The sequence below is a fragment of the Cibotium barometz genome, chromosome 55 (genome assembly GCF_041138505.1).
Source record: "Cibotium barometz isolate CiBa-2024 chromosome 55, ASM4113850v1, whole genome shotgun sequence".
NCBI classification, from domain to species: Eukaryota; Viridiplantae; Streptophyta; class Polypodiopsida; order Cyatheales; family Cibotiaceae; genus Cibotium; species Cibotium barometz.
In genome coordinates this window covers 37,235,700-37,379,878 of record NC_141100.1, presented here as the reverse complement: position 1 = coordinate 37,379,878, position 144,179 = coordinate 37,235,700, and the positions used below count along the sequence as shown (strand labels likewise).

At 43.2% G+C, this 144,179-nt stretch overlaps 1 protein-coding gene across 2 annotated transcripts; it reads left to right on the top strand.

Moving 5' to 3' along the window:
* The first annotated feature begins 40,715 nt into the window (after positions 1-40,715).
* Positions 40,716-124,106, top strand: LOC147607709 (uncharacterized). Of its 2 annotated transcripts, none has more exons than XM_086790398.1 (10): positions 40,716-41,572; positions 60,603-60,715; positions 60,855-60,922; positions 61,012-61,055; positions 95,753-95,830; positions 95,923-96,076; positions 96,233-96,382; positions 121,823-121,939; positions 123,035-123,100; positions 123,179-124,106. In XM_086790398.1, exons 1-10 carry the CDS (start codon positions 41,304-41,306, stop codon positions 123,284-123,286), a joined length of 1,167 nt encoding a protein of 388 aa, XP_086646524.1. In that variant the 5' UTR covers positions 40,716-41,303; the 3' UTR covers positions 123,287-124,106. The 2 variants fall into 2 exon arrangements, with proteins under 2 accessions (XP_086646524.1, XP_086646525.1); XM_086790399.1 differs by having other exon boundaries at positions 40,775-41,572; positions 60,621-60,715; positions 123,179-123,526.
* The last annotated feature ends 20,073 nt before the right edge of the window (positions 124,107-144,179 follow it).

Here is a 144,179-nt window from a genome sequence, read left to right as displayed (position 1 = left end):
CACCTCCTTGGACGCATCCACGGCTTCCTCTACCTCGTCCTCTTCCTGAACTTGTATAGAAAGCCTGTTGCTCTAAATTGTTTTTGTTTTGTGAAGACTGTTGGTCTTCACCCAAGCTCTTCTCTTCTATAATCAACATAGACACCAAATCTCTGAAATTGGGAATGTTTTCCTGAGTTTGAATAGACGTCTTGAACGCCTTGTCTTGTGGCCCGAGACCACGTAGACAGACTTCCACCTTATCATCATCATCTACCGAAACGCCAATAGATGCAAGGGATTCCACAATACCCTTGATCTTCAATGCAGTCATTCATAGACATACTCTTTTTCTCCACAGTATGAAGTGCATTCTTCAACTATATCTTTCGTGCCTTGGTATTCATTTCATAGAGTTTTACCAAGGTGTCCCATGCCTCCTTGGGGGGACTTGGCATCCTATATGTGCCCAATCTTGGTGTCCTGTATACCGATAGAGAGCCAATACATAACTTTTATGGCTCCTTGGTTCCAATCCTTGAAGTCTTTCACATCTGCAACAGTCAGATTGATCTCCGGTATCTCCGGTGCCTCTTCATGCTCACCTTTTATGTAGTCCCAATAACCCTTTCCGATCAGGAAATTTGTCAACCTGAACCTCCAAGCATGGAAGTTGTTCTTATCAAGCTTCTCAGCAACAATCTGGTTTATGCCATCATTTGACATCTTGCCAGACACACAAATTTACCAGAAACAGCACTCTGGTTGTCCTACACAAACTGCTGTATTTTTTGCAGCGGTACTGTACTACACTCAAATGTCACAAACCAGTGACCTCAATGTGCATACATACACCCAATGGAAACTGTTTGACCTCCTTACAGCACACACAATGTCTGCACAACCAATCTGTCTTCCTGTAGTTCTTAAATAGAGTTCTGCATAGAATCGATGACTTACCCGCAGTGCTAGAAATCGCCTACTTTTCGAAAAACGAAGATCCTAACGTGCCTGAAATGCGTTTTCGGCCCGAAAAATGTAATCCTATAGGACAATATGTAGTCCGTAAAAAAAGCTCCTCAATTAGAGATCGTTTGTCGGTGCCTCCCGTAGAGCTCCCGAGACAAGGGTGTAGTCGTCAACACAAATTGGGAAGAGCAGATGAAGCTCTTACCCTCGTACCGCTTCCTGTGCTTATCTTGCTTACAGCTCAGCCCTTAGCATGAACCAGGCTCTGATACCATGAAAAGATGCAGGGGAGAAGAGAGCTTGAGCTCTTGCAAGCACACACACACTCACAAAACCCTAAAAGAGAACACACAAGGTGAGAGGCTGAAAATCTTCTTCTTCTTCTTCACACAACACTCAACACACCATATACAAAGATAAGAGTACACACCATATGAAAAGGTACTCAACCAAATACATACTAGGGTTCTCTATAGTGTGAACCCAACTAAATGAGCTGGTGCTATAACTATGCCAGTCTCTAGAATGGCTGTCACACAGCCTGTCATCCCACTGGCTGCATATTACCCATGATCTCACCAACCATGCCAGTGGTGTAACTGTGGGGCCTATCCCCCAGGCGGGTGTCCACCGCCTCACTAGATGAGCTCGATATCTCAACAAAAAATCGGTAGCGGTTGACTTCTTCGGTGGGCGAGATGGTTTGCCTGCTGGAAGTTCAAATGTGAACACCTCAAGGACACGAATAATTGTGTTGCCGACGTGCTGACTCACGAAGGGTCAGTAGAATCATTGTACGTGTATTGTGCCAAAATTAATGTAACATAGCCCACATGGCTTAGGTGAGTGGTTGCACCTTTTTTCTCAACCACAAAATATAAAAATGCTATTTCGCGATAGAGTATGTTACAAGTTAGAATAGTGCTATCTACCGGGCATGTCAGTAGTAGTGTACCGAAATGTACACTTTTTGGAATACACCCATGTGCACATGAAGGTAATGCGCTTGTAAAGTTTCTCTTTACAAATAGTACCCAGCTTGATCCACAAGGCATCTAGCTTGGGCCTCAAGGCATCTAGCTTGGGCCTCAAGGCATCTAGATTGAATGACAAGACATTTAGTTTGGGCTTTAAGGCATCAAAGCTTGGGCATCAAGGCATGCTTGGGTATAAATAAGTGCCCTCACAAAGAGAGAGAGACGCGCCTTAGTGTATGTATTCTCTAGTTTGTGAGCCTTCCTTAGCCATTATCTCCCTTCACTCTCTTGTACATTGAGTCGCAGGTTTTTTCACTCTCAGTCCAGAGTTTTTCTTGCCATCATAATATATGATTATTGAGATCATTGTGTTCATTTCTCTCATTATACTCTTGACAAGTTTTTCTTTTTATGGTCTCTGTTAATTACAACTATTAAGATTATTGCTTTGTATAAGCCCAAGTTAACCTCTCTTATCCACAAATAGCTTTCTAGTATTAGAGCTCCAGCCTTCCAATCCTCTTGTTGTTAATCCTTATTGCTTTCCTTGATTATTAGAGCTTGGAAATCTCTCTTTAAATGTTCTTATTATAGTCTCTAGTATTTATCATCATTCGCCCTTCTGTATTGGAGTAATAGAGCATCTATCTCTTTTAGTCTAAGGTGCTATTTTTCTTGAAGCCTATTCCATCTCCGCCGTTAAGTCGCTAAGCACAGCCAGACGTTAAGGCATTCGGACCTTGAGGCACTGCAAGAAGTTCGCACGCAACGATCGAGAGCACATAAAAGTCCTCTCTTACCTTGATCAATGGCAATGTTATCTCTCACCAAGTCTATCTCTAAGAGGTTTAGAATCGAGTCAAGAAATATGGTAACCTCTTCTTCACTTTCTGTCTTAGACGATGCTACACATCCTAAGTGCAGCATTCCTGAGATTTGCCCAAAAGCCTTGTATGATCTAGATAGAAAGTCAAACTCAAGTCTTCTACCCAATTCTCTATTTTTGAGTCTACTGCTAACATAGGCTTTGGTTCTAACAAAACTCATTACTTCTACCCATTAGACAGAGAAGATGATATTAGGAATTCCTTAGAACTAGGATACAACTATGTACATCTAGGCGTCATCTGTATAGGCGCCATTCCAGTATATAGAAAGGGTATGCCCGTTAGGCTTCTAGTTTCTCTTATGGACACAAGAGTTAAAGACATGCAAAAGTCTATAATTTCTACTTGGGACACTCCCCTGTCTGAAAGACCCTCATTCTTTACAATCTATCCAAACTATCTTCTAGATCCCTATTATCTTAAAGCCCTTGCAATCATGGTGACCCTTGACACAGAAGACTTCATGAATTTCATAGAAACTGTTTGTGCAGTGGAGAATGTGCAATAGATATGTAAATACTGCAATGCCTCTGCTAAAGCATATAGCAGAGAAGGAGAAGAAGAATGTGCAATAGATATGTAAATACTGCAATGCCTCTGCTAAAGCATATAGCAGAGAAGGAGAAGAAGAAGATTATATACATGAACACCCGTCAAGATGCAGATCAAAGTATGATAGTATTCATGAAGATCTAGCAGTGAAGATTCCAAAGGAATGGACCTTCGACACAGAGCAGCTACCCAAATAACTCCCTTATCCAGTGAGGTTGAAGATCAGAGAAGAAGCCCTTGAAGCTTCAACCAGCAAGTTTCTTTGTGTATCTACAAATGTCAGACCAAGGTCAAAAGAAGATAAGCTGAGGCAGCTTGAAGATTTTTCCCAGAAACTAGGGACAATGAATCTTGATCTTTGTGATCACTCCCAAACTATCACCAATGGAGATAGAGAGCTTTGCACAGCTTGTGAATGCGTGGTAGTTAGAGAAAAAGGCAGAGTATCTATGATGAGTACACCTGCTGGTAGACAACAAGGTGAAACTAAAAATCTATTCCCCAACCTAGATGTCACCATAGTCACTGACCAGGAAAGCATGAAGCAAGGATACCTACAGGTATATGCACCATATGGAGACCAACCAGCTGATCAAGCAGTAAACACTAGTCTCTCTATTTCAAACAGGCACTCCAAGGATCTTTTTGCAATAAATGAAAGGGAAATACAGAATAGGCAAGCTATCATGCAAGCAAATGATAGACTCAGCCAAATCGAGTCAACGATGCTTTTCAACCACATCAAAGTGAAGAATACACTTGCAGAAAACTTGGCAAGGTTAAAAAGGATCCTTAAAGAAAAATATCCTCATCAAACATATGAGCCATCTTTGCCAACCCACAAATCCTTGCTCACTGTAGAAATGGTGGCGGCAATACAGCCTTGCACGGAAGACATTTGGCAACAAAAGGCCAGCATGAAAAAGCTAGAGAAGAAAAATGGGAGAATGTTATGGATATGTTCCAAAAGATGAAGCTTGCCAATAGGATCAACGAATCCCAAAAGACCGATGAGGCCATAATATCAAGTTTGAACCCAAAGCTTGATTTTAAAATAGTTGAAGAATTATCTACAGATTCGGATGATGAAGAAGCCCCAAAATGTCTAGAAGCATACACAAAACCCACAACATTCATGTTGCAAGAAGAAGCCCTTTCTGCCATCAATTTCTCAGAAGTTGATATTGGATGGAGAGAATGCATCTCTCATGAAGGCACAAATGATAGAAAGCTCCCTAAAGAAGATATAAATAATATCACAAGAAGAGCTTCCTACATCCCAAATGACCAACCTATTTTCCCAGTTGCACAAATCTAGATTTTCTTTCACAATCTGCTCTTCTTCGTCATTTCTACCCCTTCTAGATAATTTAGACCTTCTGCATACAGTGGTCGGCTAGCTAGATTCAGTTTGTCTTTTCCTACAAGAACGAGATGCATACCTTATTTTTTCCCCTCTAGATTGTGATCTTGTCCGTATCCCGGTTGTGCTTGATCCTTCCACTTCTGAGCCATGGTCTTCCCAACAACATGGGATATGCACCCGCTATCTCAAACATTTTGCGGACTATGAACACGACAATGAACATGCATCCTGCCACTTCTATTTATTCTCCCCTGATTATTTCGACTGGTCGGACTCTTTTCTAGTTAGCCATGCAGATCTGGAACGGATCTGGCTGCTGCATGTCCATGATATCTAGCTTTTTGGCTAGGCTATCTGATATTATGTTCACTATGCTGATCCTCCATCCAAAATGACCCTTGCCACTGTCCTCTATCCTTAATGGTCACTTTTGGAATGGACGTGTCACAGTCTTAAACTATTTCCACATTCTTGCATTCTGCTGTCGAATTTTTCAGTTCTTGCAAAGGCATGTGCACTAGTTTCTCACTTAGTACAATGGCTTGAAGAAGATTTTTCCTATAATTGGAAATGAGGTTCAGCATTTGGTCCAACGTGATGTTCAGTTTCATCTTGCTAAGATCCTCCCATATGTCATATTCCTTCACAGAGTCGCTACTTTTCTCCTTGTCAATAGGCATACCTTGGCCTCTGTACATTCTTCCTTCTTCCTCCTTTACTTCCCTTTCCTTTTCTTGACTGTCTCTCATCAGTTTTCCTATCTAGATTCCTTCCATTTCCTTTCTCGCGACACTTTGCTATGGGTTGTTATTAGCTCCAGTTGGCACTTCAGCATCCTTTCTTCGGTTTCTCTACCATTACACACCGGCTTCTTTCTTGCTGCAATTTCTTCCCTTTTCTTGACTAGGTTTTTCCTGTATGGATTCTCCTGAGAATGCTCTCCTAGGAGAGGGCTTTTCTATATTGTCCGCACCATCCCTTGTGCACTCTGCACCAACTTGGTGATTTGCCCTGTTCACTATTTTGTCTTCTATTTCTATTCAGCTCAGAATTCCTGCCTATTAGCATCTTGAAAAACCCTTGTGATCTTGTCACAACCATTACCTCTGGTGGCTTTTCTTGTTCTATACCTGCCCCATGGTCCACTTTTACCATGTTTACAGTTGCATCAGCCCCTACTGGGTTCGCCTCCCTTTACGGCCTTGCCTTTTGCAGTTTCCTGCTGTGCTGATGGCGCTAAAATATGGGGTAGTCATTTTGTCTATGCCCCATACCATTGCAGTAGAAGCAAGCTCCCCTTGGTCCAAATCTTCCACCTCCTCTTCCATACGGTCTGTTGATTTGAGGTCCTCAGGTGTGGCAACCTGGTTTGACGGGTGGGCTTGCAAATTGCTGCCTTTCCATCACTCTCAGATTCCTATTCCGAGTATTGTAAAAACATGTTTATGCGGTGTGATTGTTCCTTCTGCAGATAGTGTATATCGGTTGTGTGTTCTTCAACTGCACTCCTCCTTTGTGTGACCTTGATTGTTACACCTTGTGCAATAGATGTCTGGTTTGAGTCCGGATCCTGCATGTCCTTTGACAATCTTGGCTAGGGCAGCCGTTAGTTCTTCTTGAACATTTACTGCCTGCTTCTTGCCTTTCATTTTTCGGGCCTTTTTCTCTTTGGCATCTGACCTCTGGCTGGATCCTGATTCTGAGGTGTATGCTTCAAAACCCGATTTGAAAGTTTATTTCTCTTTTTTTTTCCTTTTATCCCTCTTCTTCTTCTTGGGGTCTTTGCGTATTCACTTCAAGATCCCCTCAGCTCTAGTTTTTCCCACCACCACTTGTTCAAAGGTGACATCATCCAAGTCATATAAGGCCACTACTATCTGGAGATTTTCCCTTAGTCCTCTCACAAACCACTAGCTCAGTGTGGTGGTTGGAGCAGGTCGGTTGGGCTGATCTAGTCCTCTATTGGCCTCTTCTTCTGAGTTAGCCTCTGCAGCATTTTTAGTACATCTGTTATGGTCTTCTCTTTTCTAAATCCTTTCAGGAAGGATTTCTTCAAATCTTCAAATGTTTAGAAATGCTCCAAACCATATTGTGCATACCAAAGTCTAGTAGTCGTGCCACCCAAAGTTATCACAAAATACTCTGTTTTTTACAGCAACAGAGCTCTAGTGTCCAAGAATGTGGTTTCGAGGGTGACGATATGGGCATCTAGATCCTCCTCACTCTTGCCCTTGAACTTAGGATACTTGAGACATCCTTCCCACAGCTGCAAGTTCTTCTTCTTCTTGAGCTTCTTGCCTTGTGTTTTGTGGCTTCTAGTGATCTCCTTCTTGATTTCTCAGTGGTTCCTAAATTTGTTGTTCTAGCTGGCGCAGAATTCCGTTTAGGAGTCTTCTCTGATGATGCAATTGTCCTTCTTGTTCTGGTAGCTTTGGCATGTCTGCTCTGCGGGCAAGTGCATTGCTCTGTTCAATATTCCTTCATTCTCCATGCATACTCCATTGTACTCTTATGACTCTCTCTGAACATTCCTAATACCAATGTGTGCGCACTTCTTTTCTAGATCTATTTCAACTAGCTTTACTCTACTGACTTACTATGTAGGACTGACCTAGAACTAGCCTCTATCTTCCTACTCCCCTACCTAGCATACCAATTCCCTAGCAATGATCGCCAAAAGTGTCTGAGTTTGGTCTAGACTCAACACTTACATGGTTCCGGACCACCTAGTTAGCTTCGGAGGAGCAGGATGACTAATGTAGCTATGCCTAATGCGATAAGCATGAGTCCCATCTACCCACCCCCAGTGGATGGGCAAGTGAGTCCCATCTACTCTACCCCAAATTCTGGCAGAAAGTTAACAACTAATATCTCTCCTCACCAAATAGCCACTCAACACTTTTAATTTTAGCCCAAATTTGAATGCACAGGGAGAAAAATCAAATTCGAGCATTGATCCCCGCTTGCCTAAGCCAAGCAATCCACTGCCACATGGCCACACACTACTACTAAGAGATGCAAAGCCACTTGCATAGTGGACTTGCCCAACTTTAGAGCACTCTCCCCGTGAGAGATCAATCAAGCTAGTAACTTAATTTCCGCCCCAATTCCATATTCAAAGTCTTTTTCCTAAATTCACATGTAGTGGTGACTAGCAAATCACCTAAGTGAGGGATGAAGATATGATTAAAGATAGGATTAGCCTTTGGAATTTAGAAGAATCAACCCTAATCATTTGTGTGCTCCCCCTAATCAAGGATTATTAGTGAGTCAAACCCCTTAATGATCTAGTGCACACACCATTAAGAAAGGAGATTAGTAGTAGAGAGATTCTTTATACATCATAGGATAAGAAAATGTGTGAGAGAGAGAGAGAGAGAGAAATATTGGCCCTTTTTCTTGCTCTCTTTACTTTTTTACTTTGCCCAATGGCCACGTCGTCCCCCACCAACGCCACCTTGGCTGTCCTTCTTCTATGTGCTGCTATGCCTTGTGGCCAGCCGCCACTTTCTCACGTGGCCTTGGCAGTGTTGCACCTCCTTTTGGTGCCTTGCTGCACCTCACTATGTAGCTGTCTCCTCCGTCTAGTAGTGGCTAAGCCTTGATCCATGCATTTGCGTCACCTACAGGCCCTGTGGTGCTTTGAGCCACCTTGCCCCACGGCTTCGTCTCAGCCTTGCAGCACCTACGCAGCCCATGGCACCAACGCAGCCTTGCAGTGCCCGGCCTTCTCACGTGTTGTGCTCTTTGATGTTCCCATCGGCCAGCTCCTCCTAGCTTTTCTATGCTTTTATCTTGGCCGTCTTGTGCTCTTTGATGCGCCCACCGGCCCCCAACCCTTATCTCTTGCCTTTCCTTGAACTGTGTTGCGCTTTTTTGATACACCTGCCAGTTGCTTTTTTCTCATTGCTCTGATATGCCCTTGCTCTTCACTTTTGCTTCCCCCTTGGCCTATGGTCTGCTGCCAACTCTTCACTTTACTGATGCTGCTGAGATGACTGCGTGCCAAGAGCCAAACTTTATTATCGGTGCCTTGCCCAGCCCCTTGTCGCCCTTTGACTGTCGTGCACCCAGCTTCTTTCACCCTCTTCGCTCTCGCTTTCTTTTCTGCAAAATGGCAACACTATAGCATGGTCACAGGCCCATCCTGCCTTGTTGTGTGATGCCATGCCGAAGCCTCTCCCTTTGTCGGTCACCTTGATGTTGACCTTAGGCTACATCTTGGGGTTCACCTAAAATTATGTAAGTGTAGCACGTGAGCTCATCAAGAAGGGTATATTAATTCAAAAAAGTAACAAAATTATATTTACAAGAGAGGTTTTTAAAACCGATTTTGAAAAATACTGTAAATCAAAGAAGAAAATGGGATCATTTTATTCATAAAAGTATACATAAATGTAAGGGGTTTTTAAAATACCCCTTGAATGCCACAATACAAAAAATTCTTAGAGGTGAATCCCCGAGAGCTAGTTTAGACAAATTAGCCTCAACTAACCTAGAGTTATGCTAACTATCAAATGATTAACACTAACTCTAATTAATAATAACAATAATACTAACTACATTAATGAATCCTAATCTTATACTAATACTAACTTAGCTAACTAATCCTATATTTACAAACATTGAATATTATTCTCACACTAACATGTTTATCTTCATCAATACTAATACTAACTATTTTAAAACTAACTACACTAAATACTAAAGAAAAAAACACCAAAATGCTTGAAAATCATAAAACTAGAACATAAGACAATCTATCCCCTATATCTACTAACATTCAATGTTATTCTCACTAATATGTTTATCTTAATCAATACTAATACTGACTATTTCAAAACTAACTACACTGAATACTAAAGAAAAAAACACCAAAATGCTCAAAAATTATAAAACTAGAACACAAGGCAATCTATCCCCTCCTAATCTTGCCATGCAACCAAAGAACCGGTTAGATCTGCAAAGAAAATCCTTTAAAATGACAAAATCTATCCTCTTAAATGCAAATCAACCACATATGGATCTTGCACCATGTGGCCAAAGAAGACAAACTCCACACAAGAGCTTCAAAAATGCCAAGTAATGGCTACCATTCCCTCCTGGGCAATAGCGCCACTGGAAAGCCCAAATACACCACACTCACTAACATAAAGCTAACCAAGTAAAGAGTACTCCCCTTTCACGTGTCATGGGGAACTTAGTAGCTTACCTGCCATCTCATGGAAGAGACAACCACATGAATGCAAACTAGAACTTGAGAAGACCCACCTCCTACTGTCACTAACCATGAGAGTTGTCTATATAGAGCTTGGCACTCCTCGTTATTGCAAGACCATGCTTCATCGTAGAAAGACAATATCTCACTCTCACTCTCTTACTAGCAAGACATGGCAAGGTCAACAGGGCAAGAGAGTAGATCTCTTAGGGGATATGATAGAGAACTAGAACACAAGAAGCAAGGGCACACTCTTAATCAACACAATGTCCCTTTCTCATTATATAAATTCACTTATATAAAAGGGAGTTATAAGTTTGGGTATCCGCACCCAATAACTTATATACAAGGGAGTTATAAGTTTGGGTGTCCACACCTAATAACTCATTGGGCACCCACTTATTGTCTAACCCTATCTAGGTAGCCTAAGCAAACATTGCGTGGATGCCGGCTCTTTGACTTGGCTTGGTCATGCCTGAGTACATCATTAAGCAAAATTATGTGAGAAATATAATGATTGGAACAAGTTATTAATTCCTGCTTAGGTGGACAACACATAAGTGAGGGTGGACAAGGATTTTCTAGATGGTGCCCATATTTGCATTGCTTGTGCATGCTCTTGGCTTGTTGTAGGTGGCTCATCTCCACTTATGACCAACACACACTTCCATTAAGCTTGTCATAGTACATGTAGGTGTGCGTTGTTGATGCATGTCAGTGGTCTATCCTTGAATTAATACCTTCAAAAAAATAAAAATCATTTTCCTTTTTTTTTGTGGTTGATGATCACCTTGCAGGGACATCAAAAGAAAAATACAAACTAATGAAACTCTATCCCATTTAGTATCATTTCACAGACAACTTATTATACTTAAAAGCATTTATTATCTTTTCTATATAGCCCTCATATCGCATTACACATGTGTATCCTACCTCATCTCCGTCTAAGGTTTTTTAATCCCCTTGGGTGCCTTCTGACCACTTAAAATACTTAATCCCCTTAGGTGCCTCACGACCACTTAAAATACTTAATTTTGAGGAGAGGTTACCCAAGTGACTTTCTGGGGGAGCTATTACTTTGGTGACCATACCTTCCCTAGTAGAAGAGTCAAATCTACCATTCTGGTAGAGGGTTTCCCATTCTAAACCCCATTTTCCCATGTTCACATTAGTAAAACCACACAGACAAGTAGTAGGAGCTACACGTTACCCCCCCTAATTAGCATCCCAATTGGTTACTCATCATCATTTTCAATTTATATTCCTTTAAATATTAAAATACTTATTTTTATTTATATTCTAATAAAATTAAATATTTTAAAAGACTAAAATAAACATCTTAAAGGGTATATAAAAATTGTAGCGAGACTTAATATTTCAAGAAAGTATATTAAATATTTAAAGAATATTCCAAATTTATCAATCTAAGTAAAAATAAAAACACACAATTCAACTATAATAACAATTCACATGTAAAATTAAAAAATAAAGATTTTAAAGCTTTCCATAAGAGCTTTCTCAATCAAGGTTTGCTTTTTTATATTAATATTGGACCCACCTCTCTTGGAGGCAAGTCTAGAAAATAGAAATAGAGAGATAATGTGATTTTTTATAGGCTAAATTATTTTTGTATACTTTTCTAGATTTTTTGTTTTTGTGTTTTTATTGATCTTTTCAAAACAATTTACAAAATAAAATACTTCATATACAATAATCTAAACTTTCATATGAAAAATTGGTTATTTTATTTCATACAAAATTATTAGTTCATATAAAATAAAATATATTTTCATATGCAATAATTAATTAACCAAATGAAATATGATGTCATAAAAAGTATTATCTCGTAGTGAAATATTATTTTTAATGAAATTTATGAAGCAAAATAAAAATTCATAAAAAAATTATCTGTCATCAAATAATTCGATAAATTATTTTGATATTAGTGTAATTCATGCAAATTATTGTTATAGGCTACACCATCCCTCTCCTAGTGCAATGGATAATGCTTACCTTAACTTGTCATGGTTAGGAAGCCGGCATCCAAGCTCGTATCTTTGTAGACTCCAAGCTATGCTAGTGGTAGCTAGCTCTACTCTCTTGCCTTCTCCTCAAGCTCTCACCATGAGGTTGCCTTTCTTCCCACATGGACACTCGCTCCGCTCTACTTTCACACTCATGAGCATAAGCATGATAGGAGCATGTACCAAGAATGAAGGTCTCTCTCCTTGCAACTCTCCCTCACATATGCCATAGGCACAAGCGATCAAGGATACAAGACTAGACTTAATTGGCAAAAAGGGGGATTGTTTCTTGCATTATATGAATGCTGCTATTTATATAACTGGCCCTTATTCCCACATGGGGACCCGAAACTTAATGAAAGATGAATTTAAAGCTTACAAGATACATAGGTTTGTGAAAGATGAATTGAATGCTTACAAGATACATAGTTTTGTGACATGGCTAGCCATTCTTATAATTACAACAGTGCCATTTCATAACACTTATTATGCTATCTCTCTTATGTAATGGAGAGATACTAAGTTAACCCAAAATGGGGTTAACATCCCCCCTACTTGATGGAGATTCATTCTCGAAATCTATTATGCCTCTGCAAGCTTTTCCTTATTTGGAGGACACCAAGTAAAGAAAGTAACCTCCAGAAGTTAGTATTAATCATGTCTTCATAGGTGGTGTGCATGTACGATCGTAACACAGTGCAGCCCCCGATGATAGTAATACATAATTCCACTATCATAGGGCCCTTTAGTGAGGTCAAAAAATATGCGTTTTGTTGAGATATCGAGCTCATCTAGTGAGGCGGTGGACATTGATGACCCGCCTGCTGGGGGATAGGCCCCACACTTACACCACTGGCATGGTTGGTGAGATCATGGGTGATATGCGGCTAGTGGGATGACAGGCTATGTGACAGCCATTCTAGAGACTGGCATAGTTATAGCGACATCTCATTTAGTTGGGTTCACACTATAGAGAACCCTAGTATGTATTTGGTTGAGTACCTTTTCATATTGTGTGTACTCTTATCTTTGTATATGGTGTGTTGAGTGTTGTGTGAAGAAGAAGAATATTTTCAGCCTCTCACCTAGTGTGTTCTCTTTTAGGGTTTTGTGAGTGTGTGTGTGTGCTTGCAAGAGCTCAAGCTCTCTTCTCCTCTACACCTTTTCATGGTATCAGAGCCAAGTTCATGGCTAAGGGCTGAGCTGCTCTGCAAGCAAGAGAAGCACAAGAAGCGGTACGAGGGTAAGAGCTTCATCTACTCTTCCCTATTTGTGTTAGCGACTACACCCTTGTCGAGAGCTCTACGCGAGGCACCGGCAAACGATCTCTGATTGAGGAGCTTTCTTCGCGGGAGTAAAGCTATAGGGCAACTATAAAGTCCTATTGGATAGAATTTTGCAGAGCAAAAACGTGTTTCCGGCGCGTTAGGACCTCCGTCTTTCAGAAAGCAGGCGATTTTGAGCACTGCGGGTAGGTCATCGATTCTCTACAGAACTCTGTTTTAAGAACTGCAAGAAGACAAATTGGTTGTGCAGACATTGTGTGTGCTGCAAGGACGTCAATAATTACCATTGGCTGTATGTATGCACATTAAGGTCACTAGTTGTGACATTTGAGTGTAGTACAGTACCGCTGCAGAAAATACAGCAATTTGTGCAAGACAAACCAGAGTGGTGTTTCTGATAAATTTGTGTGTCTGGTAAGATGTCAAATGATGGCATAAACCAGATTATTGCTGAGAGAAGCTTGAGGTTCAAGTTGATAAATTTCCTGATGGGAAAGGGTTACTGGGACTACATAGAAGGTGAGCATGAAGAGGCACCGGAGATACCGGAGATCAATCCGAGTGTTGCAGATGTGAAAGACTTCAAGGATTGGAACCAAGGAGCCAGAAAAGTTATGTATTGGCTCTCTATCAGTATACAAGACACCATGATTGGGCACATACAGGATGCCAAGTCCCCCAAGGAGGCATGGGACACCTTGGTAAAACTCTATGAAACGAATACCAAGGCACGAAAGATATAGTTGAAGAATGAACTTCATACTGTGGAGAAAAAGAGTATATCTGTGAATGACTATACATTGAAGATCAAGGGTATTGTGGAATCCCTTGTATCTATTAGTGTTTCAGTAGATGATGATGATAAGGTGGAAGTTTGTCTACGTGGTCTCAGGCCACGATACAAGGCGTTCCAAGACGTCTATTCAGACTCGGAAAAACATTCCCAATTTCACAGATTTGGTGTCTATGTTGATTATAGAAGAGAAGAGTTTGGGTGAAGACCAACAGTCTTCACAAAACAAAAACAGAGCAACAGGACTTCTACACAAGTTCAGGAAGAGGACGAGGTAGAGGAGGCCGTGAACGTGGCCAAGGAGGTGGCCAAACAGGTAATCAGAATTATGGCTAGCACAGCAACAACAACAACTAGAATCCCTCCCCTTTGTTGAAACTTAATACTGTTTTGTGCACTGTTACTCTGCTCCTCCTAAGCCAAGAACTATGAATTTATTAATAATTCACTAGTTTTTGACATTTCCCTCTTCCAAAGATTGGTGGCAACTCTTGTTATAAACAAGAGTTGAACCCTCAAACCATCAAGCCAAAGGAAAGCTCCAAGAAATTATGTAAGTAGAGATTCTTGTATTTTTCTTTATTGATTTTATGTTTTTCTAATGTTTATGATTGTTTGAAGTGATAAATGGATGTTATGCCTTGATCGAAAGGCTTTTTCCCTCTCTCTTCTTAGAATAAACTCTTATTTATCCTAGTAGTTAAGTGAAAATTATTGGAATTAAACTTTTTATAATGTTTTCTCTTTTATAAGTGAATTTTTATTAGTATAGATTACTCTAAATCAATTAGAGTTAAATTTTAAGACAAAATTAAGTAGAAAAAATTAAAAAATAGTCAGCCATACAAAGAAGGTTATGGCAAAATTTTTAGAAATAAGAATTATCTTTTATTATGCTAAAAGAGTAATTCCTATCAATTCTATACTCTAAAAGTGTCATTTTCATGCATAGAAGATGCATATTGATTATTATTTTTTTTATGCATAAAGGAATAAATTTCTTTTATTATAAAAGTGTTACTTTTATCATATTTGATTTTCATGCATAAAGGTATGCATAAAAGATTATTATTTTATTATAAAAGTGTTACTTTTATCATTTTTTATTTTCATGCATAAAGGTATGCATAAAAGATTATTATTTTATTATAAAAGTGTTACTTTTATCATAATTAATTTTCATGCATAAAGGTATGCATGAAAGATTATTATTTTATTGTAAAAGTGTTACTTTTATCATATTTGATTTTCATGCATAGAGGTATGCATAAAAGATTATTATTTTATTGTAAAAGTGTTACTTTTATCATATTTGATTTTTATGCATAAAGGTATGCATAAAAGATTATTATTTTATTATAAAAGTGTTACTCTTATCATATTTGATTTTCATGCATAAAGGTATGCATAAAAGATTATTATTTTATTATAAAAGTGTTACTCTTATCATAATTGATTTTCATGCATAGAGGTATGCATAAAAGATTATTATTTTATTATAAAAGTGTTACTTTTATCATATTTGATTTTCATGCATAAAGGTATACATAAAAGATTATTATTTTATTATAAAAGTGTTACTTTTATCATATTTGATTTTCATGCATAGAAGTATGCATAAAAGATTATTTTTTTATAAAAGTGTTACTTTCATCATAAATGATTTTATGCATAAATTAGATGCATAAAAGAAATTCTTTTATATTAAAAGAGTGATTTTCATCATAAATGATTGTATACATAATCATATGCATAAAAGATATTTTTATATTAAAAGAGTGATTTTCATCATAAATGGTTTTATGCATAAATAGGATGCATAAGAAAAATTCTTTTATTCTAAAAGTGTAATTCCTACTAAATTGGATTTATGCATGGAAAGATGCATAAAGAAATCTATTTTTAGTTCAAAAGAGTTATTTTCGTCAATTTTGATTTTATGCATAGGAAGATGCATTAAAGAATTGATTTTCTATTCAAAAGTGTCATTCTCATTTAAAATGAATTTATGCATAGAAAGATGCATAAAAGATTGATTTTTATTTCGAAAGTGTTAGTCTCCTTAAAATGGAATTTATGCATAAAAGATTGATTTTTATTTCGAAAGTGTTAGTCTCCTTAAAATGGAATTTATGCATAAATAAATGCGTAAAGAAATCTTATATCGAAAATAAGAATTCTCTTGTATTCTCTATAAATAGATATGAGGATGTGAAACGAATCAATTAGATGAAAATGAACGAGGAATAGATGGAGATGTATGTATGTGAAAGAATAGATGTAGTTATATGTATGTGAAAGAAATGGTGTAGATGTGGAATGTGGATATGGATGTATGGATGAGAATGTGAATGTGAATGTGGATGTATGTGAATGTGAATGTGGATGTGTGAATGTGGATATGGATATAGATATGGAATGTGGATGTGGATGTATGTGAATATGAATGGGGATGTGTGAATGGGGATATGGATATAGATATGGAATTTGGATGTGGATGTATGTGAATATAAATGTGGATGTGTGAATGGGGATATGGATGTAGATATGGAATGTGGACGTGGATGTATGTGAATGTGAATGAGGATGTGGAATATGGATATGGATGTATGGATGTGAATGTGAATGTGGATGTATGAATGTAGATGTAGATGTGGATGTATGAATGTGGATTTGGATGTGGATTTATGAATGTGGATGTGAAAATGGATGTATGAATGTGGATGTACGAATGTGGATGTGTGTGTGGAATAATGAATACAAATATGAATGTGAATGGATATGAAGTCGATATGAGCAAATGGATGAGATGAGATGTCATGTGAATCAGAATGTGAATGAATAATATAAGATCTGAACGAATGAGATATAATGAGAAATGGATGTGAGGAGACGTAATGTAAATTAAGAAAGATAAGAATAGATGTTATGTGAAGCGAATGAATCCTATGTGATGGGATAGAAAATGATATAACTGGTCAAGAATGGATACACATATGAATTGGAATTGGATAAAATAATATGGATTAATGTGGAAAGACGAGAGTTCAATATAGAAACTGTATTTGTGACCTGTTTGTAAATGACTGTTTTATGTCAAGAATGCTAGGGGAGCATTTTGACCATCTTGTGATTAAGGTCATGGAGACCTACCTGATAAAGTTACAGCTGCTGACGGAGAGTCAATGGAGGACGTCTCGCGTAGCAAGGTCGGCCGAGGTCTTGACCAGCCTCGGTTCGATTTAAATGGTGAGCTACCAGTACGGTGGATGAGGGACCAAGGAAGCGGCCTATGAGTGAAGCGCTAGGTGACCTGCGAAAGATCCTAGAGGGTGCTAACCATATGGTGCTCGGGCTCTAGGTCACCGAAGATACCCACACGTGCGTCGTGGAAGATATTGGAACAAGGAGTAAGAGTTGTTTTCTGAAACCGGGCATGGATCTGGTTGATTGACCTTGCTGGTCCTCAACGGATGAGTCCATGGCTCTCTTATATGGATCTGTTGATTGATCTTGCTGATCTTCAACGAGGATTCCATCTTGATTTTTATATGTGAAAATATTGTCGAGTACTATGAGCTAGAAATTGCTTTCTTCACAGATTCAGCTATCTTTAAAACAATCATTTAATGAAGCCATAGTATCACTGATCACAATCCTCCAAAATATTCGGTTGAATCTTAATTTCCAATCATTCCTTCGTTAGAGTATCTATGGCATCATTGGCAACCAGAACGCTCATCACGTGTCCACTCAGGGGCCTTTTCGATAGTTCCTAGCTCATAGTACCCGGCAATATATTCACTTATAAAAAAATTCAAGATGGAATCTCCATCACCAACAACAGATCCATATAAAAGAGCCATGGACTCATCCGTGTGAGGACAAGCAAGGTCAATCAACCAGATCCATGCCTGGTTTCAAAAAACAACTCTTACTCCTTGTTCCAATATCTTCCACGACGCACGTGTGGGTATCTTTGGCGACCCAGAGCCTGAGCACCGTATGGTCAGCACCCTCTAGGATCCTTCGCAGGTCACCTAACGCTTCACTCATAGGCCGCTTCCTTGGTCTCTCATCCACCGTACCAGAAGCTCACCATTTAAATCGAACCGAGGCTGGTCAAGACCTCGGCCGACCTTGCTGCGCGAGACGTCCTCCGTTGACTCTCCGTCAGCTATTGCAACTTTATCAGTTAGGTCTCCACGACCTTATTCACAAGACGGTCAAAATGCTTCCCCAGCATTCTTGACATAAAACAGTCATTTACAAATAGGTCACAAAACAATTACAATTTCTATAATGAACTCTCATCTTTCCACATTATCCTTCATCATCAGTCCACATTACTTATTCTGTTGAGAAAACGTGGTGCTCATGCTAGATCAAGTGTGTGGAGGAAAAGAGCTCACAAAATACAAGAACAATATCTTGCTTATCAAGTTGTTTATGCATACAACTAGGCCTTGCTCAATACAAAATGCCTCCTAGCTCCACCTTTAAATAGGTGAGCTAGTGGACCTTAAGTCCCTTCACACTCACACCCTTCTCATCCCCTTCTACATAACCTTAGTCTCTCAATACCAACTAAGAAAGAATGGAATAGGTGGTATTGGACATAGGATGCCTTTATAACATTAGGCGTACAAGGTTTGGAATATAGGTGTGATTATCTAGGATTTACAAATATGTTCCTAGAGTCTTAGAGGCTAATACAATGATGCCATCTAAGTCTTTATTTGTTGTCGATGAAGATGTACACCATGATGGTGCACCCCACTCTTTGTTCTTGCTTGTCTTCTTGTAGTTGACATGCTTTAGACATACATGCCATTGCTTCCACATGCTTTCCACCTTGACCATTCTCACACAATGATCAAAACAAGGCTGCCACCCTTGCTTAAGTGGTTTGCTTATAGACGTTCCTTCAACATGCTTGATGCTTCCTTGAATACCATACCTCCTCCATGGGCAACGAGGGCCTTCCTTCTTAGAGTAATGGTTATGAGGTAGATTTATATGGGAAAGGGAAAGGGAGGGTCTTACCACTTGCCTTATGGATTGGTCAAGGGCATTGTCTACTCCATAATTACAACAACTTTTGTGCATGTTGGTTACATAATACCCATTAGGGTTTGAAGATACAAGCTTAATGAGAGTGAGTAAATAACTCATCTTAGACGATGAAAATGTTGAATATGCAGTGGAATAACATGCCTTGGGCTTGGAAAATGAGAGCATATGGCTTATGACATGCCTATGCCTCTTACAAAGAAGAGCCTCAAGGGTAATACACATAAACATTGAAAATAAGCGCTTAGTGTACATGTGCCCAACTTTAAAAACACTCAAAATAATGAGTTTTATGATGAAAAACCAGAAATCTTCAACCTCTTGGCTTATGGGATGAAGACAATGGTTCATGGTTGCACCATTTCTCTTTGGAAGAAACGGGTTGACCGATGAAGACTTGTAATGTGGCACTTATGGTGTGTGCTCGGCCTCCAATGTTGATGAAGAAGAGCCTCCTTAGTGTTAAAGACCTCCTCCTTTGATGGTTAAGACCATATTAGTGTTAAGAAACACTTTGTTTGGTGATTAAGATCACCATTAGTGTTTAAAAAACATAATTGGTACTTAAAAGCACATTTTTAGTGTTTAATGACACTTATTTTGGTGATTAGTTCACCATTAGTGTTTAATAACACTCTTAATATTTAAAAACACTTTATAATAACTTCCCTTTGTTGGATTAATAGCTTAATTAGTGTTAAACAATAGCTTAATTAGTGTTAAACAACACTATTAGTGCTCATAAGCACATTTTGAAAGCTTTGAAAGCTTGAAAGTTGATGTTGATGATGGAGCTTGATGAGAATGAGGCTTATGGACACCTCATGTGGTTGGACACCACTCCAAAATCAAGATGAAGGATCAGCAACACTCATTCACAAACTCACTTGGGTGATTAGAGCAAGTAGGGAAGGATTAGAGCAAGAAAAAATCAAGATTGAAGCTTTAATGTGGAAAGCTTCCATGGAGTTTGAAAGAAGGGCCTCTGGTTTTTCTGCTTCTGGCCGGCGCGTCAGTGCATGAAATGAGCTCAAATTTGAGCTGTGGAGTCCTCAAAGAGTGGGCTACCAAAGCCCTGAAGCCCCTTGCTTTAATGATGGCCTACAGCCGGCGTATGGCTGTACGGCCAACGCTGCTGCACATAAAATCGACGCCCGGTTGCTGCAGAGGAAATGGCGCTGCGTGGAGTGATGCTACTCAGCATACAATTAGCCGTACGAGTACATGCGCCCAGGTCTCCTCTACATCTCCCATGAAGAAATCTCTGAGAGATATGCCCTCTACAAGCTGCTGGAAGGCCTCCACCAGCAGAGGGTTGAGCTCCAAAAGTGAATAGATAAGAAAAAATGGAGAAAAATGACCTAATCTATACCACAAGAGTCCTAATCAACCTAGGCTCTGATACCATGTTGAGAAAACGTGTTTTAGCCAAAAATCCAGTTATTCGAGGACGATCCAAACACATTAATGTTCATTTTCGTTTTGTTCGTGATTGGATTTCTGAAGGTCGCATTCAGCTTGAGTATTGTCCTACCAAAGATAATGTTGCTAATTTGTTTACTAAGCCTCTTCTTCGACCTACCTTGGATTATCTTCTTCAGTGCGTTGGCGTTGGTCCTCCCATCTGGACTTGAAGAAGAGGAGGTGTTGGATAAGTGTCATCTCCAGATGGTGTCGCACTAGTGGCACACTCTTTAGCCTCTAGGCATTTTTGGGATTTATAGCATTCATTTCCATTTTTTCCTATTTACACACATTTTTGGGTGGAGGAAAGGGTGGAGGAACTTTCCTATATATATGAGGCATTGTAGTTCATTTCTAATAAAGTTGGCTAGTGGTTCATTGATGAGTTCTTGAGTACATTGTCTCTTCTCTCATCTCTTCTTTCTCACAAACATATAGTAAGGACTGTTGTCACCCAATAAAGAAATTGTAGTCCAAACAACATAATACAAATAAACTCAAATAAGTAGCTTATACCAAAGGAACAATACAACCCACCATTCCATGATCAATGTTTTAACAACATATACTAAGCAATCATAACACGTGATGCAATCAAACAAAATAAAGGACCATAACTATCCAAAGTAGGACAAGTGGTTCAATCAATCACATATGCAACCCTATTACACTTTGTCAAGGACTAACACTACCATTGAAGGACAACTAGTCCAATCTATAGCACATATGAAACCCTATTGCACTATGTCATGGACTAACACTACCCCCACTGAAGGACAACTAGTCCACCAATCTATACCACAATGAAACCCTAAAGGATATGTGATGTAAGGCTCAAGTATTCACACATAAGGTGCCAATGTTCATCAAGGACAACTAATGCCCAATAAACAAGTTTTTGGATTAAAATATGGATTATGAGGTTTAATTTAGATATAAATTATGAATTTAGGATTATCCCCAAGCCTAGAGAGAGAAAACTGGGTTTCAACTTCTAAAAAGCTGTCTTTTCGAGTTCCGACCAACTGAATGCTACTTTCTTCTTCATTAGATCATGTAACGGCAAAGCTAAGAAAGCAAAGTGTCAAATAAATGGACGATAATAAGAGAATAAACCAATAAATCTCCTAACTTGATGCACATTCTGTAGTTCTGGCCAATCCTTGATGGCTTGAATCTTTGCGGGATCCATGTGTACTCCATCTTTGGAGACAATATGTCCTAAATAGTGAATTTCTGACAAGAAGAATTCACTCTTCTTCCCATTGATGAAAAGCTCTTTATGTTCAACCTCACTCTTTGAAAAAATGATAATATCATCAAAGAAATTTTCACTTCAAAATAGACACAAATCATGCACACAACATGAAAAGCATACTCTCCTCTATGTAAACATGTTGGATAGGTGTCATCTCCAGATGGTGTCACACTAGTGGCACACTCTTTAGCCTCTAGGCATTTTTGGGATTTATAGTATTCATTTCCATTTTTTCCTATTTACACACATTTTTGGGTGGAGGAAAGGGTGGAGGAACTTTCCTATATATATGAGGCATTGTAGTTCATTTCTAATAAAGTTGGCTAGTGGTTCATTGATGAGTTCTTGAGTACATTGTCTCTTGTCCCATCTCTTCTTTCTCACATGGTAACAGAGTAAGGTGGTGGCGCATATAGAGCCTCCTTATCCTTCTTCCTCTTTACCTCTAGTCCTCTTCAACAACCCCGCTTTCAATAGTGTTTTTTCATTCTTGATTATCTGCTAAAGGGATGCATTTTTGAGGATTGTGCCCATGTAGTCTAGTGGAATCATCGTGGTCTACAACTTTGCAGAAGAAAATTTTTGCAAATTCCTCACCGTTTTTGAGTTATTCTTCGCAGACTACCTGCATGCAGAATTTCTGCTTGCGTTTTTTGCAGAAGCCCTTACTCATCATCCTTGCACTCATTCAATGATGCAAGAGGCTTCAAACCAGCCCCTTACCATCCTCTACAAGTGTGTTTTTAAAGCACTTCAATCCGAGTCCTACAACTCTACTTGCGGTGAAAACATTGCCAACTAGTTTTCCCTACATGCGGTAGCGTTTTTTTTTTTAGGCTTCTTGTGGAGAGATTTCTTGGCTATGTTTTCATCATCAACTTCAGCCCTCTTCATGGTGTTTTGAGGTACATATTCATCCTCTTTTCTACACCTTTCTACCGGCTGAAAATTCCACTTTGCTACACACTTCGTGTTTGCGTTTTTGTGGACAATCAACTCCTCCATACTCCTTCTACCTAAGGCTACATTCTCATCAATCTTTTGGTGGTTTCTACGGAGTCTATTGGTTCATATATCGGTTGTGTTTTGTGGCTGCGTTTTTGCACTATCTTTGTGCATATTTTGGAGATACTTCCTTGGTGGACAGTCCATCTATTGGCCGTTTTTTAGAGGTACGACACTTCTTTCCTTGTGTTTTTCCACCCTCCACTCCCTTTGGGACCTCGGAAGTCCTCTACTCCAAAAGACAAAGGCAAACTTGAAGATACTATGGATCCTACATCTCCTACGACGGTTGGACCGGCAACTACTACAACGGAAGTTGGTGCAATTCCTTCTTCGGTAGGTGCTTCTACTTTCTCTTTTCCGTCATATCCATTACCTTCGGTAGGTGCTTCTACTTTCTCTTTTCCGTCGTATCCATTACCTTCTACAGATCCATACACTCTTTCTTCTTTGTCCTTTATACCTTCCTTTTTCCACATACTTCTATGCCCTCTATGGTATATCCCCCTACATCATCTATGCCTTTTATGGCAACTTCATCTACTATGATTCCTTCTTCTACTACTTCCACTACTACTCCTCTCCCCACTCAATCATATCAGCCCTTTAACCCATTCACTCAATCTTTGAGCCTTCCAAGTCTTTTCGATTCACAAAAGCCTACCCCAAACAACTACCACACTTGGTCCTTGTTTATGCAACTTCTTTTGGAAAGCGTTGGGGTGTGGTCTATAATCACTTCTCCTCATATGGTGCCTTCTCAATATCAAACCTATATGGATGCACGGGCCAAAGCTTTACTTGTGCATGGCATGTCTACATCGGTTGTGTCTCAATTTCTCTCTACAAGGAGTACGGCTCAACAATTATGGCACGCTATACAAATACAATATGGAAGACTTTCAACGGTTAAGATGGCTAAGTTGGAAGAAGATTTGGATAAGCTTTCTATCTCCGAACCCGACAACATAGTGGAGAAGCTTGGAGAATTCAATCGAATCAAGCGGCAACTTGAAGAGTTTGGTACATTGGTAAGTAATCCGGTCCACAAGCTACTTGGTAAATTGCCTTCTTCTTTTGAATCGTTCAAAGATAACATCTTTCTTCGAGTTCCTTTCCCTTTCTTTGAAGAGACTATGGGTCTTCTTCATGATAAGTGCCTTACTTCGCAAGTAAAACAAAAAGGACTCGGCTTTTGTAAGCCAAGGCAAGGGCAAAGGCAAAGGCAAGGGGAATGATCAATGCAAAGGCTCTAATTCCAATGCTAAAGACTCTTCAACCAAAGGCGACAAGGACAAATCAAAGGATTCTTCCAAGGAGTGCACCTTTTTGTGGTCGTAGTGGCCATACGGAGGATCGTTGTTTTGCTAAGAAGGCGGCATCCAAGAAGGTAAAAGCTGAACTTGAATCCAAATCTAAGGGTTCTTCTACATCAACATCTTCTCACGACAAAAACAAAGACAAGAAGGAAGACGGTAACGCCAAGTTGCATATGTTGCTATGTCTTCTACTTCTTCATGTGACACATCACTTGTGGTAATCAAAGATCTTGATACGTATACTGCGGATGAGTGGATTGCCGATAGTGGTGCTACCTCTGACATGACTAATAGTTCTTCCTTATTAGAAAACTATAAGTCTATCTCTTCATCAGTACACATTGGTGATGCTTCGTCTCTCCCTGTGATTGGTATTGGTGATGTTTCTTTTGGAGATGCTATCTTACATGATGTTTTGCATGTGCCTAAGATGTCTGGCAACTTATTTTCTATCTCTAAGGCTACTTCTAAAGGTCTTGGGGTTTACTTTGATCATGAAGTGATTGAAATCATTGATAGACAGTCACTTTCTTGTGTGGCACATGGTTATCAAAATGTTGGGCTTTATCATATAAGCTCTTTTACAGCACAGTTGCCACCACATGAGTCTCATCTTTATCAATTATTTGCTTCTCCTAAAGCACTTGTTTCTAATAAAGATAGTGATCTATGGCATTTCCCCTTTGGCCATGTTCCTTTTGCTACTTTGTAACATCTTGTCTCACATGACATGGTTATAGGTCTACCAAAGCTTCAGAAACCTCGCTATCATCATTGTTCTTCTTGTGCTCAAGGAAAGCAACATCGGGCTTCTTTTCCAGAGGAGGCTACTCATAGGTCCACACACATACTTGAGCTTATTCATGCTGATCTTGCAGGACCTATGAAAGTACAATCGCTTGGTGGATCCAAGTATTATATGCTTCTTGTGGATGACTTCTCTCGCAAATCATGGGTTTATTTCTTACCTAAGAAGTCTGATGCTCTTTCTCATTTTAAGGTTTGGCTTGCCCAAATGGAGAATCAAGCAAGTCAAAAGGTATCTTTTCTCAGGACTGACAATGGAGGTGAGTTTATAGCATTTGAGGATTTTCTAGCTTCAAAAGGCATACAACGACAAACCACCATACCCTACACTCCTCAGTAGAATGGTGTGGTTGAAAGAAAGAATAGAACGGTGAAGGAAATGGCCCGCTCCCTCTTACATCATGCGAAGCTACCTTCCTCCTTTTGGGGTGAGGCTTTAGCTACTTCAGTTTATCTTCTCAATCACTGTCTTACGAAAGCAGTGGATGGCATGACTCCAGAGGAGGCTTTCACAGGCCACAAGCCTACTGTTTCTCATTTTCATGTCTTTGGTTGTGTTGCTCATGTGCATGTGCCTTCTTCTAAGAGGAGGACTCTTGATGCTAAGTCCAAACCTATGATATTCACAGGATATGCTTCTCGCTCCAAAGGGTTCCGTTTTTGGGATCCTTCTCATGAGGATATTGTTCTTTCACGTGATGCCATCTTTGATGAGCATGTTTTTGGTCTTGATGAGTTACCACCTTCTACATCTCTCTCAGATCCATTTTCATCTCTTGAGCTTGAGCCTCTCTCATTCCCTACAGTCTCATCCTCATCTACACCATCAGTTCCTACTTCATCCCCTTCATCCATTTCGATTGCGACACCTACTACTTCATTGGATTCTACATGGACTTTTGGTCCTCCAAAATGGGTTCGCTCTCTACTTCAGGATTCAGGTATATCACTTTCAGATGCTCAACAATCTACTACACGTGTCTTACGTACACGCCCTTCAGTAAATATTACCTTGATGTCTTTGGTGATGTGTTTGAGCCTGAAACGGTTAAGGAAGCTCTTTCCTTACCACATTGGTGTGAAGCAATGCAAGCAGAGATTTCTTCTATTGAATCTAATAACACATGGCAGTTAGTTCCACGACCTTCACATAAAAAGGTCATTGATGTTAAGTGGATTTTCAAAGTCAAGTTTCATTCTGATGGTACTCTTGATAAGTACAAGGCACGCCTTGTTGCTAAAGGCTATGCTCAAAAAGAAGGTGAAGACTTTGATGAATTTTTTGCTGCTACTGCCAGATATTCTACTATTCGTGTTGTTTTTGCTCTTGCTTCTCACTATGCCTAGCCTATATATCAAATGGATGTTAAATTTGCCTTCTTGAATGGAGATCTAGAGGAGGAAGTTTATGTGGAACAACCTGAAGGTTTTATTGCACAGAGTCATGAACATGATGTGTATTTATTACAGAAAGCTCTTTATGGTCTTAAGCAAGCTCCTCGAGCTTGGTATCAGAAGATTGACAGTTTTCTCCTTTCTCTACATTTTGAGAGGACTCATGCAGATCCTAATCTTTATGTGCTTATTGTGGATGATGATATATGCATTCTTGTGCTTTATGTGGATGATTTGACACTTACTGGCTCTAATTTGGATCTACTCAAATGGGTTCAAACTCAACTCACAACATCATTTGCCATGACTGATCTTGGACTACTCCACTATTTTCTTGGTTTAGAAGTGTGGCAATTTGCTTCTGGCATCTTTCTTTGTCAAAAGAAGTATACTTTAAGGTTGCTTGAGAAATATGGCATGCGTGATTGTGCATCACTCACTTGTCCCATGGATCCTAATTCAAAATTATCCAAAGATGATGATTCTCCTGAGGTTGATTCTATAGAGTATCGCCAACTTATTGGTTCTCTACTTTATTTGGTTAACACTCGGCCAGATCTCTCCTATGCTATGAGTATTCTCAGCCAATTCTCTTCACAGCCTCGTCGATCTCATTGGCAGACAGTTTTGAGGGTTCTTCGATATCTTCATGGAACTCTTGAGTATGGCATTTCTTATGCAGGTGGAGATACACTTATTAGTTACTCAGATTCTGATTGGGCAGGGTGTATTGATACTAGGCGTTCCATGTCAGGCTATTATTTTATGCTTGGTAAAGGACTTGTTTCTTGGAAATGTCAAAAGCAGCGAATTACTTCTTCTTCATCTACAGAAGTAGAGTACAAGTCATATCTTGATGCCACTTCTGAAGCACTTTGGCTTCAGCAAATTTTGAATCACCTTGGATGTTCATCTACTCCGACACTCATCTACTCAGATTCACATAGTGCTATTGCTTTAGCCAAAAATCCAGTTATTCGAGGACGATCCAAACACATTGATGTTCATTTTCATTTTGTACATGATTGGATTTCTGAAGGTCGCATTCAGCTTGAGTATTGTCCTACCAACGATAATGTTGCTAATTTGTTTACTAAGCCTCTTCCTCGACCTACCTTGGATTATCTTCTTCAGTGCGTTGGCATTGGTCCTCCCATCTGGACCTGAAGAGGAGGTGTTGGATAGGTGTCATCTCCAGATGGTGTCGCACTAGTGGCACACTCTTTAGCCTCTAGGCATTTTTGGGATTTATAGCATTCATTTCCATTTTTTCCTATTTACACACATTTTTTGGTGGAGGAAAGGGTGGAGGAACTTTCCTATATATATGAGGCATTGTAGTTCATTTCTAATAAAGTTGGCTAGTGGTTCATTGATGAGTTCTTGAGTACATTGTCTCTTCTCTCATCTCTTCTTTCTTAAAAAACATATAGTAAGGACCGCTATCACCCAATAAAGAAATTGTAGTCCAAACAACATAATACAAATAAACTCAAATAAGTAGCTTATACCAAAGGAACAATACAACCCACCATTCCATGATCAATGTTTTAACAACATATAATAAGCAATCATAACACGTGATGCAATCAAACAAAATAAAGGACCATAACTATCCAAAGTAGGACAAGTGGTTCAATCAATCACATATGCAACCCTATTACACTCTGTCAAGGACTAACACTACCACTGAAGGACAACTAGTCCAATCTATAGCACATATGAAACCCTATTGCACTATGTCAAGGACTAACACTACCCCCACTGAAGGACAACTAGTCCAAACTATACCACAATGAAACCCTAAAGGATATGTGATGTAAGGCTCAAGTATTCACACATAAGGTGCCAATGTTCATCAAGGACAACTAATGCCCAATAAACAAGTTTTTGGATTAAAATATGGATTATGAGGTTTAATTTAGATATAAATTATGAATTTAGGGTTATCCCCAAGCCTAGAGAGAGAAAACTAGGTTTCAACTTCTAAAAAGCTGTCTTTTCGGGTTTCGACCAACTGAATGCTACTTTCTTCTTCATTAGATCATGTAACGGCAAAGCCAAGAAAGCAAAGTGTCAAATAAATGGACGATAATAAGAGAATAAACCAATAAAGCTCCTAACTTGTTGATGCACATTCTATAGTTCTGGCCAACCCTTGATGGCTTGAATCTTTGCGGGATCCATGCGTACTCCATCTTTGGAGACAATATGTCCTAAATAGTGAATTTCTGACAAGAAGAATTCACTCTTCTTCCCATTGATGAAAAGCTCTTTATGTTCAACCTCACTCTTTGAAAAAATGATAATATCATCAAAGAAAGTTCCTAGGGATTGTTAAGCTTCAAGATGTAATTACTTTTTCGAAAAAAAATATTAATGCAAGGATAAGCAAGAATTCTAGAGAGGTAACTCTAGAGAGAGAAAGAGAGATGTAGATGGATGACCTTAAAAAGACCTTCTTATATGCAAAGGACTTTCAGTAAAGCTGAGTAGAATACCTACAGATTCAACGAACACCTTAAGGACCAAAGACCCCTGGAGATTCTAACATAACGATAATCACCAAATAAGAGAACTAGATGGACGGCCTTAAAAATACTTTCTTATATGCAAAGAACTTTCATTAAAGTTATGGAATCAAGACTTGGAAGTGACTCCAGGGAAGGAAAAAATCTTCAAAAGCCCTCGCCAAAAGGATGATGTGGAGGAATTCTACTTTTTGGAGACTCTACTAGAGAGCAATGATGTCTTGCCGAGCTTGCAATGGTTTATATTTCTTTGGACATGAATAATAATGGTGTATATAGTTTAAAATTTTACTTTATTGTTTAGATATTGTGTTTATGTGATGCATATGTGTTTAGATATTGTGTTTATGTGATGCATATGTGTTGTTTACGGAAGCTTGTAAAGGTACCACATAGGAAGGTGATTGTCTGAGACCTCACCCCTCTTGACTAAACGTGGGTACACTCATGGCATGATTGGTGTGATGGACATGCAGGAGATCCAAAGGGGAAAGCTATAGTGGACAAGGAGGCTCCAACCTGTTAGGAGGGCTTGGAGAGGGTGCATGGGGAGCTCAAAAAAGTCACGTGGGTGCACTCGAAGAAAAAGTGTGGGATAAGGGTAAAAGTTTCGGTAGGGAGTTTAGTGAGGGCATAGGCATACTGTTGTGGCAGGAGAGCAACTCGTGTCGACGTAGAGGTTATGCTGCGAAAGGTTGAGCCGGATGCTGTGGAACTGAAGGTCGAGAAGTTGGTATGGGGTTTGCAGGGGAAAAGCCAAAATGGGGAGCTTGGTTGCGGTGTCCATTAAGGCATCCACTTTCTGCTCTAATGTGCTGGATGAGGGAGCCGAAGGAGTAGATGGAGGCTGGGCTGCTTGGGCCTTAGCATCTCTGAGCTGCTCTTGCAATGTGCAGATGGTAGCCTTGGTGAGTGCCCGATGCTTTGCAAAGTCTGATTGTGTGCAGGCAGGAGTATCCTCCGCAGCTTGTGCCCAAGTATGTGCATCCTAATGCATTCCTTCGATGACAGTGAGGTCGTGACGTGCTCTTTCGGCTGCTATATGGGCTTGGGAGACTTGCTGCTGGAGCTCGATGATCGTGTAATGGCAGTGGCCAACTGCTCTATTTGCTGATCAAATGTCTTCTATAGCTCCATAAACTAAAGGTTCATCTGGTATAAATACTCAGACACAACATGCTCCTAGGCCTTGGCTGACAGCATCTCACGCTGGGACATGTGGGCAACCTCTTGCTGTCTATAAATGCAATCGGTCATTTGGGTGATGAGCTCATGTGCCATATGTAAGAAGACAAGGGCATCACCGTGAGCCGCGTGTATACTCTCGGCATAAGCCTGGATAGAACTGAAACTGCCCGAGCATGCCCAATGGAGAGTATTGACTGTATTTTGTGGACATCACCGTGAGCCGCATGTATACTCTCGGCATAAGCCTGGATAGAACTGAAACTGCCCGAGCATGCCCAATGGAGAGTATTGACTGTATTTTGTGTATCATTGGGAAAAGAAGGGCCGGCCTCTACATAGGATGGCATCTCGTTCTAGAGGTGGTGTCTCGAAAAGACTCCTGTTGAAAAAAATCATGTTTCTCCTACTCTCCCCCTTCCTCTGCGACCTTCTTACTTGCTTCTACAGTAGCTATTGCTACTGCAAGCTCTTATTGTGTTGGTACTGAGCAAGACACGATCTCCCTTTTTGCAAATTGAGTCTAGTCTTATCTCCTTGATCTCCTGTGTCTATCACAAGTGGTGGCAAGTCTCACCTCCAGTGGTATTAGTTCAAGGTAGCATGATCTAATGCCTAATGGCCATGATGATGGAAAAATCTAGAACCCAATCCTAAGTTTCAATGAAGTGGTTCATGGTCCTTATCATCTGCTCTTTAGAGATGTGGAGCTCATTGTTGGGGGTAGGGGGATGAATGGAAAGTTGGCATTTTCAATGTGGTCTCCTTCTTGGCTTTGTAAAAATCCTCCCATCAATGGGGATATGTAGATTCCAAGGACTCTAGGTAGCTTAGTGCTTGACTTGGTACTTTGTTAAAGGTGCCACTTTGGTTGGTCACACGATTCCTTGTAGGTGGTAGTAGGCATTGTAGTGTGCTCATATGGCTGCTCCCATCTTTCTCTTTCTTGGACATTCCTATTCTCTAAGAGACTCAAGTCTTGTTGTTGAGGTGGAGGAAGTATTTATAAATGATCCATAATTATAGGTCGTCAGAGAGACTCCAAAGGTTGGCTATAGAGGATGTGTTAAGTGAGGCTATTAAGAGCATCCCAAAATGCGTAGACATCCAACAGATCCCACCAACTAACAAGAAAGTTGGATGGATTGATTTTAGCTCTATTGGATTGATTTTAGCTCTATTGGATTCTTAGTCTTCAAGCTTCCTTCTTCTACACTTGGCCTAAAATTAGGTATAGGGTGGCAAGGAAGCAAAGGAGCTGGTGGGGGCCATGAGGGTCTAGCTTCATTGGTTTAGGGTAAGGAAAGTCCACAGAGGTTGATAGGAAGGGGTTATGGAAGCAGAAACTATCGAGACGATGGGTGATCTAAGAAAGGATGGCATGGGTGAGATGGAGAAGAGGGGAAATCAAGTGGCCCTCAAATATGTGGGAAGATGGAGAGTTGGTGAAGGAAAGGCCCAGCCTTAGGTTGAGTGGAGGCCGATCATTGGTAAGGATAAGAGGTGAGTTGGGTGGGGGCAGTGTTCACATAAAACCCGCAAATAGTGACAATGAACTCGCAAATATTTGGAGCTCACTTGCAAAAGGAAAATTTACAATTTTTGAAAGATTACATAATTTGGGAAATAAAGTAATTTACCTACATAATAAGAAAGCCAAGTTTTTTGACATTACTAAATTTGGGTATGAAATTTTTACATGGTGCAAATAATTGACAAGAAGGTTTTCAAAGGTTAAGTTATCTAGGTATAAAGGTTATACATGGTGCAAATAATTTACTAGAAGGTTTTCTAAGATTAAGTCCATCTCTTTAAGAGTTGCAATGGGGGCCTAAATAAGATAAGGACACGTGTTAGGTTAGGTACATATTGCCACTATATAACAAGTCACCTTGGATACCATCACCCATGGAATATTTTATTCCTCTTGGAGCTTGAAAGTTGTAAATTCCCTCCAAGATCGATATACGTGTAATGTGACTCCCGAGTGACTCCTCCTTTTTTTGGTGGTGGGCTTGGGCTAAGGTGGTTTCCCTCTTGCCATGGGAAAACCACAGATCCTCGACTCCTCATGCTCTCATGCCGCCACCTGCGTCGTGTAGGTGGTGATCCATTGTCCTAGTCTTTCTAGCTTCTTCAATCTTCAAGCCTTGCTCTCCTAAGGCAAGCCGAATCCCTCCTTTTTGGTTGTGGGCTTGGGCTAAGGTGGTTTCCCTCTTGCCATGGGAAATCTGCACGTCCTCAACTCCTCGTGCTCTCATGCTGCCGCCTACATGTTGTGATCCGTCATCTTACTCTTTTTCGCTTCTTCATTCTCCAAGACTTTCTCTCCTAACACAAGCCGACTCCCTCCTTTTTGATTGTGGGCTTGGGCTAAGGTGGTTGCCATGGAAAGATCGCATATCAAAGCCCTAGAGCTCAAAGGGCTAGGCTCGGCTTTCTCATGTTGTTGCCTACGTCTTATGATCCGTCGTTCTACTCTTTTTGTCTTCTTCAATCTTTCAGGTTTTCTCATGCAGCCTGTGTCCTACACTTTCCACTTGAGTGTTGCCCAACTTGTTACATGATGCCCAATCTGGTTAGTGTTTACTTGTATTCTCTAATTTTTTTATTTTCTTGAATGTTATACCCTTTGCTTTTTGATATTTATCCCATTGAATGTTTTATTCATCCAACTAATTATGTTGTGGCGCTTAAGCACAAGAACATAAACAAGACATTTTATCACCTTATCATCCAACTAATTACGTTGTGGTGCTTAGGCACAAGAACATAAACAAGACAACCAAAAACACGCAAATGAGCCACAGAGGGCTTCCTACCATTCCAAGATTCACACGGGGTAATTGTCAAAAGGTCTTTGGTGGGGAATCTGTTTAATCTTCTCGTCCACTCTCCAAGGCTCTGGAGATAAGTGATTTAGTTAATTTCTAGCCGACAATTATTTGTTGTCTTTGTTGAGAACTCAATTCAACCCATGCTTTAATGTAAAAAAACAACAAAATGCATGCTCACATGACATCTTTGCTACACTCCTATTTTTGTACAATGCCGAGCAAACCATAGTGGAGAAAATGAATGCTAAAAAAGGTGCTTCAAATCAGCTTGTATTGGCTATTAATTAGCTTGAATTTCAATCCACAAATCAGCCTATTGAGATGATGAGGCAACTGTGTATGATATAGTGGATGAGGTAAGGGAGGCCATACATGTGTCCAAGACTATGCCAAAATGGCTTGTGTAGACATTGCAAGACACAGCAAATTAGCTACTCCTTTACCTACCAGGACATGTGAAAGTTCTCATTATGCGTCTTATTCTTTTGTGGATCATGCTCTCATTGCTAGTATATGCAATCAAGAGATACCTATTCCTTTAAGGAAGCATATGAAAATTATCATTAGATTCAGGCCATGCAGGATGACTGTGACTCAACCCTAAAAAATGACACTTGGTATATGCAATCAAGAGGTACCTATTTCCTTTAAGGAAGCATATGAAAATTATCATTAGATTCAAGCCATGCAGGATGACTGTGACTCAACCCTAAAAAATGACACTTGGTATTTAGTAGATTTGCCTTTAGGTAAAAAAGGCCATTGGTACAAAGTGGGTTTATAAGCTTAAGCGTAAAGTTAATGGTAGCATTGTGACTACTACAAGGCAAGGCTTATATAATAAAGAGTTAAGCTCAAGAGGGACATAAATTATGAGACCTTTACCGCCACATCTCGTATGATTACAATCAGGTCTATTATTGCTTGGCAGAGTGCATCATGGTTGGAATATACATCAGTTGGATATTAGGACTATCTCCTTGAATGGCGGTTTACATAAGGAGGTTTATGTATCTCAGCCTCATGGTTTTGTTGAGAAGGGATAAGAATCCAAAGTATGCAAGTTAAGAAAAGCTTTATGATGAGACCTTTGCAACGATCAAGTATATTAATACATTAGCAAAGCATCATGGTTGGAATGTACATTATTTGGAAATGAAGACTACTGCCTTCTTGAATGGTGACTTGCATGAGGAGGTTTATGTATCTTAGTGTCATGGTTTTGTTGAGAGAAGAGGAAAGAATCTAAAGTATGCATGTTAAGAAAATCTTTATATGACCTTAATCAAACTCCTAGAGGATGGTATGAGAAGATAAACACATACTTGGTTGTAAATGGTTTTTGCAGCAGCACACCAATTGAGAGTCGCCTCTATGTAAAGAGGAGTAAAGATTGTTTTTTGGTCATCCTTTTATACATTGATGGCATGCTACTCACAGGCCCTAATGAGGAGAAGATTTTAGTCTTCAAGGTTGAATTACATGTGTCATTTGAGATAATAGATTTGGACTCATTGCATTATTATTTGGGAATACAGTTTATGTAGTGAGCAGGTTTATGCACATTCCCAAAAGGAAGCATTGGCAAACTACGAAGGGAGTATTCAAGGAACTCATTCCCTTGGCTTATTTCTAAGCTAAGGGGGCGATATTTAACTGCATGCTTTCAGTGATTCTGATCGGACCAGATGTTATGACACACACTAGTGGCTTTTTCTTTTACCTTGGTGATTCATGTATATCACGGCTCAGCAAGAAGTAGCCAACAGTGGCCATTTCAAACTGTGAAGCTAAGTGTAGAGAAGCTTTTATAGTAATTGTGGAGTGTGTATAGTCAGATGCCTTTTGGGCAGATCTTGATGTTGGACAGCAGTCCCCCACCTTCATCTTTATTGATAGTCAGAGTGCATGCTCGCACAAAAGCACATTGAGGTACATTATCATTATGTCAGGGATATTCTCATTTTAGGAGAGATTAGCTTGATTAAGTCTTTACATACAACAATGTGGCAGATATGTTCACAAAGGCTCTCTCACAAGAGAAGTTTGAAGCTTTTTGCAAAGCTTTGGGCTTATTGCCATTTGGGGATTAATCAGCCACCACAGGATCCTTGCACATGTTCACATCATACACTAACAAGGGGGATTTGTGGCCATTTATACGGTAGTGATGTGTGGACATAGGCTAATAATGGGTCGGGCCACTTTTTTCCTCTTTAGGAGTTTTTTCCCCCAAGTGTATGTAAGTGACCTTATCCTTGTACTTCACTTATTCTCATCAATCTACTTTGAGTGTTGTGCTTCTGTCTATCTCTCGTTGCTTGCTACATCTATGTGTGTGTTGCTACTTTGATCTCCACTCCAACAATATGGACTAATGGAGAAATGAAATCTTTACATCTAGAAGTGGTAGCTTCGTGTTTCTTTAGATTCAAAACTTATCAAAGTGGTAGCTTCATGTTTCTTCTCTAAATGATGGCATCACCCACACATGGCACCCCAATTGTAACATCACTCTAGCCCTTACACTTTGAAATGGTCTGGCTAGTGTAGGTGGCACTAGTACAATGCAGCTAGAGGTTGGGGTACTTACACTTGGTGGGTTTACAATTGGGTACATGCACAACATAAGGGAGGAAATACCAAGTCACTATTTGCTAGGGGAGAAGAGGAGGAGCATACGATCAATCTAAGATTATAAGAACGTCATTTTGGTGGGTCACTATTTGCTAGGGAAGAAGAGGAGGAGCATGCCATCAATCTAAGATTATAAGAATGTCATTTTGAGTGGATGATAGTGGTAACTAAAGATAAAAGTGGAGGCATGGACTATCATAAGAGGTTGATAAAAGAATTGGTGGTGCTCTTTCCTTGCAACTAGTTGACTTGGATGAGACAAAGGTACAACATTACTCAAAATACACAACCTTTTACATGATGTTTAATAACCCTAACATGGGGGCATGCACATATGATATAAAATCCTAGCCAATGTGCATTTGCATCGACTTTCTAGAGAAGGAGATTGGGAAAAAAATGATAACATTCTTACACACATATATATTACATTATTTTATGCTTCGATAAATAAGAACATGGTTACGAATCAACCTATCTTATCAAATATAAATGCATGTTCACCTTTGGAACCTATCCTCAACAAGGCATCGCATGGGGGGATGAAGACATATCTTTAACCTTTGTCTCTTTTTTCATTTTTTGAGCCAAGACTATTTGACTCACATGCAATAATTTATGTATAGCTTTCTCACAATACATGTTATATAATATGCCATACTTTTGGAGTAAATCTATTCTTTTTTATATAATGATGGTGTATGTTTTTTGGTGTGTATTGCTACAATACATTGGGTGCTTTAACACCTTTAAAATTAAATTATATTGTGCTTTTGGTGTGGGTTTCCACTAACTAGTCATTTGATATGTGTTCCTTATTAGTAGCGATGTGCTTTGCCACCGTTTAATTTAAATTATATCTAGTTTTTGGTGCATTTTAGTAGTCATTTGATATGTGTTTCTTATTATTAGTGAATTGTTCCTTATTATTAATTATGTGTTTTAAAGAAATTTGCAAAAACAAAGATTGTGTTTTCAAGAAACTTGGTGTGTTTCAATAGTCATTTGATACGCGTTTCTTATTATTAGCAAATTGTTCGTTGTTATTAGTTATGTGTTTTAAAGAAACTTGCAAAAACAAAGATTATATCAAACAAAAATCTTTCAAAAAATTGTCCTAGTGGCAAACTAAAAATATGGAGACACAAATAATTATGAATAAGAACTAGGTGAAATTTGGCAAGTTCAAGTAATACATACACTTCAACAAGAGATAAACTCTCCTTATTGAACAAGGAGATAAAGTATCCTTTGTAGATGACATAGAAAAGAGGATCTCCCAAAACTTATAACTATCCAAGGACAAGAATATTACTTTAAGATCCTCAATCATGATTGCTGCTTGTGTGCTTGAAGATATGAAAAGGACATAGAGCTTCCAAACATCTAGTCAACAAGAAAAACAAGATGCCACCTTCAAAAGTATAACTTTATCAATCACTTGTGATTGCCCCAAATAATGAGACATACATAATAGTGGAGGGAGTGCAATAAAATTTAGTTCAAAATACGGCAATGTTTAATATGTCAAATAATGAACAATGATAGTGCATATTGTCAAGCTTTGGACAACAACATGAAAAAGCAACACAAATCATAAAAACTTACAAAAGAATCTTAAGTTTTTTTAATATAAAAGGAGTTAGGGAGAATTTTAGTTATCGTGTACAAAAATTTCATATAGTTGTGGGAGCCTATAGTTATGTTAAGTCAAATTTCAAAGAATCTCAAATGCTTATGCCAAGCTCACAAGATGGACTAGATAATGGATCAAGTTGATAAGTTCAAGTTAGTTTGAATTTAAAAATAAGAAGAGAAGATTGTGGAAGTAAGGCACTCTTGAAAATTATCTCACTAACCACACTCACAAATCTCATGAGACAAGTGGTCCTACCTAGAGAGAGAGAGAGAGAGAGAGAGAGAGAGAGAGAGAGAGAGAGAGAGAGAGAGAGAGAGAGAGAGAGAGAGAGAGAGAGAGAGAGATCTTAAATTTTTTTAAAGGATAAAATATAATTGTTATGATTACGATGGTAAGGACTGGATTGTTTTCACTACACAAGAAAGTGGAGCCTTCTTTGATAAAGAAATACTTTCATTTAAATCCCTATATTTATTTTGTTGACTAGCATGAAGTATAATCCCTAATTTTGAGGTATATAAACAATGTATGATGTTGTGTGTGTGTGTGTGTGTGTGTGAGAGAGAGAGAGAGAGAGAGAGAGAGAGAGAGAGAGAGAGATCTTAAATTTTTAAAAAAGATAATTGAGATGGTAAGGAGTGGATCATTTTCCTACACAAGAAAGTGGAGCCTTCTTCAATAAAGAAATATTTTCATTTAAATCCCTATTATTTATGATGTTGACTAGCATGAAGTATAATCTCTAATTTTGAGGTATGTAAATAGTGTATGATGCTCTTAGGTATCGTTGAAAGATGAAATTAAATGACACTACTGTAACTACCCTAATTGATAATAATTAATAGAGTGAAGATACGATGGGGAATACTATTAAGAGATAATATTGCTTTAACCCGCAAGTACCATTGCTTATTACTAATCATATGACTAGCATGAAGTATTATCTCTAATTTTGAGGTATGTAAATAGTGTATGATGATCTCAGGCATCGTTGAAAGATGAAAATAAATGACACTGTTGATAACAATTAATAGTGAAGATACCGTGGGGAATACTATTAAGACACAATATTGCTTTAACCCACAATCTGATGCAAGTACTATTGCTTACTAATCATATGAATGAAAATGAGGTAATGGCCACCTTGTAGTATAGATAACTAGAAAGTGAGCCTTATTATTTACAAAAATGTTATACTTATTTTCATGTTTGTTATCATGACCATAGTTAAGTCAACCAATCGAGATAACTTCACATTTCATCCTCACTACCTACTAGAGGATAAGGAGTCCTCTTCATGTTGTATATAGGCATATGTAGCTCGCATGCACTCGTGATCACAATGTTTGAACATTGCCACTATAGGTGCAACACTAGAAGAGCCTTTGATGTGGTTTTGCCACATGTCACACAAACTAGTACACGTAATTAAGTTAACCAATCAAGATAACTTCGCATTTCATCATCACTACCTACTAAAGGATAAGGAGTCCTCTTTGTGTTGTGTGTAGGCATGTGTAACTTGCATGCACTCGTGATCACAATGTTTGAACATTGCCATTGTAGGTGAAACATTAGAAGAGCCTTTGATGTGGTTTTGCCACATGTCACACAAACTAGTACACAACTTGACATTGAAAAAGAAGAAAATTTATTGTTATAAATTTAATATATGGTTCACGAAGCTATGTTTATTGATGTGTGTTGGGGTGAAGGAAATCATCTTTAAAAAGTTTGTAGAATCAAGTATATTACACAATTAAGCATATCCTAGAATTCACTTATGTAGTGGTAATTGCTAATAATTACATTAAAACATATATTCACCTTTGATAGGAACATATTTATTTACCATCAATTTTGTATGATTAGTCATTATTGAGCAAAAGTATTGAGAAAAAGCTAATTTTATTTTAAATAGCCCTAATAACACATTGACTTGGCATGGCATTAAGTAGGTATGCAAGGTTGTTACTACAAAAACAAAGCAATAAAGAACTAGCCAAAGCAAAAGTATAGAGAAAAAGTTGATTTTATATTACATAGCCCTAATAACACATTGATTTGGCATGGCATTAAGTAGGTATGCAAGGTTGTTACTACAAAAAGAAAGCCATAAAGAAAGAAACTCCCTAGGGACCAATGATAAAGTACAATTCATCTCACGGACCAATGATGAAGTACAATTCATAGTTTTGTTTTACTTTTAAACTACTTTGAGAGTGTAAAGTGAATTAAAGTGCACACACATACAAAAGTTATGTGTTCCAAAACTTGGGTGATGAAGAAAAATTACATACAATAAAAGAGAAACACATTGCATACTTCAAACAAGTGATGTCATGTGATTCATAACTTCTTTCTCTATTTTTAATTTAACTTTTCAATATAAAGTAGATGAAAGTTACTTAGCTTGTAATAATAGGATGGAAGCATTTGTTAAGCCTAAAGTTATGGAAAGAACAATGCTTGAAAGAAAGCTCAAGGTTGGCATGGGTGGAAGAGGAGACTTGGGCACTTTAGTGAAGGAATCATGACAACAAAAATGGAGAAGAGCATGCGTGAGGCAAGGAAGTGACATCTTATCCAATTCTTACAACTCATCATTAGGATAAGAGAAGGAGGACATGTCTTTGGGATTTTGAAGGAGAAAGGTTCACTTTAAGGGTGATGATTAATAAACAAGGTTAGAAAAGTAGAGAAAGAGGAACCTCATTGTAGTAAGGAGGTTTGGAAAGATTAAAGAAAAGAGAATGGGGTGCTTGGGTAGAAAGGCATAAAGACCATACACTGGGCAAGCAAGTAGTACCTAGAATGGGTGAACATTTTTGCTCATCCGTGGAATCCTTCACTGTCCAACATCACATTCCCTTACATCTTCAATAGGACATACCAATGTGTGGAAATGCCCAAAGTGTGGCCATTACCATATCAAATTTATTTAGTCTTTCTGAGCTTTTTTTTTGTACTTCACTCTTAGTATTGTGAGCAAATTTTCCATATTTTGTGTTTCCTCTTACAACCTCATTTTTATAGAGCTAAAAAGAAAAAAACGAATTTTATGGATTAAGAGATGCGTTTCGAATCGAACAACAACCTAGATCAAGTCTCGTGAGTATAGCAAAAACCTTTAGCTTATACGAATCCTTTTGGCATAGAAGACGAGAGAGAGAATGTTTATAAACCTTAAGCTTATAAACCGCGCAGAAACATATAAAAAAAAACCTTAAGCTTAAGCTGAATTATTGAGCTCTGAAATTTTTATGATCGGAAGACATTTGAATAGATAGTGAGAGGCACTCCTCCACACATGGCCTTCCATTACGCACTGTGGTGTTTGGACCCATTAAATTATCCCATCTCTATCATTTATTTAGTATTATTTTGTACATAGCCCGCGGGCGCTTAGTCTAGCGGTAGAACAGTTGGGTCCCATTATGGGGCCGGGTTCGATGCCAGTGGGGTTCGGTTGTGAGCCGATCGAGTAATCCACCTTCCCCACGAAATATTATTTGGTGTTATGATTGATATTATACATGTATATATATGCACCAAATTTGGTATAGGAGAGGTAGGAGGGAAAACCGGGAATTTTGTAGTTTGTATTTGTGGGCTAACTTATGCTCGTCGTGGACAAAGTAAAGCTTCCCTCTGCACACAACGGGGCCAATCCTGCTCGTGTTTTACCCTTCTCTACAATACCCATGTCTTGTTTTTCCCATTTCTGTGCAAGCGCACTGTTGGGTGGGCACTAAACGCATCTAAGTCCTCAGGAGAAGACCCATTTCGTGTTTCACCCTTCTGCAATGCCCACATCTTGGTTTTTCCCATTTCAATGCAAGCGCTGAATCGGGTCCTTCAAGTGGGCACTGAAACCATATAAATTTTCATCAAAGCAAGGGTCAAGCACAATACCCATCTCTTGTTTCAGCCTTCCCTGCAATCCTTACATCTTGTTCCTTCTATTTCTGCGTGGGCTCAACGTTGGGCCTTTCAAGTGGGTGCTAAAAACGACGAAGTGTACCAGCAAGTCAAGGGCTATAGGAACGGGTCGGATCGAAGCCAGATAATCTAGGCTAGGATTTGAGCTTTCACTGTTTCAATGGCTTTTGTGGAGAAAAGGCATGCAGATTCCCCTTCTTTTGTTTCGAGCTTGAAGGATGCGTTAATAAGTAGACATGGCCTAGAAGAGAGAGAGCACCTCCATGGTGCTACAAATCCTGTTGAGATAGAGGAGCCTCGTGGAGAAGATGATCGCCCCTGTGTTTTGGTGACCAATGCCGATGGCATCCATGCCCCTGGTTTGAGAGCCTTGGTGGAAGCCTTAGTTAACAGCGGTTGCTGCAATGTCTACGTGTGTGCACCCGATAGGTAAATCTTCTCATCCACCACAGATGTTCCTTTTTCTGTTCCATCAGAGTTCTCAGTTCTATCTTTATTTTCTGAATTTCTACTTCAAGGCATTTATGTCACATTCTAGCTCTATAATCTGCAAATTTGTAAAGAAAACCTACGAAATACTGAGCTGCAAGTTTTCTTTGTGAACAAGCCCAACATTCTTTCTCGGAAACAAAATCAAATTAACTATAAAGGAAAAAGAGGGACATTGTAAAGCTCAGTCTTTCTCTCTCTCTCTCTCTCTCTCTCTCTCTTCCCTTGAGTAGATCCTAATGTAGTTGGAATTTAGTTACCCTCCCCCCCCCCCCCCCCCCCCGCCTCTCTCCCCGCTTTTGCACTGGCTTACGACTGGCCCGTGGGGATTTAACCTCCCAAGTCAGAAGGCCACATGATGCCTTTCTTCTATATCTTGCTGAAGGTGCAGTCGGTCAGTATCCAGCAGTTGGGCTGTACTGTTGGACAATAAAATCCTTTTTTTATAATATAAATGCTGTGTTTATTAGTCCCTGCTGTTGGCCACTGCCTGGACATCAACTGCCTGCTGTTGGGACCCTTGATGGCTGCCGACAGCGTATCTGCTGGCTGCCGACAGGGTTCCCAACCCTTCCATATGATGCTTATGCTGTAGCTAATGCTGTTGGTGCTAGTGATGCTGACTATGCTGATGAAGTGTTGCCTATGCTGATGATGATGAAATGTTGAGGCTTCTGCTACTGATGCTGACTCTGATGAAGACACTTTTGATGCTACTTGACTGCTAACTAAGCAGGGATTAAGTATGTTCATGCTGAAGATTAGCCATGGCATGGGCGTGCACGTGACATTTCCTTTTTCTAAACTTGATGACGGGGTGGAGACCTTGTCATCCTTCCTCCTTGGGGTTCTATTGAACTGCTATTGCGTATTGACTTTGACTGATGTTTTTGGTCTGAACACCTTCACTCTTGATCTCCACTTCCAAGTCTTTGATGAAGTACTGAGCATCTGTTCAATGTTGTCCCCATGCTTGCTTTCCCTTAACCTTGACACAGTGGTGGGTCACCTGTTGGAACTGATCATCCTTGTTGCTAGGCCTTTGGAATTGATCTGAGAGCTTACTGAGGTATTGGGTTTGCGTACCTACCCTTAGGGACTGCATCCTCTAGCTTCGCTTGTTGTTTGCAGACCACTCCATCTGCTACCTTGTTGCATCCTTCCTGTTGGAATTGTGCACCTTTCTTGGGACATAGCTTAGTGGGCTGAGCCTGAATGCTTTGATACCAATGTTGCATGTGCGGAAGCCTTGCTGTACTGATCCACAACCCTAAGCATGATTAAGAACATTAATGCTAATTATCATATGATTAAGATAGAGAGGAGAGAGATTAGGTGTTAGATTTTCTTTATTCATATGGTACAAAAAGGTAATTGATGCTTGTACATGAATTAGGGCTTTGGTCAGCCCCAAGGGGTTGACCCTGGCCCTTCTACATATCTTCTACTTGATGCTAGATGGAATGATGATTGATTAATGACTTGTCTAATGTTGAAAATGATGCCTTTCTTATATATCTTGCTGAAGGTGCAGTTGGCCAATATCTAGTAGTCGGGCTGTACTGTTGGACAATAAAATCCCTTTTTTATAATATAAATGTTGTGTTTATTAGTCCCTGCTGTCGGCCACTGCCTGGGCATTAGCCACCTGCTGTTGGGACTGCTGATGGCTGCCAACAGCATATCTGCTGGCTGTCAACAGGGTTCCCAGCCCTTCCATATGATGCTTATGCCATAGCTAATGCTGTTGGTGTTGATGATGCTGACTATGCTGATGAAGTGCTGCCTATGCTGCCTATGCTGATGATGATGAAATGTTGAGGCTTTTGCTACTGATGCCGACTCTGATAAAGATACTTCTGATGCTACTTGACTGCTAACTAAGCAGGGATTAAGTATGTTCATGCTGATTAGCCATGGCACGGGCGTACACGTGACATAAGTATTTATAATTGTACTTCAAGTACCAAGGGGTGACTGTACACAACGATGTCAGCACACAGTCGTGCTCTGTTGAAGATCCTTTTTGACCTGTCCTGCCTGTAGAGAAACGCTCTGAGGACTTGAGCGTCAAGGGGAATGCAGATGATTATGACATTGTTCCAATATATGTATATATAGGTACACTGCTGCTGGTCGGCCTGCTCTGCCCGACTTGCCATGCGTCAGGTGGCTGCCATGTGGCAGTGCCATGTCATCAGCTGCAATGTGGCACCTGCTTTGGCTAGTCTACCATGCTTGTTGCCTGACTGTTCCCGCCGTACCTTCTACAAGCCAGCCACAGGTAACTAGGGTGAGGTGTGTCACAGTTTTGCTGGTCTCCCTACTGCCTCCAAGGTTTGAAGTAAATAATTCTTATGGAGTGACTTTATATGCTAAGTTTAAACTTCGCCTTTTAAAATCTTGGAGCCAGTTTACATGCAAAAAATGGTCAAAATCGCCTTGCTGGGGTACTGGTGGATTGAGCATGCTGAAGAAGATGACAATCATTTGTAGATAATATCCTACAACAAGTTTTTCATGGCAAAACATTCTTTCCAAGGGGCTGGACATTGGACACCATTCTTTTTGCTTTGCTAGCTTTTGCTGTCTCAGGTTTGACAATATTTTTTATTTTATTTTAAGAACCTTCATTAGTCATAAAAGAGAAAAGCGAACTACAAAACAGCCCCAAAGTGGAGCCTGATATGTAAATCCCTTGAAAGAGGGAGAGTGAAAAGAAAGGAACGGGCTCCCTCTCCGGTTGGTTGCTCTCAAAAGGAAACTACATCAAGTGAGGGGGAGGAAAAAGCCACACTGGGAGCCTATGGTGCCAAATTGGTCCATCACCCCCTCGAGTAAGGAAGGAGCCCAGACTCCATGTGGGTAGGAAGGTGGTGCTGCATTTGCTCTGAGTCGCCAGTGAGGCGGTCCCATCGTCCCTGCAAGACGTGGATGATGTCTAGTGAAATGGAGCGGATTGTCTTCAAGAGAGTTGCGGTGCCAAGGAAAAGGTACGTGTAGGTTGGGACAATGCCTATAAACACTCAGCAAACACTCAGCAATGGGTAAAGGAAAGAGACTGAGGTGAGTAGTGATGGCTATAGTTACCAAGCAAAAGGAACTCGTAGCAAGGAGTGGTAATATTGCTAATGATCTCTCATCTTTGGCACACTCCAGCACTGGGTGCCCATTGGGTAACGGGGGCCACCAAGGCTGGGATGGCCGAGATCTCCCATCTTTGGCACACTCCAGCACTGGGTGCCCATTGGGTAACGGGGGCCACCAAGGCTGGGATGGCCGAGATCTGAAAGTGGGGAGTTGAAGGGTGAGGCTAGTGTTCTCCTTGTAGAGTTACGCTCTCCTCCATAGCCCAAGCAATTGCGCTGCAAGTGTAGCCACCAAGGGTGCCCACATTGGACTATTCCAGCCAGACCATCCCAAGGTGTCACATTGGATCATCCTTGGACTGCCACACTGCCACAATGGATCACCCCCCGTTGGACCATCCCATCGGACTATCTCGGAGTATTCGGTGGACTGTCCAAAAACGGATACACGGGAGGTGCACGCATTGGCATTGAAGGCATCACACTATCACTCCGCCGATGGCATCTACCAGAGATAGGAGATGCCATCGATGCCAACGACACTATCGATCGACTCCACCACGTCTTGCAAGAATCATTTAAATGGCCCTCAGCTCATCCTTGAGGATTGTAACATGCGGAAGCTTCGGGGTCGAATCGGTAATTTCAATGCTCAGAATTCAGCAATCTTTCACGACGAAAATAACACACAAAACTGAAGTAGATGTGCAGAAAATAGAGAGAGAGGGAGAGAGTAGGAGAGGACACAGTATTGGGTCCCAAATACCCTCTGTAGGGCCCCCACCACAAATGGTGTATTTGCTTTATTAGAATGATGCAAATCAGAAAATAAAGACTGAACTTTGACTTGAGATAAATCTCTGCCCTTGACCTTCAACCTTCACCCTTGCGTTAGCTTCTCCCTTGGCTGTCCAGGTCCTTGAGATGCTTTAGCACTTTGTGAAATATGAGATGAATGAATGAAAACAAGGCTTGGGTTACTGAAGACGAGGTTTTGGTCAATAGTGACTAGAATGGTCTTTCAAACGCTGCTTCATATGGAGTCCTGCCAATAGCTGAAGAAAAGGCATCATTCAAAACAGCTTGAACTAAAGGCAAATAAGATGTCCACTAACCTTGGTGATTGTGGACATAACACTTCAGCACATCAAAGGCCAACTGATTGTAGATTTCTATCTGGCCATCAGTCTGTGGGTGAAATGCACTGGAAAAATTCAATTTAGTACCAAAGTTATCAAACAATGCCCTCCAAAAATGACTGGTAAACTTCGCATCTGTCTGACACTATGGTCCTAGGGATCCTGTAACATGCAGCGGAAGTATTCGTAATTGAGGATCCTGTCACACAAATGCTCACACCGTCTTCTATATCCTAAGTTTCGCGAGTTTAGCAATCCACTTTAAGACTTTAAACTTTAAGAGATTTAGAGAGAGAGAGAGATGGAAACTATACACCATATGGGGTCTCGAATTACCCACTGAAGGACCCTCTATCTCGTTACCAGAATAGTATTTGCTTTATTATCTTTGAAGAGACTGACGGTGGACTGACGATAAGCCAAACACAAGATCTCTGAAGACCAAGAGTCGGGTTGAACTGTACACGGCTATAGAAACACCAATGATGTCCAATCTCAAGCCTATGCACTCTTCCCAATGGAATGAGGAAGGGCTGCAAATCTGAGGTTGAGATAGGGGCTGTTTGGGACTGTTCTGGGCTATGTATGAATGCTGTAAATGAAAATGAATGTTGAGTTTTACCTTCACCAATTGGCTGTAGCAGAACGATGAAGATGAATGCTGAAAACTGTATGTATGCTGAAAACGCAAAGGGGACTGAAGGCTGAATGTTGTAGATGTTGCGTTTTACTGCATAGAGGCTGAATTGCTCAAGCGTTGATGCTCCTAGATGTTGATGAGGAAAATGCTGAGGTATGAGGTGCTGAATTCTGCAATCGCTTTATGCTCCTTGTGCGGAAGGCTCCAAGCATTGAGTGCTTCAAGGCTGAATGAGATATGAATGAATAAATTGATGATATGCTGGGCTGCTGGTCGGCTGGCTACAGGGCTGGCCGACTGCACTTGTCCAAATAAAATATATAAATGATGTAAAAAATGCACAAAAACTATTGTAAAATATGGGAATAATACTGGATAAATTCTGATGGCTGTTAGATGATATCTGAAGGCTTCTGCAATGGTCTAGCTAGCCTACATGCATATGGAATGAATGCTATGCAATATGCAGAGTGCTTTCTAATGCAAATCCTAAGGTTTCTACTGACTCTAAATGCATGAATGCATCTCTTCAAGTGGGTTAAGGGACTTGGACTGACTGACTGACTGTCGAAGGCTGAGAATGACCTATGTAGCTCGTGCCTGAGGATTACAATGGGGTCACGGCTGAGAATGACCTATGACTTATCCTGGACTGAGGATTACAATGGGGTCACGGCATACGACAAATATAATCCTAAAAGGAACTAATATGTACAATGTTGCACTGATGATGATGAGCCAGCTTGTCACCATGCACTACAGTGCAGAGTGCATGTGACATTCCCTCCTGCTTAGCTTGGCGGTAGGTTCATGGCTTCCAAGTAGTCCGCCAATACTGGGGGTACTCTTGAAAGAATTCCTCGTCTAGCCATATGGCTTCGTGGGTACCTCGATCTCGGAACTTCGTATAGAATTGACGTATCTGTTGACCGGAACCATGCTTCCAACGATGAAGAAGGATCTGCTCAGGCTCGATGACTTTGGCTTCGTCTACCACGTCTGGCTGCTGCTGTTCATCTGAAACATCAAAAACTTTTGGTCCAACTGAAACTCGCGGCGGGCGCCCGAGGGACTAGGGCCCTTGACACACTTGTTGATACCATCAATGCATATTAAAACATTTAAACATGGCCACAACCTTAACACATATCCATCATCACTTTGCATAAAACATAAAAGCTAGACAAAACATCCACAAATGCTGAAAATGGAGCTTGCCCGTGTGACACCGCATAGAGGCCGGAATGGGCCGACCCCCCTTCCCCCCCCTTGGAGTATTTTATTATCCAAGGAGAATAATATCATGTACAAGCTTTGAGGGCCTTACTCTCCCCATGGGAGATGCCGGATTATCCATATACAAATGCCATAACACAGCCCAACACGAGGCTACCAAGCCGGAACACAAGCTGTAGAAATGCCGAACGAACAATATAATCCATATATCTCCGTGTGGGTATTGATTCTTCCCCAAAAACCACAGGTCTTCATGCAATAGAGTTGGTACAGCAAGTACAACTCTCCATTCAATCGGCACAACAAGTACAGTGGTTGGTACAACAGGTACAGTGGCTGGTACAGCAAGTACGATGGCTGGTACAACAAGTATGGTGGCTGGAACAGCAGGTACAACAAGTACAAATGCTAGTATAGCAGGTACAATGGTTGGTACAGTTGGTATAGTGGCTGGTACTAGCAGGTATAGCAAGTACAAGGATTGGTACAGCCAGTACAGTGGTTGGTACAGCAGGTACAACAAGTACAATGGCTAGAAATCATAATAAATGATTAAATACCCTTGTCTTTAGTATTTCTTCACGATGGAAGCCTCCAAAACAGTCCCTTACAGGTGGTATTCTTCATGGGCAGCCTTCAAGAGAGAGAGAAAGAGAGTAGCCATCATTAGGGCAGCCTGTAACGGTGGTAGAGGCTAGTGTGTAGCAAGAGAGCCTTCATTAATGAAGAGAGAGGGCTTCAATTTATAGATTTGGGGCTCCCATGAGTGAAAATGGAAAGAGAAGGCTACAATGACAAGTGGAGAGCCACACAATAGGTGGAGTGACAAGTGTGAGGCCACTTGTCTCACTTTGATCCACAATCTGACAAGTGTGAGGCCACTTGTTTCACTTTGATCCACTTTCTTGCCACATGTCCCAATCTAAGAGATGGGTTCTCCCATAATCTTTACCTCTAAAAATATCCCAACTAGTAGACCTTCTGTCATAGGCACTTTGCCAACTCTTGGTATCTACTCAATTCCAGATGTAATGAGGCCACTTGTTTCACTTTGATCCACTTTCTTGCCACATGTCTCAATCTAAGAGATGGGTTCTCCCATAATCTTTACCGCTAAAAATATCCCAACTAGTAGACATTCTGTCATAGGCACTTTGCCAACTCTTGGTATCTACTCAATTCCACTTGTTTCACTTTGATCCACTTTCTTGCCACATGTCCCAATCTAAGAGATGGGTTCTCCCATAATCTTTACCTCTAAAAATATCCCAACTAGTAGACATTCTGTCATAGGCACTTTGCCAACTCTTGGTATCTACTCAATTCGAGATGTAATGATGCGAACAGAATTTCCATCAGAGTCGGGCCAAAAATAGCAACTCTCCTAAATTTTAGGAGTATGGTCCTTTGTATTCTAGGATAATCTCCCATTCCCAAAGCTTGTATATTCCAAATATTTAGACATCCTGGAGTCCACCAGACCCCTTTCATACTGGGAAATGTCGAGGCTGGTGACATCCTCCCCAGCTTCTTAAAAGTTGTCCGCAACTTTAAGCTTCAAGCCATATATTCAAGATATAATCATGTGCCATCAAGTGGGCGAGATGAGAGTCTCAAAAATCCAATATAACGGAAGAATCCATGTCCCAAAGAAATGGGCGAGACTAAATAAGTCTCCATAATAGCAATATTAAAATCATGTCCCAAAATAAATGGGTGAGAATTCCGTGGAAGATATGCTAGACACAGGCACAAGAGCCAATTGTGTCTCAATCACCAATATCAATGAGATAATCATATGTCAATGAAAATCACCAACCAGGTGCTAAGACACTTAAATAAGTGCCATGCACAAGAAACTAGTGTCTCACACAGAAACATGTGCTATGCACACAAAATGGTGCCATTCAAGAGCACAAACCATGGTGATAGAAAAGCTGGTTCTCCATAGTTCTGGCAATCCTTTCTCCCAATCCCAACAGTTCCTATGTTCTCCCATACAATCCCAACTCTGATCAACAAGCATGGTGTGGAAACAATGAAACACTCACTCCACAATCGCAACACGAATCCACGTGTATGGTGGAGTGTTCATTGAATTGCCCTCTCACAATCCCAACATGAATCCACATGCATGGTGAGATGAACAATGAATCTCTTGGCCTCTGTATGGGGAGATAGTATTGTTCCACCCACACATGATAGAAACAATCTTCAAGAGAGCACGTAGGACAAGAGAACACTACACAAGGTTATGTGAACCATGAGTTTCATAAGTCCAATGCATCCCAAATAAAGGGAGCCAAAAAGAATAATCCATAAACCTGAGGATAGATCCAAATCCCTAGAAAAGAAGTCCAAGAATCCATAGACCTGTATACCATAATCCTTGTATACAATATAACTCTTACCACATACTCCGTACTAACCACACACCTTGGAGTAGAGGTGGACTTTATCCATAAAAGCATCATATCCATGAGATATCCAAAGATTTCTTCTCTATAAACTCGGACAGATTCGTCCATAGAAATTGCTTGTGAAGCCCAATATCGATATAAATCTCGTCCAAGAAAGAAATCTCCATAGATATAATCCATCCCAATAAAGGGAGCCATAAACAATGTTTCCCTGAAACCATGTCAAGACAAACAACACCACCTTTCTCCTTGCATGGCTATACAAGGGTTAGTGAACATCAAAAACACTTCATAGTAAATAGCAAAAGCACCAACTTTGCAAACTCAAAGTATAGTTAGCTTTTCTTTGCCAGATTGGTCATGAAGCCAAAAGAGATATCTCGTCACCATATCCTTAAGATATCCCGAGATATATCTCCATATAGCTTGCCTGTAAGCTTGATAATAATATAATCCACAATATCCATATGGAAAGAGTGCTAAACGTGTGCACATAAAGCCAACTCCACACCTCCAAGATAAAATTTTGTGAATTCATAAATCCCTAGATCAACAAGCTGTCTATTGCTCATGCTCTTGCTTCATAAGCTATGAAGCGGCTGGCCATGCTTAATAGCAGTGATAGTAAGTGTGGTCCCCACTTGAGATCTTTTCTTTTCCTTATTGATAGAAGGAAGCCTCCGGTTCCAAGAAAGCCTATGCTCTAATACTAATGAAACTTGCGGCGGGTGCCCGAGGGACTAGGGCCTTTGACACACTTGTTGATACCATCAATGCATATTAAAACATTTAAACATGGCCACAACCTTAAACACATATCTATCATCACTTTGCATAAAACATAAAAACTAGACAAAACATCCACAAATACTGAAAATGGAGCTTGCCCGTGTGACACTGCATAGAGGCCGGAATGGGCCGACCCCCCCCTTGGAGTATTTTATTACCCAAGGAGAATAATATCATGTACAATTTTTGAGGGCCGTACTCTCTCCATGGGAGATGCCGGATTATCCATATACAAATGCCATAACACAGCCCAACACGAGGCTGCCAAACTGGAACACAAGCTGTAGAAATGCCAAACCAACAATATAATCCATATACCTCCGTGTGGGTATTGATTCTTCCCCAAAAACCACGGGTCTTCATGCAATAGAGTTGGTATTGGCTATGCTAGAGAGACAGTGCCACTAGGCGCATTTTCAGGAACCCCGAACGAAAGGGTGGCTATTTGACACATTAGTCACGCCGGCACTGATGTATGGAGCAGCGGTATGGGCGCCAGGACTTGCTACCCATTGGTGGACACAGATAGAGAGACCACAAGCCCTCATGATGGCACGCATGATACGCAGCAAACCGTCAGTACCTCATGACATTATCCGAGCAGAGTTTGCTGCGCCTCCTATGATGGTAGAGGCCATATTCCATACTATATGCCTGCTAGACAGATTCAGAGAGATGCCACAGGACAGATTGTCATACAGAGCTTTTGAGGCATCTAGACAGCTGGTTGAGGCAGGAGACAGAGGATCATGGTATGCACAAGTCACACATTGGTTCTCACAGCATGGCCTAGACATGGATCATCTACCACCATTCCAGTATGACAGGGATGCACCACATATCCGTCTCTCTCATAGTGAGAGGAACAGAGTATTGAGACAGGACCTATGGCAGCTCTATACACGAGAGACATGGATATCACCTACACAGCCTCTTCCACCGAAGATGCTATACTACAGAGATCACTTCATGAGTATCACTGATGATGGATTTATAGAGAGGCCTAGATACATGGAGGGCTTTTTACCACACGGCTCCCGAGTAGCTATTGGTCAGCTTAGAGTCTCATCACATCGATTGGAGATCGAGACTGGCAGAGCAGCACGGATCCCCCGAGAGGAGAGGGTATGCAGATTGTGCAGAGAGGAGGTGGAGAGTGAGGAGCATTATGTATGCAGATGCAGAGCATACACAGCCATCAGAGAGAGATATCCCATTTTATTCAGAGAGCCACATTCTCTACGCCAGATCTTTGAGGCAGCAGACCAGCGCATATTGGGGAGATTCATTCTAGACATACAGCGTCACAGAGAGACATCATTACAGGCTCAGATAGCTCCAGAGGGGGGACGATAGACACAGATTACTACATTTTTTCAGAGATCCACCCCACTCCCAGCCCCTACACAGCAGGGAATTACTCTCCAGAGAGCAGAGACACTCAGAGCCCGCAGGAGACAAAGGACACCTGGCTTTCGGACACCACGTCTATACCAGAGAGAGATGACAGAGATCAGAGCTCAATTTCACAGAGAGGTGCGGAGTGACTGGCTCGCTTCAGAGCAGACCCAGGCATGTTCTTCAGGGAGCTGTGGACACCCCCTTCATTGATGTATACCATTCTATACCCCCAGTATGGTACAGGATGGAGCTAGCTAGGTTGCATATCATGATTGTATACTCCATGTATATAGCTTTGCATTCTCCTAGTAGTAGAGCTCCATAACCTCCCCCACTCATTGTACTTATTGCACACCCAGATTCTTAGTTCAGTACTTTTTCATTTTGTTGGGATGTTAGAGGATACCCCACATAGGTACACTGATTTGTCTCATAGGTCGAGTTCGGTCTTTTGGAAGACGTTAATAAATTCTTTCTTTCTTTCTTTCTTTCTTTGTTTCTTCCATAGCTTCCACCCATTTCTCCACAGCCTCGCCCAGGTTCTCCCCTTCTCCTTTGAAGGGTCCTGGTTGAGTTCTGTGAAGAGCCTTATGAATGTCGGGATCAAGCTCTTCTTCTTCAGAGAGAGGGTCTGGTTGACGGCCACGGTTTCTTCTCCTCATGATTCTGCCAAAAATAATATATTATTAAAATTTTATTTTGATATTGTCCACGAGATCCTAAGACTTAAGAGGTTCGGAAAATAATTTCTTAAACAAGATAAATGATCTTATTGGAGATCTATGATATATGTCCGGTAAGAGATTTTGCTTTATCAATTCGTCAATAACAATCACTTATACAACATGGAATTTTTCCACAAAACATTTCTTTATTTATAGAAAGGTTGCAATATTTACATAGAGTAGCTTGGCTCTTGAAATCAAAATCTCCTCGGGAGACGCATAAGACGACGGTACTGGGCTATAGCCATGCCCTGATACAAACGTTTCCTTACTAAGGGAGCTACTATCTTCTCCTTAGTAATAAAGCGACTAAGAAGTCTGTAGATTTGGCATGAAAGTCTGAAATTCCGAGGCGTTGAGTGATATAAAATAACACCATGTATCACTTTCAGCTTCATCAGAATCATGGTCAATGAGAGATTCTGCCTCAGCATCGCACGTTGGTCGTAAGAGGCGTGAACATACCGCCGTGCAAACCACTTGTGCTGTCGTCTCTCCGCTAGGTCAGGAAAATATAGATCCTCGAAATGGCCTGCGAGTCTGGCTCGGCTTGTTCGAGTTATAGCGGAAGAGATGAGATGCTCGAAGGCGAACGCAGTCATGTCTTGTGATTGAGTAAGGTCGGGAACACCAGATAAGTGTGGAACTTCCATCTATAAAAACAATTTCTTTGATTAAAAATTCTTCATTAATGAGGCTTACGGAATGAAAATACAATATGTAAATGCTCTTTCTGAGTTTTTATTACAAATTTTTGATAAGAATTCATTTGTCTTTATTAGCTTTCAACAAAGCTCTGATAGCAGCTGTGAGACTCCTTCTCTGCGGCGGCGGCGGAAGCAGCGTCGGCCTCCCGCGCGGGGCGGGGATCTACACTCGGGGTCTCGCCCGCGGATGTTCGGACGAGAGACTAGCCCGAGCGGTTTCTCCGAAACCGAGCTCAGAAAAACTCCCTTCGCCCGCACGGGCGATTCCGCCATGGGAAAATCTTCTAACGGGGGAATTACTCTAACGAGTCAAAGTCTTAACTATTTGAACTGATCTGACTGAACCTGAAGTCACATGATCAGATCAAGAAGAGACTTGTACTTGGTCCATAGAATCACCCTTTTTTTCCTCCTTTAACGAGGTACAGCCGTTGATCCTTTCCCATAGAACAAGGTCTTCTCAGGACTTAATCTAACTAACGTAACTAATTGTATCTTAATTGTTTTCGCAGGAATCCCCCAATTCAGCCTAACCCCAACCGGCCCATGGGTTAGCCAACCACCCGAGCCAACCACGTGACCACTGTATTGGTGGGATTCCTTTATAAAGATTTGGTTGTATTTTGCCCGGGTACCAATCTAGCCGGCGATTCATGCAAAAATTAAGGTAGGCATACCACGTACACACCCAATATAAAATTGCCATTTATACAGATTCGGTTGTCTTTAAAACAATCCTTCAATAGAAATCATAATATTATTGATCATCATCTTCCAAGGAAAAGAGTTCCCAGGCTCTCTAGCCGGCGATTCATGCAAAAATTAAGGTAGGCATACCACGTACACACCCAATATAAAATTGCCATTTATAACAGATTCGGTTGTCTTTAAAACAATCCTTGAATAGAAATCTAAAAATTAATTCAAATCCTTCTTTTCTTAAATATGATAAAAATTCTTCTTTTAACTAAATGCCAATATCTATTTTTTTTTTGAATAAGCTTGAAATCCCTCTTTTTCTCATTTAATGAGTGTAATCTAAATGCCATGGAAATTTCTCTTTTATCATAAATTAAATCTATCTAAAATTCCTCTTTAAATTAAATATTAATATTCAATATTTCAATATACCAAGAATTCTTCTTTTTTCCTTTAAATGATTGAATTCCAAATATGATGGAAATTCCTCGTTCATCATTTAAATCTATTCATGGATAAAATAATTTTAACTAAAATTTCTTTTAAAAATTACATAAAAATATTAATTAATTCGAATATGACAAGAATTTTACTTTTTCGATTTAAATGATTGAATTCCAAATATGATGGGAATTCTTTTTTCATCATTTAAATTTATTTATGCATAAAAATAAATTTAACTAAATTTTTTCTTTAATTTTAAATAAAATATCCATTATTTTGATATTCCAATTTTTCTCCATTGGAATACATGGATTTCCATTGTCATGGAAATTTCTCTTTTATCATAAAAATAAAATTACTAGAAATTTTTCTTTTTTTCTAATTAATTATTTATGCATAAGGATTAAAAATTATTTTTTTTCAGGGATATGATGAGAATTATTAATTTTACCTAGGATGACTGATTCTAGAATATGGTAGGAAGTCATCTTTTCATATTATGCATGAAAATGATTTATGTATTAATTCTTCAAAAAATTTGCTCCCTGCATACCTTCATGTGAGTCTATCCTTGGCTGCCTGTGCCATAGTAAATCTTCCTGGCGGAGTCGTAAAGGTAATCCCCAGGTACACATATGAGTCTACCACCTCTACCTGTCCTCTTGCTAGTGTGAAGATGGCCTTTCGTCGAACCGACCCTGAGGTGTGGAAAATCATGGCCTTGGTTTCCCAAGGTTCACTGTAAGCCCCCTTTGTGTGCAGAAGTCATTGAGTGCATGGAGATGGTGCTGTAGTCCCATCTGCGACTCAGAGACTAGAATAATATCATCTGCATATAGCATAATGTGGACTGTGGTACCTGAGATGTCTACCCCGTCCCCACCACCGTGACCAATGAAGTCAGCCACCTCATCGATGTATAGCCCAAATAGTGTAGGAGAGAGTGGGCATCCTTGCTTCACACCTATGGTGCTAGCAATAACATTAGATAGCCCCCAGGGGCATCGTATGCGCCCGAGGACCTACTCATATAAAGCATAGATGCCCCAAACCATCTCTGATGGGATCCCCAATGACTGTAGGCGCTGAAAGAGTCTCTCTCGTGGCATTGTGTCACGATGATCTTCTGGTCGTACAGGTGGTAACTCATTTAGTAAGTCATCAGCAAAACAATCATTGTGCTCTTGCAAAAATTTCAGCCTATCATTATAAAGAGTGTTTACATGTACATTATTTTCCTCAACAGGATCTCGTACAAAAATCAAGTACGCAAAAATACTCTTTTTCGTTACTTTCTTAATTTGTACATGAGATACAAGGGGAATGGTATCACCCTCTTCACCAGTTTAAATTACATGTTCTCGGCCTTTATGCATGAAGGTGATCTTGTTAGTCTTGTAAGCCCAAGGCTTTCCAAGCAATACATCACAGCCATTCAAAGGCGCCACAAGAAAATCCTCATGATCCACATAGCCTTGAATGTGTATGCGCAACTTACCAAAAATAGGCATGACCTGCACTTCTCTACCAACAAAGGCAGCCCCTGCTTCAATTTGAGGACCCATGTCCTCCACTTCAATACCCAAAGCAGCTGCTATTTGAGTGGATATGAAATTTTCAGATGCACAATCATCAAACATGAACAAAGCGGACTGATCTTTGAGTTGTCCCCAAGCTTTGCATACAACCCTATCTTTGCTATCATGTGAAGTGTTGCCCTGCACATCCGGAACCATATGCACATTAGGCTAGCATTTTCAGCTTTGTTCTTCTTATTTGGGCATGCTCTTGCCATGTGCTCAGTGCTGCCACAAGTAAAGCATTTGCCTTCACGCATATATTGCTCCTTCTTCACAGCACTAAGACCAAAGTTTGCCGGCTTATAAGGGCGCTTTTTAGCAAACTTATTTTCAGCTTTTGGACCTGATTTGGCTTGGTTTTGGTCCCTTTTAGGTGGCTGTCCATCATTTTGCAGGTTTTGGACAACCCTCTCTTTGCCTTGAAATGAGGGTTTAGCCTTATTGGATCGACTCAATTGAGTTCCAATTGCTCGGTGGCGGTGGCGGCTGTGATTAATTGGTGTAAGGTATGACCAGGATACATTTGTAATCCTGCTTTGTACACGGGTTGCAATCCCGATTGAAACCTTCTCTGTCTTTCCGCCTCGGTGACATGCATAAATGGAGACACCTCCAAGAGCACTTTCCAAAACTTTTGTATATATGCATTTACCGATTCCCCCTCATTTTGCTTTACCTAATCTCACTTCATTGTTATCTCATTCAATGCATTGGGAGGCAAGAATTGAGCATAGAACCTCTCCTTGAACTCTTCCCATGATCTAACAGGATTCGGTGAGAGCTTCTCCATGAGCCGCCAATGGGCAGCAGTGCCTTTTATGAACATGCTTACATGCCGGATCATGGATTTCTGAGTGAAATTCTCATCACTGAAAGCAATATCAAACTGGGCAATAAAAGCAAGTGCCTTTGATGCATCATATTCTCCATGATATGTGTCAAACTTCACAGATTTGTCTCCGGCTTTGAAGTCACGAGACTTTGATGCATGTGTGTGCATCTCAACATGTTTTCCCCCATGTTTGTCCATTGGGACAGCCCCTGTGAGACTGGCATCATTTTAGGACCAAAAGGTGATGCATAAGGCATAGATACATGTGTCCTGTAAGCATGAGGCATGGCTGGCCCCTCAACATGCATTGATACATTTTCAGCCATAACTTCTCCCTCACGAGCACACTCGAAGGCATGAGTGGCATGAGAGATACGCGGAATACCTGCACCAACAGAAAATTGCAGCCCATGTTGCATGTGTTGTGCATGCACATTTTCAGTCGGCAATGGCATTTGACATACATTTTGACCACTGCCATAAACATTGTATCCTTCACGAGCAACATAAGGTATTCCTGCACAAACGATCATGTACCAATGGATCCTCGCGGCGATAGAGATTCAATTCTTCTTGTTGTGCATGGAGAAGAGCCTGCATATACGAGTAAGTTCAGTCCTCAAGACTATGGACTCTTCTTCTTGCATCTTCTCTTTGCCACGGGACGGCTGTCCCGCATATTCATGTTCCCTATTGTGCACAACATGAGTTTGCTCATCCTGTAAAGCATTGGAGGCATGCATTTCATTGTCCCTACCTTTTGTATTAGCATCTCCAACATTCATTGTATGGCTGTCCATAATGTTTTAAGTGTAGAAATAGCTAGTGTTCACGGTGATCGTCTCTCACGATAGAAGTGAAAGAGAACCGTATGCTCTGATACCAATGTAACTTGGTTGAACACAATGCTAATCAATACACTTAAATACACTAAGATTTGAAGGACACTTGCTCAAGTACAAGAAGTAAATTGCTGAATTGACAAGAGACACACAATGAGCCAGAACGGCCGACTCCTCCCTTGAGTAAATTGTATTACTATTGGAGAAATTCAATACATAGCTTCACGGGCATCCATCGCCAAATCCTCCATGCCAATGCATATGAAATTCAGCATTTAGAAAATAATGGTATGTCGATGTAGATCACCAAGGAGCTGCCTTGATGCCCAGCCCGACTTCAGTGCCCATATTCTCTACCATTGACTCTATGTTCTACCAAGCAAGGTAGCAACATCTTCAAGAGCACATAGGACAAGAGAAATACTACACAGGGCGGCTAAACAAGGAGTCCTGCCCTTCTACTGAATAAGTAATGACAACACATTGTCCAATTAGCTTACCAGTCTTCATAGAAGTTGTTGCAAGCGGAAGCCTTCGCGTTGGAAGCTTTAGAAGTGTTGATATCTTCGATTTGCCGCAATCCTTCGCGACAAGTCTTCAAGAGGATGAAGGGAACCCTGGGAAAGCTTCCCCTATGGTTCAACTTGAGAAAGGAAGGCTGAAATTAGGGTTTTCAGCAAAAAGACCAGAAATTACAACAAGAATGAGAGCTGTTTTGCTGAATTTCAGTCATTGGGAGTGAGGAGGAGAGTGATTAGCACTTGGAAACACTCTTGGAAGCTTGGAAAACACCCTAGCAAGTTGGGTATGGCTATGGAGAGCTTGGAAATGGAGAGAAATGGTGGAAAAACAGAGTTTTCAGCCTCCAAAAATCCTCATGAAGAGAAAACACGAATTTTCTCTTAATAAGTAAGTGAATTGGGGTGAGGGGACATGGGGAGATGCCCATTTATGAGTAAAAGGGGAGGATCAAGTCCTGGACATTGAGTCTTGTCCGCCTCGGGACTTCAGTGAGTGTGAACTTGGAAACGGTCATAATTTATGAGTGACTTTTGGGCACCCAAACTTTAATGAAGTGGGAACGCACTCACTTATAAATATTGGCTAAGTCCTAAGGGCTATTTGAGCCTAGATTGGGTAATACTTACCACCTGTTCACATGCCACACAATCATGTCAGCAGACAGTTTCACACGCACGGTTCACGGGTGGGCGTCTCCTAGCCCGGAACTACACAGGTCATGCAGGCATGAAACAGCATGCAATTTCATTTGCAGGCAAGCACATAAAGATGCTATGCAATGCAGCATTGGCATGAGCAATTTCTGTTCATGAAACCATATAAGACCAAGCGTTTCCAGGCAAGTATATGCGATACCAGACCCAATGGAAAGCCAATCCTCCAGGCGTTTCCGGGCATGTACACAAAGGCACAAGTCCCAGCAGAAAGCCAAGTCCTCCAGATATTCCGGGCATGATAACGTCAAGTCCTAGCGGAATATCATATCCAACTATACAGCATGACACTTGTCAATCACATGCATAGGCACATTCCATAAGCCATGGACACCAATCCAATATGTACATAGTGTGAAAGCAAGAGTGAACCATTCGGGTGGCCAAATGGTGACACCTTGCCAGCCACTTGCACTGTCAGCAGGCACATATCTATCATCACTTGTTGCATGTGGTGTAGATGCAGTGAGAAGTCACCCGTAACCTCTTCCTTATGGTGTAGATGCAGTGAGAAGTCACCCGTAACCTCTTCCTTATGCACATATGACCTTGAACTTTTGAGAGGCTGGACCCCTTGCCTTCAACTGTAGTGGGTTCTTGAATCACATGAAGTATGCCAAACTTGGTCACTTTTGCTGAGCTCCTTCTCTAGTGTGCCTCTGCTTTATTGCTGTGCTTTCTTTTGTAGATTTCCTCCTCATGTCAGCTGCCATGCTTCTGCTACATGAGTTGGTTATGCTTGGAACCTGTGTCATCACTCATCAATTCTCCCCCTGCCTTAGCTCTAGTGGGCATGAGTTTCTTTTAACCTCTGAACAATTTTGGTCCTCACATCATTTTTGCCTCTCCCCCATTCACAAGATTGGGCCTTAAGGAAAATGATGCTCTTTATGCTGGGTGCACATCAGGGAATGCCACATTTTATTCTTAGAAAGTAGTGGATGCGTGTGACATGAATTTGGAGTTGGGCAAGAGAGACTCTATTCTCATTCTAATCTCTCATATGTGTGGATCTTCCTGTTTTCTGCAAAGAAGTGTTGAAAATTGTAGTGAAGGAATATTGATCCACATAATATAGACTCCTGATGACGGGAGTGGCATGGCTTATTACAACCTGTTTGAAAAGATTTAAAGTTGAGTTTTTGATGTAACATCTGAGGCTTCTTACAGCTTATCTTTTGGTGGCTTATAGTCATGGGCTGATGTGCAGCAATAAGGCTGGAGTTGGACATTCAATCACAGTACAGGAGACTATGGCAGTGAGTTCTATCAGTATTGAAGGAGCCGTTGCCTATGAAGTGTCAGGTCTGGTGTGCTTACCTTACCCTCCTTTGTTCCAGGCCTTCCATATCTAGAGGCATACTACTTATATAACTAGCTTCTTTACTTAGTTGCAATTCCAGCTTATGTCTCTTGTATGCAAATCATCTCCGATTACTTTCAGGAACTCCTGCAGATTGTGTCTCTCTTAGCTTATCGGGTGTTCTTTTTCCTCGAAAGAAACCATCTCTGGTATTTTTAGTTTCAAAAGAAACCATCTCTGGTATTATGGTACTTTCAAGCATACAGAGACATTTACTCCTGGACTTGTATGGCTGCAGGTCCTCAGTGGAATAAACAAAGGATCCAATAGTGGGTATCACATGTACGGTAACATTGTGTGTTTCTCTTTTTGTTTTTGTAGGGGCTTGGGGGAATAGTCACAGGGGAACATTGTGGCACTGGACAGGAAATGCTTGGGACTCCAGATGCACAAGAAAATTGCCCTCTGTTCCTACATGGCCTGGAAGGTGCTCCCATAGACCATGGAAAGTGCGATTATGGTCTGCTAATATGGCAATGATTTCTTCTGTAGGAGAGGTGTCTGTCCCCGCAAGCGTCTTGTGACTTGAGATAGTGTTCCTGCCAAATCTGCCAGGCTGTGAGGATACTGATCATCTCTCAGCAGGAGTCTCAAGGTGTGGATGAGGCCATGGAGTTGGGACTATCTGGTTTGCCTCACGAGCTTTGATCCGATGAAATTCCACACTACGTGCTAGGCTTATGCTAACTTCCACAGGCAGATACAGGATCCTCGGGGTCAGAGTTGCTGTGCGGCTGGGCAATCCCAAAAGCTAATGACTTTGGGATTTCTATGCTACCCTGTAGTGCCAGTAGCTGGTATCTGCCCATCATGGCCATTCAGGTGCCAATTGCAAGACTCTAGCGAGTGGCAGTTAAATAGGAGAAAAATGCTCCAGAGGCATGGGTAGAAATTTGTGAGTAGGTCACTGTAATTTGGATATTGGTGCTCGTGTCAACATAATCACCAAGGATTGTTGGGATCTGTGGGGAAGCCCACCACTTAAAGGCATCAGTCTCATGGTTAAGCTTGTCGACAGGAACACAACTAAACCTTTGGGAATCTTTGTGTAAGAAGAGTGTGAGTCCTTGCAACAAGAGGTGCAGCTGCTTCTTTGTTAACAGCTTATTTCTCAATCTGCCCAAGAGCTGGGCTATAGATACCCAAATCCTCTGTGCTCCTTTGCACTCCCATAAGCAATGACACACTATCTTGGATGGAGCTGGGCATCTAGGACAAGAGGGATCCACACCAAAAATAGATCTCCATTGGTTAGTGGGCAACCCACCGTGTAGAAACAGCTAGAAGTAGGAAATCTGGCTCCTCCTGTACGAGAGCCAGAGTCTCTGCTAGAATATCCTCTGAATGGGGGGTGTAATGTCATACACCTCCCAGTGAGGTGTAAGAGTGGGAACTCTTTGGTTCTGCACAGCGTAGCTGAAGAAAGTTATGCTCCTCATGGGGTTAGTCACATCACTTCATTCTCACTCACTAGGGTCCCAATGTGATATCTAATAGGGCATCCACCATATAGCCATAGGCACCATGAGGCATGAGTAACCATCAATGTGGATGGGTCAGTATACCAATGCTTCACATGTAAATCACATCTCTCCATCTGCTATCCAGATTGAATGGAATAGAAGGCAACACCCTCTTCCTTCTCTGGCTTTGGGAATCCCAACACCTGAAGGGGCACGCCTGTCCTAGAAAAAACCCCCAACCACAAGCGATGATACTAATGTAAAAATGTACCAATGATCCAGTGGTTAGGTATAGCTCCATCAATCTGTGCAATTTCTTGGTGACTTCCTCTGAGATGCTGGGCAGATGCCTCTCATGTAGATGCCTCTCATCATCTAGAAGACACCTAAACTTCTTCTAATCAAGTACTATCGTTGGGCATCTCTTCCAGCCTGGCTATTGCATATTCCTTGCTGCACCAAGGGATCCGCCAAGATCATCTTTGATACAGTCGTTCCGCATAATGGGCTGCTTGTCAACCTCATCTACTGAGGTGGGGGGTCTATGATGTAAAAATATCCGCATATTGCTCCAAGCCTAGATATGGAAGAAACCAGTGGTGAGGACAGGTAAATTGCCTGAGAGAAAATAAAATTTGCCTCCAATCACCATCGCTCTCAAGGATACATCTAAGAATATGGTACATGAAAAAATCCTTCCAAGACATAGTACCAGGAAGGAATGTTGTAACCACCAACTTGCAAAGCAGAGCTTTGCACTGGATCTCTGGATCAATGATGTTCAATCTCCTTTCGTGCTTGGGAAGGATAATAGTTTCCCAAGCAACTCTGGACCTGGTATCTGATGTGCCATGAACTCCCAACCATAAGAAGTTGTGGATCACCCTCTGCAACTGTCTAATGCATCTATGGTCATAACACCAACGAGAAGTGACATACCAAGCTGTGGCAAGCAACACTTGGTTTACCACCAGGGCTCTAGATGCATCTATGGCGAGAAATCTGGAAGTGCTCACATCGGCCTCCACAAGCTTCCCCTACCTGCTCACCCCTCTGCTCCCCTCCTCTACGCTGCGCTTTCCTCGCACCTTCCTGCTCAGCCCCCCTCCTCCCTCCTCTTTGCTGGCCACCCCTTTGCCTCCCTGCTCACTCCTTTGCCTCCTCCCTCTTCTTCGCTGCTTCCCCTCCTCTACCCCTTGCCCCCCTTTACGCTGTCCCTCTCCTCCATTGCCTCCCTTTCCTCCGCTCCTTACCCCTCCTCTGCTTCACCTCGGGTAGCCTCAAGAACAGAATACACTGAAACAAGGTTCAAGTCGGCCTCATTCTTGACTGGCATCATGGCTAATGAATCCCCTCCTGCCTGGGCAAATCATCCACACAAGATGCGCTTGCAACCCTCTTTGCCGAAATTGAGAAAGACTCCAAGACGACACTCATTGGAAAATCTTTGGCTCACACATCCCATATCCAAGCCCGTGACTGGGTACTAGCGGCATTGCCCTTCAGGCTTCGACTTCACGCTCCATTTTAAAGATGTAAAGCTACTTGGGAGAGGATTCTTCCAAGTAGACTTTGACATAGAGGAGGCAGCCTCAGAAGTGCACAAGGCCAGTTTCCCTTTGGGCCCTAGGAAGATTTTCTTCCTACCCTACACTAGCTACTTCGGCCTTGTCAAAGAAGACTAGAACTGTTACCCTATTACACTTAGATTCTTAGGTCTTCCTCATGCTTATTGGCCATTGTTGGAGGCCATTGGGGCAGCCTTTGGGCTGGTCTTGTAGGTGCCCACCATGCCTTCTTTCTGTTGCTCAGGTAGTCATTGCCTCGGCTGATGCTGTTCCTAGGGTTATGGTGTTGGCTCGTGACACTGAGTCTTTATAGGATTTTGTGGCTTCCGGCATCTAATCGTCCCTTGAAGCAATGTATGGAGACTTTTAGGAAGACCTGACTAGTGCCGGGTTTGTCACCAAATGGGTCACTCTATGCGGGAGATTGCCCTAGGGCTAGGGTCATAGGAGGCAGTGCAAACACTCTCCTCAAGCGACATAGCCTAATGCTCCACCTCAGCTAGATTCTCGCCATGAGTGGCGGGTCGTCTCTCATGGCCACCCTCTAGGTGGGAACACTGGGGCACATGATGATGCCTCTCCCAAAGATAATGTATAGAGTGATGATGTATTGGGTCAAATTGATGAGTTTGTAGAGTCATCCTTGTAGAAGGATGTTGCATCAGGGCAGAATGACTATGTTGACTCCTCCTTGCTTGGGATGGACAATATGCAAGATGCACTTGCATGGATGCACAGGACACATTGCCATCTTATGAGGCCTTGGAGGATGCACAATAGGATGTATGCCATGATGCTTGCAAAGCACCCATGCATTGTGCACATATGCAGAGACCACACAGATTCCAGGACAGAGTGAACATGCTGACAGTGGACTTTGCTGCAAGGATTACCCCCTCCAGCATTATGGGAGGCGGGTTCAGACTTTGGTCAAGTGGTCTCTTAGGTCCGGAGTCAGAACCACTTCTTTACCATGAGGATTGTCTCATGGAATGTGCAGGGTCTATGGAGGCTTCCCACCTACAATAGGAAGCACCTTGTTAAGGGCACAATACACACCAATGTGAGAGTAGCTTGGGATACCATTATTATCCCTAAGCAAAAGGGAGAATTGAACATCATTGACCCTGAGGTGCAGTGTAATGTTTTGCTTTGTAAGCTATTTGGCAGAGGATTTCTTCCTAGCAGTGAGCCTTTGACGGACTTTCTTTTGCTGAGATTACGAGGTGCACTCTGATTAGGGAGGTGATCGGATTTACAGCCCACGTTTCATTTTTTTTGGATGCAGAGCATCGAGCACCTTCTTCGCCTTTGGTGAGATCTCTTCTGCGTGCCTAGGATCACATGAGGAGTTTCTTGGTTCATATACCTCCGTGGTCAGTTGAGGAGGCTAACAGGCAGCCCATTGTGTGGAATGACTTGACTTTGGATGAGCATGGTAGACCTCTTGGGGCAGCCACACATATCCAGTGGGTTGCCTGGGTAACTCTTTTCCCCACAGTGTTAGATTGGAAGAAGCTTAAGAGCCTCATGGAGGATGAGAGAATGCTTCGGACACAGCACTTGAGAGGCACTAGTCAGAGGATTATGCAGATTGATGCAGCCATACCCAACCACTGGATCATAGGGAACTTCATGGAAGGGCCTCATCACTCATGGTTTGGGGTGTTTTCAGGGAGAAGGGCACCCCTTCAGGTCATGTGCCTTTCCACTTTTGGTGAGGACAATGTACCGGTTTTTACTCCATTTTGGATAGATGGTTCTTAGAGAGACGTCTTGGATAGGATATCCTTGAGGTTCTGATGGTCTGGCCAGTGAGAGTAGTGGGCAGAGCACGGAAGCACTTCTATATTGATCCACCTCATGGGATGATTACAGATTCTTGGAGCCTCTGTGGGCGTCCTATTAAATACTTGCACTGGGACCGATAAGTGGGAGTGGAGGGATGTTTTTAACCCCATGAAAAGCATGCCCTTCTTTTAGTTACACAATGTGGAATGCTTGGCACCTGGTTCTGGGAAACATCTAGAGAGTCCCTACTCTTAGACCTTGGTGGGAGGCTTATGGGATCACCATTGACATCTAGAGAGCTTTTTGGTGGAGGTTGTGGCACTCGCATAGGGAAATGAGGATTTTCTCTTTTATTTGGCTTTCTCTACTAGATGGTCTTGCTACCAACGAGTGGACTTTGTTGGTGCTATCCCAGCTTGCTTGAGAAGCACAAGAGCTTCAGAGACAATCCACCATTGCTAATGGGAGTGCAGGAAGGCATAGAGGATTTGGATTGCAAGAGAACACCTTTTTGGAAGGATGAGAAGGGATGCCTACATTTGTTTTGGTACTTTTGCTTGGTTGACACAGTCGGACCCTCAACTCAGGTTTGAGGGGAACGGTCGAGATATGGTCATGACAGGGAGTGGGTCGGTGGTGCCATCTTCAAGACTTGCCAGAGGCTACGTATCACCGGCACATAGGTTGGACACTGCAGTCTGCCACGGGAGATCATTGCTAGCATCACAACTTGGCACATTTGGAAGGCTAGATGCAGTGAGGTCATAGAGGGCACTTTGGTTTATGATACACAATGCTTTTGCAAGATTTGGTGTGATATATATATATATATATTTTTCTCGAGAAAAAGTTCCTTCTATTATATACCAATAAAAACAACCATAATAGCTACTTACAAACTCAGCTCCGCATGGGGAGTGAGAGTCGAGAAACAAAAAAAAAGGAGGGGGGGGGGGGCGCGCGGCTGGGGGGGGGGGGGGGGGATGCTGTTCTCTGCCGGCTGGCCACTCTAGTAGGAGAAGGCTATCTTACACAATGGGGGGAGGGAGAAACAACCACATGGGTGGTCTATAGTGTTGAGTGGCCTCACCACCACTCAGTGAGAAAGGGACCGTGACGCCAGATGGTGAGGAAGGCCTCCCAGCGCTTTCACATGTGGTCTAAGTGAGTCACCTTGAGGCTTTCCCCATTGTCCACGGAGGGTATGAATGATATCGAGAGAGATGCTCTGGATGGGCTCTGTTGGGGTGGGGTGAGGGTGCCTTTGATGGCTTTGTTGCATCAAGCTTTCTAGATGTGCCACGCAATACTGCTACATATCTCTCATCTCTAGTTAGAACCTGAAGTCTAGTGACCAATAGATGGAGCTAGGACTAGCATTGCAGAAATATGAAGGTGAGAGAGACATGAAGGGCTAGTCCTCCACCCTCCTCCTCATATGACATGACGGCCTCAGCTGCAATGGCCCAAGCAACTGTGCCCCACGTAACTGTTACGTACCTAATGCTAATCCTCGAGATTAGTGGCCTAATCCGGCAAGGTTAGGGGAGCCCTGGGATTAGGGAAAGCAGGCTGATACAGGCGGCTAAAACTCATGGTTAATAATACCAAGTATACTGGCTATTTATGACTAGACAATTATTTATAGGAGTAGTAGCCACTATATAAGTGAGACTTGGATTATTATTGTTCACAGAGAGTTATTCACTCTGTGGCAAGAAAGAAGTAGGTGTTTTTTCATGGTTACTTGTGGATTCTATAGGAGAGAGAGAGAGAGAGAGTAGTATTTATGCGTATGTGCAAGAAGGGGGGAAAATTGTCCCAGAAACCTTGATTGGAGCATGGTTTCTTCTTGTCAAAGTGTTGTAGCAACAGGTTGCACAGGTTTTATGCATGGGCTGTAGTGCGCTTTTGTAGCTATGGGTCATGCGCATAGGAGTTGCCTATGGGAATGCATGCATGGATTGCAAGGGGTGCCAAGCAAGGTGGCTGTGGATGCAGGGAAGGGCTGCGAGCAAGGGGCCAAGGCTTGGCATAGATCTGTATAGGTCATATAGGTTGGTACAGTTGCCATACAGGGTGCTGTGGACAGCCTAGCAGACTAATAGGCCTTGTGCAGATGTGTGCACATATGGGAACGACAGGAGGAGGTAGACTTGGGTCTTAGTAGGGTGGAAAAAAAAGCATGGGGCGGGGGCCACGTTTTTTTAAAGGAAAACACATGTTGCTATTTTTATAATAAAAAGAAAACAAGGTCATGGTTTTTTGGACAAAGTGGGTTTAGGGATATTTTTATCCTTGTGCACATGGGAAAGGCTTTTAAATGTTTTTTTTTTGGTAGAAAGCACATGGATTTGTGTTTTTTACCTAAAAAGTGGGACTAAAGTAACCTTACCAAACTCGGTGCGTGATGAAACTTTGGAGACAGTCTTTGCATGGATACACAAAAAGGTTTTCAATTCTCGTGCGTGGAGTACAGGTAGGCAGTGCTTTTTTTTTTCCCGGGAAAAAGATCCTTCTATTAGTTACCAAGAAAACAGCCAAAATGGCCAAGTACAAAGTTCAAACCCGTCCCCAAGGGAGAAACGCCAGTCAAGATGAACAAAGGGGAGGATGCACTTCTCCTCTCGGGCTGGCCGCTCTAGGAGGAGAAGGCTATCTCATACAATTGGGGGGGGAGAGAGGGGGTAACCACAGAGGTGGTTTGTAAGGGCTTGCCACCATATCTGTTAGAAGGGACTGTGCTGCCAGATCTTGACGAAGGCCTCCCAACGCTTCCTCATGCGGTCTAAGCCATCTTGAAGCTGTTCCACTGACCACGGAGGGTATGAATGATATTGAGCTAGGTGCTCTGGATGGATCCGCCAGTGGGGTGAGGGTGCCTTCGATGGCTTCACTCCATCAAGCTCTCCATATATGCCACGCAACTGTACTACTGCAAATCTCCCATCTCTAGCAAGAACCTAGGGTCCAACAACCAGTAGGCGGAGCTGAAATTGGCACAATGGAAATACGAAGGTGAGAGACCGGAAGGGCTTGTCCCCCACCTTCCTCCTCATACAGCATGATGATCGCGGCCTCAGTGGCCCAAGCAACAATGCCCCACGTAACAATACGGGGCAGGAGCCTGATCCATAGTGAAAATGCAAAGGATCCTTTGCCACACTTGTTGGGCCTTTGGGCAATCCCAAAGACAGCGACGCTGTACTCTGGGGATGGCCACACCTCTGACATAATGGTGGTTTGCCCCCAATGGCCAACCAAGTGCCAACTGCTAAGCTCCTATGTGTCAGTTGCTACATGAAAAGAGTGATCTTTCGCGGCCGAAAGCTGTCCCACAGCCGCTTCCAAAAATCTGCAAGAAAATACGGTGGGAGGCCTTGGGTTTACCAACGTGCTGTTGCTGTTGGAGTGCCCTCTACCTTTGACATCTGAATTGTGCGGCCCAACCGTACAGTGTAAGCAAAGAAGGGGGCACCAGGCGACTCCTCTCTATCCTCTGGATCTTGCCATGTCCACTCTCCTGGGTCCCACTGGAGACTTGTAATAGGCCGGCCCTCCCACATCCATAGCCGCCATAGTCTCTCTCTAGCCACCTTGGCCGGTGGAGGGTTGATGTGCCACTTATGTGCGTGAAAACCAATCAACCTCACCCTCTACAAGGTGCATCTCGTGAGGTCCTCTAAGAGGGTCTCTGATCTCTCCAATTTGCCATGAAGCCCTATAGAGAAGGTGAGTAGAGCGGAGTACTCATCCGCACCATGAACTGCCAGGAGTATATCGTGCCTAGTGAACACTCCCAGCCACTGCGGAGGAGAAGGATCCGGTATCGGGCCTGCCACTTTGGAGGTATGGAAGCGTTGATGTCGAGGCTAAGTGGGTCTTTGTCCCAGATCCCAAGAAGGCCTCTCCTAAGCCTTTGGGGGTAGCTCTCTCAATGCAAGCCAATCTCCAAGTGACCTAGCAGGGCCCGTACTCAAGGCTCCCCAAGATGTGTGTGGGCAAGTCCTGAGCATGTGACCATTGGGCAAACGAACCAAAGGATTCCAGATCAGAGGCTGCCAAAGCTGCTCCTCGAAGGCTACTGGAGCTGATTGTTGCAAGGCCGACGATCCCATGCACGCAAGAGACTAGCTGCAAATGCTGTCCTCAAATGGTGGGCTAAATCCATGTGTCCACATCTCTGTAAAGATCCATCTCATGCTCTGAGGCCAAGGGCCTCCTACGGTCAGAGTGTGGGTAGAGATCCTAGCCTGGAGGAAGCCCTTCCAAGGCTCACTGCCAGGAAGAAGACCACGAATGATCAATTTGCCCGATAGGACATGGCTCTGAATGGATGCCCAGGCCTTCTCTGCATCGTGCGGTTGAATAATCACTCTCCAGGCCACCTTGGCCCTGGTCGGTCTCCCATTACTGCCAGCCCATAGAAAGTTCCAGATCAAATGCTGAACCAGACCAATACACGCCCGAGAGAAAGAAAAGCAAGAGGTAATGTACCACATGGTGGCAAGATGATCTTGGTTCTCCACCACTATCTAGCCAGCTAGGGAAAGCTTGGCCGAACTCCAGTATAACAGCTTCTTCCGAATGCTTAGAAGAAGGGGGGCGAACTGTTGCTCAGGGGAGATGTCGATGCCAACTTGGCATCCCAGATAGCGAACTGGGGTCCCCTCGGGACGCACTGAAAAGCCTCAGTTGGATGCCAAGTCGGGACAGGCGATGAGCCAACCCAAAATCCACACGACTTGTGCCAGTTGATTTGTGCTCCAGATGCATGATAGAAAACCTCAATCGCCTCGACGAATTCTCCCTTGCCCCCCGACAGGTATGATGTTGTGTCGTCGGCTAACTTGGAATCAAGAAGCTCCTCTTGCACTTGGATGGGGGGAGACAGTCCCTAGAGTCCGGTCTCGTGGGCGGAGAGAAAACTGCTCATGGCCTCAGCGAACAAACAGGAAAAGATAAGGTGCCAGAGGGCACCCTTGTGTGACTGAGCGTGAAAGCAAAAATCTGTCACCTCTAGCACCGTGAATAAGAACCTAGCTATGAGAAGCCGAGTAAATTCCCGATACACCTCGGACCCTCTCCTCCGGGAAACCCATCCTACACATCGTCCCGTCTAGAAAGCCCCAATCTACTCTATCATAGGCTTTCTCGAAATCAAGGAGGAGCACGCTCATATCTTGTTGCCGCATCCTAGTTGACTTGGTCGCTTCCCATAAGGTGAAGATGTTGTCCAGAATACTCCAATCCTGAAAGGGTTGCAATCTCCAGTTGATGGCCTTGGCTAGAATTTTGTAGGCCGTCCCTAGGAGGGTGATGGGTCTCCACTGTCGGAGCTCCAATCTGTCACCATCCTCCTAGGGAATCAGGTGAATCAAACCCTCCAACAGCCACGCTGGCATGGCTCGTATTATGATTATCGCATTAAAGGCAGCCCTGAGGCCACCTTCCATGAGATCCCAATGTCACATAATTAAAGAGGTTGGAAGACTGTCCTTCCCTCGGTAGTGCCGTCATAGCCTCTTCCAACTCGTCAGCCGTGAAGGGGTTCAGGAGGAAAGTCCTAAGAGAGTGAGGGACCACCTCTCTCGTGTGGTGCCACACATGCTGATGCACATCCATCACCTTTGCGGAAATGGGGGTACTGGTGAGAAGAGTGGCAAAGAAATTTGTGGCGATGGCTCTCACATGCAAGGTATGTAACAATGGATACATATGGGCCTACAACCTGCGGTGGATACCCTCTCTCCGTCTATGGGCTTGCAGTCTCAAAGAAATCTGGAGTGACCCTATCTCCCGTGTGCGTCCAAAAAGAGGCTCTGCCGTGGTATTGTACTCCACCCGCTGCTCCTCAATGGATCCATACGGGCAGCATCCAACTGACTCTCGATCCACGAGCTATCTGATGCACTCTCCTCAATGGATCCATATGGTCAGCATCCAACAGACTCTCGATCCACTAGCTATCTGATGCACTCTCCTGAAGCCACTCTGGAGAGGCAAGACCCCTATGCCTAAATAGCGGTGGATACTGAGTCTTGACTCTGTGCTCCAATCCATCCCTTGTGCTGCACTTAGGGGGGAGGAGAAGATCATCGCTCTACTATGTGGGGTGGATGGCTTGGAGTGGTATAACATGACACAAATGCGGATGGGAGCCATCGTCTCCTCAAACATGCTAGCTACATCAATTGGGAGGCACCAGAAAAAAATGTAGTCGATTGGTGGTCCCAACACCATAGGGGGGTTGCCTGGCGACTCTTGAGGGAGAGCCCGGACCGGAGAGGCAGCAATGGTCATCTCCACTGGCTCTGAAAAATGATGAATTAACTGGTCGGGACAGAGCTGACTGGTTGACGTTGCTCTTGATCTGACGTAGTCGGAGGGCGGCAAGAGTGCTCTGGAGAGGTTTGGGAGAGGGGGGGGGGGTGCGGGGTTCTGGAAGAGCCGGAGCAAAGAAAGCAGGAGGGGGGAGAGTTGAGGCAGATTGCGCGGGGGGGGGGGGGGGGGGGAGGGAGGCGGCACTCGGCTTTCGACGTCGGCCGACAATGCTGCCTCGGGCTAGCAGTTTGCCACTCTCTTGCGCCGGCCTTTGTTGGGCCTGGTGCTCTGGGAATTACTGTGGCTCGGGGAGGGGGGGGGAGCCACAGGAGGCGGCCTCCTGGACTACTGGCGAGGGTAGACTCTAGCGAGGTGTCCCACCTGGCGACAGATGAAACATTGGCCTAGGAGGCTAGAGTACTGCACTCTCTGTAGAATCGGGTCCACCCGCAGACTAGGGAGCGAAATGATGTGAGTCTGGGGAGGCGATGCAAACACAAAGGGATGGAATCCTAGCCGTCCGCACAAGAATTGCGGGGGGGGGGGGGGGTGGGTTCCATCACCCTCCCGATAGCACCACCTATCGTTGGGAGGAGAGGAAGGTATTCCTTCTTCCTGTGGGGCCTGGAAAGCAGACTGTCACAAGAAAGCCTAAAATGCCGGGTAGATGGATGATTGGAGTGCTGTTGCGGATTGATTGCATCTATGATTGGATCTAGCATTGGGGTGGTGAAACTCTTTGTTTTGTCACTGGTATGGTGAAGTTGTTATGTTTTGTCTGTTGTGAGTGGTGTTGGGAAACTTGTTGGGTTACCAATGGATCTTGAGGCACGCATGCATATATTCTACAGAGATCCATACTCAAAGTTGTAGCATTGATGGTATTACAATGGATTTCATGGATAGATTTATTCTTCTGTGAAGGGTTAGTTTATGTGCCAGATATCACCAGCAAGTTAAATATTTGGGGTCCACAAATCGGTGAGTATGGGGGTCTACTTCATGTGCGGTTTATGGGTTTCTGGTGAGGTAGATGTTTTAACTTCCGATGTGATTCAGAACTTGTGATTGCTGGATGGTAAAACTGATGTTTTACTTGCTATGTTCATGAGGTATGAGCTTTATCCTCTAATGAGGCAGATATCCAATTATTGGATTTTTTAATCCAGGACTGTGTGGTAGAGTGTTGACTGGTGGGGTTATACTAGTTCAACCCGGTCCTAATGACATTGTGATGTTGTTTGACATCCAGATTACCTTGACACTGTGGTTGGGCAAAACTTGCAGTTTCTAGGTATTTTAAGTAGCCAGGATTGATTGGGTTGAGTTTTGCCCATGATGGTTGTAACTCGTAGGCGGTGGGCGGTGCCCGGGGGACTAGAGCCGTTTACACACTCGTTGATATCATCAATGCATGTTAAAACACTTAAACATGGCCACAGCCTTAACACATATCCATCATTACTTTGCATAAAACATAAAGCTGGACAAAACATCCACAAATGCTGAAAATGGAGCTTGCACGTGTGACACCGCATAGAGGCCGGAATGGGCCGACCCCCCCCTTGGAGTGTTTTATTACCCAAGGAGAATAATATCATGTACAAGCTTTGAGGGCCTTACTCTCCCCACGGGAGATGCCGGATTATCCCTATACAAATGCCATAACACAGCCCAACAGAAGGCTACGCGGAACATAGGCTGTAGAAATGCCGAGCCAACAATATAATCCATATACCTCCGTGTGGGTACTGATTCTTTCCCAAAAACTACGGGTCTTCATGCAATAGAGCTGGTACAGCAAGTACAACTCTCCATTCAGCCGGTACAACAGGTACAATGGCTGGTATAGCCGGTACGGTGGTTGGTACAGCAGGTACAGCAAGTATAAATGCTAGTACATCAGGTACAATGACTAGTACAACAAGTATAGTGGCTGGTACAGCCGGTACGGTGGCTGGTACAACAAGTACAGCAAGTACAAATGCTGGTACAGCAAGTACAATGACTAGTACAGCCGGTACGGTGGCTGGTACAGCTGGTACGGGTGGTTGGTACAGCAGGTTCAGTGGCTGGTACAGCTGGTACGATGGTTGGTATATCAGGTACAACAAGTACAAATGCTGGTGCAACAAGTACAATGGCTAGAAATCATAATAAATGATTAAATACCCGTGCCTTCAATATTTCTTTGCGATGGAAGCCTCCAAAACAGTCCCCAACAGCCAGTATTCTTCATGGGCAGCCTTCAAGAGAGAGAGAAAGAGAGTAGCCATCATTAGGGCAGCCTTCAATGGTGGTAGAGGCTAGTGTGCAGCAAGAGAGCCTCCATTAATGAAGAGAGAGGGCTCCAATTTATAGATTTGGGCCTCCCATGAGCTAAAATGGCAAGAGAAGGCTACGATGACAAGTGGAGAGCTACACAATAGCTGAAGTGACAAGTGTGAGGCCACTTGTCTCACTTTGATCCACTTTCCAACAAGTGTCAGGCCACTTGTCTCACTTTGGTCCACTTTCTTGCCACATGTCCCAATCTAAGAGATAGGTTCTTCCATAAACTTTATCTCTAAAAATATCTTAACTGGTAGACATTCTGTCATAGGCACTCCAACTCTTGGTATCTGCTCAATTCCAGATGTAATGACGCGAACATAATTTTCATCGGAGTTGGGCCAAAAATAGCAACTCTCCTAAATTTTAGGAGTGTGGTCCTTTGTATTCTAGGATAATCCCCGATTCCCAAAGCTTGTACTTTCCAAATATTTAAACATCCTGGAGTCCACCAGACCCCTTTCAGACTGGAAATGTCCAGGTTGGTGACATCCTTCCCAACTTCTTAAAAGTTGTCCGCAACTTTAAGCTTTAAGCCATATATTCAAGATATAATCATGTTCCATCGAGTCGGCGAGACGAGACAGTCTCAAAAATCCAATATAACTGAAGAATCCATGTCCCAAAGAAATAGGCGAGACTAAATAAGTCTCCATAATACCAATATCAAAATCATGTCCCAAGATAAATGGGCGAGACAAAAAACAGTCCCATAAGTCCAGATATCATAATCATGTCCCAAGTAAATGGGCGAGACAAATCAGTCCCATAAGTCCAGATATCATAATCCATGTCCCAAGTAAATGGGCGAGACAAATCAGTCCCATAAGTCCAGATATCATAATCCATGTCCCAAGTAAATGGGCGAGACAAAATAAGTCTCCTGCCAACAAGACATCGGTCCACATGACCATTGGTATAGACATAAGTCCCATCATGTCCACTTTACCACTTGCACTCCGTGTTGGTACTCTGACCACACACCTTGGATGAGAGGTGGGCTCAAGTAACAAGATAAAACAATCACTCGCAGCAGGCATAGATAAGCTGGTGTTCCATAAGCATTTCTGCTACACATAGTTTATAGGCATTTCGGCCACCAATAGTTTGTAGGCATTTCGGCCACCAAGTCACACTACTCTCTCAAGTGCCCATGTTCCCTTCCATTTGCTCTCTATTGTTCCACCCACACATGGTAGAAACAATCTTCAAGAGAGCACGTAGGACAAGAGAACACTACACAGGGTATGTTGTGCTTGTCACTACCCTTTGAAGTGCCCATGTTCCCTTCCATCTGCTCTCTATTGTTCCACCCTCACATGGTAGAAACAATCTTCAAGAGAGCACGTAGGACAAGAGAACACTACACAGGGTATGCGAATCATGAGTTTCATAAGTCCAATGCATCCCAAATAAAGGGAGCCAAAAGGAATAATCCATCCCAGTAAAAGGGAGTCATAAACATAATCCATAAACCTGAGGATGGATCCAAATCCCTAGAAAAGAATTTCAAGAATCCATAGACCTGTATACCATAATCCTTGTATACCATAACTCTTACCACATACTCTGTGCTAACCACACACCTTGGAGTAGAGGTGGACTTTATCCATAAAACCATCATATCCATGAGATATCCAAAGATTTCTTCTCTATAAACTCGGATAGATTCGTCCATAGAAATTGCTTGTGAAGCCCAATATCTATATAAATCTCGTCCAAGAAAGAAATCTCCATAGATATAATCCATCCCAATAAAGGGAGCCATAAACAATGTTTCCCTGAAACCATGTCAAGGCAAACAACACCACCTTTCTCCTTGCATGGCTATACAAGGGTTAGTGAACATAAAAAAACACTTCATAGTAACCAGCAAAAGCACCAACTTTGCAAACTCAAAGTTTACTTAGCTTCTCTTTGCCAGGTTGGTCATGAAGCCAAAAGAAATATCTCGTCACCATATCCTTAAGATATCCTAAGATATATCTCCATATAGCTTGCCTGTAAGCTTGATAATATAATCCACAATATCCATATGGAAAGAGTGCTGAACGTGTGCACATAAAGCCAACTCCATACTTCCAAGATAAATTTTGTGAATTCATAAATCCTTAGATCAAGCTGTCTACTGCTCATACTCTTGCTTCATACGCTCTGAAGTGGCTGGCCATTCTTAATAGCAATGATGGTAAGTGTGGTCGAAAAGATCTTTTCTCTTCCTTATTGATAGAAGGAAGCCTCTGCTTCCAAGAAAGCCTATGCTCTGATACCAATGTAACTCGCAGGCGGTGGGCGGTGCTCGGGGGACTAGAGCCGTTTACACACTTGTTGATACCATCAATGCTTGTTAAAACGCTTAAACATGGCGACAGCCTTAACACATATCCATCATCACTTTGCATAAAACATAAAGCTGGACAAAACATCCACAAATGCTGAAAATGGAGCTTGCACGTGTGACACCGCATAGAGGCCGGAATGGGACCCCCCCCTTGGAGTATTTTATTACCCAAGGAGAATAATATCATGTTTAAGCTTTGAGGGCCTTACTCTCCCCACGGGAGATGCCGGATTATCCCTATACAAATGCCATAACACAGCCCAACACAAGGGTACCAAGCCGGAACATAGGCTGTAGAAATGCCGAGCCAACAATATAATCCATATACCTCCGTGTGGGTACTGATTCTTCCCCAAAAACCACGGGTCTTCATGCAATACAGCTGGTACAGCAAGTACAACTCTCCATTCAGCTGGTACAGCAGGTACAATGGTTGGTACAGTAGGTACAATAAGTACAAATGTTGGTACATCAAGTACAATGACTAGTACAGCAGGTACAGTGGCTGGTACAGTTGGTATGGTGGCTGGTACTGTTGGAAATAAGTGCACACTAGGTGTACTATTTCTCTAGTCTAGTTTCAGTTGAGTCTTTGTGTCTTGAGTCTAGTGCCATGTGGTACCTCTACATTTATCCCATAAGTGAGTCTACTCAATCTTGTACTTCTCACCTATAAATTGTAGGTGTCACATCAATAATCAATCAATCTTGTGTCTTGTCTACACTCATCTCAAGGTATGTCTACGCTTTATGTCTTCTTCTAGTCTTGCTTTCATTTTAGTTTCAGTTTCAGCTTTGTCTCTACCTCATTTTTCATAACATGGTATCAGAGCAGGTTTATCCTGGCTCCCCTCATCTTTGCCCCTGTTTCCTGTGAGCGACTGCCCCTCTTCTTGCTGCAGTCACTTGGTTCAGAACAGGCCGCCGCCTTTGCTGTTGGCCGCCGCCTAGCTGGGTGCTGCCCCTGCTCTTGGTAGTCGACCTGCTGCTGTAGCAGCCCAACAACTATCTGCCTCACGTTTTTTTTTGTATCTCACCGTTTCTATATGTTCGCTCCTGTCCTCTAGTATTGCACATGCAGCTCGTCATATCAGTAAGCAACCCGCCGGCCTGAATTTTCTGTCCGCCCACTTTCTTGCTGTCCACCCTGTTCAGGCTCATATAGCCCGCTGTACTGTTGCTGCTCTCCTTTGGCTGCCTTCTTCATCGACTCAAGGGTGTGCATCATCTAGAAGCAACTGCAGATCGACTTTCCTCCTAACGAGCTATTTGCTGCATTCAGTTTTGCCATCGCTTCCTCTTGAAGAGTCTACAAGGTACTGTGCATTGTCTCCTTGAGGTTGCTGGTCAGTCCTTTTCTTATCCTCATATCTGCAAACTGCTAGTTCCTCATGCTTCGATGGGCTGTCACATGCTATGGCCTTGACAAGTGGTGAGAGAGCCGGCTTCTAAAAACAGTTTGGATCTCTTCTTTCATTCATTTCTGCAATCTTGTAAGGGAATAGACACTGCCCTTGCATTTTAGCAAGAGGTAAGACCTTCCCACATGGCCTCTTCTCATTCTCTCATGTCTATCGACAAATTCAATGGGTCCAACTTTCATACTTGGCAAATCAAAATCAAGTGCCATCTTATGAAAGAAAGTCTTTGGGACGTTGTTCACCATGCTGCTCCCGAAGATTCCGACATTGAGCAAGTTATCACTTATGCTCCCACTGCCAAGAATGACAAAGCCTATGCTATCATCTTGCTCGGTCTTGGAGATGATTACATTCATCACATCTCCGACATACAGTCTGCTTCTCGAGCATGGATCACTTTGGATACCCTTTTTGGACCCCGCTCTAAAAACTCTAAGATTTCACTTATGATCTCATTCTTTGATCTATATATGCAGGAGGCAGCTACTATAGCCTCTCATGTCAATTATTTTCGCAGTCTTATGGTTCGGCTTGCATCAGTGAAGTCCCCCATCTCCGAAGATATTGCTATCGCTGTGCTTCTCAAAAGCTTACCTGACACCTATGCTACTCTTGTCACTACCTTCAAGTATCACAATAATCCTACTCTTGAAGGTATCATCAATGCTCTCCAAGAAGAGGAAAGAACAAAACAACAAAAGGTAACTGACACTGCATTTTTAGCAAAGAAAGGAAGTTCTAAGGTAAGAAAGCCTTGCACCCATTGTGGAAAAACTAATCATATGGAGAAGGACTGCTTCAAGGCTCATCCATGCACCATTTGTGGCCGTGATAATCACCGGGAGAAGGACTGCTACTCTAAAACCTCTACATCAGCCCCTGCATCTACCTCAGCCCATGTTGCTGCAGCATCTCCATCAGCAGATCTTGCTGTTCATTCCTCACATGATGAGGAGTGGGCTTTCTGATTACTTCACCTTTCTTGTCTACCACTTTGACCACTGATGATGTAGGTCAAGGGGTTCTAGTGTCTTACTCATTATGCTTTTTGACCTCTCTCTTGTCCCTACCCAAGAGGCAGAGATTGTCCTTGAGGAGGGGATGTCTTCAAGGTCCATCTGTTTGTCTACAGTCAGGTCTACAGTCAGTCTTCTGTCTATCTAGTCTTGTCTGTCTGTCTATTTGTCTATCAATCTGACTGTGTCTTGTTTTAGATCCATCTTGTCCCTATCCTTGTGAACCCATATGAGGATATCACTTGAGGAGGGGTGTCTCAGGATCTTTTGTCTCTCATGTCTTGTCTCTCAGTCTATCAGTCTTTATGTCTGTCTTCTAGTCTTGTCCATCTTGTCTTCTAGCTTGTCTCTCAATCCTTGTCTAGTCTCTCTGTCTTGGTCTTATCTTTTGTCATGTCATAGTCTTGTTTTTTTGTCTTCCTCCTAGTGTCCACTTAAGGAGGGTGTTGGAAATAAGTGCACACTAGGTGTACTATTTCTCTAGTCTAGTTTCAGTTGAGTCTTTGTGTCTTGAGTCTAGTGCGATGTGGTACCTCTACATTTATCCCATAAGTGAGTCTACTCAATCTTGTACTTCTCACCTATAAATTGTAGGTGTCACATCAATAATCAATCAATCTTGTGTCTTGTCTACACTCATCTCAAGGTATGTGTACGCTTTATGTCTTCTTCTAGTCTTGCTTTCATTTCAGTTTCAGTTTCAGCTTTGTCTCTACCTCATTTTTCATAATAGGTACAGCAGGTACAACAAGTACAAATGCTGGTACAACAGGTACAATGACTAGTACAGTAGGTATAGTGGCTGGTACAACTGGTATGGGTGGCTGGTACAGTAGGTACAGTGGCTTGTACAATCGGTACGATGGTTGGTATAGCAGGTACAGCAAGTATAAATGCTGGTGCAATAAGTACAATGGCTAGAAATCATAATAAATGATTAAATACCCTTGCCTTCAATATTTCTTTGCGATGGAAGCCTCCAAAACAGTCCACAACAGCCGGTATTCTTCATGGGCAGCCTTCAAGAGAGAGAGAAAGAGAGTAGCCATCATTAGGGCAGCCTTCAATGGTGGTAGAGGTTAGTGTGCAGCAAGAGAGCCTCCATTAATGAAGAGAGAGGGCTCCAATTTATAGATTTGGGCCTCCCATGAACTAAAATGGCAAGAGAAGGCTACGATGACAAGTGGAGAGGCACACAATAGCTGAAGTGACAAGTGTGAGGCCACTTGTCTCGCTTTGATCCACTTTCTAACAAGTGTCAGGCCACTTGTCTCACTTTGGTCCACTTTCTTGCCACATGTCCCAATCTAAGAGATGGGTCCTTCCATAAACTTTATCTCTAAAAATATCCCAACTGGTAGACATTCTGTCATAGGCACTTTGCCAACTCTTGGTATCTGCTCAATTCCAGATGTAATGACGCGAACATAATTTTCATCGGAGTTGGGCCAAAAATAGCAACTCTCCTAAATTTTAGGAGTGTGGTCCTTTGTATTCTAGGATAATCTCCCATTCCCAAAGCTTGTACTTTTCAAATATTTAAACATCCTGGAGTCCACCAGACCCCTTTCAGACTGGGAAATGTCCAGGTTGGTGACAATGGTTGTCCTCAGTCTGTCAGGCAGCAACGGGTATATCATATTTTGGTGAATGCTGTACGGATTCGGCACCAGGAGACCATATGATTTGGTCAAATTTGCCTACAATGATGTTGAGCATAGAACTCCTTGCGACAACTAGGTTATGTGCAGGTTTTGAAAGCTCGGGTTTCGGGTTTCCCTGAGATTGCGTTGACAGATATTGACTTGCACTAGAGGGTTTTTATTGGTGGTGTTCTGGTTTGAACAGAGTTCCGATGTGTTATATCAATGGTGTTTTGGATTGAACATGGTCCTGATAGGAGCACTCTCTAAGGTTATTTATGATGAGAGTGCAGAGATACCTGATAATTATATGATTCGCAGATAGGGAAGCATTTGCTGATGATCCTTGGTGTATTGGGCAAACAGGAGGGTCCATTAGGTTTTGGAGGTTATGCATACGTCTCGAGGTGACCATTTGATTGGGAGAGGCATATCGGTATGGTTGGCTTTGTTTATGTTGTACTAGCATTCAGATACTGATTACAGTCTGAGTATGCAGATGTACGGTTTTCAACCTGGTATTTGGATTGATGCAGCTAGAGATTTCTGAGAGGATAGCTAGTCGGTGCATCGGATGCCATCAGATGCTATCAAGAGTGCTCAGGATAGAGCACGGTTATATTCTAATAGGAGGCATTCTACCCGCTGGAATGCTGGGTTGTTTGAGAGTTCCCAAGAGTTCTAAGACATAACGATTGGGGAAGGTTGAGAAGTTATTCCATAGGTACGGGGTATTATGTTGTAGCTAGCAGATAGTTTTTTTTTTTTTCCGAGAAAAGATCCTTTCATTAGTTATATAAAAACGCCCGTAGGGCTACAAAAGATCTCTCTTGCTCCTAAGAGAGAGAAGAGCAGCGAATACATCATGGCAGCCCGGGAGACTCTCCCTAGGTGCTGCAAAATACAAGCATCAGTACAAAGAACTGAGCGGCTAAATCATACAATAGGGGGGGGGGGAGAGCCAAACAGGTGGCCTGTAGTGCCAACGGGGGGATCCCGTGTGTAAGGTGTAGAAAGGGCCACAGTGCCAAGTGGTGTGAAAGGCCTGGCGCCGTAAGATCGCCTCATCCGAGTCTCCCCGGATGCGGTCGTACTGTCCTCGCAGGGTGTGGATCAACTCCTGCCAAATCCCCCGTACAGTCTCTGTTGGTGGCTCCAATCTCCCCTCAAAGGCCGTAAAGCACCGGGCCCTCCAGGTGAACCAGATGGTGAGGCTGCTGAGGAGCTCCCATCGTAAATCCCTCTCCTGTGTCCAGCTGGCGGACGAGAAATCCGGTGCCGAAGCCAGGCGAGGCTGGCCCCTAATAAATCTGATGGCCTGACTGCCCTGCTCCATCTCATAGCCCATAGCAGGCCCTGACGAAGTCGACCAAGCAGCGGCACCCCACGTAAACATACCCTCTGGAGAGAGGGGGGCCAGAATACGCAGCATCCGCAGCCAAATCTGCTGTGCCTGAGGGCAGTCCCAAAGGCAATGTCTCTGTGTCTCCATAGGGTGGCCGCATCGGACGCAGGCCGCCGGAAGACCGCTGTAAACAAGCCAAGTGCCAACTGCTGAGCCCCTGTGGTGGGCGACCAGCCACTGAAAAGCCGAGATCCTGCGGGCCTGCCGACTAGCCCAGAGCCGAGCCCAGAAATCCTCCAGGAACTCCTGTGAGAGTCCCTGCAATCGCCAATGCCCCGCTGCCGACCGTCCTCCTCGCCGTCAAAATATGCCGTCCCAGCCGAACAGTATACTGGAAAAAGGTGATCTCTGTGGCCTCAAGGGATGCATAAGGATCATGCCACTCGTACTCCCCGGGGTCCCACTGTAGCCGGGCCAAGGGGCGCGCTGCATATGCCCATATGCGCCAATCCGGGAGCACATCAGCAGGGTCGGGGTCAATATGCCACTTCCGAGAAGCGGCAGCCACTACCCGAATCCTCTGAAAGGTGCACTCTGCAACCAAAGGCGACTCCACCTCCACTCTCTGGAGTCTGCCCTCATCCTGAATCTCATAGTAGAGGCATCTGCCATCCTCAGTGCTAGCTCTGACAGCAATCAGGATCTCCAACTGTGTAAAGGCTCCCATCCACCGTGGGGCCACTGGCTCGAGAGGCGTGAACCACTCCTCTGTGAGTGCCTCCTGTATATCATCCCTCATAATCAACCCCCCTCTGAAGTGACTCAGCCTCTCCACCTGGATCTCCTCTGGTAGACTGCAGAAAGCTTGCCAGTCTCCAAAACTACGAGCTGGGCCTGCCGCTAAAGGTCCCCAGGCTAGACGAGGCCGAGAACCCAGCATATGACCCTGCTCCGTGCGAACTGCTGGGCTCCAGATGAGCGGCTGCCTGGCCCGCTCCTCAACACAAGAAGGAGGCCGCTGAGAGAGCCCCGGTCTCAGCAGCTCCCAAGCTCTCAGGATACTCAGCAAATCTGTCCTCCCATCCTCTACTGAGGCCTGTCCTCCTCATCTCTATATGAAGATCCAGCGAATCTCTGGTGCCCAAGTACCCCCTGCAGGGGGCGCCCGAGCCTGCAGTCGTTGCAAAAGGAGCTCTTTCCAAGGCTCAGCGCCTGGAAGCAACCCCCGAACAATAAGCTTCCCCAATAAGGCTCTACTCTGATCGACTGGATCTATAATGCCCAAACCGCCCTGAGCCAGCGGAAGTGTAATAACTGCCCATGCAACCTTTGCCCGAGCTGGCTGACCGTCCCGCCCAGACCATAGAAAGTTCCTGATCAGCCTCTGTACCTGGCTGATGCAAGAGCTCGAGAAAATCCAGCACGACGTAATGTACCACATGGTCGCTAACAGCACCTGATTTGCCACCACCACCCTCCCAGCCAAGGATAGTCGAGCTGTACTCCAATACAATAGCTTCTTCCGAATGCTCAGAAGAAGCGGGGCAATCTGCTGCTCAGGTGACAAATCGAGGCCAATCTGGCATCCCAAATACCGCACTGCTGTGCCTGGAGGAATCCATCTAAAACCGGGGTCCGGGCTCCATGCCGGAGTGGGAGCACTACTGATCCAAAAGGCCACTGTCTTGCGCCAATTGATCAATGCTCCCGAAGCTGCACTAAAAACCTGGAGCGACTGCTCAGCCCGAATAAGATTGGCCTCTTGGCCATGCAAAAATAAGCCCGTGTCGTCTGCAAACTCAGCATCAAGCAAATCCTCCCCCCGGACTGGGAGCTGAAGTCCTCTCAAACCAACCTCCTCTGCCATCAAATACATACTCATAGCCTCCGCAAAGAAGAGAAAAAGGAAAGGGGCGAGAGGACACCCCTGACGGACTGATTTGGTCAGCTCAAAACTCGGCCCCCGTCCTCCTGCAATCAGCACCTGGCTGCGAGCTGTGGAATACAGAGCTGCCACCCCTCTGATCCATCCTGGCTCAAAGCCCAGGCGAAGCATAGTGCCCTCTAAGAATCAACAATCAACTCTATCGTATGCCTTCTCAAAATCGAGAAGCATCACGACCAAGTCCTCGCCAAGAAATCTAGCTCGGGCCGTCGCCTCCCAGAAAGTAAAGATGTTGTCAAGGATACTGCGCTCCTTGACAAATCCTGTCTAAGTAGCATGAATCAACTCCCCCAGGAAGGGCTGGATCCTCAAACTCAAGGCCTTTGCTAAGACCTTGTAGACAGTATTGAGGATCGTAATAGGCCTCCAATGCCGAATGTCATCTGATACTCCCTTCCCCTTGGGGATAAGATAGATCAAGCCCTCTGAAAAGCTCTGCGGCATCACCCCAGTGTCCAAAACATGCTGAAAGCCCCTGCGGAGGCCTGGCCCCAAAAGGTCCCAATAGCGCATAAAAAAGGCCGGCGTCAGTCCGTCCTCCCCTGGGCAACTATGTCGCGGCAGGACCCTCAAGGCCTCGGCAAGCTCAATCTCTGACAGAGGCGCACCTAGAACTGTACGCATATGGTCTGTGACCCTCCTCTGCACATGGGCCCACAGAGTATGTCTGCAAACATCTCGATCCTCAGTGGGGGCTGGCTCCGCTGAAAGCAGGTCACTATAAAATGCAGTGGCAATGGCTCTGATCTCCCCGAGCTCAGTAGCTACCGATCCATCCGGTCTACCAAGCTGGCGGACTCCTGCTCGCGCATGACGGGGTCCAGTGATCTCAAAAAACTCCCCAGTCACTCTATCACCAAGCTGCGTCCACTGAGAGGCCTGACGACGATAGTAAAACTCATGTCTCTGCTCCTCTACCTCTCTAACCTCCTGGCGTGCCTGGCTCAGCTGGGACGCCACCCACTCACATGCAGGCTGCTGCTCCTGAAGGCGCTGTAGCGAAGCAAGGCTGCGTCTCAGCCGTTGCTCCCGCTCGTGAATCTCTCCCAGTCGTGTCAAAGCTGCAGCGTGTAGAAAAGAGCTAAGATCAATGAGTCCCTGGGCACACTGGCCCGCTGCATCCTGGTCAGAGCACTGACTATCATGCCAGATCCTCTCAATGTCCTCAGCGAGACTGGGATCTGCAAGTACCCTCTCTGGGATCCTCAACTGCAAGCTGGGCTCCCGTGTCCCCTCCTCCAATGTCAATATAACTGGCGCATGATCTGAAAATGAGGTGCGAGCGAGAATGCCGACGGAGCCCCCTCGCTCCCCTAACCAGTCGCCCACATAAAAGCGATCAATCCGTGATAGATTAGTCCCTCCCTGTCTCGGCGATCCGACCGAGAGAAACTAAGACTGTCCTGAGACCGGGAGAAAACCCCATGCTGCCATGCATCAGTGATCCTCAGTGACATGCAAAACCGGTCCCAAGCTGCAAGCTCCGTGCCGTGCACTGTAACATGACTGCCTCCCACCCTATCTGCCAGGTCCTCAAGCATGTTGAAGTCTCCCCCAACACACCAATGTGCGGCCTCTGGCAATGCATTTGTAACCTGAGTCCAGAACTCTGCTCTGGCACTAGCATGATTGGGCGCATAGATGTTGAGCACACCCAATAGCTCATCATGCATCCTCAGAATGACATACTGTGCTCTACCAGGCACAATGATCCCTCGATCCACAATGGCCTGCCGCCATACATCTGCAATAACCATGCATACTCCTCCCTGTCCACCCGAAGGACCAAACCCTGCAGACCAAAAAGTGTCCCATCTACCAGGCATCACCGAACCATATCTCCGGATCCTCCTCTCACCCAAGTGGTGCTCCTGCATCATCAAAATGTCAATGCTGCCACCAACCAGGCATCTCTGAAGCTCCTGCCTCAAGCAACCTCGATAGCGTATAAAGTGTGCTCCGCCAAGGCCCTGTACATTCCATGAGATGATCCTCATGGATGCCCTGCTGAGGTGGATGCTGTCTCAGCCGTACGGCGGGCCTTCGCAAGCGGCTTGGATGGAGAGTAGTCCCCATCCGAACGGCTGCGAATCTGCCCACCCGGTGTACTGCAAGAATCCCGGATCAGGCGCCAGTGGTTGTGGCCCATGGCGACTGCCTCCTGCTCTGACAGAGAAACCTCGTGTATACTCACATATCCAGGGTCGCGTGCCAAGTCTGCCACTATGCGCACGACCAAATGCCGAATCCCTGAGGTATCCACACTCCCAGGATCCAAGAAAAAATGAGCCAACTCCCAAAGTCGGCCTATCACATCTGTCACCTCCAGATCGCTCATGTGGTGAGAAAACTCAACTGCCTGAGTCTTCAAAGTGCTGAGAGCGAGCTCTAGAGTCCACTCTCGGTCACAAGGTCCACATAGAGGGAACGAGAAGGCCACCGCTGAGTCTAGTGCCTCCTCCCCGCGGGCCGGAGGTATCACTACATGAACTCGAATGGGTGCTGGCTCACGGGGGCCCTCTGCTCCAAAAAGCCGTGTGAAGGTATAATCAAAGGCCTCCGAGCGCTGTCTAATGCCAAGGCGACTCAGCCGACTGCGGATAGATGAAATCCGTGAGGCCCTAATCGGCATAGGTCTCCTCTGTGATGCTCGAGCGAGGTCAGTGCTCAACGCTCTCCGGACTGCAGGTGAGCGCCAGGGAACTGCCAGGGCCTCCCGGGAAGGTGAGGCGGGCGGAGGGGGAGGAGGGGGAGGCGAGGGAGGTGGAGAGGGAGCCGCTGCCGAAACCGGAGCGGGGGTGGGAGGAGGTGATGGTGGAAGCGAGGCGGTGGGAGGGGACGGGGGTGGGGGGGGTGAAGGAGGGGGAGCTGGCATCTCCTGGTCCTCGGTCGCTGCAGGGGTCTCCTCCTGAAGGGGAGCAAAGCTGTTCCTCACGGGAACCCAGTGAGGCTGAGACTGTGGCTGTTGCTGCAGCGGTCTCTGGGCGTGCTGCTGTGGCTGTCTCCCTTGGCGGCGCCCCTGTCCAGGCTGCCACTCCGAGGTCTCTGTGGCCTGAGCAGGTGTCCCGGAGGCAGCCTGCCGAGCCGAATCTGTGGGCGGGCCATCAGTAGCCTGCTGCTGTGGTGAGGGTCGAGGTCTCCTGCGAGGGCAGGCCTTGGCTAGATGACCGACCTGCCTGCAAATGAAGCACTGGTTCGGGAGCCCCGAGAACTCCACTCTCTGATCTATCCACCCCCCCCTATCCTAGGTAGCTGAATGACCTTAGAGGAGGAGATGTCAGACACCAACACTCTGACCGAAGGTAGCCCAGCTGCTCTGGCCACCACTGAAGCTGCTGAGGGGCCCGTCTCTAGTACCGAGCCCACCAATGCTCCGAGCCTGGAGAGGAGCGGAAGATACTCCCGGCGGAGACCAGGGAAACAAACTGTAACATGGAAGAGGCGCTCTCCCTGCTCCGCCGCTGCTGGGTCAAATCCATGCTGCCAAGGTTTGAAGAAAGCCCGAGCACCCCTGATGTCAAGGGGACTCATGGCAAGGACCTTGGCAACGCTCTGGGCGGCCTCGAACTCGATCTGATAATGTCCCCGGCCCAGAAGCTGTACATCCAGGATCTTGCCCACATCTGCAAGAAGGCGGGCCTGAAGAAGATCCCTGATCTCCCCTCTGCTGGGGCGAGTGCCGACTATACGGCAGATGGTGGAATGAGCCTGGAGGCGTTCCACCTCTGCGGTGAGACTCGCTTCCTCTTCTGGCGAAAGAGAAAGCCTGATGGGGGTGTCCTCAGGGGCGGGCGAGGGGGCTGCGGATGAGTCCCTCTGAGGCGGGGCGAGAGGAGCCTCCATCAGAGTCTGAAGCTGCGGCGGCGAAGGCGAGGCGAAGGCGGGAACCTGTTGGAACCGAGTTGCACACAGAGAGGCGGAATACGGAGCGAAAAATGAAAACAAAACCCCCAGGGGGCGGAAGCAAGAAAAGGAGGGGGGGGGGGGGGGAGAAGGCGAAGGAGATAAAACCTAAAAAAAGGGGGGGGGGGAGGGCAGGGGTTGCGCGCAAGAGGGATGGGAGGAAAAAGCAAACTGGCGGAGGGGGGGGAATGAGTCGCTGCAGAGAGGAGGAGGGCGCGAAGACAAGGGGGGGGGAGGCGTAAGGGAGAGGAAGGCGGCGAGCAGAGCTATGGGCAGCAGCGAAGGCAGGCGGAAGGTGGGGGCGCAGCAGCGAATGCAGACGGGGGGCTAAACGAAAGGCGGCGGGGGTCAATGCAGGGAAGGCGGAGAAGGAAGAAGCGAGGAGGAAGCGAGCAGGCAGGGAAGGCGATGGGCGCAGTGCAACAACGCGAGCAGGGAGAGGGGGCGGGAGCTTCAGCGAGCGGTCGTCTCTTTTTTGACCTTTACCTTTCTTGTAGCTAGCAGATAGTTGTCTCGGTGATTTCAAGTTTTCCAACTTCCTAAGGAGTTGGGGGATTGAGGAATTGTTGTGTTCCTCAAGAGCCTGAGTAGGTTCTGGTTTTGTCTTGTTTCAACAGTGATAGTTTGGAGGAATAGTAGCTTCAATTGAGTTGATTCCTAGATACCTAGCTATGTGGTTTCGTTAGATAGGTATGAAACCTGATTTTGGAGGCAGATATATATATTTTTTTCAAAAAGGAGACTTCTATTAAGTATGGAGAAAATTTACAAAATGGAGATTTCACACCAAGTAAGGTGGAGATCTCAACCAATTAGGAGCCATGTGCAGCCAATAGGGTCCCAAATGAGAGGACGTGAAAAAGATACCAATGTCCCACTCTCTCATAAACAGACCGCGCTTCCTCTCCGCAGCCCTCGAAGATCCCTAGATTCTGGCCCAGGAGCCATGATGGTGTGAATAATATCACTCCAAATCCTGCAAAGACACTGAGAAACAAGAACGGGAGTACCCTCAATGGCCTCGGTGCATCTAGCCTTCCAGAAATTCCAAGCTGAGATGCTAGCAATGTTTCCCTTGCTTTATTTCCAAGAGTGGAAATGTCTTAATGCTAATCCTCAAGATTAGTGGCCTAATCCGATAGGGTTAGAGGAGCCTTGGGATTAGGGAAAGCAGGTTGATACAAGCTGCTAAGGCTCATGGTTAATAATGCCAAGTATATTGGCTATTTATGACCGGACAATTCTTTATAGCAGCAATAGCCACTATATAAGTGAGACTTGGGTTATTATTGTTCACAGAGAGTCATTCACTCTGTGGTTTGTGATGGACCAAGATTACCATCGGGAACATGATTGGAGAGGACGGATCACGAACGCTCATGTCGAAGGCCTCACAGCAGGTAGGCATTGGTGGTATACCAGTGTTGACTGGCATGGTTCATAGGATTGGAGCCTTAGCCTCCGGCTCCAGGGTGATTCCGAATGGAATCTATGGTTGGGTGGTGAGCTAGTTTGCACCCCTTCTATTTGGTACTAATCTAGTTGTTAGACTCTGACAGATGTTCCTCTCTTGCTCTCAGAAGCCAACCAATCTGCTTTGCACTGCCTCGTGTAATAAATTGCTGATCTTGCCAAGGCTTGCGTGCAAGGCGATTGTGGCTGAGCCTAAGTGAAAATCCAAACTCTTATAGAGCTTCTCTATCATGTTGCATATCTTGGAGTCCTGAATGAGGGTGTCAAGGATCCGGGTGCTCAAATGTCTCTCCTTCCTCTAGGGGATAGAATGACAGGTGCATGATTGGAGAAAGTAATGCCTGCCAAAATACCAATCATGCCACCATGTCCCCAAGCCCACTTGTCTACATAAAACTGGTCTAATCTGGACAGGTCAGGGCCTGTACTCCTGTTGTTGGATCTCGAGAAACACAGACTCCTGAGGCTGCATCCAAACTCTAGTAATTGCAAGGGTCCTGTCCCCTCAAAGCTAGAATCAAATCCTCCCAAGCTGAATACTCTCTGCTAGAAACTTTAGCCATGCCACCTCTGAGTCTATCTTGTGTCGACTCTAACGTGTTGAAATCCCCACCCATGCACTAGAAATCCACCTATGGGAGGGATTTGCTTGCTGCGGCATTCGGTGCATATATTTTCAAAAAGCCCACTCTGTCCTCTCCAATCTTGATGGTCACACATTGAGCTCTTCCAGTGACAATGGTGCTTGAGTCGACCATTGGAGGTAATAGCTGCTCGTTGACGGAAATGCATACTGCACCTTGGATCCCGGAGGGGCCAAAATCATGGGACCAAAAGGTGTGGCTCGTTCCCTAAATGGTCTTCGCGCAGTGGCGGGTACGCCCCTCAAAAAGATGATGTTCTTGGCAGAGGAGAGTGTCGATGGGCCCATTGACTGCTGCTCTGTGAAGCTCCTCTCTAAGCTTCTAAAAGCACTGCGGTGCTCCCAAACCCTGAATGTTTCATTAGACAATCCACATAGCTAAGATCTGTGGGAGGCGGCATTGTTGGAACTGCCCTCCACTCGAAGAGTCTTGGGCGTGGGTTTGGACAGAGAGTAATCACTATCTATCCTAGGGCAAAGCCACGCCATGAATCCTGCCCTCCATGTGGAGCCACTATGTCCAAGACGTGGGCTCCACTTGTCACAATGGAGGTATCTGTAGGAGGGACGAAGGGGTACTGCCATTGAAACATCAAGAAACACAAAAAGGAGCACCTCTAGGTTGGAGGACACCATCTCCCCTTCCGGGTCTCTATGGCCAAAGCCACCCACCTCCATCCGTGCCAAAGGCTAGAAGTCAATGAGCACGTTGATGATATGAAGATCATGCAAATGATATGAGGGCTTGCAACTACAATAGCTAGGTGTGAACGTCCTTGGGCACTGTCTCATGAACAATACACACGTTGATAGGATTTTTCGTGCTCAAGGAATATGCCCAAAAGATGTGCCTACCTCAAATCCCAGAAAATGAAATAGCCCATAGAGTATGGTTTGCAACCTTAGGAATAAGGGGCTGCTATGTGGCCACCTTCCATTATGGAACTAGCTGTTGGCAGCCGAACCAAAAGAAGAAAGAGCTCGTGCATGCGCAAGTGGACGGGGGAGAGCAGTTATCGAGAATCACAACATTTCCGGGAGGAGAGCCTGGAGGACTCATTTCTGAGTGGGGTCAGCAGTTGCTGTCAGACTCGGCGTACAATCAGAATCTGATCACTTTGTGTCAGCTGGAAGAGCTTGTGGTCAGGGGTTCTAAGTGAAGACCAAAGCTGTAGGAGGTTTGAGCTGACTTGGGAGGACGGCTGGAAGAGGCAGCTGTACTGTTTGAGGAGTTTGCAGTGTGCTCAGGTATCCACCTGTGTCAGCTGAAGATCAGGGGACATCAGTTGAGTGGACTGGTGCTTGATTTGTTGTTTTCTGCTAGTGTTGTGGTGCTGGTGGTTGTTCCCTCTTCACGGTGGTGTGGTCAGACAAGCTATAGAGGCAGGTCTCCTTGACACATCAGCGTCAAGACTTAAAATGTAATAGTCACAATGCAAAAAACAACTGAAAGACACATCACTGCACAAGATAATCTGCAAGAGACAAGCACTGCAGAGTACACCACCACTGGGGCCACGAACGGGCCAACCCCCCTCAATACCGAAGTATATTATTGGAGTATTTAATGCGTACAAAGTTCCAAGGGCTTGCTAGCTAGATAATCCATTGCAATGCAAATATAAAGAGAAGTTACCCAAACAAAAGTGTGTTGGAGTAGATTGTAGATGCCGGACTCATCGAAACATGCACACGAACAGGTATAAGTACACAAACAGGTACTAGCACACGGTTTGCAATAGCAAGTACTCAAACAGGTACACGTGGAGTCGATTCACAATCAGTACATCAGGTGCAGTAGGTACTACTGTAAGTACAGCAGGTACAGTAGGACTTCCAGCAGGTACTGCAGGTACAATAGGGTTTCCAGCAGGTATGGCAGGTACAGTAGGGTTTCCAGCTGGTACTGCAGGTGCAGAAGGGTTTCCAGCAGGTGTACTTGCAGGTACAGTAGGGTTTCAGCAGGTACTGCAGGTACAGTAGGGTTTCCAGCAGGTGTATGTGCAAGTACAGTAGGATTTCAGCAGGTACTGCAGCAGTAGGGTTTCCAGCTGGTACTGCAGGTATAGTAGGGTTTCCAGAAGGTGCACTTGCAGGTACAGTAGGGTTTCAGCAGGTACAGCAGGGTTTCCAGCAGGTGTACTTGCAGGTACAGTAGGGTTTCAACAGGTACTGCAGTACAGGGCAGCCAGGTGTGTTATCTTCTTGGTGTCGATTTGCACAGAGAGAGCCCAGCAATGATGCCCTTTTTTTTTTTGCCCCCATGAGAGAGAGGAGGGAAGCACTCGTGGGAGAGGTTGGTGGAAGAGGGTGGAAGAAGTCCAACTCCCCTTTGACATGTGGTAGTGGTGGGCACCTTTATAAAAATCCCCCCCCCCAATCCATTAAAGAGGGCCACATGGGGTTTAAATGGCCTAGGGAGGTGCCCACAGTTTTGGCTGGCTATACCTTGGCCCCTAGGCCCCGGGCATTGGCCAGTGAGCACGGTGCCCGACTTTAATAAAGTCGGGCACCGTGCATTGGCCAGTGAGCACGGTGCCCGACTTTAATAAAGTGTGAACAATAAAGGTTATAAAACCTTTACAAGAACAAACAAAGGTTTAAGTGAATACTTACCACCTGTTCACATGCCACAAACCATGTGAAAATATAGGGCACTCCCACGGTTCACGGGTGGGCGTTCCCTGCTCGTGAACTGGACATGTCATAGCAGGCAGTCATTGTAAATAGTAGGTCTTCTCAAGCATGGAACTTGCTCTGTGGGGAGCCTAAACTGGGATCCTTGACAGTGGGTTCCATGTCGTGGCAACACTACGGGTGACACAAGGCCTGGCCTCTTGTGGTGACACGACATCTTGGCTTGGAGTACGGGCGACATGAAGCCCATACCTTGGCACGAAATAGGAGACGACCACTTGGGCAGCCAAATAATGACATCAAACACCCCCCCCCCCTCCCTCTTGCGCGCGCTTCTAAACAGTTGACCTTAAGTGAAAAGCCTCCAAATACACATGAAGAAGTTGTGGGTAACCTTTGAAGTAGTCTTCATCAACCCAGTTTGTGTTGATAGTTCTTGAACTTTAAAAGGTATCATTTGGAAAGCTTACCACCAGGTAGCTTTCTCTCCTTGTGAAACACAATCTGCTCAGGCTATAGAACTTCCTCTAGCTCATCAACCTCTGGCGGTTCTTCTGTAAGACAGGCTCTTTTGGCTCTGGCCCCACATACTACTACAATAGACTCACATGAAAGGCATTGTGAATCCATCAAGCAATGCAAGCCGGAAAGCAACCTCATTGATTTGCTTGATCACCTTGAAAGGTCCGTAATACTTGTAAGAGAGCTGAAGGGATGATCCCTCCTTTCATGGCCTCTTACAAAGTCTTGCTTTCTGAAATTTCGGCATACCCAATCATTCTCTTTGATGTCCACCTCTCTTATGCTTGTCGGCAGCCCTCTTATGCTTATCCTATGAACGAGTAATGGCTGTCCGCAGGTGTGCAAAGGCAACATCAAGATCTCTAACATACTCATCACTTGCAAAGATATCATCCTAAATGCAGAGGATGGGTGGCAATATGGTGTGCTTGGTGGCTCCGCTCTGCTCTAGATGTTTGACGGTGGCTCCGCCTCGGGCTGGCGGTCTGCAGCTCTGCCACTCTGCTCCACCGGGATCCTCCGAGTCCCGGACCCTAGTGCTTTGATGCTAGGGGCCTGGTATCTCCCCTCCCTGATGAGGATTGCAGGCTGGAGAGGCGGAGGTGCTGAAAGAAAAGGCTCATGGTCGGAAGGAGGCGGCGGCACAGGGGAAGGCGAGGAGGCGGATAGGAGGGCAGGGTGGCACGAAGGAAAGGGCGGGGGAGGAGAGCTCAGGTGGGAGGTGCACACAAGGGAGAGGCGGAGTTCACCGAGGCAGGAGGCAGCAAGGAGGAGACAACCGACGGCGAGGGAGGGGGGCTGTGCATAGGAAGAGGGTGGGGTAGTGCGCAAAGGCTAGGAGGCATAGGGTGACAATGATGGAGGGCAGGTGCTCACATGGGGGGAGCTGTAGCAGCTCGAACATTTTCTTTGGGCTGACTTGGTGTGATATTACCCACGCTCATGGCCACTTGGGCCAGGATTCAGGGATCCTCGAGGGCTGCAGAGAGAGCATGGCCAGTTCATGTGAGAGTGGGATTATGGTATCTTTTTCACTACCACTCATATGGGACCTTGTTGGCAGAGCACAAGGCACAAGATTGGTTGAGATTTCCCCCTGCTTGATCTGCAATTTTATACTTAATAAAAGTCTCTTTTTAGAGGAAAAAAAATACATGAGCTTTTTGCAGATGCTCGCATGAAGGGGGGGCAATATGCTACTGCGCTGATACATTTACACCCACAAGGCAGCTGAGTTTTGATATGCCTTTTTTGTTTTTGCTCAGAAAAGAGACTTTGCTTTGATTTGTCTTTCTCTAACTGTAAGCTGAAAACTTGACCTAGAATTGTGGTTTTTAGGTGCAGAGAGGTAATACTGCATGAAGCCCCGGGTGGCTGAAAGGGTATGAACGATGTCACTCCATATAGTGCAGATACATTGGGTGTCATAGACATCAATACCCCCGAAGGCCTCTGAGTATCTGGTCTTCCAGATATGCCATGCCGTGATACTAGCAATAATCTCCCAGGAGGTGTAAATATTGAGCGTAAACATCTTTGAGCTATGCTCCTACGGACAAGAATAACAGGATTCGCATCATTGCCCTCGAAAAGGAGCTGTGGGCCAGATTGAGTCAACCATGCAAAACCACCCCAAGTAATATAGATAGGATCACTCCTCAATCTGCCTAAGAGCTGGGTTATAGATACCCAAATCCTCCGTGCTCCTTTGCACTCCCATAAGCAATGATTCACCGTCTTAGATGGAGCTAGGCATTTGAGACAAGAGGGATCCACGCGAAAAATAGATCTCTATTGGTTGGTGGGCAACCCACCGTGTAGAAACAGCCAGAAGTAGGAAATCTTGCTCCTCCTGTATGAGTTTGAGAGTCTCTGTGAAAATATCCTTTGAATGGGGGGTGTTATGTCATATGCCTCCCAATGAGGCCTAAGAGTGGGAACTCTTTGGATCTGTCCAAAGCATGAACAACGTGGCGTTCCACAGTGTTAGTTGAAGAAAGGTATGCTCCTCATGGGGTTAGTCACATTGTTTGATTCCCACTCACCAGGCTCCCAATGTAGATATCTGATAGGGCATCCACCATATAGCCATAGGCACCACGAGGCATGAGTAACCATCACTGGGGAAAGGGTCAGTATACCAATGCTTCCCAGAGATACCCACTACTCTCACTGGATGGATTATAGAGCCCGGTGTGATCACTTGTACATCATATCTCTCCATCTGCCTTTCACAGACTGAATGGAAGAGAAGGCAACACCCTCTTCCTCCTTTGGCTTCGAGAATCCCAACACCTGAAGGGGCACACCCGTATACAGGGATCTTCTAGAGCTGCTCAAACAAAATGCAGCAGATTTATGAGAGAGTGGAACCATGGTATTTTCTTCTCCTCCACTCCTACGGGGCTTTTATGGCAGCATATTCCCCCTCAATGGTTGAGATCTCCCTAGCTTTTGGTTTGAGATCTCCCTTTGTATGATTTTATATTACTTAATAGAAGTCTCTTTTCTGACAAAAAAGACTGCATGAAGGCTGAGTTCACTGAAATTCTTTCTTTGGGAAGACTTCTCCCTTGTAACAATATATAAATGAGATCATCACTTTCTGGGCAGATTCTATTCAGGAACTGTGGCAGGAGCAATTGAGGCATTTATTTGTGGCATCCCTTCAATTTCTCTTTCGCTTCACTGGTAACAATTACACGGACCAAGCATAATTTGGTTTATTTGTACATTAGATTTATCATGATCAGCATGGGTGTCTAAATCAAATTTGATTATAGGAGACAAGGGGAAAGCATAATTAGGGACTTCAATGTAGCTGCTGCCATCTGCCTACCATTAATCCAGGGGGCTCTTCAAGATATTGATCGAGGAGTTTTTCCCAGGGGATTCTTTCTCAACGTTAATGTTCCTGTAAATCCTTCTCAACATAAGGTTTCTTTCTTGACATCATGGCCTTTTGAATTTTGAAGCTGGCTTTTATTTTGAAGTGTGCACTTTCCTTTACCTAATTATTGTTTTTGTCATAATGATCCAATAAGGCTAAATTTTGCAGCTTGCCGATCTAGACATGGTTTTGTGCTTGTGTAGGGCTTCAAAGTTACAAGGCAGGGAACATCACGGTTGATGGCAAAGTGGTGCAGAGTCTCCTCTCAAAGAGGCTTCTCTAGGGCTCGTGTATGCAAGGAAAATGCCATAGGAGTTCGACTTGCACAACTGGGAGTAGCTGCTTCTGCAGTGGTATGCTTTTTATGCTTCAAAGAATTGCAGATATTCAACCACGAAACATCTACATGGCACGTTTATATCTATATGCACTTTAAAAAGGTAGGGAGCATTCACGTGGCTAGTACATTGAGTGTTTTTGGATAATGGAGTACCTTCTTGATAAAGGCAGTGATGGTAGTGATTTTCCAGATTTGTGAAAGGAGGCGGCTGTCACAAAATTGTAAGTTCTTTTTGGTGCAAAAAAGATTCTTGTATCAATCAACTAGAGGAAAAATTTCAGCCTTGGCTGATTACAAGCCGCTTGCAGGAGGGAAGGTAAATATACCAAGGGAATGGAGGGCGTCTTCCTCTATGGCTGTGGCTGTTCTCTCCAGCCCCTTCCTGACAATCTGGAGGAGCCCCAAACATGGCAAAGTTGCCACCTAGGCACCGAAGTTTGTCATGGGTAGTCCTTGGTAAACCTATAGCCAGAGGGATTCTCTATCCTTTGTAGAAGTTTGGGACATGTAGTTTCAGAAAGCCAATGTGCTCATCCCCATCTTGGAGTAGAATCTCTACTAGGAGCTACCTGGAACCCGTACTGAATCAACCTCTTGGGGAGGCAAGCGAGCACCAACCAAAATGCAAGGTTCCTGCCTTGCTGACCATGGGTTTGGTGAGCGTGACTGTCTTGGGAGGATTTCACTGCAACAAGCAATGCGATCAAGGATGAGGTGGTGCTCCTGAGCAAAAAAAATGTTGATGTCACAGCTGGTTGTAACTCCTCCCTAGGTTGCCCAATGATGCATGTAGTACTCATATATATTCCCTGATTCATACAGTATGCACAGTAGTGTAGTTAAGGCTCCTGCCTTGCTGACCATGGGTTTGGTGAGTGTGACTGTCTTGGGAGGATTTCACTGCAACAAGCAATGCGATCAAGTTTTCCATCACCCTCTGTAAGATGCAGCCACCACTGAAATCATGCAGAGGGGGCTCTGATCTCTCTAATTTGCCATGGGGACCAATAGAAAAAGTGAGCAAAGCACAGCTCTCATCCACGCCATGGACTGCCAAGATAATATCATGCCTAGTAAACACGCCTGGCCATTGTGGGGGGTCGGGTCAGGGATAGGGGTCAGCCACTCCTAGGGAATAGCAGAGTCGATGTCGAGGCTAAGTCTGTCTCTACCCCAGATCCCAGCTAGGCCTCTCCTAAGCCCTTGGGGGAAGCTGTCTGAATGCAAGCTAATCTCCAAGGGACTTGGTAGGTCCTCTGCTTAACGCTCCCCATGATACATGAGGTTGGGCCCCCAACATATGGCCACTTGGTAAACTGATCAGGGGGTTCCACAGATTAGCATACCCTCAAGGCACCAAGTCCCAAGGTTGCCCTCTCCTTGCACCTCCTCCCCATATAGAGGCAAACTATTCGGGGCGGGCTAGCATACCCTCAAGGCACCAAGTCCTTTCGGATAGAAATCCCACCTCACGGGGGGGGGGGGGGGGGGGGGGGGGGTGTTTTAGAAACAATAGCTCCATCTAGGCCACTCAACCTATGAATACCATCTCTCCGCCTATGGGGGCTTGTAATCTCAAAGAAGTCCCCAGTGACTCTATCTTCGGCCTCAATCCAGAAGGAAGTTCTGGCATGGTATCTGTACTTCACCCTTCTCTCCTTCGATGGATCTAATCTCTGTACGGGTGGCAGCAAGCCGACTCTCAATCCACAGGCTATCAGGGAAACTCTCTTGAAGACGCTAGAGAGAAGCAAGACCCCTCCGAATGCTCCTCTCCTGCTCACGAAATCCCTCCAATCTGCTCTATGCTGCCTCTTGCAAAAATTTGTTGATCTCGCCAAGGTCCCCATCCAAGGTGCACGCGGCAGTACCTGAGATAAAATCCAGTCCCGCCCATATCTGCTCTATCCTATTGTAGATCTCGGGGTCCTCTATGAGGTTGTCCGGAGTCCTAGTGCTCACATGCATGTCCTGCCTCCAGGGGTCCTCTAAGGATAGAATAATCAGAGAGTGATTAGAGAAAGTGGTGCCTGCCAAGATGCCAATCATGCCCCCGCGACTGCAATCCCACTCATCCACATAGAATCTGTCAAGTCGAGAGAGGGTGGGGTGGGTGCTCCTCCTATCAGACTGCAAGAAGCACAGGCTCCCAGGGTTGTGCCCCAACTTTGGTAGATGCCAAGGGTCCTTTCCCGTGAGTGCAAGGATCAACTCCTCCCATGCAGAGTACACTGCGCCTGAGACTGTAGCTGTGCCTCCTTTGAGTTTGTCCTCTGCTGACTCTATCATATTAAAGTCTCCACCCATGCACCAAAAGTTAGCCTGAGGAAGAGCTTGATCGATTGTACTCCAGAAGGTGGCTCTACCTGCTGCGGTGTTCGGGGCATAAACATTGAGGAAGCCCACACAGTCCTCTCCAATCCTAATGGTAACCCACTACGCTCGCCTAGAGACTATGACACCTGAGCTTGCCACTGCTGGGAAGAGCTGCTCGTTGAGAGAAATACATACTTCTCCCCGCATCCCAAAGGGGCCGAAAGAGGGAGACAGTGTGTGTGACTCTTGCCTGGTAAAATCTTCCCACAATGACGACGAGTATGCCTGTCGGAAAGATGGTGCTCCCGGAGAAAGAGAATGTCGATGGGTCCCCCAACTATAGCTGTATGTAGCTCTCCTCTAGGGACGCCTCACCTCTGAAAGCATTGAGGCCCCCCTAAATCCTGAATGTTCAAAGAGGATATCCACATATCAAGCTTTGTGGGAGGTGAAACTATCGGAATTGCCCTCCACTCGAAGAGTCTTGGCGTGGGTTTCGACGGGGAGTAATCACAATTGGTCTTGAGGCAAAGATGTGCCAAGTGGGCACGAATCCTATCCTCCATGTGTCGCCACTCTGTCTGAGCGCGAGAGTAGGCATACTCTGAACTCCATCGATCACAATGAAGGTATCTGTAAGAGGGGGGGAGGGTATTGCAACTGAGATATGAAGGAACACAAAGAGCAGCACCTCCAGGGTGGAGGACACCACCTCCCTGTCCTGATCTCTATGGCTTGAGCCAGGGGCCAGAAATGGGTGAGCATGTCGGTGATGCGCAAATCATGAAGATGGTGTGAGAGCTCTACTTCCTGTCCCTAGATGGCGGCAGCCACTGACTCCGAATCCCACCCATCCCTGGGGCTGCACTCAAGGGAAAGGAGAAGATCATTGCGCCACTCTCTGGTGTGGATGGTTTGGAATGATGAAACACCACACAGATCCAAATGGGAGCCATTGTCTCCTAAAAAATATTAGTTCCTTCCACCAATAGACATCGGAAGAAACTATAATCCACAGGCAACCCCAAGATCTTGGGGGACCCACTTGGGGACTCTGGCGGGAGAGCCCTCACTGGGGGCGGGGGTGGGGGGGGGGCCGGGGGGGTGGGGTGTGGGGCAGCCTCCTGGACTGGGGGCAGCACGGTTCGAGGGGGGAGCAGCTTGCAGCTCAACCTGTGATTTTTAATTTCAACCACGAGATAATTTAATTTTACATTTTATGGGTCATTTTGATTAGTGAATGGGCATTTGAGGTGCAACATGCATTAATGGGCCTTAGTTGTGTATTTCCAAAGTTTTTCTTTTTAGTGTATTTATGCATACACGTTTTTGTTTATATGTATTGAAAAAAAGTAGTTTACTTTCACTTAGGTTTTTAATGGCATATGTTACCGACTCCACATTTGAAATGGTGTCATCCATACACAAGCTTTTCCCTTCATTTTTGTGCGAGGGTAGTTTGACTAAGCCATGTTTGGATATTTTGACATATCAAGATTGTAGAGCTGAGTCCTATTTGATACCTTGCTAAACATGCTAGACCATTCAAGCTCATTTTTCAAAATTGGCCAAGCTTTGTGAGATGTGGTGGCATTGACTAAGTGCAGCACAAGAAAATGCAAGACAATACTTGTCCATGCGCTACTAGCAACTAAACCTGTTTCAGGTCCCACTAGCTATGGAGCGAGTCCTTTTTTCCCCCCCAAGAAAAGTGAATTCTATTAAGTAATATAAATTCGTACAAAGGGAGGTCTCAAACCAAAAGGTAGGGAGATCTCAACCAATCGGGGGCATTAAGCTGCTATAAAACCCCCGTAGGAGTGGAGGAGCTCATAAATCTGCTCTGTTTTGTTTGCACAGCTCTAGAAGATCCCTGTATGAATGGGCCCAGGTGGCCAAAAGAGTTTGAATGTGTTACTCCATATACTGCAAATACGTTGGGAGTCATAAACATGAATACCCTCGAAATCATCTGAGCATCTGGTCTTCCAGATATGCCACGCCGTGATACTAGCAATAATCTTGGAGGTGGTATAAATACTCAGCAGAGGTGGTGTGTAACGTAACTGGGGGATATCCTGAAGCAAACATCTCTGAACTGTGCCCCTACGGACAAGCATAACAGGATCAGCTCCCTTGCCCTCAAAAAGAAGCTGTGGGCCAGATTGAGTCAACCATGCAATAGCGAACCCAGATTGAGTCAACCAAGTAATATAGATTGGATCACTCCTCAATCTTCCCAAGAGCTGGGCTATAGATACCCAGATCCTTTGTGCTCCTTTGCACTCCCTAAGCAATGATACACTGTCTTGGATGGAGCTGGGCATCTAGGACAAGAGGGATCCACGCCAAAAATAGATCTCCACTGGTTGGTGGGAAAGTCACTGTGTAGAAACAGTGAGAAGAAGTAGGATATCTGGCTCCTCCTGTATGAGTGCCAAAGTCTTTGCGAGAATCTCCTCAGAATGAGGGGTGTAATGTCATACGCCTCCCAGTGAGGCCAAAGAGTGGGAACTCTTTGGGTCTGTCCAAGCATGAGCAACCTGGCGTTAGGCACATAGTAGTTGAAGGAAGGTATGCTCCTCGTGGGGTTAGTCACGTCAGTCCATTCTCACTCACCAGGGTCCCAATGTAGATATCTGATAGGGTATCCACCATATAGCCATAGGCACCACAAGGCATGAGTAACCATCATCGGGGAAGGGTCAGTATACCAACGCTTCCCGGAGACCCACTACTCTCATTGGACGGATCACAGAGCTATGTACGATCACATCTCTCCATCCGCCATCCAGACTGAATGGAATAGAAGGCAACACCCTCTTCCTCCTCTGGCCTTGGGAATCCCAAACCTTGAAGGGGCATGCCTGTCCGAGAAAACCCTCCACCACAAGTGATGATACTCATCTAAAAATGTACTAGTGATCTGGTGGTTAGGTATAGCTGCATCCATCTGTGCAGTCCCTTGATCACTCCCTCTGAGATGCTGGGTAGTTGCCTCTCTCTCATCATCTAGAAGACACTTAAAATTCTCTAGTCAAGTGCTGTCGCTGTTCAGATCTGGTGGTTAGGTATAGCTGCATCAATCTGTGCAGTCCCTTGATCACTCCCTCTGAGATGCTGGGTAGTTGCCTCTCATCATCTAGAAGACACTTAAAATTGTTCTAGTCAAGTACTGTCGCTGTTCATCTCTCCCAGCCTGGCCAGTGCATATACCCTGCTGCACCGAGAGGTCTGCCAAGATCATCTCTGGTAAGGTCATTCCACATAATGGGCTGCCTGTCAACCTCATTTGCTGAGCTTGGGGTCTATGACGCAAAAACATCTGCATGCTTCTCCAAGCCCGGATAGCGGTAGTCTTTTTGAATGAGATAATGACACATATGTCATTATCAGAGATTAAAAGAGCCTTAATGCAGCCGGTTTCACTTTATCTGTTTTTAAATGGGAATACTCTTTTACAGAATTATATACATGAATGAAAAACTTTTGGCCTTTTAAATATACTAAGGTTTTGATAGTTTCGATACCTTCACCTGAGATGAGAACTTACACTGACTGACATATGTTGCTGAGCTCCACTGCCAAGCACCGAGGTGAATTGGAGGCCGGTGACTGCTGTGGTGGGAACAAGTGGTTGGCAGGTATGAAGCCAGGTTCACCAGTGATTGGTGATGCTGACTGCTGCCGTTTGCTGTTGGCTGAGAACCATGATTGCGCTAGATCGGAGCTGCTACAGAACTTCTGAAGCAGTCACTCTTGACATTGACGAAAATGTCGCAGCAATCACTTGAGGGTGACTATAGCCTGCTACAGAGAGCTGAGGACGAGCAGTTGGAGCAATACTGTCAGTTGTGTTACGTGTATAACAACCCACCTGAATCCTGTAAACAACCGTAATGCTACCTGATAGAGTACTGCTGCTTTATGCCAAACACTTGCGGCATCCATTGATTGGACAGATGACACATTGAGTCAAGCAGGTAAATTTCCTCAAGTGTTGAAGAACTTCCTCCATGACAGCAATAGACGAAAGTTCAATCTTAGCCATTGTAGGAGACCTGCCATCAAACAGAGAGCAGCAGAAATTGTCAAAAGGCAAGAGCTTCGCCACCTATGTACATGCATTGACTGAGAAAAGGTGGTGCCAGGACACATGGTATATTGAGATTAGATGCTGCTGGTTGCTGATCAGAACTAGCAACAACTGGCAAATGCTGGCAAACAAGCTTTTGGCACCAGGCAAGGTTGCCAAATGGAAACAAGGACCCCTTGAACACAAAATTTTGGCTTGTTGGGAATCAGATGAATACAGCACAGCAGCCTCACTAGATGAGAAGGGATGAAGCAAGAACACAAAAAACTAAAAAGCTGCTAAGCCCATGTGCTCTGATACCAACTGAAGAAAACAAATTTGAGCGCACACATATAATAATAATAATAATTATATATATATATATAAAACAAGAGAAGTCTAGGTTTGCGAAAACTCGTGAACTGGGAGTACAAGCCTAGATGATTGCAAGCTATGCTTCAGCTCTCCTTTATAGGGTTGAAGAAATGGTGATAACCCTTAGAAAAACAAGGAGACAAAAGGCTTAATTGAATTCCTGTACTGGGAGTGCAAGCCTAGATGATTACAAGCTATGCTTCACCTCTCTTTTATAGGGTAATAACGCTTAGAAAAACAAGGAGACAATTTGACAAAAGGTAAGTTTTCATTTTGCTCATGACCATGCACACGACTTTTGACTCCTAATGACCTTCGACACAGATGATATCTAGGAGAGATTGCGCTTCAATAAGGAGAAGAGAGGTGAGCGGCTGCTGCAGTACTATCGTAGCCAGAGGGAGGCTTAACTCTTGTGAGAGGGTACAGAAAAGATAACCATGCTGCAGCACAGCACGTTGAGAGGAGAGAGGCCACAGGAGAGTCTTGTAACCGTGAGCAGAAAATGAAGAACATGGAATAGAGCCTGTATTGAAGATGCTCGTACATCAGGAATTTCTGTTGTTAGCCCGCACAAAGGGTGCAGCCAGGAGTGCAGGTCAGACTACAGTCAAAAAGACACAGGAAATAGGGCTACAAAACCGTACAAACAGAACGGAACTAGGAGCTGAGCAGCCTGACGAAACCCTAATTTGAAATTGTTTGCAGTGGTCTTGAATAAAACTTCTTTCACCTCCTCCTTCTCCCGCATCTTCGCCTGCATCAACATATGGAAAAGTTTTTATTGTGTTCAAGTTGGCTGCTCACCCTTTGATTGGCATCATGCCTTCTGCCTAAGCCAATCATCCTCCACCCCCACCCCCACCCCCACCCCCACCGGCCAGAAGAACAATCCTTTTTTCGGAAGACGAGCTTAGGAGCTTACAGGCAGATTTTAATAAAGAAGTCAAGACCACACTCATTGGAAAGATTTTTGACTCATCCTTGCCACTCTCAGGCTAGAGATTGGATCCTGGCGGCACTTCCCACAAAGCCTACCTCACATTTTACCAATGCCCGCTTGCTTGGAGGCTTCTCCAAGCAGGTTTCGATTCGGCAGAGGCAACCTCGGACTCTTGAGAGCAGCGAGTTTCCTCTCAGCCCAAGGAAACTATTCTTCCATTGGAACTTTGACCTGGTGCTAGAGGACCACGACTTTTGTTCGATCTTCCTCAGGGCTCTTATGGATCTATTCGAAGTTTTTGGCTTCCATAGGGTCAGCCTTTGGATAGGTTTTGGAAGTCCGTGCCCTTCTAGAGACATTGAGTCAGATGTACATGCCTTGGAGCATCTTGGTGATGATGTCCATGTTGATGATTAGGTCTTATGCTCCTCGATTGCCATTACACTTGTTAACTTTCCGCCCCTTATAGGGATAGTGCATACCTATGAGAGGTGCCAAACTAGATCTGGCGCCATGTTTTGTGCCTCTTTACCATGAGTTGTCTCATGGAATTGGCAAGGCCTTGGTGGCTTCTTTCCTCGCCTGCTAGAAGTAGGGCATTAGGAACTAGCTTCACCATGTAGTTACGGATGGTCTCTTGGATATTTTTATTAGGAATCAGCTTCAACTTGCAGTTACAGATAGTTCCTTGGATATTCTTATTGGAAATTGGGTGGGGGACCAAGTCCTGGAGATCACCCATCCCAGTTGTGTTCATGCCAAGTGGCGCTTAATTGGAGGTTTCCACAAATTGGTGTAGCCATCTAGACCCCAAAACCTTAAGGATGGGGAACCTCTTGTCTATCCATTTTGTGGAAATCTCCTACTGCTACGCTTGGCACCACTTTTCTCAACACCCTCCCTTGGTGCCACCTTGTTCACTTTTTTCTTAGCTCGAGGGTTAAACTTGTCCATATTTTCTTGGCTCAGAGGCTCAACTTGGCTTGTTTCGTGGCTCGGAGGTTACACTTTAACCCATGGCTCTGATACCATGTTGGAAATTGGGTGGGGGGCCAAGTCCCAGGAGGTCACCCATCACGCCAATGCACGCTTAACTGGAGGTTTCCACAAATTGGTCTACCCATCTAGATCCCAAAACCTTAAGGTGATGGAGGACCTCTGGTCTATCCATTTTGTGGAAATCTCCTACTTCTATGCTTGGTACCACTTTTCTCAACACCTCCCCTTGGTGCCAACTTGGCTGCTTTTTCTTAGCTTAGAGGTTGAACTTGTCCATTTTTTCTTGGCTCAAAGGCTCAACTTGGCTTCTTTCGTGGCTTAGAGGTTACACTTCAACCCATTACTTTGATACCATATTGGAAATTGGGTGGGAGGCCAAGTCCCGGGAGGTCACCCATCCCAGTTGTGTTCACGCCAATGCGTGCTTAACTGGAGGTTTCCACAAATTGGTCTAGCCATCTAGACCCCAAAACCTTGAGGTGATGAGGGACCTTTGGTCTATCCATTTTGTGGAAATCTCCTACTACTATGCTTGGCACCACTTTTCTCAACAATTATGCTCGCGTAGGAGCATAAGCTAGTGCACTAGATCTGGCAAGCTTTTTTTTGGGTACACTTATTGGTCCGTTGTAGATGGAACGAAAGGTGCTACTTGCAATTATTTTTTATATGATTGGTTATGGAGTTATTATTCCTGTCGAAGCACAGTGGATTATGCTTATGGAGGGTGGATGGAAAATTGGTGTGCTAAATGTGTATGCTTCTAACCTCAAAGAAGAAAGAAGTCTTTTTTGGAATGCCATCATGGACTCCCTCCCTGTCATGAAGCCATAGAACTTGATTTCCACATGTACATAGGGGTCCATGGGCAAAAGGAGAAAGTGCCTATAAATAGGACTTGGGGTACATTGGTAGGATCCTTTGACACTTTTACTAATTTTGGTCATCTTGTACCTTTGGGCTCCATCAATGGAGATTTGGCCTTCCATGGTCAAGTTCATGGCTAACTTGAAAGCCATCCTCTTGGTGAGAGGTTAAACACACTTAGGCTATTTGTGCATCTTCTCTTGCTACATGCACTTATAGATTTTCTCTCTCTTGTATATTCATGTGATGAGCCATTTGATAACTAATCTCATGATTAATGGAAGTCAATGGTAGGCTTGACACTATGGCTACAAGGATGGAAGTTTTGGAAGAGAGGGTCGCTCGGCCAATGAGCCAACCTTCCTATGATAGTGGTCATGGTGCTTTACATGAAGGCAAGTAATTTGGGACAGCTTTTGAAGGCCGTAGGGAAGGCAAGCTACCCATGGTACAAGAGGTTTCTCTCAAGGTAACACATGAGCATTCCACCAAGAATGTCACTTTTGGATTCATGGCGGATGCTAGGAGGCCTTCTATGCGGGAGATGAAGCCTACTACATTCCAAGCGGGTTCTTCTCTCAATTGGATGGAAAGCAACTTGCACCTACATTCAGACATGAGGAGTCAAATTTTGGGGATCTGAGGAGAGTACCTTTGCATCCCAAAGCAAATCAGTTCTCCATGCTTGAAGAGGAGGTGTATGATATGGATGATGTGGTTGAGCTTGATTGGGAACATATGTCATTCATTGAGAGACAAAGAGAAGCTCATGATAGGTGGATGGAAATGCCAAATTTCCTCAAGAGGGAGTACAAGGATTTTGCACAATTCCTTGGATCTTTTGTGCAAATGTAAAAGCACAAGCCCTCGCACCATCATGAGAATGCATCGTCAACCGTGTCAAAGGATGTAAAGGACAAGATTTCACTCTCTAAGTTCAATGGTGATGGTTCAGCCCCACATGAGTTGGAAGAATGGATGAATAAGTTGGATACATACTTTCAGCTCTATCCGAAGAGTGAAAGGGACAAAGTGCATTTTGCATCCTTGCATTTGGAAGACTATGCACATCAATGGTGGAGACATATGCTCAAGGAAGGAGTTATGCCACATACTTGGGAAGAACTTAAGCATGAAATGAATATGACATTTGTCTCGCCTTTGGTTCTTGACCGATACCATGAAGAATGGTATGAACTCACACAAAAGGGCATGTCGGTTAGGGAGTACATCAAGAGGTTCATGAAGCTCTTTATGTTTGTGGATGGACTCAATGAAGGCATGCGATTGAAGAAAGTTTGTGCATGGTCTAGATTCATACATCAAAGCGGATGTCTTGGCACAAAGACCAAGCACTATCAAAGAGGCTATGAGGTTGGCGGAGCTATATGAGCCAAAGTATAAGAGGGTTCAGCCCAATGTACCTTTTCATAAGCCATTTCACACTTCTTCAAATGTGGGAAAAAGTCTACCTTCTTCTACATCCACTTATACTTCCAAATTCCATACATCTTTTGGAAGTGGACAATTCACAAGTGGAGTTCATAATGATGCTAAGAAGAGCAATGGGTTTGTCAAGAAGCCTCCTCAACCATTCAAGAAGACTCAACGGATGGATGATCCTAAGATTGAGGAATTGAGGAGCAAAGGCCTATGTTTTAAATGCAAAGAGAAGTGGTCACCCGGGCACATTTGCAAATCAAAGAAAGTGGTGGCTACTATGATCATTATGGATGAGGATGATGATTCCAAGTCATCTCATGATGTGGAAGAGTTTGAAGATTGCAGCGAGGAGACACATGAAGAAGACTTGGAGGATCATTCTTTTGTCAAAGAAGAGGATGAGTTTCCTTTTGACCCCGATGGAAGGGATCATACATGCATTTTGAGGGACAATATGCTAAAAGATGCAGGAAATGCAGAAAATGCAGCCCATGTATGTTCCATTTCACAAGAGCTTTTGGCGGGTTGCAAGAGTCCGAACACCTTGAGGTTGGTGGGCACCATTAATGGGAGAGTTGCACACATCCTGGTGGATTCAGGGAGTACTCATAGTTTTGTTAACTTCAAATCCCTCAACTCTCTCAAACTATCTCCGACGGAGCTACCCATAACCTTCCAAGTACAAGTAGCAAATGGAGTGAATGAAAAAGCCAATTTGTTTTGCCCTTCAACAAGAGTGAGTTTATCCTCTTCATATGCTTGGGAAGGTGACTTGGTAGTATTGGACATGGGGCCCATTGATGTGATTATGGGATGTGATTGGTTGGCTTCTCTTGGTGATTTTCACATGAACCTTTAACAAGGTGTTATGAGCTTTTCACATGATGGACAGCTTGTGGTATTGGCTGGAAATACACCAAAAGAGCTTTCTTTGATCACTCCAAAGAGATTCAAGAAGGAACTCAAAACTCTTGGTATAGTCTATGCGTTGCATGTCACTCAAGAAGGGATGGATAGCAATGGACAGCACATAGACAAGGATATGGCAGCTCTTCTCAAGGATTATGAGGACATTTTCCAAGTGCCAAAGAGTTTGCCACCAAAGAGGGAAATCGACCATGCCATTGTACTTGAGCCGAATGCAAAGGTTGTGAACAAACCTCCTTACCGGTCGTCAAAGGTGGAAAGGGAAGAAGTGGCAAAGCAAGTGCAAGAATTGCTTTCCATGGGTCTCATGCAACCCTCACAATCTCCGTTTGCATCTCCCGTTCTATTGGTGAAGAAGAAGGATGGTTCCTTTCGTATGTGCATAGATTACCGTGATTTGAATAAGGTAACCATCAAGAATAGATACCCCATACCTCGCATCGATGATCTTCTTGATGAGCTAAAAGGGGCAAAGCTCTTCACCAAGATTAACTTGAGATCGGGATACCATCAAATAAGGATGAAGGAGGGTGATGAAGAGAAGACGGCATTTAGGACCGAAAGAGGATTGTTTCATTTCATGGTTATGCCTTTTGGTCTCATGAATGCCTCGGCCACCTTTCAAGCACTCATGAATAGGGTGTTGGCTCCTTTCTTGTTCAAATTTGTACTTGTGTTCTTTGATGACATATTGGTCTATAGCAAGAGCAAAGAAGAGCATTTCGTACATGTGAAGCGAGGTTTTGAGGTCATGAGAGAGCATAGATTGTTTGCAAAGGAGACCAAGTGCACTTTCATGGTGAATGAGGTTGAATATCTTGGACACTTGGTGGGAGAAAATGGCATTAGGGCTGATCCAAAGAAGGTGGCATGTGTCAAAGAATGGCCAACCCCTACTAATGCAACTAAATTGAGAGGATTTTTGGGTCTATCTTCTTTCTATAGAAGATTTATGGAGCACTATGCATCAATTGCGGCACCTCTTACCGATCTACTTAAGAGGGAAGATTTCTTTTGGGATGCCATTGCCGACAAGAGTTTCAATGAGCTCAAGGCTTTACTTACATTAGCTCCTATTCTTGTTTGTCTGGATTTCTCAAAGACATTCTTTGTGAGAGCGGATGCAAGTGGAAGAGGTCTTGGGGCAGTCATAGTTTTTTCCATACGGGACCATACGGCAAACGCATACGTGTACGGAAGTATGATTGGAGTATGGTTCAGCCCCATACGTGACCCTAATTTCCATGAAAAAAGACAAGAAAATATACAATTTAATTTGCACACATTTAAACTTCAGAGACACTTTAGTACTTCCAAATTCCAATTTCCAAGTTCAAACTTCCAAGTTCCAACTGGTTACTGATGTTCAAAGTTCAAAGTTCAACTTCAAAGTTCAAACAGTTCAACATGAGTTTTGAAATAGTAGCTACAGCCTACTAGCTACAACAAAAATATGAAACTTCAAAGAAATAGCTACAGGGCCCAGGCTACAGCCTAGGTCCTAGGGCCCACACCAAAACATCAATGATCAAACACCAAAATGCATCACAAATGATGACTCATAAAGTAGCTGCAGCCTGCCCAGTGCCCACTGCCCAGTGCCACTGGCTAGCATGTTCAAGTCTCAGGCTGCAGCCTGCATGTCACACACATGATGCATCCTCATCATCCACATACTGAAGGCTGGTCATCCTCATCCTCATCAATGCCAGCAACTTCCTCTTCCTCCTCATCCTCATCCTCCTCATCCTCATCATCCTCAGCAGAGTCTTCACTAACATCCTCGGTTGCCTCTTCGCCATGGGACTCGAAAGGAGTGGAGCTACTTGAAGCTGCAGCTGCGTTTCAACGCACGTCTCCTTCAACTTCCAAGCCTTTAACTTTGGTGATTGCCCATGGGAAGGATGATGAGAGGGCCAGCCACCAACACGCACTTGCCTGAAGAATGAGGACTTGGATAGTAGGACCGTAGGAGGTGGAGGCTGTGGCTGCAGCCTGCAAGGCTGCAACTTCAATCGTCGAGAGCGGCACCTTTGTCGAGAAGCGCACCCACAGATGACAGCGACACGACGTATGACTCCAGCCATAATTGTTTAACACAACTTTATCGGGCACGCCGTTTTTTCCCCCAAAAAAGGCCACGTCTGAAACTGTTTTCCATACGCGTATGATATCCAACGTATCATACGTCTGGAATCTTCAATCGGACACGTCCGGTTCCAACTATGGGGGCAGTTTTGTATTAAGAGCATGGTGTCATTGCATTTGAGAGTAGGAAGCTTTCCGAGAAGGAGATGGAATTGCATGTGTATGAACAAGAGATGTTGGCTATACTTCATGCAATCAAGAAATGGCATCACTATCTTTATGGTGCTCATTTCAAGGTGAGAAGTGATCATAGGGTGCTGAAATTTTTCCTCTCTCAACCCAATCTTTCTCCCAAGCAAAAGAGATGGTTGGCTACGCTTTAAGGATATGACTTTGAGATATCCTATACTCCGGGAAAGGACAATGTAGTAGCGGACGCATTGTCTAGAATGTGGGTTGCACCTTGACATCAATTATGGAAGTGTATAGTGAATGGATAAAAGGGATACAAGAGGAGTATCTTGTCAATGAGAGTGCTGCCTGTATTTACAGAAAATTACAACAAGGAGATGGTGAAGAATTTCCTCATTATAAGCTTCGGAATGGTCTACTATGGCACAAGGATAAGGTGTATTTGGTTCCAACCTCATCCTACATTCCCAAGGTGCTTCATAAGATGCATTCTTCACCGCTTTCGGGTCATCTTGGTGTTCTCAAGACATTTGACAAAGTGAGCAAAAGCTTCTATTGGAAAGGCATGTGGAGGGATGTCAAGAAGTTTGTTTTGGAATGTGTGTCATGCCAAAGGAATAAGGATAGTGACCAATTGCCAAGTGGTTTACTTCATCCTTTGCCTATTCCGGATGGAAAATGGACTCACATTTCCATGGACTTCATCACGGGCTTGCCAAAGACGAAGCATGGATGGGATCAAGTATTTGTGGTGGTGGATAGACTCACCAAATCAGCTCATTTTATTGCTTCCAAGACTACTTATGGGGCTTCTCACATTGCCAAGCAATTTATGGAGCATGTATTTAAGATACATGGTTTGCCACTCAACATAGTTTGTGATAGAGATACCAAGTTCATGGGCACTTTTTGGAGGACATTGTATGGGAACTTGGGGACTCAAATCACTCCTTCTACAGCCTATCACCCTCAAATGGATGGGCAAACGGAGTGCACAAACAAACGGCTCGAAGTGTACTTGAGGCACTATTGTCATGACATGCAAGCATCATGGGATGAATGGCTTTACCTTGTTGAATTTTGTCATAATTCAAGCAAGCATTTGAGTATTGGGATGTCACCTTTCGAGGCTCTATATGGGTATCAAGTGCACGTGCCATGTGCCATCTATTGCCTTCCATGAGGATAAAATGGTTAATCTTTTAGCCAAGGAAGAGTTGGAAAGGATGAGACAGCTTCTTTAATTATGCAAGGATAATATGAAGAAGGCACAAGAAGTCATGAAGGCAAATGCGGATGAGCATAGACGCAAAATGGAGTTCGTGATTATGTGTTGCTCAAGCTTCCTAAGAGCCGTCACAATATTCTCAAAGGGTCTTCCAATTCCAAGTTGGCACATAGATACTATGGACCATATTTGGTAGTCAAGAAAGTGGGTGATTTGGCTTATAAGCTTGACCTACCTCCTTCTACAAGGATTCATAATGTGTTTCATGTATCCAACCTTAAGAGGTTTATGGGCTCTCTTCCTCAAGAGATTGAAGAGTTACCACCGATGGATGAAGAAGGAGAGATTATCTATGAGCCGGAGAGGATTGTGGACAAGAGGACAAGGGTTTTGAGGAACCGGAACATTGATGAATTCCTTGTGAAATGGAAGCGCTTGCCCATAGATGAGGCTACTTGGCAATCAATGGAGTATGTTCAATAACATGGTTTACTTGATGGAAGTATTCCTTGATCAAGTGGCATGATTATTATGTGAAGAATGGGCATATCATGAGGTTTTATATGTGCTGTAATTTCTGGACAGCTTTGGTTGGATCTATTGTTGGGGTTACCAATCTACTCCAACACACTTGGAAGATCATTTGGTTCGATGACAAATATGTGGGACCCTTTTGGGTGCGGCTACGCATCATTTGCAGCTCATTTTTATGGAGGTTTCATGAAGAATTTCAAGGGAAGCTTCATCGACAACATGGTTGCCATAACAGTCCTACATGCTATTTTTGGAGAAGGAGTTTGCCGGCTTCACTACATTTGGTTTCCCTATTCCAAATGTATTCGAGGCGCATTTTTGAAGACCTCTCTACTTCCCATGGGTTTACATTGAGATTGCGATTCAATTGTAAATATCTTGTATGATTTTGAGGACAAAATCTTTGGGAAGGGATGGTTTGTCATGAAGCCATAGAGCTTGATTTCCACATGTACATAGGGGCCCATGGGCAAAAGGAGAAAGTGCCTATAAATAGGGCTTGGGGTACATTGGTAGGATCCTTTGACACTTTTACTAATTTTAGTCATCTTGTACCTTGGGCTCCATCAATGGAGATTTGGCCTTCCATGGTCAAGTTCATGGCTAACTTGAAAGCCATCCTCTTGGTGAGAGGTTAAACACACTTAGGCCATTTGTGCATCTTCTCTTGCTACATGCACTTATAGATTTTCTCTCTCTTGTATATTCATGTGATGAGCCATTTGATAACTAATCTCATGATTAATGGATACTAGATTCTTGCTTTGATGTGTTTGATTCAATATTTTGCTCTAGATCCATTTCACTCCCTCAAGGCAAATCATTGGTTCGTTGGAGGTGACTTCAACATGGTTGAGCAACCCGCAAATAAGAAGGGGGGACATGAAGGCATCATTCAACTGCTTGAGAGGGCATCTTGGGAGAGATTTATCTTTTCTTTTCATGGTAGGGATTGTAGGTTAGAGGATGACTTCCATAGGAAGTTAGATTCACTCCTCTTTTCTTGGAGTAATCGTAGGAGTGGTGCACTTTGCATTTATGCTCGCTTGGACCACTATTATGTTGATAATTATGCACTTGATAGAGGCGACACTATCTTCATTTCCCCAAGCACCTCAAAATTGGACCATTGTCCTGTAGTGTTGTGCATCAGAGATCTACGAAGCTAGAACTGACCTCCCCGAGTACGCATTCGAGAGTCTCTTTACTCAGATGCAGAGTTATCTCGACAGATGATGGATGTTTGGAGAGCTTGTGATGCTCTTGACTCCGGGCAAAGAGTTGCTTTTTCCGTAGAGAGTGTCAATGATCTTTATCATAGTGCTGCCCGAGCCAGCAGGCAAGAGGTCTTGGATAGAGAGAGAGACATTAAGCATAGATTGTGTGCTTGGCAAAGGGAACTTGAGAAATACCCTGATGCCTAGTGGATCTGAGATGCATTATGCACTGTTTTAGGGTTGAGTTGCAGGACTCTTTTGAGCAGCATGGAGAGTTTCCTTATCATGCACAAGAGTCATTGTTGATTCAGATAGATGTAACAGGCATGTCTTTGCTGCCCATGGCCTCTCCAGGAACACGTTAGACAGATGCAAGACTCGCAGGGAGTGCTCCACTCAGAGCTTGACATGGTTAGGAGGATTGCCTCCTGATTTTTATTGCCGTTTGTTATCTGTAGAGACTCACTCCCCTCAAAGGGATAGGGCACAAGAGAAGGTTTGGGAGTGCCTACCTAGGCTGATTTCGGATGACGTGTGTGCATTATTTGATGCCCCCTTTTGAGCTTAGACATGCTATTCAGGCATTACCACATGGTAAATGTCTTGGGGATGATGGCCTCTCTTCCATGTTTTTCATGAGTTTTGGGGGTGACATTGGGGATGAGATCACTGTGGCATTACAAGATATGTGGAACACGGGCTCTATGCCTCCTTTTCTTACTGAGGGTCTTATCCACCTTATCCCTAAGGGTGGTGATAAGACTAACATCACCCAATGGGGGCCTATCGCATTGCTATGGACTGCAGTCAAAAGTGTCGCCAAGGCAGTGAGCATGAGATTGTAGCCAGTGTTGTAGATAGTCATTCATGACACGCAGAATGGATTCCTCCAAGGAAGAAGCGTCTTTGATAACTTTTCCTTTTGGAGGGTGAGTGGGCCCTCTCGTAAACATGGGATTTTGTCAAGATTGGATCACAGGTGTCTCTTGCCTTTATCGGGAAGCTCACAACAACGTGCTTTCTTGTGGAGTCCCACAACAATGTGCTTTCTTGTGGAGGTCGAGGTGAGTGCTTCTAGATCTCTCGCTCCGTATGGCAGGGCTACCCCTTAACTTTTGTGTTGTATCTCATTGTTGAGCATTTTCCTTCGCTCCAATGTCGGAGTATCTGGATTGAGATTGCCACCATGCACAAAGGAGGAGCTTTTGGAATCTCAGTTGGCTGATGATACAACGATGTTTCTTGAGGCATCTTACTCATGTCTTTGCTTATTTTGTACTACCTTAGAAGAGTTTTGTGAAACCGATCCTGTCAAGTGGGAAGACTCCGTTGGACACCCACACGCTTAATAGCACAACTTTAAAACCACAAATTTGAAATGGACAACTTAATACAACTTGAAATTGAAATGAAATGAAATGGAAAGATGGACACCAACACTGGGGCCGGAACGGGCCGACCCCCCCCCTCAATATATGATATATTTATTGGGAGTATTTAATGAATACAATGCTCCATGGGTTCCAAGAACCAGATGATGTCCATGTACATATGAAAACAGTACCAAACAAATATGCTCGAAATCGAAGTTCGATGTAGATGCTCGGAGCAGCACGACCACTAGCGTGGTCCAATCTCTACGGTCCTATGCTTTCACTGGACTCCGCGGAGAGCGCCTCACTGGTGTTCCGAGACCACGCACAAACAGGCGCTCTCGTACTAACGCCTGTCTCTCCCGATCTCAGCACCTTTGGACCGAGGTTCGCCAATATAGCTTGGACTACCCGGCACCGAATGGGTGTTGGCCGTATAGGGAGTCGGGAATCCCTTATCAGATTTTAACACAAAAATACTTTATTTAAATCTGAAAATTCACTTGTTGTGGATGACAGATAGAGAAATCCAATACCTGTGGTATGATGGAGATGCGAAGTCCCCTTGTAGAACGCCAGTGGAGAAGATGTGCCACCTCTTTCAAAGTAGAAAACAGAGAGGTAGCCTTAGAAGATATAACACCTTGATGAAGAAACAGTCACCTCGTGGAGAACCATCAAGACAAGTACCACCAGAGTGTACACACACAGCTGCCTGCACGAGAAAAAGGGCAGCCAGCTGGAGAGCAAGTGGAGCCACCTCGTATGGAGAAGGGATACTTGGCTGCAGCCGCCTGTGGGGAGTAGGAGCAGCCGCCTGCAGAATAGGTGTAGTTGCCTGTATGGGAGATGAAGCAGCCGCCTGCAGGAGAGGAGGCAGCGCAGCAGTGCAGCCTTTTGGAGGTGACAGCCGCCTGCTGAAGGGGCTGAGGTGCACACAGCTGCCTGTGAGAAAAAGGATGCCTGGCTGCTGTACACAGGCGCAGCCCACCTGTAGGAGGGGAGATGGTGTAGGCGCAGCCTGTAGTGCAATTGCAGCCAGCCGCCTGGGAAAAACAGGCGCAAGAGAGAGAGATGGTCGCCGGTTAGTGAACAAAACGCCAGATAGAAGCGATCCGCTGGGGGTTGTTCCACGCTTGAAGGAGGAGGTTTTTTTTTATAGAACTAAAGTGGAGTTTAACATTTTGATTTGGCTGGCCCCCCCCACGCTTGCATGTGGGCGGCCAGTTCTATAGGGATGTGGTAGGTGACCATGCCCACTCCCACACTCACTTAAAGTGGGGCTCCCCACCTTGGCCCCTAAGTGGGTGCCCAAAGGGGGTGCCCACTTTTAAGTGTGTGTGAACATTAAACCTTATAAAATAAAAGGTTAGAATATGAAACATTAAAACAACATGTGCGATATACTTACCACCTGTTCACATGCACTAAAACTCGTCAGAATACAGAGCAGACTTGACGACTCACTGGCAGGCGTCCCCGCTCAGTAAGTAACACGTCAAGCAGGCAAACACAAAAATACAAGTCGTGCGAAAACAGTTTCAAACATGCAAATCATGTGTGCATGTGCAAATAGTAACATGGATATATCTCCCGTTCATGGAACAAGTACAAAATATCTGTCGGCACAAAACTGGCACGACATAAAAAACATAAAAACCTGGTCTTCCTATGGAGTGACAGTCCCATAGGTAAGACACAGTTCCAGGCACGAGTCTCCCTATGGTGTGACAGTCCCATAGGCAAAACATGGCACGAATATTGGCTCTTCCATGGCGTGACAATCCCATGGGTCGAACACAGTCCAGGTCATACACGGGTGGCACCAGTCTGGCTCCCGTCCATACGACACCATCCTGCTAACACACGGGTGGCACTTGTCTGGCTCCCGTCCATGTCAGCAAAATACTGGCCTTTTCACATGAGACACCGGCTTGGCCTCAAGTGAACGAGATGCAAAAAACTGGAGATGGACCAAATGGTCGGCCAATTGGTGACATTTGTCTAGTCGTAGGGGCCTTTATAAATTGGCACAAGTCTGTTGGATTTTGGGTCAGTGACCTTGAGGGGATTGATTGGGCACATATGTTGGCTTCACATGGATTGAGAGAGGACACACTGCCAGATATCTTGGATGCCAAGTTGGGATAGACGTTACACCTACCCAGCAGTTTGGTGTGCTCATGAGCATAAAGAAAAGCTCCTTCATTGCAGCTCCAGGAAGCTCGATCTAGAGTCTAGAACCCTGATGGTAAGCCAGGTGTTGCCACAGCTTGGTATGCCACTTCTTGTTGCTGTTATGATTGTACATGCATTACACAATTGCGGAGGGTGATCCACAACTTGTTGAGCTTGGGGGTCTATTAAAAAGTATCCGCATACTGCTTCAAGCCCGGATGATGGAAGAAACCAGTGGGGAGGATGGGGGTGGTAATCTGCGTGATAGAAAATAAAGCGTGTGCTATGCCTCCGCTCTTAGGGACACATCGAAGACTATGGTACATGAAGAAGTCCTAGGACTCAATCCGAGGAAGGAATGATCTAACCAACAACTTGCAAAGCAGAGCTTTGCAGTGGATCTCTGGACATGCATTTCTGAGATTAGCTTTTGAACCTCTTAGAGACCTGGATTCCCTCTCTATCCTCGAGTGAAGCTCGTGAGCATCACCACTTGCTCACAATCAAGTTCATAGCCACTGCTTCTCATTGGAATGGTTTTCTTATATGCACAACAAGCTAGATTGTTCCTTGATATACCACATCCATAGTTGTTGGCGTACGGTCGTACGATATGGTACGGTACGATATCATACGGGAATTTACTGTATGTATGAAATTTTGGAATACAATATAGTAAAGTATGGTTTTTAAAAAAAAGATTTTAAATTTATAGATTATCAAATTGAAAGGATAGAGAGCTTAGAGGTTGTTACAAGCCAAAATTCCATTAAAAACAAGTTACAAAAGTACAAAGCATACTACTAAGGGCGGCTAGACCGTAAGATCAGTGCAATGCGCGCTAGGCGCAAGTACAAGTACAAAAAAATGGATAAGAGGGCGCAAGCTAGAATCTAAATCCTAGGGTCTAGATGGGGAAGGCATCACTATCAGAGCTCTCACTGAGATCATTTGTATGAGAAGAGGGCACCTCGGAGCCCTCGCCAAAGTCGCCATCGCTAAGGAGGTTGCTTTGCAAGTGCCAAGGCCCAAGAGAGGAGAGCTTTGTTGGAGTATGCACAAGCGGAAGCATAAACAGAACAAGTGAGAGAGAGAGAGAGCTAAAGAGATGGAGAGAGTGGACAAGATCACCTTTTATAATAGCAACCAGCTTTACAATGGCAATAGCTAGCAGAAGTGTTGAACAATGTGCAAGGGATTGGATGGTTACAAGTGAATATGAGGACGAGCCTTATATAGTGGAGATGTGACCTGGTTGAGTGCCTCTGGAAACAGGCCGACCTGCTTATGACTCACTACACGAGAAAAATACATAAAAGTCCATAAAATAGGCACAATCCCATAACACTGAGATGCACAAATTCTAACACCCCCTCATAGTGTGTAAGAGTCTGAAGAAGATAAGTTGATGAAGATGCAACCATGGGCCCTCCAGCACCGCGGATACTCGAATCACCTCGGAGAGAGCATATGCCAACCTGTTTCCTCCAAACAAAATGCCACCACGAACAGCAAGGAACTTTGCTTGGCTACGAATTCCCACACAAGTGTGCACTGAACTCCAAGAATAGATGATGAGTTGTTGGCCACACCGCGCCCATAATCCCCAATAGTGGATTGAAAACACATGACGTCCCAAGAGCCTCAAACAATGAACTTGGAACAGATCCAGTTCATAATTTTTGCTACACCAAAGATAACCACGTCTTGCCAGATGTCTAATGCTTGGAACTCCGAATTACGGTTCCCATGTATCAGTAAGTGGAGCTACAATCAGCCCCCTCTCCTGCCCACAAGCCTCCTCTGGTTGGAAGCACATGGGGGAAACTGCATGTATACTAGAGAAGTACACCATCTTGGTCCTCCCGAGCCGAAAGCGCCTTGGGAGCCCTAGATGTGTTACTAGAGGAATCTGTATCACTGTCGTTTGTCGTATCTTTGCTCTTTTTCTGAGATGAAGACTTGCTCTTGGTCTTGTCCTTCTTCTTGGACAAACAATCCTTGGACAGATGTCCTCTCTTCCCACAAGAGAAGCAACGACTTCGACCTTTCTTCTGAACTGTGGAAAGTGCTTCTTCAGAACTGTTCATCTTACCCTGCGAGACTAGGACGGGCTCTTCTTCCAGGTGTAGGGAGCTACGATCATCAAAATCCAACTGAGTGGTTGTGACTTGGCACCTCAAAGTTCGAGAAACCACATCATACTTCGGGGGAAGCTTAAGTGTAGCCAGCTGAGCAGAGGACAAAGCAGCACCCATTGCCACTAACTGGTCATGGATAACCTTGGCCTTCATGAGGAACGACTGCATAGAACTACCTACAGGAAATAACAAACCGTAGAGTTGTCCTTGCAAAGTAACTGTCCTCATCGACGAATCTTGAGCAAAGAGATCCTCCAATTCAGACCATACCTGATGAGCACTGGTGAGAGTTTGCACGGCCGGTGAGACCTCCTATGTGATGGTCCGCACAAGCACTGAATGCGCCTTCGAATTGCGATTCTCCCGGTCTTGTAATTCCGCAAGGAATTCATCCTCTTGATCCTGAGTCCACCGCCTAGAGTTCTGAGGACGCTTGGGCTTCTTCTCACTGCCCTGAACAATCTCCCACAAACCCTTGTGGATGAACCAGATCTGCATTTGTAGCTTCCAATGGGCATAGTTGGGTCCGTTCAATTTTTCATCCTTGTTTGTAAGGGGGGAGCCATACCCAGAGCAACAAAGAAAACAAATCTTAGCACTCCAAAACTCTTCTCGAGTGCTTTCCAACGAAGCAAGGCACCAGGACCAATCAGCCCCTTCTCAAATCTGAGAGAGAAAGAGGATGGACAGCAGCAAAACGGCGGTCCTAGAACCACCGGGAGCTTTACCGGAAGGGCAGGGACTAGTGGAGGAAGAAGAAGATGTAGAGCCACTTGTCTGGCAACACCACATGCAAGAAACTCACCACCAACAGATGCCGGAGCTGAAAACGCAGCCACAGCTCCTCAACCTGCCTGTGTGAAACAAAACGCAGCCTGTAAGGCTTGCCGACAGCAAGAAGATGGCTGGACCAGAAAACGCAGCCGGGTAGTGAAACGCAGCCATAGTAGGAGACTGATTTGCAGCCCTATGGAAGCAAAATGCACAGCATAGAAGAAGACGGCGAGCAGAATATGGAGCAGCCTGAACCTAAGTGAATGATACCATGTTGGAGTATGCACAAGCGGAAGCATAAACAGAACAAGTGTGACAGAGAGAGAGCTAAGGAGATGGAGAGTGAACAAGATCACCTTTTATAATAGCAACCAGCTTTACAATGGCAATAGCCAGCAGAAGTGTTGAACAATGTGCAAGGGATTGGATGGTTACAAGTGAATATGAGGACCAACCTTATATAGTGGAGATGTGACCTGGCCGACTGCCTCTGGAAACAGGCCGACCTGTTCACGACTCACTTCACAAGAGAAAAATACATAAAATCCCATAAAATAGACAACCCCATAACACTGAGATGCACAAATTCTAACAAGCTTGAGAGCAATGAGAGCTTGAGCTTGAGAGCTTGAAACTTGTGATGGAGAGAAGGTTGGAGGAGAGCTTTTTAAAGGGAGGCCAAAGAGTCCAAGGCCCAACTGTTGGAAGACGGTCTGCGAAGAGACAAAGAGAGGGAGGTAGTTGAGGAGAAGCCTTTGCTTCTTGTTGTCCTAACTAAGGAAGGTGCCTCACCTCAACCCTTCAAATATGGAGCAGTGATCAAAAGGATAAAGAGAACAGATCCTTCAACATCCACAGATCCTTGGCTGCTGAGCCTAAAACGACACCAAAAGCAAGCCCTCCCCATAACAATAAAAAACAGCCATTTTTTTCAAAATAGCAACAGTCAAAAACGGGGGAAGGGGGGGGGGGTGGAAATTATCCTAATCCCTATTTTCATTTGCAAGAGACTCCCACACCTCCACACGAGTACTGAAGGATGACCATCCAGATTTGGATGACCTTTGTTGCCTTCTCATTACTCCACTCAAACTTGAACCTCCTCTTGTTAATTCCTTCGCTACTCCACACTTTGATTTACCCTTGCCACCATCACTCACACCTCTCACCTTTCTGTGGCACTACTACCTTTCTTTTATTGAGCATTGAGAGTTTATGAATATGAAGAAAGGTACCTACGCTCACCATAGAATCAAAGTTAGAAAAATGCGGAGGCTCATATGACCATTCTGAGTTATTGTGGTAAAGCTACCATATTGAATGCTATAGAAGATGAGAAACCAAACATTGATAAATCATTTGTACCAACTTCCAAGGAACAATTATGGCAGCTAGTCAAACTACTTAGACACTAGTGAGTAGTATGAGTCATATCTAAGCTTAATAAGATATGTAGCACTAGGATTGGCAGCCTTTGTGCCTAGGGCATTTGCAAGGAAGGCCAAGCTTGTGGGCTTTATCATCTTTGTCACGTTCACATGATTCCTTATGGTCTTTGTCATCTTTGTCATGTTCACACGATTCCTTATTTTCTGGGGTAAACCACCAGACCATTGCTTCATGAGCTACAAATGTGTGAACTTGACTACTATTTCCTTGCCAAGGTACTTACATTTTTCATGCATATGCTTGTTCTTTATGAGCTAGAGTGTAAGTAATCCCAAAGTTACATGGTCATGGAGGAATGCTTTTGAAGCTGATAATTGTGAGTGTGTGCTTGCAGGGGGCAGCTCGCCGCCTGAACTCTCCATTGAAGAACATAGAGGTTGAGTCAATGGCTGAGCCTCAGAATGGTCATCAACCCTCTGATTCTCAGGAAAAACAGTATTTTCGGAATGAAGTGAGTATTTTGTCTTAATATACTTGCAAACTAGTGGATATTTTTTGAATTGCTTTTATTACTTTCATTTCACAAACACTGGATGTAATTTTAGAAAGAGTTTCTTTGGTTTGTGCAAGTTGTCAAACACATGATTGGGATTGCCCAAAATGACTAGAAAACCACCCCTTTATGTGGGGGTAAAGGGTGGTGCTTAGGCCCCAGGGTTAGCAGTTGGGTTGAGATTTTCCATCAGACAGATTAGATTCAGATCAGGATGCCGCAGTGAAAGAGGGCATCTTTGTCAGTTGCAGGAAGAATTGTGGTAGTTGAACATGCTTTGTATGATCTTTTTCACTAATTCATAAATGGATCAGATGGCAACTGATTTGTATGGAAGTGTGAGTTTTTTTTGGGATATGAAGAAGTGCAACTGGATGGAATCAACAGTGCATGATGAGACACTGTTAAGTTGGCCTTGGAATGTCACGGAGGACCACCTTGGATGGGGTATGCCATATATGGTTGCTTGCCACTGTGTATGAAATGGTGAGTGTTAATACTTGTGGTGATGGGACATGCAGAAATGAGATGGGAGAGAGTATCAAGAATGGCGTAAAAATGAGGTTTCTAGGATTTAGGTACCATTCCCTCACCCTGAGACATGAATTTGGATTCAGGAGCATGATCGCTTCACCTCAAAGCAAGCAAGTGGGCTAATTAGAAATAGACCTTGCCTGTGTTGGTTATTGGGGTACCTGAGCATTCTGTGTAGGACTGCAATGTAGCAGTTTTAGAAGTTAGCATAGCAAGGCAGGGCTTCTGGGAAAGTAACATGTGAACTGTGTTTCCGTGTGGACATTTGGAAGAGCAGCTATAGTAGAGCTAGAACTGATATGATCTTGAAGTTAAGCACATAAAATGAATACAGCTTTACTGGGAGTAGCAGATGATAGGTTGGGTGCATGTCTTCACACAAGGCCCCAGGACTGCAAGAGTTTGATTGCCTTCTTGATATCTTGTTTGAGATTTGGTGTTTAGGTGCTGGAACCTTATGATACCTCTTGTTTTGGATGGGCCTTATGACTTCAAGGTGATCATTGATTTGTTTTGTAGCTTGAGGAAACTGAGGTTGGGGACATGGACAGTGACAGTGACTTTGGAGCACTGCATGAAGGCCATGTAAGAGCCCTATCTTAGAGTAATTCTGAAATTGAAAGTTTGTATGTGTTTTGCTCTTGAATTTTCTGTTTTTCTCAGGTGACTATAACACCACTGGGATCATTGCCTCCTTTCGAATCAGAGTCATTCGGCAGGGTAGCTGAATGGATTGCTGCATCTGTAGAATTCACAGCACCTTCTGCGTAACTCAGTGTGTGGCACCATTTGTACATATTTTTGGTTCATCGTTTCTACTGGTCAGAAGTCCCAGCTGAAAGGATGGACAGAGATGGTGCTGACAGTGGTACCTTGCATGGAATAGAGGTCTTGGTGTAAATATGAACTCTGAAGATCTAAACTAGTGGAGTGTATCATCCCCAAGTCAGTTCCAAAAGTTGTCCTTATATGTAATTTTTCTGTAGTAAGTCAAGAAGAGCAGTTCCAGAAGTTGTCCTTATTTGTAATTTTTCTGACAGATTCTCTCTCTCTCTCTCTCTCTCTCTCTCTCTCTCTCTCTGCCAACCCTCCAGGTCATTTTTCATCTCACACAATCCATCCATTATGCTGGCCTAAAGTACTCTCAAATCAAAGCCCGGATTATCTGCAGGGCAGACCCCTGTAAACAAGCGGTTTTATGAAGAAATCAAAGCTCTTAGAGAATATGGCTAAGGGTATTATCTCAACTAAGGCTGTTAAGAGAGCAAGACGAGGGTTTCAATAGAGCCACATTTGCAAAGAAACACAAAATGAGAGCTAGATGGCAGGCTGGTTCGAGGTTTGTCTACTCCACTTTGGATTATGTTGAGTGCAATTGTTGAAGAAGCATTTGTTAGATCTATTGTTGTGCTGTGGTCTTTGGTTAAGCATTCAACACAATGCCACAGCTTTAAGAGCTTAATTTTCCACCAAAATTTATGTGGGATACAAAGAGACTTTATGAGTAGGTAATTGATTGTGAGAGTTCCAGAAGGATTTGTGGAGACTTGAAGCACAGTTGGACTGAAGCAAGCTGGTCTTTTGTCTCCAACACTCTTTGGGTTGTACTTTCATATGATGGTTGATTCATGGGGCATCAAGAGAGGAAGGTGCTCTTTTATGGCAAGCCCCCTTATTGCCTTCTTAGGATGTGTTGCTAATTTCTATTGATTTGAAGGACTCCATAAATAGCCATAATGGCGCTCTATGACTAGAAAAACTCAGAGGTAAATCTCAATAAAATTGATGATGTCCCATAGTTCAAAGATGAGAATGTGCAAACATCAACCAATGGAGATCTATTTTTGGCATGGACCTCTCTTGTCTTAGATGCACAACTCCATCTGAGATAGTGTATCATTGCTTATTGTTGAGATATGACCTCAACCAATGCGGATATAGATGACACACCAAGCTAATAGTGTCGCACTTACGTCACTGGATGGTTGGTGAGATTAGGGTTGATATGTTGTTAGTGGTTTACAATGACAGCCACTTTGGTTTATTAGAATTATGGCATCGTTATAGCACTAGATTATGAGAGCACTTTCCTTTATAGTATGTACTCTTATTTTTTTGCTATGGTTGTAAAGATGTAAGAAGATGGAAGAAAATTCAGTCATCCATGTCTGTCTTGTGTGCTTGTCTACTCTTGTGTGCATGCGCGCGCACACAGGTTGTAGCATTCGTGTGTGTATTTATGTAGTTGCAAGTGTGTGTGTTCGAGAGAATTGGGAAGAGCAGATTAGTCTTCAAGCAATGACTATTTCTATGGAGATGTGTGGTTGGGGTATTCTCAGTGGGAACTCTTTAGGAATTGCGACTACATCTTGTAGGCAGGAGATAGTGCGTCACCTTCTTTGGTATTGCTTGCACTCTCGGGGTTTTTTTGATGACCTATCCGGATACCTCTAGGGTCGTTTTCTTGGGAGGCATATTGGGTGAATGTTTTGGCTTTTTGGTTATCTTTCTCCTCCACTACCAGCTTATATAGACTTCCTTGATTGGACTACATTTTGAGCATTCTGGACTATCTACCATGCTTGGAATTGGCTACTCTTGTCTGGAGTTTTGTTTCAGCTCTTTGCTTACTTCGAGAGATTCCTTTTACAATCCCTCTGAGATTCTCATAAACTTGGAGACCTTTCCTTTCAACAACTAGAAGTGTTTTCTCGTTGTTTTTGAACTAAGTAGTGGTTGCTCCACTTTAGGATAACTATGATTGTACATTGCTTCTTCTAATGAGACAATGGTTTCACTTTTTTTAAAAAAGTGTGTTCCAGGCGTTAGTGGAGTGAGTTTTCGCTTGTTTTTTATGAAAGAAAGGGTAGTCGCGACTGTTCCTCCTATAGTGGGCGTGGATTGAGATGTTCTTGCTAAAAATTGTTGCGTGTTTTGGCTCAAGATCATGGTCTATTTTTTGTTCATAGTTGTTGTCTCTACTTTTGTTAAGCCTCCAGTGTCTTTAACACTTCAAAGACAACAGAGGTACATGGAGTAAACTTTTTCCTACTCTCAAATACAAGATTGCTATTGGAAATAGTCTCTCCTATCAAGAAATATTTACAAAATGCTATTATAGATTTCTTTCTTGGTAAGCTGTCCCTTGCCAATGATGTTGCTCAATGGATTCAATCATTGCTTAGTGGTTGTTGGAAGGTGTATATTATGTTGCTCAAGGATTTTATGAGGTGCTACTCGTTGAAATGTAGTACAAGGGGCAAATGCTTGAAAAATCAAAATTATTCTTTGGTACTCAGATGGTGCATGTACTTTCTTGGTCACTCACTAAGGATTATCAGAGTTTGATAAGACATCCTTGTCTTGTTTGGGTGGAAGTGGGGAACTTCCCTGACTATATGTGAGTTGATTTTGCCAAGAATTGTAGCAACCTTGGGGAAGGTTACATGCCCTCCTAGAACTACGAACCCTCTCGTCCATTGCTATTGAGGTTGATGATGTCAAAATGGGAGAGAAACATTTTGAATTGAAATGGGGAGTCTTTGCAGGCGCGTGTTTCAATTGTCATAAATTTGGGCCTCATGCATCAGAATGTCCAAGTATTCTCCGTAGGCTTCTTGTGACAGCGGTTCCTCCTTTGACAATAGCTTAACCATCAGTACATGTTTCTTAATCTCAGGGCCCTATGATGACTTCTCTTCCAACCCATTTGGATAAAGAAAGAAAAAAGATTGCGATTGTAATGCGTTGTAACAAAATGCAATGCATATAGGGACAGTTAAAGGAAGAGAGAAGGAAAAAGAGAAAATTGGTCGAAATGGATAGCAAACACCATGGAAAGTGGTCTCATTAAGGCAACACGCCCAATTCAATCTCATAATTGGTCAGCAGATCAACAATTAATGGGTTAGTCAGTAACTCCGGAAGTTGGCACAAGAATTGGAAAAAAATGGGCTAATGCTTTTTATGGATGATGACACTGGATATGAGTTATCTCATGCCACACAGAATTCAAAATTTGCAATGCATGAGACTAAGATGCAAATATGATTCATTGTAAATAAATATGCATGTTTCATATGTATATAGCGTTAAAACGTCTTTCATACAATGTGCAAGGCCTCTGTGACATAAATAAATGGAGGCTTTTTTGGAGTTATGTATATAAAATGCAATTTCATATTATATGTTTACAAGAGCATAATCAACACATTTTTGCTAGTAGGCTAGGTTATTTTGTTGGTTATCATATTTTCTATGCTGGAGACAGTCAATACTTTGGGGCAGCCATGCTTATTAAGCATGAGCTTTGCTTACAATGATCTCCAAGGTCGATGGATGAGTTGTCTCATGCCACACAGAATTCAGAATCTACGATGGTTATCAGTATTTTCTATGCTGGAGACAGTCAGTACTTTGGGGCAGCCATGCTTATTAAGCATGAGCTTTGCTTACAATGATCCCCAAGGTCGATGGATGAGTTGTCTCATGCCACACAGAATTCAGAATCTGCGATGCATGAGACTAAGATGCAAATATGATTCGTTGTAAATAAATATGCATGTTTCATATGTATATAGCATTAAAACGTCTTTCATACAATGTGCAAGGCCTTTGTGACATAAATAAATGGAGGCTTTTGTGGAGTTATGTATATAAAATGCAATCACGTATTATATGTTTACAAGAGCATAATCAACACATTTTGGCTAGTAGGCTAGGTTATTTTGTTGGTTATTATATTTTCTATGCTGGAGATAGTCAGCACTTTGGGACAACCATCCTTATTAAGCATGAGCTTTGCTTACAATGATCCCCAAGGTCGATGGATGGTAATTCGATGTATGATTCATGCAGGAAGTTATAAACTTTTCAATGTGTATGCCTTGCAAAATTCAACGCAAAGGGTAAAATGTGGCATTTATTATATCCTTGGTGCTCTAATGCATTTATTTGTGGTGATTTTAATAACTCACTAGCATATGATGACAATACTTCACATCACTCACACAATGGCATCTAAAAAGCAAATATGGGACCAAACAGTTATGCATTTATATGCATGTGATCTTTGGACATAAGTTATGATGTATGATAACATATATACCTTCCATCATAACGCTCTTACTGATTATTGGGCATGTTTAGATCATTGGTATCTTTCGAATGCAGTGCAATATGATGTATTCATTAGTAAAATGTGATTGGATCACTCATTGTTTTTGCAACTTTCAGATCATGCGTCAGTATGGTTGGCATTGTATTTTGGAATGAACACATGTGATTATTCCTTGAGAAATTTGAGATTGTTGATTGTCAAGAATAGCTATATCATGCATAGATCATTTGTGAAAACGGTGACATTATTACGTTCACTTTCTATGCAAATGCATGAGGACTTGGATGTGGCTTGGCATAGTTTTTGTAATAATAATGCAAGTTGTTATACAGGATTATGGCAGATGATATTTGTAAGAAGAAAGACAAAGAGGGTTCACTGCTAAACACCTTGTTCAACAATACACAGAAATTAGACAACCTAGAATTTTGAGTGTCCAGGAGGAGCAGGACATTTTGTGGAATGTGCAGCAAACCTATCAACGACCAAAGAAAGCTCGAAAAATGGCAAGTAAAAGCTCAACAAAAATCATTTCTTGATAAAGGTTGTTCCTCAAAAGATTTCTTCAAAGGATTACATGCCACTCATCAAAGGCAATCCATAGTATGTGTAAAGCAACACAATGGATAATGAACCACATTTTGCAGCATGTTTACGCCTCCTCTTGTTGTTACTACATAAGTTTATGCGACCCATCGAGTTCTGTTGGGCATTGTGACAAGGAACTGTATCACAGGTGATTGTATATCTATAAAACAAATTCTTGGAGATTGCTCGACTATTGTGAGTGCAAAAGTTACTATAAGTATCATTTGGATATCAGAATATCATTTAAGATGTTGCATGTAATTATGGCTCTAACAGTCTAATCCAAGATTATGAGAGAATTTGGACAAGAATAACTTGCAAGCATGGAAGTTCAGGATGACAAATTTCCTTGATATTGGGAGTTCATTAAAAGTGATGAGATGGAGCTTCTTGAAGAAAATTTGACTCTACAATGACATGTCTTTAAAGTATGGCATGAGGGTTAACAAGGTCATGTATTTGCTCTCTATTAGTGTGTCAGACTCTATGTCTTTAAAGTATGGCATGAGGGTTAACAAGGTCATGTATTTGCTCTCTATTAGTGTGTCAGACTCTATGTTACAACCCCACAGATCTCCTAAACGTAAAACACGAGTGACTAGTACAAGCATCCTAAGAGGGGTGCATGCTAGCTCACCACCCAACCGTGGGTTCACATCCGCAAACCTCTATCAAGCTAGAGGCTAAGGTTCCAATCCCATGAACCATGCCAGTTAGCACTCGTATACCACCAACGCCTGCTTGCTAAGGCCTTTGGTATGACCATCCATGGTCTATCGAATCCAGTCATGTTCTTGATGGTGATCTTGGTCCGTCACAAACCATGGAGTGAATAACTCTTTGTGAACAATAATAACCTTAGTCTCACTTATATATTGGTTGTTGCTATAGATAACTGTCTGGTCATAAATAGCAAGTATACTTGGTATTATTAACCATGAGTCCTAACCGCATATATTAGTGTGCTTCCTTTAATCCTAGCCTAACTCTATTGGATTAGACCACTAATTCTAAAGATTAGCACTAGGTACATAACTTTCTTCACCTCTTCAAACATTTACTCTTACATGAAATTAGGGAAGCGCTTACTCAAACTACTTGTCGACTTCTCCTACGTCCTTTCTTTCCACTTAATCTTATATTTAGGTTCCTAAGTTGTCTTTCATTGAAATCTATAATCCTCTTGCGTTCATGTGGAATATAGGACAAGTCCTCAATCTCAACAAGTTCCAGAGGGGTAACAAGGTTATCCTCAGCTCCTCTCAGCATCTCTTTTAGTCGACTGACGTAAAATTCTGGATGAACTTTCACATTCAAAGGCAACTCTAGTCTATAAGCAACCTCACCAATCTTTTCCAAGATCTTGTAAGCTCCACAATATCCAAGGAATAACTTCCTGACCTTCTTGGTACATAATGTCTGAACTCTAGTCTATAAGCAACCTCACCAATCTTTTCCAAGATCCTGTAAGCTCCACATTACCTAGGAAATAGCTTCCTAACCTTCTCGGTACATAATGTCTCTAAACTCTACTCTATAAGCAACCTCACCAATCTTTTCCAAGATCCTGTAAGCTCCACAGTACCTGGGGAATAACTTCCTAACCTTCCCGATACATAATGTCTATGACCTCTAGTCTACAAGAAATCTCACCAATCTTTTCCAAGATCCTGTAAGCTCCACAATACCTGGGGAATAACTTCCTAACCTTCCTGATACATAATGTCTCTGAACTCTTGGGATCTCTCAAATAACTAGCATTCCCTTGGTAAACTCCCTCGATGAATGTTGCCTATCAGCATAAAGCCTTGCACAATCTTATGCACTTCTGATAGCCTCTCGTGCACTTGAAAGCCAGTGTCCTTCAGGTGGGAGTTTGGTTGTGTCAAGGTAAGATTGGGAAGGAATTGATCACTCTTGACTTAATCTTATGTCTAAAGGGAGTCGTGCATGGAGTGTATCTTGGTGGTATGGGATGCTAGGATCCACTACATGCAGGGTCTCTAGATACATCTATATTCCTATTTGGTGGATTCTCGGAGACTAAGAGGAAGCAATAATTGATTTAAGAAATCAATTACAAGAAGGAAGTAGGAACAATATTAAGGATTGCAAATAATTGTAGTAGCGATAGTTTTGAGGATCTTGGTTGGGTTGGGAGTTGAAGTTTTTGGATACTTCATGCAGTCAGAGTTCGCGACGACTGAGATAGGTTCATACTCATGATGATTGTTCTCAGTTTGTCATGCAGCAGAGGATACTTTAGCTCCACATTGCACCTATTCAGTACTGAGAGATCATTTAATTGGTCAGGATTTGCTTATGAACATGTTATGTTTGGTATAGGTGTCAACCCAAGTTCCCTTGAGAATTAGAGCTTGAAGATGTAGTTCTAATCCTATAAAGAATTCATCTATTGTACGACTAATTTCATAGTTGGCGCATTTGTGACAAAGGATATGGTATAGTAGGAGAGTTATATCATGGGTGTTCTGGCTTGGACACGGTCTTGATAGGAATGATTTTAGAGGTCATTTATAACGAGTGTTCATATATTTGATAGTTATGTGGTTTTCACAGAGGGAAGGTATTTTTATCCCTTGGATACAAGGAATTATTCAATCCTGATATGATAGGTAACTTGATTGGCTACAAAATTTGTCTATATGATGTTAGATTATACGATTCCTCGAAAGTTGGATTCAAGGATTGTTATGTTTCTCATGACTCTAGATCGAGTTGGTTTGTTTTTAGTTCCACCGAGACAATTGTAAGGACAGTGGCTATAGATTTAGTCACTTCCTATGGCAGCAGAGTTATGAGTGGAAAGTGTATGAATGATGAACCAAATTATGGAGTCTAATGTTAGATGTAGTTTGACTTTCCCTTGTTTATTTCCAAGATTAGGAATGCCTTCAACTTGGAAGCCAGTTGCTCAACATAGGTTTTCTAGTTTTGTTTTTTAGATAGATTTTGTTTCCAAGAGTAGAAACATCTAAGGAGGGGAAGCAATCCCACGGATCTCCTAAATGCAAAAAAAGTGACTAGTACAAGCCCTCTAAGAGGGGTGTAGGCTAGCAACCGTAGGTTCGCCTCTACAAACCTCTCTCGAGCCAAAGGCTAGGCTCGAATCCCACAAACCATGCTAGTCAACATTGGTATATACCACCAATGCGTGCCTGTTGTTGTGAGACCTTGGGCATGACCGTTCGTGGCATGGCTTGTGGGATTGGAGCCTTAGCCTCTGCTTTGGTGGCTGTGTAGTTTTGGCTAAGGCTACAATCCCATGAACCATGCCAGTCAACAATGGTACACCACCAATGTTTGCCTACTTTGCTGCTAAGGCCTTTGGCATGACCGTTTGTGATTTGTCGAATCCAATCATGTTCTCAATGGTAATCTTGGTCCATCATAGACCACATAGTGAATAACTCTCTGTTAACAATAATAACCCAAGTCTCACTTATATAGTGGCTACTACTACTATAAATAACTGTTCGGTCATAAATAGCCAGTATACTTAGTATTACTAACCATGAGCCTTAGCTGCCTATATCAATGTGTTTCCACTAATACTAGGGATCCATTATCTCTCTATTTTGCCTCTTCTTGGAAAGCTTTGGAGCTCATTAATCTTCATCCTCTCTTGGAGATTACCCTCTACATCTTGGTGGCCAAGCTTTCTCTTGGGGGCTTCACTTCTTCTTAAAGAATCAAGCCAAAAACCAAGGGTAAACCTAAATCAATGGTGTTTTTCTATCTTTCTCAATGGTAATCTTCTTCCCAACCTCTCTAATGCTTGGGAAGCGTTTTAATCAATGGTTTTTTTCTTAAAACCAAGCTTCTAGTGATTCATATTGTTTAAATGGTTTAATGCTAATCTTTTATGCTTAAATATAATATTTTTGATTAGTAAATCTCTCTTTAGAAAACATGCATAAAAATTTAAACGCAAAAAGAGAAATTTTCATGATATTCTATGTACAAACATTTTAAATACCAAAAGAGAAATAATTATCATATTTCAAAATAAGTATAATCATGGTATGTATATACATGGGTATTTTTATTTATTTATCAAAAAGATAAAATTTTATCGTACTTTTAATTAGAAAAATGCATAAATTAAAATTGGTAACAAAAGAGAAGGTTTCACCATATTTTACGTAGATAATTTAGGGCATGTCAAATGCCGAGATTCAAATAGAGAAAAGAAAATTTTAGTATAATTCTATGTGAATATTTTAAATAAATGATGTATACATATTCACAAAAAGGATCATTGGACAAAGAAATATTCTTGTTAAATCTCATTATTTATGAATAGAATTATTTATAATTCTATTATGTCCAAGAAAGAATAAATTTTTATAATTTTGAATTGTTACCACCATTACGATTGGAAATCATAGTTATTTTATCAAGTAAATAGGAGAAAAATCTTTAGGAAACAAATCTAGGATTAAATCCGAGTAATTTAGGGTTAGACCCATGATTGAAAGGTGGGTCATCAGTAAGATGCCTGCCCATCTCTTGAATCAGAAATTAAATCAAGTCTTGACCATTCCTATTTCTTTAATACGAAGAATGGATAATCGGTTGATTTAGAGAGGTTTTCCCTACTAAGACCCGAAATCGTCGCGCGAGATATAAGTTAGAAATTCGTTGAAATTGATGGGTGGATCACCGAGATACGAGATTCGTGATTTTTATTGAGAAAGCTTGGGTTGAAAATAATGGAGTCTCGTGAAACCAAACTCAATGGAAAATTCTTACTTACATAAAAACTCTGTTTTTGAAAAAAGAACTGTCTTACGTCAGAATGCTGGAGGAAACATTTGGCTTATGGTTTAATCTAAGGAGAGTTATGTTGTAACAGTTAGCGGGGAGTCATCCAAGGACATCTCCCAACGGCAAAGCCTACCAAGGTCTTGACTAGCCTCGGTATGGTTGAAAATGGTGCGCTTTTGGTACAATGGGCGAGGGCCGACGGAGCGGTTCCTGAGTGAAGTACTAGGACACCTAAGGAGGATCTTAGAGGGTTCTGACCAGGCGATGCACGGGCTCGCGGGCTGCTAGGACACCCATGCGTATGTCGAGGAAGATATTAATGGATTGCCGAGAAATTATCTAAGTGAACTGGAATTGAAATTAGATCTCGTTGGTTGACTAGTTGGTCTTCAACAACGGAGAGTCTGGATGACATTTTGATTGTAAAATAATGGAACTGGAACATTGAGAATTATGATGGAAACACTGTGGGTTCATTCCAATTCTGTTTTGAAGATAGTTGAATCTGAGAAAAGGCAATTTCATATTGGTTGCGTAAGTGGTGTGTCTATTTTGTATTTTGCATGAGTGTCGGCTAGGGGGCCTGGGAACTCTTTTCCCTGGTACTCGGGGTAAACACAACCTAATTTTAATAAAAAGGGATCCCACCAATACAGTGGACCGCCGATTGGGTAACCCATGGACCGTCGATTGGGGTCAGGCTGGATCAGTGGATTCCTATAACAAAATTCAGTTAGGTTTAAATTACGATAGTTAAAGTAAGTCCCAAGAAGATTCTTGTTCTATGGGAAAGAATTAACGGCTGTGCCTCGCTTAAGGAAAAAAAAGCGATGATTTCTATGAACCAAGTGCAAGTTCCTCCTTGATTCGGCCATGTGACCCTCGGGTTCGGTCGGAATACAAAGGATAGATAAGGCCCTTGTCTACGTTAGAAGATTTTCCTGGAGGAATCGCCTATGCTTTCTGGGCGAGGGAAGTTTTTTTTGCGGGTTCGGTTTTGGAAGAACCGCTGGATTAGCCTCTTGTTCGGAAATTCACGGACGAGGCCCCGAGTGGGAAGCCCTACCCTGCATGCAAGGTTGCTACTTTCCCAGTACTCTAGAGTTCGATGCGAAGAGGGGGTCTCACATTTGGTATCAGAGTCTTGTTGAAAGCTCAAGAATCAAAGATGAATTTTGTCTAAATTTTATAATAAATCCTAGAAAGATGCATTCACATGCTGTATTTTCATTCAGATTAAGCTTCATTGATGAAGACCTTTAATTGATGAATTGGATTTTATAGATGGATGCCCCGTATTTATCTGGTATCCCCGATCTTACTCAAACTCAAGATATGACTGCTTTCGCTTTTGAGCATATCCTCTCTTCCGCTATACGACTCGAACAAGCAGGGCAAGGCTCGCTAATTATTTTGAGGAGCTATATTTTTCGGACCCAACTGAGAGACGATAGCATAAGTGGTTTGCAGCATAATATATCCATGCCTCTTGCAACCAGCTCTAGATGCTGACGCAGAACATCTCATTAGCCATGGTCTTGTTAAGGTTAAAGGTGGTTCGTGGGGTGTTATCCTTTATCACCCCACACCTCGAGATTTTAGGGTTACTTGTCATCTTTTTAGACTTCTTAGCCATTTTATCTCGAGGAATAAGATTGTAGCACCAATAGCGGTAAGGGAACAACTGCATCGCGGCATGTCCATAGCGCAATATCCCCGTTTCATGTGTATGCAATTGAGGCATTGATTTTCTGGAGCCATGTTGCTCTATGTATATATTGCAAACCTAATGTAAATAAAGAATGTTTTGTGAAAATTTTCCAGTTGTCTAAGTGATTTTGACTATCAGATATCGAGTTTAAAGAAATAAGATATGTTTTCTTAGATGTATGCCGTAGATCTCTAATAGGAACGATTACCTTGTTTAAAGTAATTATTTCTGAACTTCTTAAGTCTTAGGATCTCGAGACGAAGTCAAATAGAAATTTAACGATGTACCATTTTGGCAGAATCATGAGACGTGTGAATCGTGGTGGCAGACAGCCAGATCCTCTCATGGATGAGGAAGAGCTTGACCCTGATGTTTGCAAAGCTCTTCACAGATCTCAGCCAGGTCCCTTCAAAGGTGAAGGGGAACACTTTGGCGACGCTGTGGAAAAGTGGATTGAAGCCATGAAAGAATACTTTGATGTCACTGGATACAATGAAAATATTAAAGTGGCTCTTGCCAGGCTGAAGATTATAGAAACAGTCGCAGTAGCATGGAGAAACCACTGTGAGACAAACCGTTTAGATCGGAACACCCAAATGTGGGACGATAGGAAGAGATTATGTCCTCCAGGCTTCCTGGAAACAAAGATGAATGAGTTCCTGGAATTAACCCAGGGAAGCCATACCACACGGAGACGTCCTTCAAAAGATTCCAAACTCAAGGGAGCACTTCCAACTTTCCACCTCCTAAAAGACATCAAGGTCCCAATCAAAACCAGGAGACGGGAAGTTTCAGAATGGAAGGAAGGCCTTTTCCTTGAAGCACATTTTCTGGAACTCCGGCTCTTTCCTAGGATGCAGCTTTGGATTGATTCAGGCAGTACACATTCTTTTATTTCTCCTGGATGCTTGCGTAAGTTAGTCCTAGATCAGAAAATAGGGAAACCTATGCAAGTAGAATTGGCCAGTAGGAAGATTCTTTTCACACACCATCAGACAGACCGCATTCACTTTAATCTAGATGGGAATGCGACAGACTGCCAGTTCAGAGTCTTACCCTTGGGAATCTATGACAGAATCCTTGGAATGGATTGGCTCCACAAAAATCAGGCTGACATTCACTGGGTCAATGGAACCATCTCGTTCCTCGGCCTTCACAGGAATCAAGTTCAAGGAACTGGAATTTTCGGATCCCCAGTTCTGTAGTTAGTCAAAGCTTCTAAATTACTGAAGGGACTCAGAAAGAAGCAAGCTGTCTGTAGTTAGTCAAAGCTTCTAAATTGCTGAAGGGACTCAGAAAGAAGCAAGCTGTCTATGTTATTAAAATGAATCCAGTAGACAGAAAATGCAAGGCTAAGGAACCAGAATGGCTAAGTGAGTATGCTGATGTATTCCCAAAAGAGCTGACCGAGAGCCCAAGACAGTGAAAGAAGTCAGAGGATTCCAAGGATTAACTGGGTGGTATAGAGTCTTTATACCCAGGTATGCTCGAATAGCATCCCCTTTGACTAACCTTCTCAAGAAGAGCGCCCTATTTCATTGGACTGCTATGTGTCAAAGTGCTTTTGATAAGCTGAAGACAGCTTTAGTAACCAACCTTGTCCTAAAATTGCCAGATTTTTCCTTACCCTTTGAGGTAGTGTGACAGATGCCAATGGTTTTGCCCTAAGAGGTGCACTTATGCAGGAAGGTCATGCGGTAGTCTATGAATCCAGAAAACTCAAAACACATGAGAGGAATTATGATGTCCATGACTTGGAGTTACTCTCAGTAGTTTATGCTCTAAAGTTGTGAAGACATTGTCTCTTGGGACAAAGATTCACCTTGATGATGATAGATCATCAAAGTCTGAAGTGGATCTTCACCCAAAGGGATCTCAACATATGTCGAAGAAGGTGGATGTAGACCCTACAGGAATTTGACTTTGAGATAAAGTACCGACCAGGAAAAGAAAATGTGGTAGCTGATGCGCTAAGTAGGAAAGCCTCCTTGCTTGTAATAACATTGGTGTCAAATCCATTGATCAGTGAAGCAAGAGAGAAGATCATGCAGGACAGATTCTTTGCCCCTACTATTGCTACCCTACTGATGCAGGAAAGCAAGACTCCTCAGGAAATGAGTCGAGTTCTTGGGTACAAATTGGATGAAGGATGCATGTATTACAATAATCGGCTATGCATTCCTAATGATGAGGAAACAAAGGGAAAAATTTTGAGAGAAGCCCATGATAGCCCGATAGCTCGACATCTAGGGTTCATAAAGACCTACATGTCTATAAAGAAGAGCTTCTTATAGCTAGGACTCAAAAGGGGTGTACTCAATCATGTACGCCAGTGCTTAACATGTCAAAGAGTCAAGGCAGAAAGGGTTAAGATGCCAAGAAAGCTGCATCCCTTAGACATTCCACAAATGAAGTGGGAATGTATCAGTATGGATTTTGTTATTGGATTACCATCAGTGCAATCAGGTTGTAACTCCATTTTTGTGGTAGTTGACAGATTAACCAAGGTTACCCATCTGATTCCAGTAAAAGAAACCTACTCCGCAGTGGATGTTGCTAGAGTCTTCCTCAAGGAGATTTTCAGGTTGCATGGCTTACCCAGAAGAATAGTGAGCGCGACAGAGACTCTAAGTTCACATCAAGGTTCTAGAAGGACTGCATTCTTCGAAGTAGTGGGAACTTCCTTAGATCTTAGTACTGCTTATCATCCCGAAACAGATGGCCAGATAGAAAGAGTAAACCAAGTAATTGAAGATATTCTTCGGTCATGCTGTGGTGGCAGAGAACCCAAGAATTGGCTAAGCTACTTACATCTAGTGGAGTTTGCTTATAATGCCTCTTATCACCGAAGTATCAGGATGAACCCATTCAAAGCTCTGTATGGACAAGATTGCCTCACACCATTAACTTGGTCCGACCCATTGATCAGGGTCGAGATGTCCAGACAGATGCTTGATGATATAGAGCAGTAAATGCAAGCAATCCGCAAAGATATTAAGACTGCCCAGGACAGACAAAAGCAATATGCAGATAAGAAAAGAACGGAGAGAGTGTTTGAAGAATCAGATATGGTCTTCATTCGTGTACGACCCAAGAGAAGTTCTTTATCTCTAGGGAAGTACAAAAAGCTGTCTCCAAGAGATACAGTGGGCCGTATGGCATTACTAAGAAAGTAGGAGATCTAGCTTATGAACTTCTTCTGCCTCCCCATCTCAAGGTGCATAATGTATTCGATGTCAGCTTACTTAAAAAGTACGTACCCACAGCCCGAGTCATGTGCTGGATGATGAAGAATTGACTTCTCAAACTCAAGGCTAGATGGAACTCCAACCCGAAGAAATCCTTGATGTTCGAGAGAAGGCTCTCACTAAGAACAGAGTCCTTAGAGAGTTTTTGTTCAAGTGGAAGTTCTATCCTTTAGAGGATGCCACTTGGGAGAAAGAAGAAGAACTGATAAAGAGCTACCCCCACTTTGCGAGATGAGGACATCTTGCATTTTTCAAGTGGGAGAGGATGTAAGGTTTCTCCTCATCCCTAAAAGATGTATATGCTCTCCTCTCAATCCTCTGTAATCATCCCCTATTTCAGAATGCAAGAAAACATTATTTTCCTTGTTTTTGGTCTAGAGAGAGAAAATGTGATTAGTAAATCTATCTTTAGAAAGATTGCTCATCTTTATGGGATGAATCCTTCTTGGAAGGATGGATAGTGTTAATCTCATTTTCTTAAAAAAAACTCTAGGCTTAACAAGCTAGAGAAGAAGATTAAGCATATTTATGATTTTTAATCTAGTTAAAAATGAGGATTAATTCCTTTAAGCTTGTTTATGGTTAACAAAATTCATATTAATTCATTTTAAGTTGAAAGAGAGTTATGCTAACATTTTTGTAAGTATTTTTATATAGGAATGATAAATGGATATTTTAAAAAAAATAAACAAGAGGTTTAAACATAATTATGCTTATAATTATACCTATGTATGCATGATAAATTTTTAGTTTAAAAAGAGGAAGTCTCACCATATTTCATAATTATATATAAATATTTAAAAGTAAAATTTTTGAGAGTTCTCAGAAAATGCAGTGAAGCTATAGTAAAAAATTTTAAAAATGAATTTAATTCTATGCCAAAAATTGATAATGCAAAAAGAGGAATTCTCATCATATTCTATGCACAAGCATTTTAATGCTAAAAGAAGGATTTTGTTGCATTTTTTGAAAATAATTTAATAGTATTTATGCATAAATGTTTAAATGAAGAAAAGAGAAATTTTTGTTATAATTATTTTTATATGTGCATGCATAAAAATTTAAATGCAAAAAGAGGATTTGTTACGATATTCTATGTAAAAACATTTTAAATATCAAAAGAGGAATAATTATCATATTTCAAAATAAGTATATTCATGGTATGTATATACATGGGTATTTTTATTTATTTATCAAAAGATAAATTTTTATCGTACTTTTAATTAGGAAAATGCATAAATTAAAATTGGTAACAAAGAGAAGGTTTCACCATATTTTACGTAGATAATTTAGGGCATGTCAAATGCCGAGGTTCAAATAGAGAAAAGAAAATTTTAGTATAATTCTATGTGAACATTTTAAATAAATGATGTATACATATTCACAAAAAGGATTATTGGAAAAAGAAATGTTCTTGTTAAATCCCATTATTTACGAATATAATTATTTATAATTCTATTATGTCCAAGAAAGAATGAATTTTCATAATTTTATATTTTTACCATTACGATTGGAAATCACAGTTATTTTATCAGGTAAATAGGAGAAAAATCTTTAGGAAACAAATCTGGATTAAATCCGAGTAATTCAGGGTTAGTAGACCATGACCGTGTGAGAAAGGTGGGTCAGTAAGATGCCTGCCCATCTCTTGAATCATAAATTAAATCAAGTCTTGTGTGACCATTCCCATTTCTTCAGTATGAAGAATGGATAACCGGCTGATTTAGAGAAGTTTTCTCTAAGACCCGAAATCGTCAAGAAATAAGTCAAAAATTCGTTAAAATTGATGGGTGGATCACCGAGATACGAGATTCATGATTTTCATTAAGAAATCCTGGGTTGAAAATAATGGAGTCTCGTGAAACCAAACTCAATGGAAAATTCTTACTTGCATAGAAACTCTGTTTTTGAAAAAAGGACTGTCTTACGTCAAAATGCTAGAGGAAGCATTTGGCTTATGGTTTAATCTAAGGAGAGTTATGTTACAACATCTGGTGGGGAGTCATCGAAGGATGTCTCCCGTAGTGGCAAATCTTGCCAAGGTCTTGACCAGCTTCGCTATGGTTGAAAATGGTACGCTTTCGGTATGATGGGCGAGGGCCAACGAAGTGGTCCCTGAGTGAAGTACTAGGACACCTAAGGAGGATCCTAGAGGGTTCTGTTAAAACCCTAAGATCTCTCTAGATAATTGTTATGCATAAACATGTATAAATCATGCATAAACTCATCCACCCGACCACCCCCGAGCCCAAGGGATGCACACATGAATTATAATGAAGTTAAAACTTAGAAAACATCCAACAAAATCCACCAAAACAAACCGATCAACGAACCCATGATAGAATTTGTCTTAGGTGTAAGAAATTAAGCAGCATAGACCACACTTAAACAAGGGCAAAATTAAGTGTAAATGAGAACATAATGTGAAGCTAGGGCTAAAAGAATAGTGTGAAAAGGAAGAGATGTGAAAGGTAGAAACCGTAAGGCAAATGGTAAAACCTTGCATGTTTTTTTTAAAAAAATAGCCTAGAACTTCTTCTCCTTCTCACGCTTATGAAAATGGTCTAAGTGTAAATGAGACCATAATGTGAAGCTAGGGCTAAAAGAATAGTGTGAAAAGGAAGAGATGTGAAAGGTAGAAACCGTAAGGCAAATGGTAAAACCTTGCATGTTTTTTTTTAAAAAATAGCCTAGAACTTCTCCTTCTCACGCTTATTGCGAAAGTGTGGCCTGCAATTCTTCACTTCTTTTCTACACTGTCTGGGGCTGAGAGCTACAAGGGCTCTGTGATGCTTGGGGCACTACTCTTGTTAGGGGGCTGCTGCGGCTTTTTAGCCTGCATGTGTTGAGTCTTCAATAAGCAAAGGTGATGGGCCGTGCTGAGCCTTAAAGCATTGATACCACTGCATGCGTTGAGCCTTCAATGGGCAAAGGCGATGATGTGCTTGTTATTTATTTTTATTTTTTTTGGTTTGTTTTTTTAAATGAGCTTCGCCCCGCTGATCTACGCTTGAGCAAAAGCTCGTTGAGATGATTGTCTCTACGCCTCCACGTTGTAGACCTCTTGGTGTTTGTTGCAGTGTGTATCAAAAAATGGATGAGTCTTGAGTGCACGCTGTGTAGAGAGCAAAATGAATTACAATGGTGATGTGTGTTAAGCTGCAAGCTTGTTGTGCAAAGACAACGTCTATCAAGCATTATAGAAACACCTTAGCCTCAGGGGGGCGTGAAGATGGGTGTTTGAATGTTGCGTTGCTATAAATGATGCGCTAGAATACTACGTTGTTGTGTTGCTGATGTTGCTTCCACCTCTGGCAACATCGGCGCTTTGCACGTAGTGTGTCAATGTAACTTTCATAGCTAAAACAGCCGATGTTCTATGCTGCACACTTACTGTAACAATGCAGCTTTACAATCACAAGATCCCATGCTCTATACTGCGCTTTGTAAGCATTATAATAACGATGAAATTGTTTACAGAGGATGCTTTATAAAACTTTGTAAAGCATTATAAAGCTTTACACTTGAAGCTGCTTGTGTGGATGTGCCTAATGGCTGTCTCCACCAGCTGGCTCGCTTCTAAACCACTGATGGCGGCTAATACAAGTGAGCACTTAACACACCAAAGCCTAGATGGCTATGCCTAATATAGCCCAAGGCCCCAAAAGTATACATGTAAATGCCCCTAAGCCCAAGTACCTAGGCCCCATCCCCATGTGCATGTGCACCCAAACCTACTTCATTACAAGAACTTATGGACTTACACCGTCATTCTATGAAGTAATGTTACCGACTCTTTGTTCCTTCTAGAGCATGGTGGGTGATTTCCTAGACAGCTTGGCTCGCAATAGGACTCTTGACCTCTTTGCAAATTGTTTATGAAATATCGACTATGTTTGAAAATATTAATGATGTTTGAACATCTCTCTTGTCAAATTTAATTAGTTTATGCTTGCCTAGTGTATGGGCACATTGTGATAGCTTAATGAATCTTGGATCCCACCTAGTGGCATTCCAAAGGCCATCTAGACTATGATCAAGCATGTCTTTCTACTTGATGACCCCACTAAAGCTTGTCATATCCCTTTCATGACCTCAAATGTAAACTATGTATAGATACTATGACTTCACAAACATACTATGTCTTCAACTATATACATAATGTGCTTATTCAATATCATATGGTCTCAACAAAGCCACTCCTTTTCAAGAGAAGAAACATACACATTCATAGGAGTATTATAACCTTATAATGATATTCACAAGAAAGCTAATAGATATTATTTTGAAGTTTAGCTCTACTCAACTCTTAATATAACTTATAAGCTCTTGAGATATTCGTTAAGAGCTTATGAACTTATACATCTTATGAGCTTCTCCAATATTACGTGAGCTTATAGAGCTTCTATATGGGATGTTTTAAGCCCTTATTAGAGATGTTTGTAACTCTTACATGAGCTTCTTTGATATTAGTAATTACACATGAGCTTATATATAGAGCTTCTATGGGATCTTTTGAGCCCTTACAGAGATATTTGTAACTCTTCAATATAATTTTGTCATGTCTTTTGATCATGTAGTAGCTCCTCTAACACTTAAGGGGTCTTTAAATATTTTATGGGCTTTCATATTCACAATGGGGCTCTAACATGCTTGCTTGAAATTATATGAGCTCTTACATGAGATTATGAGATTATGACCTCATGTGAGAGTTCTTATATAGTCTTATAAGATCTTGAGAGCCCACCATGCCCCACATGCTTATTAAATCTTTTACCCCAGCACACAAGGATCTTATGAGCTTATAGGATCACTTTGAGAGATCATATCCTTATGAGCTTTTACTAGATAATATGAGCTCATACGAGATAATAGGATGTGCTATGAACTTATGAGCTTTTATATCATGGGAGTTTGATTTTTTAGATATTTTTAGTACCCATTTTTTGTAAAAGAAATCTTGTAGAGCAAATAAGGGTTAAAATAGCCATGTAACCTAATTTTGTAAGTAATAAAATCTATAAATACTCAAGTAGGGATGCTTTTGGCACATTGGGGGGGAAGTTGGGACCCAATGTGGTGTTTCTCTCTTGTGCCTGTATTTTTTGTTCTACACGCTTCTCGAGAATCGTTGTTTTCTATCTCAGTGGTATCAAAGCCCTGGTATGTGTTTTGGGGCACTCATACGGCTCAGTGTGGGATAAATGGTCCTTTGTGTGAAGGTGAGAAACGGTGGCACGAAGCCCAAGTAGCCCAATGCGAATAGCGACGTGTCAGAGCACCGGCAAACAAGATGGCCAGCAATAGTGAACACCGACCAAGGAATGAGAGCTGAGCAGCGAGACTAGCAACGCACCATCACTGGGCACCAGTCAATCGGGCAACAATGTCGGCACAACACGGCAACAACGAGAGCACACAACCATCGGCAACACGCACCATCACCGAGCACCGACCGATTGGGCAACAACGTCGGCACAACATGTGCCAACATACCACGGCAATGAACCCGAATGATTGCCAGCATTGCCAGAAGAGGTGCCATCAGCAGCCACACAAGATGTCTCTAGAAGAGACAATTACAAATAGTCTACATTTTTTTCCTATATTCTCTCCTTGTTGCTAGGCCTAGAAAACAATGTGTGGGATAAACAGGGAGCTATGTGGCATTGTATGGTGTGTTGCATAAGAAGAGAGGAGAAGAAAAAGAAGAAGAAGAAGAAGAAGAAGAAGAGGAGGAGGAGAGAAGAAAGAGAAAAAGAAGAAGAAGAGGAGGAGGAGAGAGAAGGAAAAGAAGAAGAAGAGAAGAAAGAAGGAGAAGAAGAAGAAAAAAAAAGAAGAAGAAGAAGAAGAGAGAAGAAGGAAAAGAAGAAGAAAAAGAAGGAGAGGAGAGAGAAGGAGAAAAAGAGGAGAAAGAGAAGGAGGAGGAGAAGAAGAAGAGGAAAAGGAAAATAAGGAGGATAAGAAGAGAAAGAAGAGGGAGAAGAAGAAGAGAAAGAAGGAGAAGAAGAAAGAAGAAGAGAAACAAGAAGAGAAAGAAGAAAGAAGAAGAGAAACAAGAAGAGAAAGAAAGAAATAATTATTTAAAAAAACGATTTTACTGTATACTCGCACAACCAAAATCGTTTGGACTTTGGACTTAATGACTTTAGATGTGCCAATAGATATGCATGGATTCGCCAACTGGGGTAAATTTTTAGATTATGC

Bases quoted from the DNA above. Each gene is read 5' to 3' on its own strand.
- LOC147607709 (XM_086790398.1), top strand. From the start codon at position 41,304: ATGGCTTTTGTGGAGAAAAGGCATGCAGATTCCCCTTCTTTTGTTTCG. The intron at 41,573-60,602 runs GTAAATCTTCTC...GGTGGCTTATAG, and splicing joins TACGTGTGTGCACCCGATAG to TCATGGGCTGATGTGCAGCA. The intron at 61,056-95,752 runs GTACGGTAACAT...CTTTCTGGGCAG, and splicing joins TCCAATAGTGGGTATCACAT to ATTCTATTCAGGAACTGTGG.